This window comes from Malania oleifera, chromosome 13 (genome assembly GCF_029873635.1).
Source record: "Malania oleifera isolate guangnan ecotype guangnan chromosome 13, ASM2987363v1, whole genome shotgun sequence".
Lineage (NCBI taxonomy): Eukaryota > Viridiplantae > Streptophyta > Magnoliopsida > Santalales > Ximeniaceae > Malania > Malania oleifera.
Genome location: NC_080429.1, coordinates 84993176 through 85137354, shown reverse-complemented (window position 1 = coordinate 85137354; position 144179 = coordinate 84993176). Strand labels below are relative to the sequence as shown.

Genomic DNA, 144179 nt, shown 5'->3' with positions numbered 1-144179 from the left:
TTCGTTGACAAATATAAGGCTTCGTTGACGAAATTACTAAGGATTCGTCGAAGAAGTGACGTGGCTCGTCGACAAATCTGGCCCTATAAATAGCTAAAAACTGGATTTTTATCCATTTCTCTCGCCGCTCTCTCTCTCTCCTCTCCCTCTCCTACGACTCTCTCTCCCTTCTCTCTTGGTTTTCAGCCCCACCAATCACCGGATAGATGATCCGAAGCTACCACGACGCTCCTGGCGAAGTTCTCTGCAAGACTGCCAGCGCGGATCGTTAGGAAAACGAAGTTGGATTTTATCCCAAATTTAGGGTAAGGACTTTTATCTAGTTTTTGACTTCCTGGCCGTTATAGGAAATGATGTAGGCAGAAAAATACTGATATTATGTTCTGGCATATGTTGGTTTCAGGATGTTATCTAGGAGGCCCTGCGGGAGTTAGGCTAGTGTTCCATAGGGGCTTTTCAAAGTTAAGGTAAGAGAAATATGCTATGCTAGGAAATTTCTAAATGTTATATAGTTTATTTATTTAAGAAAATTATGTATTAAAGTATGGTGTGGCTTGAGAATATGTATGTCGTACGGGGATATGTTTTATGAATTGTAGTTTCATGATTTTTATGAATTTCAGTACTATGATTATGTGAATTTCAGTATCATGATTTTACGAATTTTAGTACCATGATTATACGAATCTCAGTACCATGATTATACAAATTCCAATATTACGAATATGCAGTTCCATGTTTTGATTATTCAGATTTCAGTATGTTATGCAGCATCATGGTTATTACGATTACTTCAGAATCATGGTAAATCAATTAGATATGTATAGAAATATATTATATGATATCAAACCCTGTTGGACTTGCAGCTACAGAGCACGGTACCATTGCTATAGATACTATGTTACTTTATGTGTGCAACCACCTATTCAGATAATACATGGTAAGGTCAACCACCTAGGCCCTTGAAGAGGTTAGGCTCCCCATCCAGATATGGGTTGAGGTGGGCAAGTCAACTGACGGAGTTCAGTGATTTATTCCTGGTTGGCCAGCCAGGGTAAATCTAGCCTATGGGCCGCACAACCTTGTCATGAGGGGGCATGTCATGACACAGATAGTCACAGGGAACAGTTTCAGTTACTATTACATACATATAGATTTATAGATTCGGGGACCCTACTTATGTACACTAGAAGTATTTTGAATTATAACCTACAATACTGTTATGTTAAGCAACATGGAAAGGGGATGCATTTTCTTACTTATACTGTACTTAACATATCCAGTTATACATGTTTATATGAAATCAGATTTTGCATAATATTGTTAGCTCATTTGCCACACACTAATAATAGCATATTTCTTCTTACTGAGCGTTGGCTCATCCCAGTGTTGAAACATTTTTCAGGTGATCCAGGTAGGCGAGCAGATCAGGCTTGCAGGTAGAGGGGCGTCTGTAGTGCCCTGTCAGCGAAGTGAGTATGTTTTGGGAGGATTTTTGTATACCCTAGTTAGTTGAGGGTAATTTGGGGATTCAGTGATATGTGTGTATTTTGGGGAACACAGTAGTACTCTGGTATTGGTTTTGTATTGTATATAATGGTTTATGGTTATGTTTGTATGATTTCTACTTTCTGCTATTTAGGTTAATACTATGGTGTCAAAGTATGTTATTTGCTATTATGGAAAAAAAAATCAATTTATTAAGCAGGTCGTTATAATCATTTAGATGAAGAATAAAGATTGAATACCTCACTATTAAAGACCCACTTATCCTATATAAAAATTTAAAGGATAGATTTGACCACCTAAAAACTGTGATTTTACCAAAAGCTCAGTATGAATAGTTACCCCTGAGATTGCAAGACTTTAAAAACAATCAGCGAATATAACTCAGCTCTGCATAAGATTAGCTCAAAGATAAAATTATGTGGTGAAAATAGTATTGATGAAGACGTGCTAGAAAAAACTTTTACTACTTTTTATCCCACCAATGAACTCCTGCAACAACAATATAGTGAGAAGAAATTTACTAAATTTTCTGAACTTATATCATGTCTTCTTGTTGCTGAGCAAAATAACGAGCTTTTGATGAAAAAACACCAAGCTCGTCCAACTAGTTCGACCCCATTTCCTAAAGTGAATATGAATATATCTCATGGTTGAGGACGAGGCCGCAAGCATAGTCGTGGGCATGGTTGTAGTAACCTGAACTAGGAGATAAAGAAATAAATTAATAAAAGAAAGGGATGGAAAATTTAGGAAAAAGGGGCAGCATGGCCTCGTCAACGAATCCCAATTCTCATTGATGAGCGCCCTTCTAGGGATCGTCGACGAAACTCAGGCCCTCGTCGATGAAGAGATCCCAAGAGTTTGGAATAAATTCAAGCTTCAGGTTCGTCGACGAAGCCAAGTGGTCGTCGACAAACGTCCTTCTGCGGTTCATCGACGAAGAGCCCATTTTGTCGATGAATGTGGCCGGGTCAAAGACTTAAAGGTGAAGCAAGGTTTGATATTTTAGAAAAATAAATATTTCTCTCTCTCTCTCTCTCTCTCTCTCTCTCTCTCTCTCTCTCTCTCTCTCTATCTCTCTCTCTCTCTCTCACCATGAATCGGACTCTCTCTCCTTGATTTTCTCACCGATCGTCGCCAGATTCAACGATCGGAAGTTACCACTAAGGTCTAGGAGCAGTTTTTTACATATCTAGCGAAGTGGATTATTGATCCAGGCATTTCAAGCCCCACTCCCAAAAGCTAGGGTTTCAACTTTTTGGGGCATTTTTCAGGATAACAGGTACGAGAATTATATTATGTCAGCTATGTTTATGAGTTCTAACAGAATGGAATGTTAAAATGGCGTTTATATTTATAGTTACGACTTTTCTAGGGTTCCCAAGCCTAGGGTTTGGTTAATCGACTTTATTTCCGAAACTAATTGTGTAAATTTAAATATGATATTTTTAAAGTATAGTATTGGACTTTCTGAACGTTTTCACTAGTTGGAAAATTGTTATTTCAAACCATAGGCTTGTTTTAAAACCAACCAAATACGATAGGGTTGATTATCTCCATTTTCCCGTATTTAGCTATAAATCTATATTTAGTAAAATAATAACCTGGAGATATTCATACCCCACTTTTAGCAATAGTATTTACTTTCTCAAGCAGATGATTTAATTATGAGTTACCAGATGAAAAATTGTGTGGCATGAGTACAATTTTTAATTAGCATTAAATGAGCAGGTTTTGTGTAATACTGAAATGTAATGGCTATATGCTGAGATATGTGATATGATGACTATATGCTGAGAGATGAGATATGACAGCTAAATCTTAAGTTTATGAAATGCTAGTTTTTACCGAGCCAGTTTATGATAGATATGATACGCCAATTTTTTACCGAGTCAGTATCTAGCAGATATTTTCATAGAATTATGTATAGCTTATGTCCTAAAAAGTTTTATGAAATGAATTATGATTACAATTTTATACGATGTAAATTGTCATATATGATAGTAGAGCCTTGTTGTTACAATCTCATGGTAAGAGCATGGTACCATAGCTATATGTATGTAGGGGTGCAACCACACGTCTTAGATAGAGTGTGGATATGGAAAAGGTGATTGGTGGACCGAGTAAAGTACCCCCCAATGTAGAAATTTCGGGGCTCAATCCGATGTAGTAATTACGGATGACTCTGTCTTCGGACACAGGGTAGGCACCATCATACTACTATTATGTTTGACTTAGATATAGTCGGCCAACCATATACTAGGTCCAGCCTCCGAGCTGCACAACCCGTCATGGGGGGAAGCATGTTGCACGTGCATGTGATGGCGTGACGACGCTAGTCCTATAGGCCAGGTTGTATCTTCTAGGCATATATGGGCATATTTACTATAGAAAGGGCTATATTGAACCAGCAGTATGTACTTTCATATTTATAAAGCAATACAGATTTTAAAATTCCAATTAAATGTATTCAAATGTTAATAGTATATGTACACACGAAATCTCATGCTAGCCACACACCGATGATAATATAATCTATCTTACTGAGAGGTGTCTCACCCTTTTATACAAATGTTGTTTCAAGTCCTCCGAGGGATCGAGCCTAGCGTTCTACTAGGCTGAGTTTAGACAGTAGACAATCCTTGCTAGAGCTAGTGAGATGTTAGATAGTGTCTGTCTCTTTTGGGAATTGCAATAGTAGATTATGTTTTTAGTTATGTATGGATGTATATGGGGAACAATTAGAAACTTTGGTAAGTATTAGATGATGTATGTATTCTCCATTGTGTATGTTTATACAGATTAGTATGGAACACCCGTTTTTCCCTCATTTGGCCGAGTTGTATATGTATGGTATCAGAGAGAGATGTATGTTTAGTAACACTCCAAGCCCACCTAGAGGGTCGGGGCGCTATAGGCAGTATCAGAGCCAGGTTGCTAGGTTCTGCAGACAAAGTTAGATGGTCTTACCAGAGTATAAGTGTCAAAGTAGGGCAAGGATAGGAATGGGTATGATAGGACTTTCAAGTTTTGCTTTGTAAGCCTGGAGGCAAAAATCCATTGGCGAACTTCTGTGTTTTTCTGGATCAGTCGACGAGTTCAGAAAATCACGGCAATCCATTGACGATTTTGTTTCAGAGTGGAGGGGCAGAACTTGAGTTAGAATAAGGGTATTAGGTTGGTAGAGTACGTGGTTATTAGGGACGTTGGTTTATTAAGATGAGTCTTATAGTATTGTAGTTGTAGCAGATATGTAAGGTACCAAGATTCTAAACAATTTTCTTAATTGTCTCTTCAGGATAGAGTCAAGGGATAATACTACTAACGTTGGAGGCAGTAGCAGTGAGGGGGCTGGTCATGAGGCTAGTAGTGACTCCACAGTGGTATTGCAGGACTTCGCCCAACAAATTATGGCTGAAGTTGTGCGAACTTATAGGGGGTAGGACCGTCCCATGACCAAGTTGGGAGGTTCTATCGATCAATTTACTCGTCTAAAACCCCCTACCTTCGCAGGGAGTATAGACTCGATTCGAGCAGAGAATTGAATTTGGGAGATTGAGAAGATCTTGGCTATTCTACGTTGCACGGATGAGCAGAAGGTGCTCTAAGTGACTTTTAAGTTGACAGGCGAGGTGGAGAGATAGTGGGAATCAGTGAGGATATTGGAAGAGCAAAGGCCAGCACATATGGGAATGACACGGGGCCATTTTAGAGAGGTGTTCTTTGAGCGATACTTTCCAGCCTTTGTCAAGAATGCGAAGATGGAGGAATTCATGAACCTAACTCAGGGTCAGCTGACGGTTCAGCAATACGCTACCAGATTCATGGAGTTATCGCGTTTTGTTTCTTTTATGGTATAGGATGAGGTAAGAAATGCCTGGAAGTTTGAGAGGGTTCTGAAGAAGGGGATTCTAACGTAGGTAGCGATACTGCAGATTCAGGATTTTGCTACGTTGGTGGATAAGGTCATCGTGGCAGAGGAGAGCCTGTAAGGGGATTTAGAGGTTTAGATTTAGAAGAAGAGGCCAGCACCTTTCAATTCTTATTCAAGTGCAAGGCAGGGCACTTGGAAGAAATATGGTGGGGGCAGAGGCCAGCGGCGAGAGACTCGTGGTGGTACATCTCAGGGTACATCATCTTCCTCTGCTTGTCCTACTTGTGGCTAGCCGCATTCAGGGAAGTGTATGTGGGGATCAGGTGTTTGCTACCAGTGTGGCTAACTAGGGCATATGGCGCGTGATTGTGGCCCGCCGGGGAGCAATGCACCCCCATAGCAGCCATATCGGGGAGGTGCTTAGGCACCACGTGGCGGATATCAGAGGGGTACGACCCAGACGAGGGTGTATTCCCTAACTCCTGGTGACACAGAGAACGCAGGAGGTGTGGTGATAGGTAATATTTACATGCTTTCAAATAAAGTTGTGGTACTATTTGATTCAAAAGTGATGCATTCCTTTATTTCCTGGGGATTCGTTAAATTATGTGGGTTAGAGGCACAACTATTATATGTTGAATTAGGAGTGGCTACATCGTCAGAGTCAGTAGTCGTATGTAGTAGGGTGATTTGGGATTTCCCAATAGAGATTTAGGGGAGAGTATTGCCAATCGGTTTGATTGTGTTTGATATGCACGACTTCGATATCATTCTAGGGATGGACTGGCTAGTAGCCAGCTAGGCCAGCATTGATTGCCACAGGAGAGAGGTAGTATTCGGGCCTCCCGGGGAGTAGGGATTCAAGTTCGTAGGGTTGTGTGTGCGTTTTGCACCATGTATCCTTTCAGCTATTCAGGCTAGGAGGTTACTTCGGGAGGGATACCAAGGGTACCTGCCATTTGTGAAAGAAACACTGAGAGAAGAACTTAAGCTAGAGGAGATTCCCATAGTAAGTGAGTTCATAGATGTGTTCCTAAAGGACTTGCCAAGATTGCCTCCTGATTGTGAGTTGGAGTTCGCTATAGAGTTAACTCCAGGCATGACATCGATTTTAAAAGCTTTGTATCGTATGCCTCCGGTAGAACTAAGGGAATTGAAGGAGCAACTACAGGAGTTACTAGATAAGGGTTATATCCGATCGAGTGTTTCACCCTTGGGAGCACCGACGCTGTTTGTGAAGAAGAAGGATGGGTCGATGAGGATGTGCATCGATTACAGAGAGATTAACAAGGTGACAGTAAAGAATAAATACCCGTTACCCAGAATTGATGATCTGTTTTGAAATTAGAGTAGCTTTGCCAAGAGGGGGGGGGGTGAATTGGATTATTTAAAAATTTATCATCTTTTTAACTTTTTACTTGTCTAAATGCAACAACAAGAAAGTAACTTAATCAACTTATAATCACAACTAAATCACACCACAATGTACTGAAAAATTAAACACACAATCCAATCAATCAAAGTAAGAAAGTCAAACAATCATTCAAGATTTTTTATACTTTTTGTCAGCTGCCCTGTAGTTGTTTGCAAACCTACTTTGAATGGAATTTGTATTACGCTTCTCTTGATCAAGATTTTCGCAAATTAACCAATGTACTCCCTTGTGGGTTTTCGCAAACGGTTAATTAAAACGTACTTTCTAAAAATCAAAAGTCTTCTTTAAATGTGGATTTTAAGCCCTGCAACCTACACTTAGCATACACAAGAAAATATTGTGCAGAAAATAAAAAGTAAGGAAGAGAGAGACACGAAGATTTTATGAGGTTCGACTTCAACACAGCCTACGTCCTCGCTTTTAGCAAACCACCAAAGGATTCCACTATCGTAGTTCCTTTATCGGGTGAAACAACACCTTTATAACCACTCCTTCAAGTAAACTAGAGTCTGCCTCTCCAAACGATGTACTCTCGTTCGGTTAACGATACAAGAGACTTGGAATCATCCAATAACTACAAGAGAAACAGCAAGTGGATGTGTACAAAGAGTGCTCACACACAAAGCAAGTTAGTACAATTCAAATCTATATACTTCATAATTTAAATATCAAGAATGAAATACAATTTGAAACCCAAGATTAGAATTCACCAAGTTCCAATTTCTCTAGATGACAAATTAGTAAGTAGAACTCAGGGATTGATGATCAATACTTTCAGAATACCAGCACTTTCAGATTGCAAGTAGTTGAGCAAGTAGAAACTTTGTATGCAAGAGAGCTTAGAGCAGATTTTTCAATTCTTGGTATATTTTGATTTGTAAAACCATGTATTTATAGGCTTTCAAAAGTATTTTTGTGTTGCCCAAGTTTACTTGGAGTATTTCCCAAGTTTTTAGAAGTTTTGGGGCACAAGTTGTAAGAACCCGAATCGTGGATTTTTATTGTAAAAAAAGGGGTGAAAAGGGAAATTCTGTAGACTTCGTCGATGAGGACACAATTCGTCGATGAAGGCAGAAGACTTTTCGTCAGCGAAATTCAGAGGTTTGTCGACGAAGAAAAGCTGAGAGGCAAAAATTGGAAATATCAGGCTTCGTCGACGAAATCTCTGATTGCTCGATGAAATCACTAACTTTTCGTCCTTTTCATCAACGAAATCCCTCAGATCAAAGGTCTATAAAAGGATCTTTTGGGTTACTTCTTGGCTAAGTTATGGATTATCTCTCTCTCTCTCTCTCTCTCTCTCTAAGATTCGAAGCTCTCTCTCTCTCCTCGATTGCTTCGCCATTTGTCCCCGGAATCGCAAATCCAAAGTTATAGCGAGGATCAGTGCAGGATTCTCTACGTTTCTAGTGGATCGGAATCTCGTTTTGGAGGATTTTGGGTTTTGGGCTAAAATCGAGGTAAGGCTCGGTTTTCATTTCTGATTCAGTATATGTGTAGTATTACGGTTTGTAAGTATGTTATGTATTGTGGTTTGTAGATTTCGGAGTCTCGGTTTGTAGTTTTGAGGACTGTAGAGTTTGTAGTTGGATTTTGGGTTAAGGTAAGGGGATTCTGTTTATATCAATCCATTTTTGAAATCAGGATCGGTAAGCTTGTAGGCTACAATCATATGTATGTTTTGACTACTTATTTCGGAAAATCTATCGGCTAAAAATGCGGGATTTTCGGGTATCATCTCTATTTTGTTTGGAAAACCATTTGTCTTATTTAAACTGTATTATTGAGGTGACCGTAATCTATATTTGCATAAACTGTATACTTGAAATTGTAAATGATATGATTTGTCATAAACCAAATAAGTGTGGTATGTATGAATGTATGTATTTGTTCCAGGTATTTGTAAAATAATTATGTGGCGGCTAATTACCGTACGCTGAAATGTATAGGGACGTGAGTTCCAAAATGATTCCAGGTTTTGTGAAATTGGCTATGTGGCAGCTAATTACCGTACGCCGAGACTGGTCGGCTCTATATCCGGGGTGTCAAATATTATCAGTATGATTCGGCTGGTCACCGAAGGTGTGATCTACACCGTATGTAGCAACGGATTCACAGTGGGCCTAGGTCGTCGCAGCATAGTTTGATACATGGCAATGTAATCGGGGTGAGACTAGGTGATCTTGTGTAGCTGCGTATGTAGCAATGGATTCACTATTGGGCCTGAGTCGTAGATCTTCGTAGTTGCAAGTGTAGAAATGTAATTGCTGTGAGACTAGGTGTCCTTGTGTAGTTGCGTATGATGCAATGGATTCACCATTGGGCCTTGATCGTCGCAGCGTAGTTGCGTATGTAGCAATGTAATCGTTGTGAGACGAGGTGACCTGGTGTAGTTGCGAACTAGTGTGACAAAACTGATCGTATGTATGTATGTATGTTGGGTATCGTATGAACTGGAATGGTTTTCTGAAAATACTGGAACTGTATGTATTTGTATGAAACTGTACGAATTGTTCAAATTGTATCGTATGTATAGTGTTATGAAGTATGTAAAATGACACTGGTATGCCACACACTGATATAAACTATTTTATTCCTTACTGAGAGGTGTCTCATCCCGAATGTACGTACAATATTTTTCAGGGCCTTTAGGTAGCGGTAAGTAGCATCCTAGCGGTTGGAAGCAAGGGTGTTGTAGCTACTGCTAGTACCATCTAGGTACGAGTTTTGGTATCCAGGTCGTCAGGACAGTTTTGTACACACCTGGGGTATGTTTTGTATCATGGGAATGTATATCTTAACTTGTATAGTATAGACTCTGGTATGATACTAGTTATGTATAAAACATCGTATTCCACTGCGTATTCTAAATAGTATGGACGTTTGTATGTATGTATATAGGGCATCCGTTCACTCCACGGGGTTGGACCCTCTTTGTATGTTGTATCAGGTATGTTTTGATTGATATAGAGACAGGTTAGATTACTTAAATTCACCCCGAGTTCCATTTTCGGGTTCGGGGTGACACTAGTAACTAATATTTAAAATTTAAAACATTTAAAAAATTTATCCGTTAACAGTGTTCAGATGACTGAACCTTCGAGGTCAGTCTTCTGAAGTTCCTTAACCTTTGAAAATTTTGAACTAGATACAGGGTCAGACGACCGAGGTTAGGGTTCAGACTTCTAAAGTTTCAGGTTCAGATGACTAAAGTCAGAGTTCAGTCTTCTGAAGTGCTTCTGCCAGTTTCTGTGTTTCACCGACAATTCTTCAGATGACTAAACTTATCCTTCAGACGTCTGAAGTAATTCTTCAAACAACTGAACTTAAAGTTCAGTCTTATGAACTTGCCACTTCAGTCTTCTAGCAGAAACTTCAGTCTTCTGAGCAGTTTATTTTCTAGTTTTTCATTTCCATATCAAAATATGTTTTGCTCTCTTTCTTTATTCTTTTATAAAACATTTTCCGAGATTTTAAAATAGGTCTCTAAGTCTATATAATTCCCCTAAAGAGCTTCAAATGGTATTTCAATAGATATTTAACTTTGAAATCTTCCACTTTATGTTTTCTTTGAAATCCCTTGGACTTTAGCTTGAGCTGGTCTTAGTTTCCTATGCTTTGATCAGTCTAGTGTTGCTTTGAGCTTCTCTTGGATCACTTGTTAATTAATGTAGCTTGATAGTCCATAATGATTCTTGTTTTCTTGTCAAACCTGAAACACCATTACTCAACCATTCCAAGTTAGAATATCCTTTGTTTGTTATCACCAAAACTGATTGAAAAACATAGTTAGGCCAACAATCTCCCCCTTTTTGATGATGACAAATAAGGAGCAAAGATAAGAGTTTCTTTGAAAAAAGACTCCCCCTTACTATAAGCATCCTTTTCACATAAGAAAAAAAATTAAGTAAACAAATAGCATATCATCCAAGTATGTCATACTTTATTCAATATAAATCTTTTAGCTCATAAAGTATGCTTTCTTATTTGCATATTTGTATAACTTATTTATCTTTACTTGCATATTTACAAGTTATTTATATAACTTATTTATTTTTACTTGCATCTTTTCAAGTTGTGTTATATTTCAATTTGTATTTATCTTTGCCAACAATATTTTCCCCCCCTTTGTCACTATTAAAAAAGAAACAAAAAATAGGAAAAAGATTCATATTTTAACAGCAAGGAAGTGTTTACATAAAGAGATTTTACATTCAAAAAGTGTTAAAACCCAATCAACAACAAAAAATTCAACCAATACACTGCAAACAACTACATCATCAGCTAGTTATTTATGCTAGTTTCTTCCTAATGGTCTTCTTCTTCTTCTTCCTATCCTTCTTCTTCCTCAGATCCTTCTTCTTGTCCTTCTTCTTCTTCTTCTTCTTATTCTTGTCCTCCTTCTTCCTCAGGTCCTTCTTCCTCTTCCTATCCTTCTTTTTCCTCAAATCCTTCTTCTTCTTCCTCAGTTTCTGCATCAGAGCTATCAGCTTCGCTGCGAGGAGCCGAGCTGATGTCCATGGGATCACCACCCCTAGAAGATTTTGTCTGATATTCCTCAATATGAGTTATGCGTTGATCAAGTGAGGTAACTTTCTCCTTGATATTCTGAAGCCCAGATCGCACTTCAGATGAGAAGGTGGAGAAGTCTTGCTGAAAGGATAAAAACCATGAGGGTGTATCTTGAGAAGAGCCCTAATAATGTGTAGGAGGAGGAGGAGCTGTTGCTGGGGCTATTGGAGCACACCGAGGTCTGCCCGTTTTAAAGTACCAACTTGTATTGCCTTTGTCATACCCCATTTGTTTTAGGGTGATAACATTGAAAAGATCATATCGAGTTTTTTTAATAAAGAATTCAGAACTACTGGAGATATGAAGGTGGGTGAAGAGAAGAGTGAGAACACCACCATAGGGGAGAACAACTCTGAAGGATTTTAGTTTGGCCCACATCCATTTGATAATAAAACTGGCCAAATCTAGTTTCTTACCTTTGAGAAGACACCAAAGAACAAAGCATTCTATGTATGAAAGATGATCAAACGAACCTTATTTGGGGAGAATATTATAGGCAATAATTTTATGTAAAATTTGAGCTTTCAAACTGAGTTGCTTATATAAAGGAGGATGCCCAAAGTAGATGGGTTCGCTATCCATAATTAATGGGAGAAAGGTTTCGGGAGTAAATCCTTGTTCTAAAATCCAGGATTGAGTGGGAGTAGGACATTCAAATTCTCCTGGAGTAATTTTGAAGATAGGAGATAAGATTTCAGAATTCAAAAGAATTTTCTTCCCTTTAACTTCAGATGAGAAAATACCATTTTCATAAGTCAAATTTGCATAGAGTCTGCCTCTCCAAACGATGTACTCTCGTTCGGTCAACGATACAAGAGACCTGGAATCATCCAATAACTACAAGAGAAACAGCAAGTGGATGTGTACAAAGAGTGCTCACACACAGAGCAAGTTAGTACAATTCAAATCTATATACTTCATAATTTAAATATCAAGAAAGAAATACAATTCGAAGCCTAAGATTAGAATTCACCAAGTTCCCTTTTCTCTAGATAAGAAATCAGTAAGTAGAACTTAGAGATTGATGATCAATACTTTCAGAATACCGGCACTTTCAGATTGCAAGTAGTTGAGCAAGTAGAAACTTTGTATGTAAGAGAGCTTAGAGCAGATTTTTCAATTTTTGGTATATTTTGATTTGTAAAACTGTGTATTTATAGGCTTTCAAAAGTGTTTTTGTGTTACCCAAGTTTATTTGGAGTATTTTCCAAGTTTTTAGAAGTTTTAGGGCACAAGTAACCAATATTTAAAATTTAAAATATTTAAAAAATTTGCCCGTTAACATTGTTCACACGACTGAACCTTCGGGGTCAGTCTTCTGAAGTTCCTTAACCTTTGAAAATTTTGAACTAGATACAGGGTCAGATGACCGAGGTTAGTGTTCAGACTTCTGAAGTTTCGAGTTCAGACGATTGAAGTCAGAGTTCAGTCTTCTGAGGTGCTTCTGCTAGTTTCTGTGTTTCACCAATAATTCTTCAAACGACTAAACTTATTCTTCAGACGTGTGACAACCCGAATAAAAATGGAATTTGAATAATTAAGAGGGAGAGAAATAGAAACAGAAATAGAAGGAGGCTGTAGACTTCATCAACGAACGCTACGCGTTCGTCGACGACATTGCATTTGGGGGATAAAGATAAATTTTCAGAAATTTACAAGAGGACTCGTCGGCGAACACAGGGGATTCGTCGACGAGGGTAGAAGAAAATTTGTCAACGAAGACTAAATTTCGTCGATGAGAAAATATCGAGAGAGGTTCTGAGGCAGCTTGAATTTCGTCTACGAAGCCCTGTGTTCGTCGACGAATTCACTAAAGGATTCGTCGAGGAAGTGACGTGTCTCATTGACGAATATGATAGTGTAAATAGTGGAAAACCGGGATATTTTGTCATTTTCTGCGCCCCTCTCTCTCTCTCCTACGACTCTCTCTCTTTCTCTCTCTTTTCAATTTTGGCCCCGCCAGTCGCCGGATCGAAGATTTGAGGCTACCAAGACACTCATGGCGAAGTTCTCTACGAGTTTGCCGGAGCGGATCGTTGGGAAAACGAAGTTGGAAATCATCCCTGAGTTGAGGTAAAACTTTTTAAACTGAATTTGGTCTTGCGATAGTTATAGGAAACGATGTACGTATGAAAATACTGAAGTTTAATACTGGGAATTTTCAGTTTCAGGGTATTGATTAGGAAATCCTATGGGGGTCAGACTAGGATATTTTAGGGGCTTTTTCAGTAGTCAGGTAAGGGAATAAACTAAAACAGTTATTTTCCATGCAAATTATTATTGACTATGAGTAAATCTATTTTCAAAAAAGCATATGTTATATTTTTTATTACGAATGAAATGTACGATTGAGAAAATACTGCTATGATGATTTAACTGTCTATGTATGTATGAGATGCTAGAAAATCACGATTTTAGAATATGAAGTATGACTTTTAACAGTATATATGTGGCATGAATATTATTATTTTACGTGAAATGCATTATGATATGAAAGATGTTACGAGTAAAAAATGTTTTCAGGTATCATGAAAAGATGAGTTATGTTGCGATGATTTTGATGAATATAAGTTAAATGATTTATTTTCAGAATGTATATACCTGAAATGATTCTGGCGCGATGTCATGTATTTATGTTATCGGCACGAGGCCATATTTATGTTTTCGGCACGAGGACATATTTATGATTTCGGCGCGAGGCAGTATGTATTTATGATTTCGGCGCGAGGCCATATGTATTTACGATTTCGGCGCGAGGCCGTATTTATTTATGTTTTCAGCACAAGGCCGTAATTACTATATTTTCGACGCGAGGCCGTAATGATGTTATATATATGATCATGTGTTATATGTTATCACAACCAGGATGTTGGTTTAGTTCAGTTCAGGGGCTCGGTACCGTAGCTATATGTAGATCAGATATCTACGTTCAGATTAGTGCTAAGCATCCCATGAGGGGATGGGAGATGGATAGTCGATGTGGCTTTTAGTAGAATGTGGACGTCCACCTGACAGTTCGGACCAGGGTGTGGCGGGCCCATTGTACTTATAAACATATTTGACTCGGCAGTGGTTGGCTAGCCATTGTTAGGTCCCGCCTTTGGGTCGCACAACCCGTCATGGGGTATAATACATGACACCAACTAACTATTCATCCTGGATATATGTTTTTAGTATTATCAGTATTATCAATATAACAGATGCATTACTTATGATATGATTTACTAGTAAATACGAAAGTATATGATGATTTATTATATGATGATGAATGTTTACAGAAATATGAAATGTACTGTATATGTATAATTGCTTAAAATGTTCATATTGCCACACAGCTGTATTTAGTTTATTTTCCCTTACTGAGAAGTGTCTCACCCCCGAATAAATGATTTTCAGGAAACCTAGAGGGACCGGCGGGTCAGGCCCGCTGTTGAGTGGGTTTAGCTTCCCTACTAGAAGGGTAAGCGTTGAACTAGGATCAGGAGATTTTGTTGTATGATCCTAATATTATTTTGACTTTTGGAAGATTGTAAATAAATGCAGTATTTTGGGAATGTAAATAACTTTGGTATTATGTTTCATGGTTGAATGATTAAGATTTTATTTTACTGTTGCTTAGGTTTCCGCTATGATTGACAGGTCTCCCCGCTACCCACGGGTTCGGGTTGACCACTTTATCTATTATGTGGCATTTTATATTAAGAAATTGAGGGACGTTAGATTTGGTATCAGAGCTTAGGATACTAGGTTCTATAAACTCTAGAGTCCAGCAGTAATAATACCAAAGTTTAGGATAAGGGGATTTGAGGTTTAGTTGTGTAGTCTAGATGCATGACTTCCGTGGTGGTTTGTATGATTTTCCTAGGGTGATGATTTCAAGAAAATTATTGTAAACTATCGTCGGGTTGGGTATCTAAGTTGCAGGATTGAACCTTGAATTAAAATCAGGAGTGACGAGTTAATTAGGAGAAATATACCATATGAGTTAAGTGATATGTATAGAGAAGGAGGTTTTGAGTTAAGTTACATGTTTTTTTTTTTAGGATGGACCTTGGTGGCAATAGTGCCCACGCCAGTGGGAGTGAAGGTGCTGGACCCTCAGGTGCTGCTAGTAGTGAGATGCTGTTTTACGTAGCATAGCACAGCAGGTTATGGCAGAAATTTTCAAGAGTTCAAAGGAACAGGGTGGTCCATCTGTAGGCCACGGTAGTTCGATGGAGAAGTTTATTAAGATGAGTCCTCCAGCTTTTTCAAGAGGGACAGATCCTGCAGTCGCTGAAAATTGGGTGTAGAAGATGGAGAAGATATTTACAGTGCTGTAGTGTTCAGAGGAGTAGAGAGTGATGTTTGCCACTTATAGACTGACTAGGGAGGCCGAGAGATGGTGGTCAGCAGTGAGATTGTTAGAGCAACAGAGGACTGCTCCTGTGGAGATGAGATGGGAGCAGTTTAAAAAGATATTCTTCGACAGATATTTTCCAGCCTCCTCTAGGGAGGCTAAGAGTGCGGAGTTCTTGAATCTGAAGTAGGGACAGCTGTCAGTACAGCAGTACGTGGCGAGGTTCATTGAGCTATCTCGCTTCGCCCCGTACATCATTCCAGATGAGGTAAAGAAGGCACGGCAGTTTGAAAGAGGCTTGAGGAGAGAAATATACAAACAAGTATCGATATTGAAGTTGCAGGACTTCGTCGACTTGGTAGATCGAGCCACTATAGCGGAGATGGGTGATCGGTTGGAGGCTGAGGAACGAAGACAGAAGACGAGATTTGCACCTTCTAGTTCCCAGCAGGGAGTCGGCCGTGCTGCATGGAAGAGAGGTGGCCATTATAGACCAGAGATAGGATACCGGGAATCGTGTTTTCCAGGGTGTGCAGCCATCTCCAGCTTGTCCATCTTGTGGGAAGAGGCACTTGGGAGAGTGTCATGCCGGGCGAGGTGTCTGCTACAGGTGCGGAGAGCCAGGACATATGATGAGGGAGTATCTGACATGGACTGGTACTGCTCTTGCTCCTAGACCTGCACGAGGAGGTTACCAGGCACCATGAGGAGGTTAGCAGAGGAATACAGCCCCAGCCAGGGTTTTTACTTTGACGCCAAGCGACGCTGAGGCGGCCGGCGATGTGGTGACAGGTACTGTTAGCATGTTTTCATTTAAAGTTATTGCACTTTTTGATTCTAGTGCCACACATTCGTTTGTGTCCTTGGAGTGTGTTAAGTTGTGTGGGGCAGAAACGCAATCATTAAATGTCGAGTTATTAGTGGCTACACCGACCGGGTCAGCGGTGAAATATAGTAGGGTACTTTGTGGCTGTCCAGTCGATGTCCAGGGGAAGATTTTATCTGCTGATTTGGTGGTATTATATATGCACGAGTTTGACATTATTTTCGGCATGGATTGGCTAGTGGCTATTTCTGCTATTATAGACTGTCATGCTAGAGAAGTGATATTCAGACCTCTAGAGAAACCAGAATTTAGATTTACAGGGTCACGAGTGCAATCCTTACCTCAGATGGTCTCAGCTGTTCAGGCGAGAAGACTGCTTCAGAATGGCTGTCTGGGATTTGTGGCTTTTGTAGAGGAAATGTCAGAAAATGAATTGAAACTTATCAATACGCCTGTGGTGAAAGAATTTACAGACGTGTTCCCAGATGAATTACTAGGTTTGCCGCCTGATCGTGAAGTAGATTTTTCCATTGATCTACTTCCTAGTACAACGCCGATCTCTAAGGCACCGTACCGAATGGTGCCAGCAGAATTGGCAGAATTCAAAGACCAGTTACAGGATTTGCTTGATAAGGGCTCCATACGACCCAGTGTATCGCCGTGGGGAGCTCCAGTACTATTTGTGAAGAAGAAGGACGGGTCTATAAGGATGTGTATAGATTATAGGGAGATTAATAAAGTGACTATCAAGAACAAGTATCCTCTACCCCGTATCGATGATTTGTTTGACCAACTCCAAGGTACACGGGTGTATTCGAAGATCAATCTCAGGTTAGGTTACCATCAGGTAAAAGTGAGAGCAAAAGATGTATCAAAGACGGCTTTCAAGACCAAGTATGGGCATTATGAGTTTCTTGTTATGCCATTTGGTCTGACAAATGCTCCTACGATATTTATGGACTTGATGAATAGAGTCTTCCACCAATACCTAGACCAGTTCGTGGTTGTTTTTATTGATGATGTACTGGTCTATTCGAGGAGCTATGAGGAGCACGAGATATATTTAAGGCAGGTTTTGCAGATGCTTAGAGAAAAGAAATTGTATGCCAAGTTCAGAAAATGTGACTTCTGGCTCGAGAAAGTTGTGTTTTTGGGACTTGTTATCTCAGGAGACAGAATTTCTGTAGATCCCAGTAAGATTGAGGCGGTAGTGAATTAGGCTAGACCGAGGAACGTCCAAGAGATTAGGAGTTTCTTGGGATTAGCCGGTTATTATCGTCTTTTTGTTGAGGGGTTCTCAGCTTTGTTAGGGCCTTTGACATGACTGACGAAGAAGAATGCTAGATTTGAATGGGACGATAGCTGTGAGCAGAGTTTTCAGGAACTGAAGCAGAGGCTAGTCACAGCACCAGTATTGATCATCCATCTGGGGGTGAGGGGTACACTATTTTCAGTGATGCGTCCTTGAAGGGACTTGGCTGTGTGTTGATACAGCATAACAGGGTGGTGGAGTATGCATCTAGACAATTGAAAGAGTACGAAAAGAACTACCCTACCCATAATCTTGAGTTGGCTGCAGTAGTACACGCACTGAAAATTTGGAGGCATTACCTATACGGTGAGCAGTGTAAGATTTTCTCCGACCACAAGAGTTTGAAGTATTTCTTCACCCAGAAGGAATTGAATATGAGACAGAGAAGGTGGTTAAAGTTGATTAAAGATTTTTATTGCACTATCAGTTACCATCAGGGAAAGCAAATGTGCTAGTTGATGCATTGAGCAGGAAGTCTGGAGTATCAGTGTTAGCAGCTATGGAGATCCTGCGTCCGATCATGATGGATCTGGAGAGACTTGACATTGAGTTGATAGAGAGTAATACTCCAGTATGTATCGCTAGCCTTGTGGTACAGCCTACTCTGCAGGAAAGAATTAAAGCTGCCCAGAAAGACGATCTAGAATTGGCAGAGGTGATAGACAGAGTGCAGAGTGGTCAGGGGGAGGAATTCTGCATTTCAGATGACGGAGCTTTACGGTTCCGTTTCAGACTATGTGTTCCTGCTGATGCTGACATTAGAAGAATTATTTTAGATAAGGCCCACAGATCCTTGTATTTAGTTCATCCCGACAGTACGAAAATGTACAAGGATCTGCGAGAGTTTTACTGGTGGAGTGGAATGAAGAAGGAGATTGCCGAGTATGTAGCCTAGTGTTTAACGTGCCAGCAGGTAAAAGCTGAGCACCAGAGGCTAACAGGTTAGTTGCAGCCGCTATTTATCCTAGAGTGGAAGTGGGATCATATATCTATGGATTTCGTTTCAGGGCTTCCGTCGACATCATATGGCCAGAATGCGATTTGGGTGATAGTAGATCGATTGACCAAGTCCGCCCATTTTCTCCCTATCAAGATCGGCTATTCCCTCAGCCGATTGGCAGAGATTTACGTCTAGGAGATAGTTCGTTCTTATGGGGTGCCTGTATCTATTGTGTTAGATCGAGACCCGCGAATCACGTCACGATTTTGGAAGAGCTTGTAGGAGGCTCTGGGGTCTCAGTTATCGTTTAGTACGGCATTCCATTCTCAGTCAGACGGACAGACTGAGAGGACGATACAAATATTAGAAGATATGCTCCGAGCATGTGTTTTAGATTTTGGGGGTAGCTGGACTCAGTTCATGCCACTGGTAGAGTTCGCGTACAATAAAAGTTACCAGTCCAGTATTGACATGACACCGTTTGAGGCCTTGTACGGTAGGAGATGTCGATGTCCTTTATATTGGGATGAGATGGGCGAGCGGTGAGTTGTGGGACCAGAGCTGGTACAACAGGCATACGATAAGGTTCGGCTTATCAGGAAAAGAATCAATGCAGCTCAGAGCCGACAAAAGAGCTATGCCGACCATCGCCGCAAGAATTTAGAGTTTGACATGGGTGATCACGTGTTTTTGAATATAGCTCCGTTAAAAGGAGTTATAAGATTTGGTAGGAAGAGTAAACTTAGCCCTAGGTTCATCAGTCCATTTGAGATTTTAGAGAAAGTGGGACCGGTGGCCTACAGGTTAGCTTTACCACCTTCATTATCTAGAATTCACGAGGTATTCCACGTATCGATGTTGAGGAAATACGTCCCAGATCCTTCTCATATCATTAGTTATGACGAGTTGGAGCTTAGTGATTCACTGGGGTATGAGGAGGTACCAGTACGGATTCTGGATAGGAAAGTACAGGAGCTACGTAATAAGAAGATTCCTCTAGTAAAAGTTTTATGGAGGAATCATACGATAGAAGAGGCTTCTTGGGAGCTCAAGGAGCAGATCAGACAGAAATATCCACAATTATTCCAAGAAGTTTAAATGTAATTAGAAAATGTGAGTAAATATGTAATATTTCTTTGGCAGGTACATATACGGTTTTAGTAATGTAGCATTTTAGTTTTGGGAAGAATTTTCTTTTGGTGTGTGTAATCTCCCAAGACTTGAGTTGTAACCACGGTATTCCTCCGCCATAAGTGAGGGTAAGTAATAAAATGAGTAGACCATTTTTCTTGATAAGGGATGATGAATCATGTGAATAGCAAATTTCGAGGACGAAATTTTATAAGGAGGGGAGAATGTGACAACTCGAATAAAAATGGAATTTGAATAATTAAGAGGGAGAGAAATAGAAACAGAAATAGAAGGAGGCCGTAGACTTCATCGACGAATGCTACGCGTTCCTTGACGACATTGCATTTGGGGGATAAAGATAAATTTTTAGAAATTTACAAGAGGACTCGTTGATGAACACAGGGGATTTGTCGACGAGTGTAGAAGAAAATTCATCAACGAAGACTGAATTTTGTCAACGAGAAAATACTGAGAGAGGTTCTGAGGCAGCCTGAATTTCGTCGACGAACACAGGGCTTCGTCGATGAATTCACTGAAGGATTCGTCGACGAAGTGACGTGTCTCGTCGATGAATCTGGCAGTATAAATAGTGGAAAATCGGGATATTTTGTCATTTTCAGCGCCCCTCTCTCTCTCCTATCTCTCTCCTACGACTCTCTCTCTCTCTCTCTCTCTCTCTCTCCCTCTCTCTCTCTTCGATTTTGGCCCCGCCAGTCGCCGGATCAAAGATTTGAGGCTACCACGACACTCCTAGCGAAGTTCTCTATGATTTTTCCGAAACGGATTGTTGGGAAAACGAAGTTGGAAATCATCCCTGAGTTGAGGTAAGGTTTTTAAAGCCGAATTTGGTCTTACGATAGTTATAAGAATGATGTACGTATGAAAATACTGAAGTTTAATACTGGGTCAGGAAATCCTACGGGGGTCAGACTAGGATATTTTAGGGGCTTTCTCAGTAACCAAGTAAGGGAATAAATTAAAACAATTATTTTTCATGCAAATTATTATTGATTATGAGTAAATCTATTTTCAGAAAAACATATGTTATATTGTTTATTACGAATGAAATGTACGATTGAGAAAATACTGCTATGATGATTTAACTGTATATGTATGTATGAGATGCAAGAAAATCACGATTTTGGAATATGAAGTATGACTTTTAACAACATATGTCTGGCATGAATATTATTATTTTACGTGAAACGCATTATGATATGAAAGATGTTACGAGTAAAACATGTTTTCAGGTATCATGAAAAGATGAGTTATGTTGCGATGATTTTGATGAATATAAGTTAAATGATTTATTTTCAAAATGTATATACCTGAAACGATTCTGGCGAGAGGCCATGTATTTATGTTATCGGCACGAGACCATATTTATGTTTTCGGCACGAGGCCATATTTATGATTTCGGCATGAGGCCGTATGTATTTATGATTTCGGTGCGAGGCCATATTTATTTATGTTTTCGGTACGAGACTGTATTTATGTTATCGGCACGAGGCCGTATTTATGATTTCGGCACAAGGCCGTAATTACTATATTTTCAGAATGAGGCCGTAATGATGTTATATATATATGATCATGTATTATATGTTATCACAACCAGGATGTTGGTTTAGTTCAGTTCAGGGGCTCGGTACCGTAGCTATATGTAGATCAGATATCTACGTTCAGATTAGTGCTAACCATCCCACGAGGGGATGGGAGATGGATAGTCGATGTGGCTTTTAGTAGAGTGTGGACGTCCACCTGACAGTGCAGATCAGGGTGTGGCGGGTCCATCGTACTTACAGATATATTTGACTCGGCAGTGGTTGGCCAGTCATTGTCGGGTCCCGCCTTTGGGCCGCACAACCCGTCATGGGGGGTAATAGATGACACTAGCTAACTATTCATCCTGGGTATATGTTTTTAGTATTATCAGTATTATCAATATAACAGATACATTACTTATGATATGATTTACTAGTAAATATGAAAGTATATGATGATTTATTATATGACGATGAATGTTTACAGAAATATGAAATATACTGTATATGTATAATTGCATAAAATGTTCATATTGCCACACAACTGTATTTAGTTTATTTTCCCTTACTGAGAAGTGTCTCACCCCCGAATATTAAATGATTTTCAGGATACCCAGAGGGACCGGCGGGTCAAGGCCGCCGTTGAGTGGGTTTTGCTTCCCTACTAGAAGGGTAAGCGTTGAACTAGGATCAGGAGATTTTTGTTGTACGATCCTAGTGTTATTTTGACTTATGGAAGATTGTAAATAAATGCAGTATTTTGGGAATGTAAACAACTCTGGTATTATGTTTCATGGTTGAATGATTAAGATTTTATTTTACTGTTACTTAGGTTTCCGCTGTGATTGACAGGTATCCCCACTACCCACGGGTTCGGGTTGACCACTTTATCTATTATGTGGCATTTTATATTAAGAAATTGAGGGACGTTACAAGACGTATGAAGTAATTCTTCATACGACTGAACTTAAAGTTCAGTCTTCTAAACTTGCCACTTCAGTCTTCTAACAGAAACTTCAGTTTTCTGAGTAGTTTATTTTCTGATTTTTCATTTCTATTTCAAAATATGTTTTGCTCTCTTTCTTTATTCTTTTATAAAATATTTTTCATGGTTTTAAAATAGGTCTCTAAGTCCATATAATTCTCCTAAAGAGTTTCAAATGATATTTCAACAGATATTTAACTTTGAAGTACTTACATTGTTCTTCCTAAAACCTTATATTCTAAGCTTGAAATCTTCCACTTCATGTTTTCTTTGAAATCCCTTAGACTTTAGCTTGAGTTGGTCTTAGTTTCCCATGCTTTGATCAATCTAGTGTTGCTTTGAGCTTCTCTTGGATCACTAGTTAATTAATGTACTTGATGGTCCATAATGATTCTTGTTTTCTTGTCAAACCTGAAACACCATTACTCAACCATTCCAAGTTAGAATATCCTTTGTTTGTTATCACCAAAACTGATTGAAGAGCCCAGTTAGGCCAACATGTTTGACTAGCTACAGGGTACACATGTCTTCTCTAAGGTTAATCTGCGATCTGGGTATCATCAACTGAAGGTGAAATCAGAGGACGTACCGAAGACTGCATTCCGAACTAAGTATGGTCACTATGAATTTCTAGTTATGCCTTTTGGATTGACCAATGCTCCCGTAACATTTATGGATTTGATGAATAGGATGTTCCACGAGTATCTAGATCAATTTTTGGTCGTTTTCATTGACGACATCTTGGTTTATTCGAGGATTCTTGAGAAGCATGCAGTTCATTTGTGATACCCCATGGATGAAAGACTTAAAAAAATTAGATGTTACTACTCATATCAACAAGGTGCACCTTTCTTTTCGAGAGCTTTTCAATAAGAATTCCATAGATAAGCGTGCTTGGCTTGGAGCAATCTTGGGATGGGTGACCACCTGATAAGTTTTCTCAAGAAGTGTGTGAGTGGGGACAAAACACACTAAAAAAGATATGTGTTGGTTTGTGGGGCCAGTCATTAGTCTGATAAGGCCCGCCCCCTGTTGTCTGGTCCAGGTGGAGGAGGAGAGATGCAGTGCTCCCTGACAGACCCAGGTTGGGCCTTTACATCATTTGAGGTTGGTACTTCGGGTGCTCAGGGAGAAGAAGCAGTTTGCGAAATTTAAGAAATGTGAGTTCTAGTTAGAGCAAATGGCATTCCTTGGGCATGTAGTGTCCAAGGAAAGGGTATCAGTGGACCCGAGAAAGATAGAAGCGGTAATGGACTAGATGAGACCAAAGAATGTTCAGGAGGTCAGGAGTTTTATAGGTCTTGCAGGATACTACCTGTAACACCCCGACCCCGAGGGGCCTGGGATATTAACTTTTTACTACTGATTTACAGTGGAAGCAAATAAACTCGATTATCATTACACCAAAGCACTAATTATCCATATTACAATTATTTATTTCAAAGAAGAAAAATTACATAAGTATAAATATCTGACATCATACTAATATTTCTAAATAAATCTTTATTTTTCTATCCCCACCCGCATGCTTGCTAAGCCTGATTTCCAACGTGCTCTTCAGAGTTATCTGAAATAAAAATATGATTGGAGTGAGATGACGCTCAGTAAGTAAATAAGATTATTATTAGTGTGTGGCCAAAATGAGTTTTTTAAAAATTTCGTAAAACAATATTTAATACTATAACTTCAAAATTTCTTTTAGAATAAATATAAATTTAAAAATTTATGCATAAAACTTTTGTCATCAATTACAACAGTAAAATTTTATAATTATATACTATAACTGTTGAATTAAACTTTTAATTTTAAAACTGTAAAAATATTTAATGATAAATATACATATACTTTTCCTTATACGTTTTCCTTATATCATCATTTAAGCTTCAAAATGATCATTTTCACGTAAACTTACATTTTTCCTTCAAATCATCAGTAACTTTGTATAAGTAATTAAATATGTATAAATATATATTATAAAAACCACCCTTAGGCCTGTTTGCTGTAAGTCATGTTTACCCCTATGACTGGATTGTGCAGTCCGAAAACTGGACTTAGCTGGCTGGCCGACCAAACTAAATCAACATACGTAAACTTTAAGTAAGATTTTCCTTATTAAGTCCGGGTCTGGAACCAGGTGTGCACTCAGGAGAAATTCACTAACATAAATAACCACTCTATAAACAGTGTGGGTGCACTCTGATCCGTTTAAACTTTAAACTGCGGTACCGAGCATCTGTAACTTTGAAATTTCGTTGCCATAAGGAGTTTTAAAATCATCTTATTATAATTTATGCAATTTAAAATAATATCGTAAAAATCTCATCTTTACTCATATTTTCATAAAAAAAAAAAATACAACATAGAAATAAACTCATGCCACACAATTTTTGTGTTAAAAAAAAATATATAATTTTATTTTTGAATAGAAAGAAATGCTGAAAATTTACCCGAGGGGATTAGAACATTTCTTAACCCAAAAATAGATGCAAGTATATTAAAGATAGAACTGGTATAATTAAATATGCGTAAAAATAAACTCATGGAAATTTTGTGGAACTAATTAACATAATTGAAATTTACTTATAAATTAAACTCAGATATAAAATTTAAATAAAAAAAAAACTAACATAATCAAAATTTACTTACCTTCTTCCTTACGAACACTGTAACTATCTCTAAGAAATGAGATCGGAAAGAGTGGGTGATTGAGAACTTACTCAAAAATTCTCTCTCCACCACAATTTCTTTCACTCACTAATTCTTTTCTTCCTTGGAAAATTGTTGTGAAAAATGAAGGTTGAGAGCTCCCTATTTATAGGAAAATTTTGGGGAAGAAATGGAATTTATAAAAGTGTGGGGAGATGGGTGAAATTATAATTTTTTTAAAATTAAAGAATGGGCAAGGGATGGGTAAGGTATGAGTTGAATATGGGATGGGGATGGAGGCCATGTGGGAGTGTTTGCCACCATTCCCATTAAATAAATTTTTTATTAACCACTTACCTAATTAATTAATCAATTAGTTAATTAATTATTTTATTATTTTATTATTATTTTTAATTATTATTATCATTGTTATTACTTTTAAACTACTTTTAGTATTTATTTATTTTTGAACAAGAATTAAATTTAACTTTTGAAAACTTATGTGGGCCCCACACAACTTCGAGACCCGAATGGATCCTACGTAACTCGAATAACTCTTATACGATTTTATACATCCTACATAACTTTGAAACTCGTGTAAATCTCCATACGGTTCGGGACTCATGTGGGTCCCATATAGTCTTGTGGGCCCCGCATAGGATACCTATATTATTATTATTATTATTATTATTATTATTATTATTATTATTATTTTATCATATATTTCTACAAATTATATTAGTTAAAATATTATTTTATGTACTTATTTACGTATATAAACAGTGTCTTGTGGCTCCGGGACTTATGTGAATCCCACATAGTCTTGTGGGCCCCACATATGATACCTATATTATTATTATCTTATTATGTATTTTTACAAATTATGTCTATCAAAACACTATTTTATGTATATATACTTATTTACGTGTACAAACAGTGTCTATCCTGTTTATCCTATGAAATTCCATTTTGACTAGGCCGACCTTCAGGGAGCAACTGAGCCGTAATGGTCTCTGAGCACTCGCTTAGACAAGGTCTTTCTTAGGCATCAAACATGGAATCAAGGTTCCTACAGAAAAACACTTCTGTATTGATATTAACTCAATGACCATTTTTATTATTTTATTATTTTTGTGCTTTAATTATATATATATATATATATATATATATTTTTTTTTGGGTCATTACAGTACCGACAGTTCGTTGCAGGGTTCTCCAAACTATCAGGTCTATTGACATGACTCACGAGGAAGAACGTAAAGTTTTAATGGACTAATGAGTGCGAGCAGAGTTTTTAGGAACTAAAGCAGTGGCTGGTTACTGCTTTAGTTCTGACCATTACGTTAGGGGATGGTGGATTTGTTATCTATAGTGACACTTCTAAGAAGGGTCTTGGGTGTGTTCTAATGCAACAAGAAAAGTTAATTGCTTATGCTTCTTGTCAACTCAAGAAGTACGATAAGAACTACCCGACACACGATATGGAATTAGAAGTGGTAGTGTATGCATTGAAGATCTGGAGGCACTACATGTACGGTGAAAGGTGCGAGATTTTTACCAATCATAAAATTCTTAAATACTTTTTCACCCAGAAGGAACTGAACATGAGATAAAGAAGATGGCTGGAGTTGATAAAGGACAACGACTATATCATTAGTTACCACCTAGGAAAAGCTAATGTGGTGGCTGATGCTCTGAGTCAGAAGTTAGTAGAAACATCAATTTTAGAAGTGGAAGTTCAATATTAGATTAGTATGGACCTGGAAAGGTTAGGCATGGAGTTAGTGGAAGGAAATCACCAAACCTTCATTGCTGGCATGGTTATGCAACCGACCTTACGGGAAAGGATTAGAACAGCTCATACGAAAGATGCAGAGCTGGTAGAGGTTGTGGAGGGGGTGCAGAATGGGTTGAAACCGGATTTCAACATCTCAGATGATGGGATGTTGAGATTCCAAACCAGGATATGCTTACCGAATGACACCGATATTAAGCGGGTCATTCTAGAGGAGGCACATTGTTTGCTCTACATAGTACATCTAGGGAGTACGAAGATGTACAGGGATCTGCGGGAATCTTTTTGGTGGTCTAACATGAAAAGAGAGATCGCCCATTCAAGTGATAATCTAGAAAATTTGTTTACCAAAACTTTACCTACTACAACATTCAAGAAATTAGTTCATCTCATCGAAATGAGACATCTTAAAGATTTTAACAGAAGAAGTTAATATATGAGTGACAGCCAAGAGAGGGTGTTATGAATGGATGAGGATGGTTGTCATTCATCCATATCTTGTCCACCTTTTCATGTCCCTATGAACATGCCCCATATGTCTGCACTAATTAATGCCCTCATGAACCTACCCTATATTTCTACATTAACTTTGTTCTCGTGTGAATATGCCCCATATGTTTGCACTAATAAAGTCAACATTAGCTAGCTTGTGAAGGCTATAAAAGCCTTCTCCCACATAGCCAGTGGAGTAAGGAAAAAAGAAGAAAAAAGAAAGAAAGAAGTGGAAAGAAAGAGGAGAGATATAAAATAAAGTGGTAGAAATATTTTTTGTACAAGCTCAGTTTCATATTACTTTGTAATTCTTCCTCAGAATAGTGAAGTTCTGATCTCATTCGCCCATGGAGTAGGTATATCTGAACCATGTAAAATTTCTGTCTCGTCTTATTTAATTTTTTTATTTATTTTCTTGCATCTTTTATAACAAATAGAAGCATTAAAAGAAGACCTTAAGAGAGAGATCCACCTCCTTACCAAATAATTTGTGTCATTCAACTAGTCACTCCTAAACTATTATTTCATAGCTCATACTACATCTACACAAAACCCACCTTCATTTTCGTCGACAGCAACAATTCATCGCTAGAAATAAGTTCATTCAAAAAATCATATTTTCTTATTAAAAAACTGCCTTTTATTCAAAAACATAATTTTCCTATCATATCACACTCTTCAAAAACATAATTTCTCAGTCACAGCCATATTTCCATATTCTTCAATTTTACTTAATTGCCTTTTGATTCAAAAACATAATTTTTTTGAGTCATCTCTCTCTCTCTCTCTCTCTCTCTCTCTCTCTCTCTCTCTCACACACACACACACACACACACACACACACACACACACACACACACACTTTCTCACCTTAGGCTTTGAGTTTTATATTCTTGCAAGGATGTTATTCTATTCAACTTGGCATAGTTTTTTTTTGTTATGATTTCATAAAAATATTTGTATTATTAATTGCTTTATGATAATAGCTTATTTGTTTTGTAAACTATCAAAATTTTTTATTATAACCATTCTATCCTTAAAATATTAAAATGCCATTCATGTTGTCTTTTTTAGCCATATTAACCTCATTCAGCTAAAAATAATCCCTACATATGAATTTCTAACATTTTATTTGTTGGCGAGGGAGCCAAGTACAATCAATTTCAAAAACCTTAAATATTTCAGAAAGTCCGGTTCTTTCACCTATAAACTTTTTTTCTTATAGTTTTCTTTTTAATTTCTTATAATTTCCTTGTTAGCATCACACAAACATAGAGAGAGAGAGAGAGAGAGAGAGAGAGAGAGAGAGAGAGAGAACTCTTATTTGTAAGCTACATTTCACAAGTTGCTAAAATCATGCAAGTTTAATTTGCTATCTTTTATTTTATTTACATATTCACACTATCCAAAAGTAAAAATACAGAAAACTTGGAAACAAGGTTAAAGAGCAGATTAGTTGAAGGTCCTTAACCTTTGGGTGCTTGATCAATTGTCTTACTTTTATTTGACTAGTTGGGTTAAGTCTTTCCTTTTAACATATGTTTCCACTCTTTTTATGTTTCTTTTGAATAATTTGATGGTTACATTTATCACATTGAGTAGTTCAAAAATTATAGCATGTATTTCTACTTCTATTTGGTTACAAAAAAATATAAAAACCATTTATATTTGGGTTTGTTTTGTATTTTTTTTGTTTTCAATTTTCTACTTTCATTTCCGTATAATAAAAAAACAAGTTATGAAAATGCATTTGTTTACATTTTTAACCTTTTATTTCTATTGAAGGTTTGTGTTTTTAAGTTCTTTTGGCAATAGGGCCGCTGCTGCTACCGCAACCAAGCCCTCCGCCACACCAGCCAGCGTTACCCAGCCGCCTTGGCTCTGCCGTTTCTACAATGGCAATGAGAGCAGAGAGGTTATGATTTCAGAGGGTTTCGCAGCAGGGTAGAAGGGCCGAGAGCGGCGGTAGCGTTTCTTTCATATCTCATCTCCGATGTTTCTATCAGCGACATTCGTCTCCGGCGTTGTAGCGGCGTTCGTCTCCGGCATTGCAGTGGCTTTCGTCTCTCTGGATCTACAACGGGCGAAGAGAGCCGATAGAGGTTTCAGGGGGTTTTGCAGCAGAGGAGGCGCTGCGAACCCTAGTTACAGTCGGCGGCGACAACGAAATCTGCAACGGTGAGGCAGTGCTCGGGTTGGAGAAGCGAATAAGAGGGTTAGGGCTGCAAGAAACTGAGACGACGAAAATGACGAAGCTGCGACGGCAAACCTATGATGGCAACATATGGTGAAGGTGAAGACGTAGTCCAACAGCGTTAGTGAATCGTCGGGAAGGGACATCGCACGCTAAGGAGTTTGTAGGCGACATCTCTATCCACAAAAGGTTGGTTTTTTATTTTTATTTTTTTGGTGTTCAATATAGAAAACAGGTAGCTGCTAGCCATGACCGCGTCATCTATGGTAGCTGTTATCAAAGGGGTGAGGGGAGGTGTCGATGTTAGTTTACGGGTTGCGGGGAGTGGTTCGGGGGATGATAAGGTCGAAAAGGGAGAAGGTTTCGCTGGGGGAAAATCGTTTGCAGAAGCTTTGAAGAGGTCAATTCCATCTTCAAAATTCAAAATCCTTTTGAGGAAACCGAAACTAATTAATATGGAATTATGTTTTGTTTTCTCAGATGTGGAGATGGAAAAGGCTGCTGAGGATATGAAGTTTGTGTTGGTGCTTAAATTTCTTTTTGCAAGACTATCTATTGATGTCCTTCGGAGGCATATTATCCAATCTTGGGGTCTTTCTGAAATTCCAATGATAAGTTTTATGGACAACTATCATGTTTTGTTGTATTTGGTAAATGAAAAGGACTATATTCATGTATGGGCATGAGAAGGAAGATAGGAGGCAGGGTGCCAATTTCGGCTATTTAACTAGTCCGTGAATTTTGATGTCAACAAGGAGCCATTGATCACACCTCAGTGGATTTTCTTACCAGGTTTACCTTTACATTTATATAGAATGGACTATTTACAGAGTTTGACCACTAGATTTGGTAGATTTTTGGATACAGATAATGCCACATTATATAAAATACGAGCCACTAGTACAAGATTATGTGTTGAAGTGGATTTGTAAAAAGATCTTGTGGAGGGTTTTTCGTTGGTGGTAGGACAAAAGCAGGGTTAGCAAAGGGTAATATATAAGAAGAGGAGTTTCTATTGTAATAAATGTTGTAGGTAAGGTCACACCAATGTGGTATGCCGATTTGGAGTTAAGCCTAAAGATAAAAGGAAGGTAGGTATGAGGAAGGAGTGAGATGGAATGATTTGGAAAGAAGTGGGTAGAAAAGAAAATATGATATTTGAAAAGGAAGGTCTTGTTTTGTTGATTCAGGATTAGAGGGTGGAGGAGAAGAAGGATGGAGACGTGAGTGGTCCTTTGAATGTGAATGAGAAAAATCAAGAAGTTGTGAATGAGGTTAGTAATGTGGGTACTCAAAAAGTGGATGAAGCTAATTTGGTAGATAACAAAAGTGGAGAGAAATATGAATGTTTTCAATATCATAAGTCAGGGGTGCAGGTAGGATTGGGAGGTTGTTCTAGGACTGCCCAAGAAATCAGAATTTTTTATGAAGGGATAAGTTGAAAATGATAAGGATGGGGAGGTGTTTTTGGTGGAGGAGGTGGATGAGGGAGAGGGGGATGAGGAGGGTGTGGTGTGTAGGGATAATTATGATGTGTTATCCGAGGGAGATATGGAGGTTTGCATTGATACTCAAAAAGAATATTACTCTGATCCAGGTAATGTGACAGTGGGTGGATTGGAAAGAAGAAATAAAGATGATAGGCAAGTGAGAAAGTCTAAGAGGGCTAAGGCAGTGCCTCAAAAATTGAACTTATGATTGATAAAGTTATATTTTGAAATGTAAAAGGATTGAGCACATTGAAAAGAAGATTGAAATAAATTGTGAAAGATTAGAAAGTTTCGATTTTTGCTGTTTCTAAACCTTTTCAAGATGTAGAGAAGATACGAAGGTGGGCGGTGTATTTGCAATTTACTCACTTTTATTCTAATGTAGAGGAAGGTGGGAAGATTTGACTATTCTGGAAAGATGATGTCAAGTTGATTGGGTGGGTGCTTCAAATCAATGTTTGACAGTTTTGTTAACAGATGATAGAGGCTCTCTGCTTTTTACTTTTGTATATGCTAAATGTTATCATATTGAGAGAAAAGAATTATGGGAACACCTTCAGGGGATGTCGAGTTTTGATGTGGCTTGGGTTGTTATGAGAGATTTTAATGTAATTCGGTCAGATGAGGAAATGGTGGGAGGCCGACCTCGCTTGGGTTCATCTATGGCTGAATTCAATGGTTGTATTAATAGATGTGGATTATTGGAGCTCAGATTTAAAGGAAGTCAATTTTCATGGTGTAATGGCCATCAAGGAATGACGAAAAGTTGGGCGAAACTTGATAGGGTGCTAATTAATAATGTTTTTTCTGTAAAATAAGGTGAAGCTAAGACATCATTACTGAAAAGAAATACTTCAGATCATTCTCCTATCATATTACAAATGGGTGCGAGTATGGAGAGGTATGGGCCAGCGCCTTTTAGATTTCAGAACATGTGGACGTCGCATGGGAATTTTTTTGAAAATGGTTATATCATATTGGAGAGAACACATTGTGGTGGATTCAGGATTTTGTAAATTGGCGAGTAAATTGAAAAGGCTAAAACAAAGGTTTAAGGTGTGGAATAAACAGACTTTCGGTTGTGTTGATGGTATTATTCAAGAGTTGGAAGAAATTGTGGAAAAATATGAGAATTTACTGTAGATAGAGTACTCATAATCAGTTGAAGAAGAGTTCCTTGTTTCTAAGGCTGAATTGGAGGTATGGTATAGAAGAGTTTTATTTCTTTTATTCACTATTTACACTTCCAGATTCTACAATATCCGAACATCAACATCCTTTAACTGAGTTATTCTTGTCATGTTCTTACTCAAAACCCTCACCCAATACTTAATGGACAGTCACACATATGTACTACTATCTAATTTTCCCTTCATTTTAGCCACACATCTCCTTCTCCACAACCTCCAAACTACTAAACAAAGAATCAAACCCATCAATGTTCCCAATTGAGAGTATCGAGAAGCCCTATTAAACCACATTTAGACTATTTCTTTTCAACTTTGTTGCTTAAGGAAAGGTACACCTACCTCCACCAAAACCTTCCTCCATACATCAGTAGCAAGATCTCCCTTATTTAAAGCATGCTTCATATCTTCTGGTTGCCTCATCTCACAACAATTACAAGCCGAAGCAATTGATACCCCCACCATTCTCACCTTTTCATCAACGCTTAAGCACTCAAAAGTAGCATTCCACATACAGATAGCAATTTTATTTGATAACCATTTGTTCTAAACTCACTTTGCCCAATCAAATTTTTGAGCTCTAATTCTGATAACATCTCATGTCGACTTTGTATTAAAGCAATTATCCTTTTTCGGGAGCCATATCAGTATGTCTGAAGAGTTTCTAAGTTTTCCAACTCTTTCCATCACTTCTTCCGCTTTATTAAATCCCAGAATCCTTTGCAAATTTTTCACATCCGACGCATTATTGATAACCAAATTTTTTAATCTGATATGTGAATGTACACCATCTAGATATTCTAAAAACAAAGGTCTCGAATTCAGAAACTTATCATACCACAATTTTACATCTCCTTCTCTAACCTTTCACTTAGATTTACTTAATAGCTCAGACATACACTACAGGATTTTCCTCCAAAAAGAAGAATCCAAACCATGTGGCCTGCAAAGAGCAATATGTCCTCCTTTTAATATATTTAGCTTTAAAAAATCTAGTTCATAAAGAGTTTTGTGTTAATAACTGCCAACCAAACTTCATGCACAAAGACCGTTGCACTTCCGAAATGTCCCTTACTCCTATGCCCTCCTCCTCCACAGGAACACACAATTTCTTCCAAACTCTCTATTTCATTTTTTCTTTTCCATCCTTAAATCCCTAGAAAATATAAGCAAACATACATTGTATCTTTTTTATCACCACTTTTGGGATATTTAGAACAGCTAACAGATGCAATGACATGCTTGAAAGCACATGTCTCAACAAAACTAGATGACCTCCTTGAGACAACAGTCTACTTTTCCAATCCTCAACTCTCTTACTGATTTTTTGAATTAAATGGTCAAAATGATAGCTCTTCAATTTACCATCCACTACCGGCACACCCAAATACATAAAAGGAAATTTACCTTCAATAAAACCAGTCTCTTAAAGAATTTTTCCCTTCCTCTGAGCACCCAACTTCTTTGAGAAAAAAATAGATGATTTATCTTTATTCACCCTTTGGCTAGTCCAGTTTTCATACTCCTTGATCACCTCCATTAACTATCTAACAGATTTTTTACCAGCATAAGCAATATAACATCATCTGCGTACATTAAATGCGATATAATAGGTGCACCACTCGGATGTGCAAACGGTAAAATCCGCTTCTCCGTTAACTTTTTTTGGATTAATTTAGAAAGAACTTCTTCCATGATGATGAAAATATACGGCGACAATGGATCCCCTTGCCTCAAGCCCCTTTTTGATTGGAAAAAACCCCTGTAAGTGTCATGCATCATAACAGAAAACGTAGAAATACAATTCTAAATCAACTTACAAAACCAATCTGGAAAACTAAGAGCATGGAAAATCTAATTTACCACCTGCCATGTAACACCCCGACCTCGAGGGGTCTGGGATATTAACTTTTTACCATTGATTTACAGCGGAAGCAAATAAACTCAATTATTATTAAACCAGAACACTAATTATCCATATTACAATCATTTATTTCAAAAGAAGAATAATTACATAAGCATAAATATCCGGCATCATACTAATATTTCTAAATAATTTTTATTTTTCTATCCCCACCCGTATGCTTGCTAAGCCTGATTTCCAACATGCTCTACAGAGTTATCTGAAATAAAAATATGACTGGAGTGAGACGACGCTCAGTAAGTAAATAAGATTATTATTAGTGTGTGGCCAAAATGAGCTTTTAAAGAATTTCGTAAAATAATATTTAATACTATAACTTCAAGACTGCTTTTAGAATAAATATAGATTTAAAAATTTCTGCATAAAACTTTTGTCATCAATTTCAACAGTAAATTTTTGCAATCATACACTCCAACTGCTAAATTAAACTTTTAACTTTAAAACTGTAAAAATATTTAATGATAAACATACATATACTTTTCCTTATACGTTTTCCTTAGATCGTCATTTAAGCACCAAAATGATCCTTTTTACGTAAACTTACACTTTTCATTCAAATCATTAGTAACTTTGTACACGTAATTAAATATGTATAAACATATATTATAAAAACCACCCTTAGGCCTGTTTGCCGTAAGTCATGTTTACCCCCATGATTGGGTTGTGCGGTCCGAAGACTGGACTTAGCTGGCTGGCCGACCAAACTAAATCAACGTACGTAAACTTTAAGTGAGATTTTCCTTATTAAGTCCTGGTCCGGAACCAGGTGTGCACTCAGGAGAAATCCACTAACATAAATAACCACTCTGTAAATAGTGTGGGTGCACTCTGATCCGTATAAACTTTAAGCTGCGGTACCGAGCATCTGTAACTTTGAACTTTCGTTGCCATAAGGGGTTTTAAAATCATCTTATTATAATTTATGCAATTTAAAATAATATCGTGAAAATCTCATCTTTACTCATATTTTCATAAAAAATGTAACGTAAAAATAAACTCATGCCACACAATTTTTGTGTTAAAAATATATATAATTTTATTTTTGAATAGAAATAAATGCTGAAAATTTACCCGAGGGGATTAGAACATTTCTTAACCCAAATATAGATGCAAGTATATTAAAGATAAAACTGGTATAATTAAATACGCGTAAAAATAAACTCACGGAAATTTTGTAGAACTAATTAACATAATTGAAATTTACTTATAAAGTAAACTCGGGTATGAATTTTAAATAAAAAAAAACTAATATAATCAAAATTTACTTACCTTATTCCTTACGAACATTGTAACTATCTCTAAGAAATGAGATCGAAAAGAGTGGGTGATTGAGAACTTACTCAAAAATTCTCTCTCCACCATAATTTCTTTCACTCACTAATTCTTCTCTTCCTTGGAAAATTGTTGTGAAAAATGAAGGTTGAGAGCTCCCTATTTATAGGAAAATTTTGGGGAAGAAATGAAATTTATAAAAGTGTGGGGAGATGGGTGAAATTATAATTTTTAAAAATTAAAGAATGGGCAAGGTATGGGTTAGGGGTGAGCAAATGTTCGGTTCGGTTAAATTTGGGTAATTAACCGAATTAACCGAAAAATTCGGTTAAATAAAACCATTAACCGAACCGACCGAATTGACGATGGAAACCGAACCGACCCCGACCGAATTGCCCATTCGGGTAATTCGGTTAACCGATTTTAATCGAAATCATTTAAAATTAATTGTTAGAAATATAATACAATTATAAATTTTTTTTAAAACCAAATCTAACTTAATTAAATACCTTATTTATTAATTTTATTAATGAAAATAATATTTTACCGTAAAACAAAGAATCGAAATATGTTAATTAAACTCCTTCATGCACTTGCATAAGCAAAATTTATATTCATAAATTATATTTAAAATCTAATTAATTAGTAATTCGGTTAATTCGGTTAATCGAAATTTTTTTACCCTTAACCGAACCGAAACCGATTAACCGAAATTTTGTGGAATTATAACCGAACCGATCGAACCGAGATTTTTACCCGAACCGAACCGACCAATTTCGCCCGGTTAATTCGGTTAATTCGGTTTTCACCGAATTTTGCTCACCCCTAGTATGGGTTGTGTATGAAATAGGGATGGAAGCCATGTGGGAGTACTTGCCACCATTCCCACTAAATAATTTTTTAATTAATTACTTACCTAATTAATTAATCAATTACTTAATTAATTATTTTATTATTTTTTTTTCTAATCATTATTATCATTGTTATTATCATTGTTATTAATTTTAAACTACTTTTAGTATTTATTTATTTTATTATTTATTTTTGAATAAGAATTAAATTTAAATTTTGAAAACTCATGTGGGCCCCACATGGTCTTGTGGGCCCCACACAACTTCGAAATCCGAATGGATCCTACGTAATTCGAATAACTCTTATACGATTTTATGCATCCTACATAGCTTTGAGACTTGTGTAAACCTCCATACGGCTTCGGGACTCATGTAGGCCCCACACAGTCTTGTGGGCCCCGCATAGGATACCTATATTATTATTATTTTATCATATATTTTTTCAAATTATATCAGTTAAAACATTATTTTATGTACTTATTTATATATATAAACAGTGTCTTGTGGCTCCGGGACTCATGTGGACCTCACATAGTCTTGTGGGCCCCACATATGATACCTATATTATTATCATCTTATTATGTATTTCTACAAATTATGTTTGTCAAAACACTATTTTATGTATATATACTTATTTACGTGTACAAACAGTGTCTATCCTGTTTGTCCTATGAAATTCCATTTTGACCAGGCCGACCTCCAGGGAGCGACTGAGCCGCAATGGTCTCTGAGCACTCGCTAAGACAAGGTCTTTCTTAGGCATCAAACATGGAATCAAGGATCCTACAGAAAAACACTTTTGTATTGATATTAACTTAATGACTATTTTTATTATTTTATTATTATTGTACTTTAATCATATATATATATATTTGGGTCATCACATGCCACTCCACTCGATCGCTCATGTCAAGTTTTAGCATTATATTACCTCCTCTCACCCACCTAAATATAATTTTGTCATCTCTTGAGCAAGTGTTATATTTACAAAAATACTCTTCTCTTTCACAAAAGTACCTTACTCAAAAGATATTAAATCACTTATCACCAACGATAGCTTGCTAACAAGGGCTTTGGAGAAAATTTTATAGATTACGTTACAAAGGCTTATTGGCCGAAATTTATCAAAAGATTGAGGATCATTTACTTTTGGAATAAGAATTATGTAAAAGGAACAAAAATACTAAGGCAATATATCACCTTTAAAGAACTCCTTTACCGCATCCATCACATCATTTTTAATAATCTTCTAGCAGGTAATATAGAAAGAAAGACACAAATCCATCCGGTCCCGGGCTACTGTTCACAGAAATAGAAGAAATAATTGCATAAACCTCCTCCTTTAGCTGTCTTATAGAATCCTCATAAATCACAGATTGGATAATACCATCCCGATTTGACCTTTGCACTGAACTATTCTGCCTCAAGAATTGCTCAAAATAATTTACAGCCTCATCATGGACTATCTACATATTTTACAACACTAAACCATCAGGAAGTACCATTGAGTTCACACAAGAGTTACGACTTCTTCGCGTAATCACCGCATAATGAAAACTTTGAATTCTGATCACCATTAGTCAACCATTTCATCTTTGCTTACTGCGCCAACCTAGTCTAGTTAAGTTGCCCCAAGGTAATAAGGTTCTTCACAACAAGTGAGATCAAAGAGGAGCATGATGGATCCAGGAGGTACAAAGCCCGATTGTTAGTCAAAGGCTTCGAGCAGAAGGAAGGAATTGACTACACTGGCATTTTTGTACCGATTGTGAAGTTAACAACCATCAGATCATTCTTGAGCATTGTTGTCTCAGAGGGCCTACATCTCGAGCAGTTGGATATAAAGATAACATTTCTTCACGGTGATCTTGATGAGGAGATTTACATTCACCAACTAGAAGGATTCTCAGTAAAAGGTAAAGAGGATCTTGTGTGCAGATTGAAGAAGAGCTTGTATGGTTTCAAACAAGCTCTTAGGCAATGGTACAGAAAATTTAACAGCTTTATGTACAGAAAAGATTTTTAGAAGTGCAATGCCGACCACTATTGCTACTTCAAGAGGTATCATTCATTAGATTAGATAAACAAAACTACCAAAAGTAAATCTCAGAAAGAATTTTACAAATTCACTAACCATATTGATGCATGCAACAATCAAGACAAAATCTTCCTTCCATTTTGCTCAAGCATATGGCAGAGGTGTGCATACTTTTTTTTTCATTTGCTCATGCACTTAATCGAATTTAGCCCTATTGGCGTCCCTTGGAAAATGGGACAATATCAAGCCGACAAAGGTGGGAAGCTTGAAGCATAAACAGTGTTGTCTATTGAAACTGCTAGACAGCATTCGCAACTTCGTCAATGTAAAAAGAATTTTTGCTAAATACCTAAATCATCCGATCAACTAAAATGCACAAACAAGAAAATTCAGTTGTAACACTCGCACAAACTTAAGCATGAGATGAAATTTTTTAACCACAACTTTACACTTAAACCTCACAATGTTGTACAAATCAAACTAGTGGGTTTGTAACCCACTGATACTTCAGTCACACTTGTTGTTGGACAAATCCAATCAAGACTGCAATCATTTATATTCCTTCTAATAGAAATAATAATGGACAATGGCCATTGAAGAACATATCACAAGACTCTCTTGATGCTTCCCAAAAAAAAAATAATAATTAAAAAATAATCTAGTGTTTTCAAATAAAGAAGTGAGGCAATTACTTCTAGAAATTTACAGGAATAGGGAAAAAGGATGAGAAGTGATCAGAGTGGTTGGGAATAAGCTTCCTCTATGTAGGCCTTCACACCATCCTCTGAAAGTTGTTTTCCTTCTACCAAGCCTTTAACTAAGACATTTGCATATTCTTTTGATGGAGCATTAAGGGAATCTTCCCAGACTTAAAGTTCACAATATCCAAAAGTGAGCACCTGAATTAAGACCCCTCGATCAAACATATATACATTTTTTATCTTTCTTACTGTAATAAACATTATCAGCGAACTAGGTTAGTGAAAAAGTGAACTGCATATATACAGGAAAACAAAATATGTTGAGCATTTCTACATACATCATGGTCACTATGGGAATATCAGGCTCCTTTCCCAAATAAAGGACATTATAGTACCAGCCCCTCGGCATGAAAAACGAGCAACTTACACAAAGTCAGAGAAAGTGGGTGCGGAATATAAACAACAGAAAAAAAACAATCAAGCCTAAAGTCCCACTAAGTGGGAGCTTAAGATGGTTTGGGCACTTGCAATATACGCCAAATAGCACACCAGTGAAAAGATGTGAAATATAAAATATAAACATATCCACTTGGGGGCAAAACAAAAGGGACAGGGGGAGTCAAATTAGCAAAGGCCTTGTGTACAATCCTCAATATGATACAACTCAATCATTGATTAAACAGGATAAGTTTACCCTCAATACTTCAGTCAGATTAAAATCATTTGAAGCTTTAATTTTATATTCATGAGTCATGAGAAGTGAGCATGTGAAAATTTGATAAGCTTCTTGTAAGCTTCAAATATATACATAACAAGGGAGCATGTGAAAATTTAGTTTTACAATCACAAGTCATGATGAGAGCAAGTGAAAATTTAATAAGCTTCTTGTAAGGTTCAGATATGCATAAAATTTTCAAACTGTCATTAGTTCAGATAAATGTATGCTGATTGCAAGCAAAGAACAAAGCAAGCATTACAGGTCAAACCATTTGTGAGAACAGTGGGCATACCTTGAGATCCTCCACAGAAATAGACTTCTTGTTGGCAACAGAGTCCGAAGCAGTCAACCCAAAGAAGGGAGAAGTTGTGTTATAACCGACAACATTCTCCTAAAGCAAAACATCATTAAATTGCTCAAGCCTGTAAAGGGAGAGAAACATTTTTTCCTTTTTTTAATAGAAAAATAATCTATATTAAGAACAAAAAAGGGAAAAAAATATGTACAAGGAGGATAAGAAATCCTCAAAACTAAAGTAGAACAACGGAGAAAAAAAATAAAAAAAAACTAAAAAGAAACAAGGCCCAAATCAAACTAGAAGAGCCAAGCCTACTACTCTCACTGAATATCCAAAAAAACCCACTCGCAAAGCATCCTAATGAAAATACCAATAGCAAAGCTAAACATACAATCCAAACTCAAATAAAATTAATAGATGACGCCTAATCTCAAAAAATGCAAGCACATTCCTCTCCAGAAAAAGCCCCCACAAAACAGTAAAAAACTGCACACACCATAAAATCCCTGCATCTTTATGCTTTCCAAATCCTCTAAAATTGGTAAAGAGAAAATCCTCCAACTGCAAGAACACAGCCAACACTCTCCAAACAAACCAAAAAGATTGTTCTGCAATACATCACACACGCATGAGAAGACAATTTGGCTTGAATTCTTAGTTGGGGGATAGAAGTCTTACAAGACCTTCCTCTTAGAAGACCATTTGGTCCTCCATTGAGTTAAAAAGAAAAAACAGATAAAATGACAAGTTCTCACTAATGAAATTATGAAAACAAAGTAAAACAAAAAAAATCAATTTAATAAAGCAACCCAGTCTAAGCTGACATGTTGAAATCAGCATCCCTTAAAACATCCTGCCCACTAAGCACAAAGGGAAGCAAAATATCTCACCCAATCCCAAAGAAGCCCTACTGATAATCACTTTTCTAGAAAAACTTATAGCATTCTTTTCTAGCCAAATTCCTCATCACGCTCAAAGGGACCTCCACAACCTCTTTTCATCCTTACCTTTCCACAAAAGATTTAGCCTAGAGCTCCTTCACCAACTTTTGACAGACCCACACTTCACTAAATATTCTAGAGTATTCCACAAAGCCAAGCAAAAAGAACAATGTAGAAACAAATGAAACACATTCTGCACACTATTTCCACACGAGACACATATCAGGAGGCTTTAAAAGGGCTCCTACTCTGTAGCAGATTGTTGGTGTTAACTTTATTAAAAGCTAGTAGCCATACACAAGCTTTTATCTTAGAAGGAACTTTTGTCTCCCATTCACCCTGACAGAGAGGAAAAGCATCAACCCTAAAAAGCTGAGAAAAGAAAGATTGACACAAATAAACCCCCCAATGAATCCAAAGATCAAACTCTACCATCACTCTTTCAGCATATATGGCAACCATCCAGCACAATGAGCAAAGAAGATAGCTCCTCAACCTCTCTATCATTTATAACTAAAATGATATTCCAAAAAAGAATAAGAAACGAGTTCTCCTCCTCACCCCCCCCCCCCTAAAAAAAAAAAAACCTATAAATCGTCCAAAACCTGACATGATTATCTCTACCCAATTGGAACTTTGTTAATGGAAGGAAAGAAGATAAACCTACAAAATGACAATCTAAGGACTCTGCCAAGAATTTCTTGAGGCCAAATTAGCATCCCACCAATTATCTTGTATGCCATGTTTACTTTTTATTACTTTGTGCCAAGGGGAATTCAACTCCAAGTGAAACCACCATAACTATTTAGCCAAAAAGAGCAATGTTTTTAGACACCAAATTAACAAGACCCAACCCTCCTTCCTTTGGCCTACACATCACTTCCCACTCAACCGACTGATCTATCCTCTCCCCTACATCTGACCAAAGAAAATCCCTCATAGCCCTCTCAATCTTTTGAGGTACCCACGTAGAATCCTAAAAAAAGAGAATATACAAAAAAATGGCAGAAGGGATAGCCTGTTTGAGAGTAATTCCACCACCTAAAGAGAACAAAGCTCCTTTCAACCACCAATCTCTTTGCTACCTTGGTCACCATGGATCCCAAAAAGCTAAGGAACGAGGCTTACCTCCCAAAGAGACTCCAAAATAGGTCAAAGGCCACTCTAGAATGCCACACCCAGGTCAAAAGTCAACTCCAAAACCCTCTCATGAGCAAGGCCTACCAGCCCAACATCACTCTTACCCAAATTAATTCCAGGACCAACTCAAATCTGCAATATATGAAAATGTTAACAAAGAATCATGTGGTCATCTAAGAATATAATGGTGTCATCGGCAAACGCTACAACATCCTCTTTTCCCATATTAAGACCTCTGACAACCCCCAATCTACCGGTCTATCTATCATTCTACTCAACACATCCACCAGAAGGACAAACAAAAAAGATGATAAAGGATCCCATTGCCTAATACCTCCAGGAAGAACCAAACCGTTCTTTAGGCTGCCTATTAATAATCACTAAAAAGTAAGCATCCACAATTTTTGCCTTCTCGCAAAAGAACTTTGGGCAAGAGAAATGGCATCACTAAGGACAGATGTCACACCCCGAACCCGGAAATGGGACCCGAGGGTGAAAATATAATCTAACATGTCCCTGTATCATACAAATCATCACAGATACAGTACAAAGGATGAAGGTCCGACCCCGTGGGGTTCCCAGGCACCCTAAACACATCCAATCATAATTATATACGCTGCAGAAAAAGTCATTCTATATCAACATATGCAGTACCATACCAGAGTCTATACAAGAGCAGAACATGGCTCTAACAAAACAGATAAATTGGGTGCCCAAATACAACTGAAAATGACAACCCAACAAAACTACAGTCTTAGCACTTACCCAAGCGCTAACGTAGTACACCGGCCACTACGCTCCCTACACCAGGACGATAGTTCCGGTTACCTGAAGGACCTGTAAAAATGTACGTACAGTAGGGATGAGACACCTCTCAGTAAGGAAGAACACAGGTTATATAGGTGTGTGACATTTGAGTGTTATCATGATACAACATACACGCAGTTAAATGCATTCCAGTACTAATTTACACAATGCATACACGCACACATACAAAGGCCATTTATACGTAGCCCTGTCACAATACACACACATGATCAGTAACCCGGTGTTGTCACACCCATCGGCCCGAAGCCGGTCTGACATTTCGGCATTGGCCCATAGCTAACCCGCGAAGCATGGCGCCACCGACACATGGCTAGTCCTCGACTCCCATGGCATCGTACCGGCGCTAACTAGTGGATCCACAGCCTTCGGCCTGATCTGCCGGAATAGGCTCATGCCCTCAGACATAGAGCCGGCCACTCTCAGCACCCGGAACGATTTTGGAACCGCTTTCCTACTAGCACTTCAACATATCGCACACACATGCATGCTCATATAACCAAACAAACCACACTCATTTGGTAATCTAAATCATGGTTTTCCAAACAAATACAATTTAAACAAAGTCAAGGCATGGTCATCCCAATATCACAGTATAAATCACACATATACTCGATTTTCAAAAAAACCCAGGATTCAGCCTGTCTCCCCCTTTTCCCCAAAATTGTAATAATGAAAAATTCATAGTTTTCCCCGTTAGATCCCCCCAAATGAGTGGTCAAAACACACACAGGACCGTGGACCACAGTTCCACCGAGTCTGATTTAAAAAATAACCAATATAAACATAGTTCCCCTTACCTTAACCTCGTAAGCAAATCCCGAACTCCAAGGTCCCTAAACAGCGAACTGAGTTTCAAAACTTACATATCATAGTACAGAATATACTCACAAGACTGATACCTATAAAACTACAGGATCAAAATTAAAAATCGAGTCTTACCTCGATTTTATGCCGAAACCCGAAAATCTCCGAAACGAGATTTCGATCCGTAGAAGTTGTAGAGAATCCTTTCACGATCCTCGTGGTAGCTTCGGTTTTTCAATTCCGTCAACGATCGGCGAAGAATTCTAGAGAGAAGGAGAGAGTAAAGAGAGTTTGGAGAGAGAGAGAGATAGGATTGAGTTTACTTAATGAAGAAGTAATATAAAATAAAGCTAGAATTAACACTCCTCACCAATTTTCCATTATCATGAAACTCATAAAAAAACTTTCATTAGATCCTCCTTTGCCGCAACCCAGTGCTCCTGAAAAAAGCTATATTAAACATACTCGGTCTTTATTCCTTCCTAACCTAAACACTAAACCTTTACCTCGTCCTCCTCAAACAAGACATCTCAGTGTCTAATACAAGATTCCACTCCAATCCCTCAATCATTGGCCTTCCTTAATCTTCCTCGATAAATAAATTTGTAAAGAAATAAGCGACCTCATAGCTATTATCTGAACATTTGTTTCCCCAGTTCTTAACTCCATTTCTCTTGTATAATTATCCCTCATTTGCCCATTTGCCAACTTATGAAAAAAACTGAATTACCGTCCCCCTCTTTTACCCATTTAAATTTAGTTATTTGCTTCAAATTCCTCCTAATGTCCTACAAAAGTACATCCTATAACTCATTTTTCAAGCTCACTCGTCTAACTCACTCCTCTCCAAAAGGCCCCTCAATATCTTTCCTATCTAGTAACTCAATTCACTCAAAAACCTACCTTTTCCACTCAACTTCTCCAAACAACTTTAACACCTCTTTTGAACCCTTTTAGCTTCTTCATAAACCTAAATCTCCCCACCAACAATACCACACCTACTCCAAGTCTCCTTTAATAGATTGCAAAAAACATTATAATCCATCCACAATATTTTAATGAAAAGGAGTATGACCCCATCCAACCTTTATAGACTCCAACCAAATAGGAAAATGGGGCTCAAAGTGGCCCCATCCATATTTCAAAAGGCAATGATCAAGATCCTCCAGCACATACTTCATCATGTCCTGATCTATATTGATGATATCCTTCCATTTTCAAAGGATGCAACATCACATGCTAAGCTTCTAAATCAGTTCTTTTATGCCTAGAAGATCTACTGTAGAAGTTATATATCTTTTAAATAGATTAATGGAAAAGTTTATAGAAAAGAATAGGGAATTGCATATGGTGTTTATTGACAAAAAAAAAAAGTGTATATAGTAGGTATATTGTTGTGAATGTGCTCACACTCTAAGGGAAAACAAGAAGAAAATATGTGGAGCAGCAGCAAACAGTCGACTAATTGGCCAAATCAATCGACTGATTAATCCAGAGTTCAGAACAATTACAATATGTCTGAATCGGTTGATTGATTGGCTCGAAACCTCATGCGCAAATTTTTGAATTTTGAATAATTGAACGTTAATATGGTTGGGTTTCGAGGGGAAACCTTCGAGGGGGCTTATATATACATAGAATATGATGTATATAGGATGCCAAGGAAGCCAAGTGTGGTAGAGCAGAGTTTTGAGAGAATTCATGTATTGTTTATGTAATTTGGACAAGAAGATAGTGAATTTTCATGGATGTGGGCTTTGCCGAACAACGTAATTCCTAATATTATTGTTCTTGTTATTGCTTTATTTACTTGCTGTGGTTGTGAAATATTTTTGTATTCATCATTTAGATTGCTGCAATTGTTTGTGTTTGATTCTTCCAACAATTTTATACTTTGCTGTGCATTGTTTGAGGGCTTCTTTTTCACAACATATACTAATATCATTAAGGATATATATGATGGAGTAATGACTAGTGGTAGGATTACAGGTGGAGAGACTAGGGAATTTCCAATCACAATAGGTGTATATCAAGGATTTGCTTTGAGCCCTTTTTTTTTTCTTTAGTGATGGGTGAACTTTCTAAGAGTATCCAAAATGAGGTTCCATGGTATACGTTGTTTGTAAATGATATTGCCTTAATTGATGAAATTAAGGGTGCAGTAGAATATAAATTAGAATTATGGAGAAGTTTTAGAATCTAAAGGTTTTAGAATAAGTAGAAATAAGAAAGACTATATGAAATATAATTTTAGTTATAGTAGAAAGAATATTGGAGATAGTTAAATTTAGTGATGAAGAAATCAACAGCACTAGTAGATTTCAATATCTTGGATTTATTATGCAAGTTGAAGGAGAAAATGAAGAAGATTTAATGTATAAAGTTAAAGCAAGTTAAGTAAAATGGGGAAGTGCTTCGAGTATGCTATGTGATCATAGAATACCCTTCAAATTAAAAGGAAAATTTTATAAGATGATTGTAAGACCAACTATGTTATATGGATTAGAATGTTAGGCGACTAAAAAACAACATATCCAAAAAATAAAAGTTGTCGCGATGAGAATGCTAATATGGATGAGTGATATAACCTTAAAAGATAAATTAAGAAATGAATATATTTGTGGTAAGTTAGATGTAGCTCCTATAGAAAATAAGATAAGGGGGGGATAACTCGGATAGTTTGGGCACTTGCAACATTAGGCGACATAGTGTGCTAGTGAGCAAAAGTGAGTGAGTTATTGTGAGTAGTAGAAGGGGTACGGATAGACCTAAAGATAGTAGAGATTTAATAGCCCTGAATTTGTCGAAGAAAATTGTCCTTGGCGAGAAATGATTCATGTAGCTAATCCCACCTAGAGAGACTTATGACTTGGGCTATTGTTGTTATTGTTGTTGTTACATGACATGTAATGATGATGATGATGATGAGGATGATACTTTATATCCAAAAAGTGGTACAAACATTCCAAAATGTGGTACATTTTCATTCTGGAATGTTAATTGAATATCCAAGGTTTCAATTTAGTATTTTTCACATAACATATTCTTTATTAGTTAAAGTAGAGAATTTTTGCATTACACTCTATTTTTAGTACTTATTAATCCATTTCACAAAAAATCTCTTCTATAAGTAGGAACATCTTAACATCCCCTAATGCTCTTAATACATTTTTCACCAATATATCTATACAAAGTATGCCTCTAATATTCCACATTTTACTTGTGCCTTATTGTGATCCCATGCCCATTCATGAGTCGAAATGTTCCATATTCTAGGTAACATTGATGCAGTTGTCATCAACTATTTCTTTATTGTGATGCAACCAAAACAAAAACAAAAATCATACCAAAAAAGACACCTCACATCAGCAAGTCAAGCAAAATAAAATTGGCACTACTAATGTTCTTCACAAGGATATTGGGGCCTAAAACCAGAACAATAGACTTGCAATTGGTCACTAAGAAAAGTATGCATTGATACCATTTAGGATTACTACGTGAAATAAAATATACTAAAAACGAGCCGAGCTGCAAATGAACCAAGCTGCTCATGAGTGGCTTGGAAGCTTGACTCAATAAGAGCTCTTTCAGGCTCATTCATTACATAAACAAGTGATTTCCAAACCCAACTTTGTGGCTCGTTTAATAAATAGGCCAAACCTGAAGATGAATGGGTTCGGCTCGTGAGCAACTCGATTATAGGCTCAATTTTGGGACGTATCTAATTGGCTTGAATTAGAATCATTCGTGGGCTAATTTAACAAGGTCAAATTAGACTTGGTAAATTGTAGTGCGCTTAGAAGTAGGGCCCATTTTCACTTTTTTGTCTAACAAAACTGCTTATCTCTTGAGGGGTTTCAAAAGAGCCAAACCATTAGTGAGCATCTCAACAGCATGACTTGATAAGGATTTGTGATCTCATTCATTTGCATAATAAACAAGTTTGAGCAGTTATATCAACGCTCACTTTGAGCTTGGCTTGAGTTTGAGCTTGGTTAAAAATTTAATGAACAATCTTGGGCATAACAAAGCTCGGCTTGGCTCAGCTCTTTTGCAGCTCTAATAATGGGACATTATATCAACAAACAGATAAAGAAATAAACAAGAATGTTTAACATAAGCCTTAAGAAGCATGTAGCACATGTTTTAGTGTAATATCCGACAGAATACGAAATCAAAATAATGCTTTGCACCACAATTTTTTTAGATAAAAATTATTATTAGAATAAAGGAGATTACAAGAATTAGAGGAGAAGAAGTCCTAAAAAAACAGTAAACAAAAAAAAATAATATATATAAGTAACTACAGTTAAAATAACATAGCCCTCCAATCTCATTGCACGTCAACAAGTTGCATCCTAGGAAAAACACCAAGAGTCGAGCGCCAAAAAGAAGCCAAAACAAGAACACTAATCGACGCCAAGTCTAGAATTATGTCCCATCCAAATACACACCACTAGAAAAAGTAGTGCAACTCCAAAGCAATTTCCTGCAGTTTGATCAGTTAACACACCTGTAATGTTCCATAAAGCATTTCTTCCCACTTTTCAAATCAGCTAGCAAACACAAAGTTTCCATTGGAACAAAACAAATGACAGCTAAACTTGTACATGCTCAAGGAAAGAACATTGCAAAAAAGGGTGCACATAATCACTGTATAATAAAATAAATTTCCATGTTTTACTAAAGTATTCTCTAAGAGATTGGCTAGTTGTTGAATACTATTTCCATAATCACAGTGCATTCACTAATGATAGATTTTAGATGCAACTCTGGAAGCAGGTGAGGTTGTGAAAGATGCTGTCAGAAGCAATAAAAGGAGATTGGTTTCCAAATTGGATTTTGGAAAAGCTTATGACTTTGTTAGTTGGGGTTTCTTGGATAGAGTGATGTGCAGGAAAGGGTTTAAGCAAGATAGAGGAAATGGATTATCGGGTGTGTAACGCCCCAACCTGCCACGTGGGCCTGGGGTGCTACTTTAGTAACGTCTGTGTACCCGATACTATAATTGCAGCGGAAATAAATAATATATTCTCTATAATCCATTACCAAAGTTCTAAACTACTTTTATATACAATAGCCTCCAATTATCCATATTACAACCCATTAAAACAGTACAAAAAGAAAATTTAGTCCATACACACTACATAAACTTTACGACTAGCTCGCCCCTCTAGCCCCACTAAACACGATCTCTGGAGTTTCCCAAAAAGATTATTTGTATATTGGGGTGAGACACTTCTCAGTAAGGAAGACTAAGTTAAAATCAGTGTGTGACTAGCATAAATTTTAGTGTATATTGAAAATAACCAGTTCCTCATTTAACTGAAAATATCATTTAAAAATATATAGTCATTCTATACAGTAGAAAATATCATTTTTCCTTTCTACAGTATAAACCAGTTCAGTAAATATTTAACACCATTTACATAAATCCATAGATATGCATATAAGACAACTCCCTATGACTAACGTCATTTACTTCCCCCATGGCACGGGTTGTGTGACCCGAAGGCTGGACTAAGCTTGAGTGATTAGCCCAAAACAATGTCAAAACATCATCCTCTGCAAGTACATTTGTAGGCATCCGCAACCAAGCTGCAGGTCCGACGCCCTTACTTCAACCTCACGCAGGCAGTCAGCTGAGACCCCCCTACTCTTCTATCCAGAACAGTGTGGGTGCACATGGTCTAATAATCAATCACTAACAACAGTACCATGCTCACATAACAACTGGTCCCCAGGGTTCTTAAAGCATCTCAGGCAATTTAAGTAAATAAAACAGTAGTATGAATCACTTCATTTCAACTGCCATTTAATAAACACTCGGCCCCCGGCCGTCAGTTACACCCGACTCACAGCCGTCAAATAAAACTTGACCCCCAGCCATCACATAAAACCTGGCCCCCAGCTGTCATATCACATCCCTGCATTATTCATAAGTAGTTCCAGTATGTTTCACAACCATTCTCAAATTTGGTTTCATGATAAACCATAAAATCATTCACCTGCCACACAAATTCAATATTTGAAAACGGTCCTGGAGACAACCAAAGATACACAGTATTTTTAGTTCATAAAATAACTCAAATTTTCCACCATTCGTCAGTTACACTCGACTCACAGTCGTCAAATAAAACTTGACCCCCGGCCATCACATAAAACTTGGCCCCCGGCCGTCATATCACATCCCTGTATTATTCATAAGTAGTTCCAGTATGTTTCACAACCATTCTCAAATTTGGTTTCATGATAAACCATAAAATCATTCACTTGCCACACAAATTCAATATTTGAAAACAGTCTAGGAGACAACCAAAGATACACATTATTTTTAGTTCATAAAATAACTCAAATTTTCCACCATTCGTAATATTCAAAAATACTGTACCATATATCCTAGGTTTGTAAAATTCCTGTTGAACGGTTAGTTTTCAAAATACCCTTTGAACTCATAAATAAATAAATAAATATATATATATACACACACACACACACACACATACCAGTTTAATTGGTTCAAATTTAATAAAAATGCTGACTTAACTTAATCCCCTTACCTGATTCCTAAAAAACCTGCTAAAATTCTAATCACGTCCGAGGCGTTCAAAACTCCAAACCCTGAAATTACATTATCCCCAATAAAATCAACTCAAACCCAATATAAAAATCATTTACTACCTTTTCTAGGCTAGCAAACTCTAAATACACACATAAACCCTAAAATATCTCTTACCTTGATTTTGGGATGGTATCCCAAAACCCCAAATCAACGATCCGTCCTGAATTGGTTGTAGCGAATCTTCCCTAAATCTCCATGGCAGTTCCTGGTCGTCAAACCGGGCTGAAATGGGTCCGAAATCGAAGAGAGAGAGTGAGGGAGTCGTAGGGTAGAGAGAGAGAGGCGTGAGGAGAGAGAAATCCACGCTTAAAATGAAAGTCACACTATTTATAGGCAGGGCTTCGTCGACGAGACACGTGGGTTCGTCGGCGAAGCCGTGAGTTCGTCGACGAATCTCAAAACTATCTGAAACCTCTCTCGGTAAATCTTCGTCGACGAGACACGTGTCTTCGTTGACGAGCCAAAGAATGATGTTCATCAACGAAGCCAGTTGGTTCGTCAACGAATCCCCGCGGACTCTCTTTTAAAATTTTTTTTCTTTTTTCCTTCTTTCTTTTCCCTTTTCCTTTATTATTTTTCCTAAACAAATTTCCAGGTCTCTACAGGGTACCTTTCATCTGTAGATTTTTCTGTTCTAGAGAATAGGGAGGCTAAACCCTCTTTTAAACCCTCTAGGGGTCTGAGACAGGGAAATGCTCTATCCCCCATTTCTTTTCATTATTGTAGCAGATGCTTTGAGTAGAATGATTGATAAATGGGATTAACAGAGGCTTGGTGGAAGGGATAAAGGCAGGTCATGAGCACTTGCCTGAATGACATTTGCAATTTGCAGATGACGCCATTCTTTTTCTTCAGGCAAACATGGATCATTCCTCCAATATTTAACAATTTTGTAGGTGTTTGAAAATTTGTCCGGCCTTGGATTAACTTCACTAATAGTGTATTGTCAGTGTTGGAGTTGATTCGAGTCATTTTGCAAGAATAGCTGGTTTGGTATTGTGAGCTGGCGCATTACTAATTTCCCTTAGGTGGTAATTAATGCTGATTATTTTTGGGAATTAGTTACCGTACAGCTGGTTCTTTTTGGGAACATTTTTTGAGAGAGAAGCTAGGAGGTATGATGGGTGGAAAGGAGCTTTTTTCACTTGTGGGAATCACACTAGTCTTGTTCATTTTGTCTTTTTTCTATCCCCCCGTATTTTTTATAAGAAAAGAAGATGACTTCATTAGAAAAGAAAGAACATACAATTAAAAGAATAAGAAATCGCCCTATTCAAAGCATGGAATAAAAGAAAAGGAGAAAAATAAAAATAGAAATGCTCACCAAACCAGCTGAATATATTGGGGGGGAATCAATCCTTTAAAACAACCACCAGCAGCAAAACCCCGGAGTAGGAATCGTATTCCATAACAAAGAAGCTAACGTTTTCCCTATAAATATGCTCACATTTCACACCAAACAAATTCCCCACAATAATGCAAAAACTGCACATCTCCACAATGCAGAGGCATCTTTACTCTCGCCAAACCCTGAAAATGATGTGGAAAACAAATCATGCTCTAACTATGGACAAACCCAACACTCTCCAAATGAATCAAAAATCTTATCCAAATAAATCAAAATGCTCTCCAAGAAAACACACAATGCAAAAACAGACATGGCACTGACATGGCACTGTTTCAATGAACTATCCAAACATAAAGGAAAAAACATGTGGGGGAGAAAGGGTGAGAGTGGCTTGAAGATTAGAGAAATTGATAACGGATTTCTTGTGGTCCGGGGTAGGTGAGCACGATAGAGACCTTGCAAGTTTGGCAACTGTGTGTAGGTTCAAAAGGGTCGGAGATTTTGATCCGGGTAATTCAGTGTCCGAAAATATTTCTTTTGTGGAGGAAGTGTTTGCACTTCCTTAGAACCGAACCTCTCTTTGGTACAGGGTAGTCTGCAGTAAATTTGAACTTCAAAACGGGTGGGATGCCATAGTTGGGATTAATATTACTTATTCGAGTCATTAGAAATTTGTGTCTCAAATTTATTACTCCCCACACCCCCCCCCCCTCCCCTAGGTGGCCACATTTGATATAGTGTTGGTAATGGGAGAAATCTACTTCTGGGAGGACCATTGAATTGAGGAGGCTCCTTTTGCTATGTATATCCCATCTCTTTTACATATCTTCTTTACAACTCTTGCAAGAGAGTGGGTATTCTTGGGATTTTCATTTTGTGAGAAAGGATCCTTAATCATTGTTGAATAACTGGTTAACATGGAAGGAAGACCTTTTCAACAATTTTTTGCTCCTCATAAAAAAATCTCGAATGATCCTCTCCCTCGCAGCACCTCCAGACAATACGCCACCATAGGCACGATTCACAGTCCTACAGTTCCTGGACAATCTAGGCCTCTTATATTCAGTAGGTCTCGAGTGAGGAATCCCTTGGATCACACTTGAGACCACTGGCTCCCTTCTTAGTACCTTGGCACACCAATCTACCCCGGTGGTTTTAACAACCTTGTCTTGGTTGGATTTGATGGTATAGCTATGCAGCTTTCGATACATGAGTCGCTGCACCATTTTTAAGAGCTTATGCCTCTACCTTTTTCTATCCAAGCGAAGAAGATAAGACTGAGGCAAAAGGGCTGATTACCATAAGGTCCTGGGTTCTAGTCTTGTTGCCCGCGTTTATTGTGTAGTGTTTAAAAAATTATTGTATTCCCTATCATGGGTGTTATTTATCATGTGTTTATCTTTCCAAATGCTGTCTGGATGCAAGTACAGGAGACTGTTAAGGCTAAATATACATTGTTAGCCCACAACCTACTAGCTTAAGCTTTTAGGTAAAGTGGTATTAGGACAATCACTTAATGAGAGAGAGAGAGAGAGAGAGAGAGAGAGAGAGACCAACGAGCTCATCCCTTTGATTAATGTGCTTCATGCTCTTTGGTTCCAGTTGAAGAGTGACAAAAGTTTGTGGTTTTTTCTTGAAAATTCTTTCTTTCCTCACTTGACTCATATTCCTAACGCTACTCTTTTTGCCTTTCTATTTGATATGGAAAGCCAAAGTTCCTTCTAAGATTAAGGCCTTTAAAAGGAAAGTGATCCTAAAAAAAAATAATAGCTATGGTTTGCTAAGAAACGAAGACCTAACAAGTCTTTATCACCTGATGTGTGTGTCTTTTGTTTTAAGAGTGAAGAGACTTGTTCACACTTGTTCACCTTCTGGAGTCAGTACGGTATTTTTGTAGAGAGTTGTGTGTGCCCTTCCTCTTTCGAAGCATTTTTTTTGTCATGATGTTTAGAGAAATTAGGAAGGGGAAGAAGAGAATGGCTTATTGGCAGTGTTTGATTGTGGCTATCTTTTGGTGTATATGGATGGAGTGAAATGCCAAAATTTTCAAGAGTATTGAATATTGATACTTCTCTTAACTAGCTTTGGAATAGAGTGGTAATCATAGATAAATGCCCCTTATTATAGTATTACCACACACCATAATTATACTAGCGAAAGAGCACATGCCCATATCAATTTTACACAGCTAATGATAAAGTTGTACCTTACATTATGAAAGAGAGCTACAAAAACAACAAGCCTTAGGTTCCACGAGGTGGGGTCGGCTACATGAATCATTTTCCCCCAATTCACCCGATCGAGAGTGTTTTCCTCTATCGATTAAGGGCTATTAAATCCTTCCACACTACCTCATTCCAAGTTATTTTAGGTCTACCCTACCACTTTGCATGCCAGAAATCCTCACAAGTGCTCTACTAGGCCTGTGTTTCTAGCCAAAACGAAATGCACATATTTTCAATTGATAGAAGTTGCCTTCAAATTTGCTTCGGGATAGGATTCAGTACTTGGCATCCTTGGCCTTTTAGTGGAGGCCTTTTAAGGGTATGTATTTTGTAGATGTCCACCGGGGCTCAAAGGCCTTATTGTTTTTAATAATTTTTATCTTCTCATTTTGAGGATTTCTTACCCACCTCTTTGTATATTATTCTTCTCTACTTAATGAAGTTCTTTTTCTATTGAGAGAGAGAGAGAGAGAGAGAGAGAGAGAGAGAGAGAGAGAGAGAGAGAGAATAGAAAAGTTAGTGTATCTTGCATAGTATCAAGCTGAATTATTTTTAACAAAGAAGCAGAGGTCCATATGTGTGTATGATGGGATTTGCAAGATCTATTGGAGGCTCTTTCATAATTGATGAAGATTAACCAACAAAATTATTAATGGGATTTTGATCAAAATAGTAATAAGATTTATATTAAGTAGGCCATATGAAAAACTATCACAAGTATCAAAAAATAAAGGCAAGCAATAAAAGAACCTATCTTTGTTTTCCAATTTTCCCACCTTTGTTTTATATATAAAGCCACTCCTGGAGCTTTTATTCTATCTTAACCAGCACAAACAAAACTTACAGTATTCTACACAGAGTATTCTTTTTTATCCTAAGCGAGAGTTAGTAATGGTACTATGGTCATTAGTAACGTATTAGGGAGAGACCTATTGTTGTGTTAGGTCATTTATTTAATCAAAAAATCTCAACATGGTGTCAGAGATGGTTATGAGGAGATCCTGGATTCTAGTCTTGTTGCCTGTGTTAATTGTATGGTATTTAAAAAATTATTGTATTCCCTATAAAGGGTGCTACTTATCGTGTGTTTAACTCTCCACGTGTTATTAGGCTGCATGTGCAGGGAGTGTTAAAGCTTGACATACATTGTGGGCCCACCACCTAATAGCTTAAGCTGTTAGGTAATGTGGTAATATAACATGGTTGTCATTGGCCACCACTTGTCATTCCTCAGTTACCAAACTTACATCAATACATCTATTCATGTCCTTGGCCACCACTTTCCATTGAACTCTCCATCAGTTAGATGTGAAGAATGCCTTATTGCAAGGTGATCTTGAGGAGGAAGTCTATCTAGAACAACCGCCTAGGTTTGTTGCTCAGGGTGGTTAAGCTTAGTGAGTCAGCTAAAGAAGGCATTATATGGTTTAAAACAGTCTCCTAGAGCATGGTTTAATTGATTTATTGTTGTAATACTTGAGTTTGGCCTTCGACAGTGTGTAGTTGATCATTCTATGTTTTATTGTCATACCTCATCAAGTAGGATCCTTATTGTCTATGTGGATGTGTTGACGCTAGATTCTGGTTCAAGAGTGTGTTGACAATTATGCAATCCCCAAACGAGGAAATCAGAAGGAAGGGCAAAGACTCTAATTTACAAAACGCAAATGATTGAAAAAGCAGGGTCACTACCTTTATTATCTTTTTAAAAAGGGAAAACAAAGGAAAAAAAATACCTAAGAGGCCTACAAAACAAGAAAAAGGATTCGAGAGTACATTTGTGCGCAGAGAAGGTGGTTAACCAGCCATTCTAAGAAAAATCAATCATCCAGCACCCCTGCCAACGCCCGTTCTAAGAACAGTTACTGCTAAGTATGTGTGTGTGTGTGTGTGTGTGTGCACGCCATAAACAAAACAAAATAAAACAAAAAAAATAGGAAGAAAAGGTTCCCTTTTTCGATCATTCGATGAAATATCATTATCCAAGGGCTCCAAACAATAAGGTTAGAAACCCTTATATGCACTTGTTTTGAAAAAGAGTTGGCCTCAGGAAACCTTATATTTTGAAAATAAAAATAAAGGAGAAAAATGGAAAAGGGATGAAAAAGCTTTGATTGATTGCAATCGATGTGTTCAAAGATGATTGGATTTCAACCACCAAATTATTGGAAAATGAAAAATGGGGAAATTTGGTTTGCCATCAAATTCAAGATGAGATTGGATTTAGCTGAAAAAGATGACTAGATTTTAAAACTGATCTTTATGGATGTGATGGATTTTGATTAGCAACCAAATAAAGCCTAGATTTGATTTCAAATCAGGACTTTGATAGAAGTCAATATTGAAATCTCTTAATTAAAATCAAGGATTGAATGGAAAGCATGAAATCATTAATTGGCATCAAGGATTAATGGAGATAGAGATTAGAATCTATGAGTGGAATTAGGGGGTTAATGATGCTTGGTATGAAAATCTTTTATTGGAATCAAGAATTAATAGTGAGGAAGATTTGAAATCCATGATTGAAATTTAAGATTAAATGGTGATTGATATGAAAATCAAAGATTGGAATCGAGGATTAATGGACGTTAGGATTTAAAATCCATGATCGAAATCAAGGGTTTAATGGTAATTGAGTTGAAAATCCCTTGATCAAAATCACGAATTTATGGTAATAGAGATTCATAAATCCAAGATTAAAATTAAAGATTTAATGATGATTGAGTGGAAAATCCCCTCATTGAAGTCAGGAATTTATGTGGATGGCAATTTAAAATCCAAGACTAAAATCAAAGACTTAATGGTAATTGAGTGGAAAGTCCTTGATTGAAGTTAGGAATTTATAGTGACTGAGGGTGAATCCGTCAATTGAAATCCATCATTTAATGTAATTGGGAAGACTTTTGCTTTGCAATAAATCAAAACAATAGATTTAAAAAAAAAAAAATTCATTGGATAGAAGATTCAAGGATGGAATATTTTTTGAAATGTGACCCACTAACAAAAAAGAATTTTTTTTGAAAACACTAATGAAAACACTACTAGAGCTTCACCATCGGTCATAAAAGGAAAACAATCAAAATCAAATCAAACAGTCTCTTTTTTAAAAGGTGGAAGCATTTTGAAAAATGGAAAAGAGTTCCAACTTTGTGTCTCAAACCCGTGGTGCAAATACATACTCCCATTCACCTACACGTGCTAAAGAAGAGTGATCCCCCCTTGCCCAGGGAGGGAAAAGAGAAAGAAACCATAAGGTGGAATTCTCTCTCCCGTCTCATCATAAGCCAATATGATTATCACGTTGATTAAATGAGGAGCCTAATTTCTAAGATGATCTCTAAAGTGTGCATTCAAAGACAATTAAATTGCAATAAATGATGATAATAAAATGGAAGTAAATCAAGACTAAATTCAAATATGCAAATTAACCAAGCAATTAGCACAAGTCAAGTGGCCTTTCTTATTCCCAAAATAAAAATCCCCAAGTAATTGCAGACTTTCCTTTCCTTTTTTTGGGACTATTTTCAATCTATATATATATATTTTTTGGGTTTTTTCAAAGATTTTTTTTTGAAAGGAAATATTTTATTATGTTTAAAAAAACCTTATTTGTCAAAGAGAAACATTTTTTATTTTTTATTTTTAAAAGGGGACTAATTTGAAATAAGAAATGAAAAAGAACAAATAAAAGGAAAAGGAAAAAGAAAGGGGAAGTAGGCCGGTTGACTGGTCTATTGATCCGGTTCACCGGCTAATGCTGAGGGGAAGGGCGATCAACTGGTTTTGTCAGGATTTCTAAAGACTGTATTTTTCTCGTCATTTTGTCTGCACAGTAGGGTTTCTACAAACCCTAGCCACCTGCTACTCACCTTTGTGTTGATGTGTACCCAAAAAGGAGGCTCAACCAAAGAGCAAAAAAACAAAAGAAATCATCATTTCGTGTCATGAATACAATTTAATCACAATCTATCACACTGCAAGTACATGATCTCACACATAAGAATGATTATCAACTAAATCAAACCATGATAAATGAAAGAAAAATAACTTGTTCAAAGCTTGCTTGGATGCAAGGGATGAAAGGAAAATCAAGTTTGCCACCCAAATGAATGGAAGCAACCACTCTGTAGATGCCACAACACAAAATTATCTGTATTTTGGGAGAGTCGCCCAACTCCCAATCTCTTGCTTTCTCCCTTGCCTTCCAATTGTGCTTTCTTTCTTCTCCCCAGTGGTTAACATGTTCCTCCAGACAAGCTCTCTCTTCTTTTTACTCCTCTCCCAACTCCCAACAAACTCTTTCTTTTCTCTCCAGCCCCTTTTCCTTCCCCTCTTTTTTAAACGTATGCTCTCTCTCCTCCAACATCTTGTGTCCTCTCTCACTCAGTAGCCTCTTATTTATAGGCAAAGACTAGGGGTAAAATTTGTGTTCCCTAGAGTGCTCCTGGGAGCAAGGAGGAATTACCTCCTTGTCCCCCAAGGTGTTTGGGCACACAAAAAGGCTCATAATAACCCCAAAAAAAGGTCTATTCTAACCAGAATAAGGCCTTAAAACCACACTTGGAGCTTTTAAAGGCTCCCAGAGTGCAATTGAGTATAAGATAAAAGAAGAATACGAACTGGAGTCTCTTCTAGCCTGCTAAATTTATACATATATATATATATATATATAAAATAAAATAAAAAATGATAACCCCAATCAAAATAGGCATCAACGGGATGATATTGTAATTACAGTTGATGATGATCAAGGTATTTAGAGCCTAAGCATTTTCTACAGACTAAATTTCAAACGATTGAAATACTTTTTGGGCATAGAAGTATCCAAATCTCATTTGAGTGTTTTGCCACAGAGGAAGTATGTTCAAGATCTTTTGGATGATACTGGTTGTTAGGATCCAAACTGATTGATAGACCCATGGATCCTCATAGCAAGTTAGTGTCGGATATGGGTGATTTGTTGCCTAATCCTAGACAATACCACAAACTTGTTGGAAAGTTGAATTATCTCACAGTCATTCAGTCACATATATCTTTTGCAGCAAGTGTTCTGAGTTAGTTTTTGGATTCTACGAGGGCAAGTCATTGGGACGCAATAATTTGCATCTTAAGATATCTCAAAGGTGCACCTAGGAGATGTCTCCTATATCGAGATCAGGTCACACTTATACTCAAGGTTATACTTGTGCAAATTGGGCTAGATCACCTTTAGAAAAAAGATCCACAATCAAGTACTCTATCTTTGTTGGTGGTAATTTTGTTCCCTAGAAGAGTAAGAAACAAACTTTAATGGCCTAGTCAAGTGCAAAGTCAGACTAGGGTTATGGTTCACACTACATGTGAGCTTGCTTGGATGAAGAACATAATGGAAGAATTGGGTTTTCCACATTCTCAACCTATGGAGTTGATGGGTGATAATCAAGTTTCTCTTCATATTGCCTCCAACCTAGTCTTCCATGAGCAAACAAAACACATTGAAGTCGATTGCCACTTTTTTTGGGAGAAACTTGCGTAGAAGCTCATTACCACCATTTACATGAAGTCTGATATACAACTTACTAATTTGTTTACCAAAACTTTGGGGGGGGTGCTCTTATAAAATTTATTTGTAACAAGTTAGGAGCATATGATATTTATGCTCCAGCAAGTGTTAATGGCTAATAAATAAGTGAGAGTTAGTAAAGGGTATTATGGTCATTTGAATGTATTTGATATGTGTTAGGTCATTCATTTAATCAACAAAATCTCAACCACACTCAAGTTACACTACAGTTCCTACAAAGATACAAAACAAAAGTTAAATATGTGAACCAGTTAAACTAAACCTAGATTCCTATTTGAAACAAAAAAAAAGTATGTAAGCAAATATTTCATAAGAATACAAAGCAAATAAAATATGTGCATGTGGGTATTAGGGAGTGTGTGTGTGTGTGTGTGTGTGTGTGTGAGAGAGAGAGAGAGAGAGAGAGAGAGAGAGAGAGAGAGAGAGAGAGAGCTAGATAATTATGAGTTGGAAATCCGTGGATCCAAGCAAACTGATGATACGAGCCCTAATTATCAAACCACACTGTAGTGTAGACTCAAGAAAATTTAGAAAGAAAAGTGAGAGCAAACAAAATGTACAAATAAACTCTTGCAAGAAAACAGAAAATGAACCTTGCATGTCATATCAAGAAAAATACAATAAAATAAAATCCAGAGAAAAAAATTAACAAAGACATTCCCATGTGTGGTTGTTGTCAAATTAAGTTCCTTCAACCACCCATGTTCATTTTGCAGTGGCTGGTAAATGAAAACAAATATTTTCTCTAAAGGGTGTAAACAGAAATCAGAACAGAAAATGAACTTGGAAAGGGGTAAATAGAAAGGAAAGAGGAAAAAGAGAGGTGGACGAGAACGTGAAAAGTAGTAACACAAAGCCATGGGCAATTGTGAAGGTTTGGATTCAAGAAGTTCTGCCAGAGGATTATACCTTAAGTTTCGTTCATGGAACAACTATTCCTAGGAATAAGATGAAATACAACAAGAAATTTGGGAATAAAGAGAATAATTAATCCTTAGCTATTCCTATTATTACATCAAACATGGTCTATGAAAGGAATAGACATTCCCATGGTAAAATTTGAGATATTTATTCCTTGTTTATTCGCTGCTATGAATCCATAAAAACTTTTACATTGTCATTTGTTTTATGATAACAACAATTTTTTTATAAAAACTATTAAAATTTTCTATTATAACTACCTCTATTCCTAAGAATGGACATTCCGTGAACCAAATGTAAGTTAGGTATTTTATCTTTTAATTTCAATTTTCGGTCAGCTGTTAAAACCTTTTACTGAGGCCCATATTCTAAATGAGAAAAAGGTTAAGCAGAACTTTCTGTAGCCCAGCACACCTATGATGTTTCTATTATTACTATTCCAGGTTAAAAAATAGCACATTCAGAAACTGAACAAGTTCACAATGCTGAGGCTTTGCATCCAGCAAGAATAACTCTCAATAAGAATGAAATTTGTACTCCAATATTCTCAAACCTCCAACCTGCTTAAAAATGAAATGAAATTATGAAATATTACATTATGCCTGTGGCGCGGACAGGACTCCATCTTATTCAAGGAAGTCTAAAATAAGATGGAAACTGTGTACACACAGTTGTCCAGGATTTATCTCATCTCACCAACGTTATATGATTAAAACATATCCTAGAGACTTTGACACAGGCATCCCATAACTTGGCTTTGGGCACATGAATTGCAGTTCAGACCTATTGCCTACAGAGCTCAAACTACAAGACCATTTTGAGAAAAAATTGAACACAGAAGTACCTGATCCAAGATCATTCCGAAGATACACATGTTACCTTCTGCAATGATTTTCACTCCAGGCAAGCGTTTGCAAGACTCTCTGCTTGTAGCACCTCAGAAAATGAAACATACCATGAACATCCTGCAAGAACAAATTTAAAATCTAAGTCCAAGAAGGTGGCAATTTATTTCAAACAAATTTTGAAACCAAAAGGAAAAGAATCTGTCGTGCCCTCAGGTTAAAAATAAATTCAAGAAGGTGGCTTTTTCTTTCAAACAAATCTTGAAATAAAAAAGATAAAGATATGTCAGAAGGGGGGGGGGGGGGGAGAATTTTTAAAGACACCCACATGGTTCTTGACTTTTTTGACACCCTGCTTTACAGGTGATTTTCTTTTGTCACTGTTTTTATACACAGGTGGCACACTGGCGCCCCATTGATGCCCTTTAATAAATTCTTCTTTTTCTGTTAATATAATAATTATTATTTCTTATGTCAACACAACTAAGAACGTATAGAGTTCAAATTATAGATGAAATTTACAGAAAAGATACCCAAACAAAATCTGATATTAGAATCAGCATTATATGAGCCAAGAGAAGCATGCTTATGTACAAGGATTTTGCAGATTGTTCTTATCATGGAGAGCATATTTATGTCACGTTTGGGATGAAATTGAATTGAAGTCTTTGATCTGAACTTGGGTGCAAATCAGTACAATTTTGTAGTATAATTTGTCCAAATCCACATAACTGCAGATCCAAAGTTCAAACCCCATGCTCCCAACACAGCGTTAGTTGATGTATTTTAGGAACAGAGAGCAAACAAATTGACATACAAAATTATCTTATGCTTTCTGTTAAAAGAATTGAATCATTAAAGAGAGAGAGAGAGAGAGAGAGAGAGAGAGAAATTTAAATAACACTATATATGTACTAATTCGAAGAACGTCGCCTTGCAAAAGAACAGCAAGAATGGAAAGCAAAATAGTAATATACCAGAAGAAGGAAAAGGTGTAGAAGTTTAAAAGAAATAGTAAAAAAAAAAAATCACCACGAAATAGGTATTTAGGTATTTAATATCTCTAAATCCTATCCAAAGTCACCACAAGGATAAAATTTCACCACACAATGTGTGGTAATAATAAATGCAATAATTTTGGTGATGATATAAAAATTTTCAACTCAAGGGATGCATCGTGCACAATAATATCTTCATTTATAACAAAAATAATTCCATTAAATAAAACTAAACATAAGTAAAATGAGTAGAGGATAAGAAATCCTCCAATAAACAACTAAACACATTCTGCATTCATATCCCTTTGAAGATCGAAGGGCAGAATCCCCGGAAAATCCCAAATGAATGTGCCCAAAAAAGAAGCAAGGAAGTTAACTATGTCCCACAACAAAGGGGTGGAGTAGTGGGAGCCTTGAAAATTCTTCCCTTCCTCCCAAGCCATAGGGTAAATAATTCACATTTTGCAGACCCATACTTCACCAAAATAAGAGAAGAGTGTTCCAATATTGGCTCCCACCTGAGAATGACAAGGAGGCGTGCATCATGCACAATGATAAAAAATTGAAAAGAAACAATGTGAGCGATGGTGGAAATACAGGAAAAAAAAAAAAAACAACACATTTGTGAAGTATATTGTAAAATATATAGAGTTACAAAATACGTATCACTACAGAAATTATTCAATGTTGTGCCACTTTAAAAAATTTACCATGTAAAAATAATCTAATTTAAAGCCAAATCCAAGTAGGTAGTAATGTAGTATAAAATCCTAACAAAATGAACCTAGGTTGGACTTAGTTTCTGGGACAACAAATTGGGAGTTGAATTGGGAATAAAAAGTTTACATAGGGAGGAAGAGGGGAGGAATGTAGGAGAAAAACTAAGATGAGAGTAAAAGAGTGGTTTTAAAGTTTTGATTGTTTTCTCAAGAACTCTGTTTAAAGAAAAAGAGGTAGACGAACAAATAGTTAGAGTCTAACACAAATAGTTAGTCTAACACAACAGTGGCATTTCATCAGATCTAAGAAGAACATTTTCAAAACAATGAAACATATAAATGTTTATCTATATTATAATCATCCAAATACAGGAAGTCACGAAGGAACACAAACAATATGACGTCACAATGATCTGCTTCAAAAACCAGTAGAAGGCTGACAAAAATCAAAGGGACAAAGTGAAAGAGATATAGAGAAAATGAGGACCCAATGAAATTGTTTATTTACCTGTTGAAAAGACAGACTTTAATTTAGAAATTCATGCAGAACATCAAGCTGAAAAGTAAAATTTTTCTTTTGAGATGAGAATGCAGAAAACCAACCAGGGGGACACACACACACAGAAGAAAAAATTCCATTTTGAGATGAGTGCAGAAAACCTTCAGGTGGGATGGAAAGAAAGAGCGAGTGAGCAGACGCACATGTGTGAGTGAGAAAGAAATAGAGAGGGTGTAAGAACCCGACCCGTGAGATATGGAATAAATAAATAAGAAAAGGGTAAAACAGTAATTTGAGCAGGCTTCGTCTATGAAGCTAGAGTTTCGTCAATGAAGGCCCTTCTATGGTTCGGCGACGAAATGCAGAGGTTCGTCGACGAGGAGAAGCCGAGAGATTTTGGGAAATCCGGAAATCTCAAGCTCGTCGATGAGGCCACCGCTACGTCAACAAATTACCTTCATTGGATCGTCAACGAAGACGCCGCCTCATTGACGAGGTTGACTGGGTCAACGGTGCTATAAAAATCCTTTTGGATTGCTTAGAAGCTAAGTTATTAAAATTTCTCTCTCTTTCTCTAGAACTCGAAGTTTCACTCTCTCTCTCTCTAGATTTCTTCGTCGTTCGTCGCTGGAATCGACGATCCAACGTTACTACGAGGATCGTCGAAGAATTCTCTTCATGTTCTATGGAACAGATCTTCATTTTGAGATCTTCGGGTTTTGACCCAAAAATCGAGGTAAGGCTCGGTTTTTATTTTTGTTTCAGTAGATAGGTAGAGAGTAAGATTGAAAGTAATTATTGTACTGTGATTTATAGATTTTGGGAACTCGGTTCGCTGTTAGTGAGCCATAGAGTTCGTGTTTTGATTTTCAAGTTAAGGTAAGGGGTTTCCGTTTATATCAGTTATTTTTTAAATCGGAATCGATGAAACTGTTGTTTACGATTATATATATGATTTAACTACTTATTTGGGAAAATCTAACGAGTAAAATTACAGGAATTTTGAGTTACAGTTTTTGGGAAAAAAGGGGTTTGGGTTGCATCTTTGATTTCGTAGGAAAACCATATGTATATTGTTGAGTACATTGTATGGAGATGGTCGTACCTTGACTTGTTTTTTTTTAATCTATATTCTTGAAATCGTAATTATGTATTTACCAAATAAGTGTGGAATGAACTATTTTATTGAAAATGTTCCAGGTTTGTGAAAGGCCGAACCGATTGTGTACCGTAGGCTATGATTTGTTGAAATGAGTTATAGGAACGTGAGTTCCCAAAATGTTTCAAGTTTTGTGAAAATGCCGAGTCGGAATAAGGCCAAACATTGATGATAATCGAAGCGCACCGGCTTATCCCCGTAGGCTTAGATGTAGAAACGGGTCAGTATAATACTGTAGGTGGAAGGTGTGAAATATCACTTTCTATACCGGTTGATCACCAAAGGGTGTGGGTTCACCAGATATCGTACCGGCAACCCATGGGAGCCTGGGGCTGCGCCATACGTCGGGGATGCCGTGTAATGCGGACCGGTTTCAGGCCGAAGAGTGTGACGACACTGGATATGGATCATGTGTTTGTGAGATATACTGGAACTATATTGTGATTATACTGTAATTGCACTGAGAAAATACTGGAATTGTGTTATGTTTTATGTCAAAATAACACTCATTTGTCACACACTAATATAACCTGATTCGTCCTTACTGAGAGATATCTCACCTCGATTATACAAATGTCTTTCAAGTCCCTCGAATAGCCGGAACTAGCATCCTAGCGTTGGGAGCGTGGTTGTCGGTCTAGCTGCGTTAGTACTAACGTAAGTACTGGTTTATGGCCAGGTTGTCGTGTTGGGTTTTGTAGACACCCGGGGCTTTGTGTTGTATCATAGGACCTGGATGTTGGGTTTGTATAGACTCTGGTATGGTATGGCATGTTGTAATAGTTTGACTATTTTCCGCTGCGTAAACTATATTGGGAAATGTGATTAGGGTATACGGGAACCCTACGGAGTCAGACCCTTACATTGTATAGTATCATGTGTGTTTTGTATGATACAAGGACATGTTAGGTTACTGAAATCACACCTGGGACCTATTGCCGGGTTCGGGGTGTGACAGAGGGGACAACCAATAATAACCAATTTATGTTCAGTATGCCATTGAGTTCAATAAACCATTAAGTTTATGTTCTTTCAATGAGTGTTGTACTCCATTATCCAATGTTGGGAGTAGTTGAATAATTGGATAAAACAAAAAACCTAATCACAATGATAGGTCTTCCCCTCTATTTATAATATATGTCAAAGTAGATGCCAATAACCATAATATCCTTACTAACTCACTTGTTAACATAACACTCACACACTAACAATGCTAAATGACTAAGATAACCATCAACACTCCCCCTCAAGCTGGAGTTCTTCCGCCTTATTTTTCAGCTAAACAAGTTCACATGTAGTGTGAGCCATGCCCCTATAATTGGACTTAGCACTTGACCTAGCCACCACAATTTGCTTCTTGCTCCTCCAAGAAACCAAATTTCCCCCAACAAAGATACAATACCTGGTTGTAGATCTTTTATTGGAAGGTGACCCAGCCTAATCTGCATTAGTATATCCGTAGATATAAGTGTGACCTCAATCCTGATTTAAGATACCTCTCCTAAGTGGACTTTTGAGATACCTCAAGATGTGAATTACTGCATCTAAGTGACTTATTCTTGGAGAATCAAGAAACTAACTCACAACACTTGTTGCGAAAGATATATACGACTAAGCAATCGTGAGATAATTCAGCTCTCTATCAAGTCTCTGATATTGTCCTCAATTAGGCAACAAATCACTTATATCTAGCGCTAGCTTACTGTAAGGACTTAGGATCGGTAGGTATATCAACGGGTTTGGATCCCAACAATCCAATCTCACCTAAAAAATCAAGAACTCTATATTCAAAATTTATTGCCTAATATATCGTTAAGTCCATAATCATAAATATGCACACCCATATCAAAAGTGACTAATTCATGTATTTGCATCATTTTCTATATTTTCATTGATATTGATTTATAGATAACATAGCCACTCTCCCAAACTTCATTCATATATTCTGCTATCACATATTCTGTAGTAAAGCATTATATTTGTAAATAGCAATGTTTTAAAAGGCGAAGGCATAATTGGGGGCCTTTTAACCCCAATGAGACAAGACATAAACCTCAAGGTATTTAGGCATAATTATAAACCTTCTGGGAACTTTGATTCTAATACAAACAAAATATAAACAATATTTATATTTTTGGTTGGAGTGTGGTTACTGGACCCCTCAGTCTAAGGTGGCTTTGGGGCTTAGAAGTGTGGTATCAAAAAACATCTCCTTCAATAGGAAAATAGTTTTGAATGTTCCCCTTAGAGGCTAATTCCCTATGGCATCAACTAAGTATGGAACTCGTTACTCATTGGAATAAGTTGAGATACTAGAGGACGCAAAAAAGTTTCTAATGTAGTACAAGAAGCACGACCTTGGGAAAATCCATGTTGGAGACTACTTAAGAAAAATTGGATTGATGATTGTTGGGTTTAATTAGTACAGTATTATGTGAATTTTGTGGGCTTCTTTGTAATATTGTGTAAAATACCAGCATATTTGTAACAAAATGTAGTTTTAGGGGTTTACAAGTAATTTCATGCAAAGAGGCTTTCTTATAAATAGTGTGTGGAACATGGTTTTAAATCGCGGTAGCGGGTAGCATAACGTAACGGTAACAGGTGTAACGGGAAGCAGGAGTAGCGGATGTTACATAACGGGAAGCGGGTGTAACGGCCGTGAATTTTTTTTAAGCACGCACAACCTTGTGCATATTAGCGTACTTGCATGTTTTAAGCTTTTGGCCATTCTTAGAAAGGGTTTTAGTGTATTTTGGACCCTTTAGTTCGAGTAACTAAGTTATTTGGTAAGGGCAACAAGTTTACATTTGTTTTAAACCATCATTGATAGAAAATTACGTGTGTGCGCGTCTTTATACTTCTCATTGTTCTTATCTGTGATAAATTCTTATGTGTGCTAAATGAATTAATAAAATAAAATACATTATACACTCCATTAATCTATTAGACACATAAGACATACGAATAATATAAATATAAAATAGCTAGAAAAGAAAGAAGGTTGAAATTGAAAAATAAAGAACATAAATATCACATTACTAATATTATTTAAAAAAAAATTCCTTAACAAGTTAGTATTTTGAAATTGTTAATTAATGCATCTATTGTGAGTATTTAAAGAAAAAATAAATTTTGTATCATTGTCATCCTCATTATAATCTTTTCCACCTCTTGCCACTTGGTATATTGATAATGATATATGAAAGAGAGAGAAAAAGTGAGAAGAAAAAGTAAAAAATAAAATATTTTTTTGGTGTAACAGTCCTGTAGCGGTTACGTAACGGTCATAGCGGCCTTTACGTAACGGTCGCGGTCTGTAACGGTCGCTACGGCCGTGATTTTTCTTCCCACCGATTTCGCGGTGTGTAACGGTATCAGTAACCCAAAAAACCTTTACGTAACGGCGTTACGTAACGGTTGTTGATAAATTTGAATTGAAGTTGAACGTGAGTTTCCCCCCGGTATCTCTTCTTCCCTCCCTTCCCCTTCCTTCTCTTCTAATTTCTCCATGGCTGCAGAACCTTGATGCTGGCACCTGCATCATTTGGTATCAGAGCCCAACCACAATCTCCATTATTTCATTTCAGTCCACCCATTCTCCCTCACTCTTCTCCCTTTCTCTTCCTCTTGTCTCTTCTCTCTTCTCTTCTTCTTCTTCATTTTTTGTTTCTGATCTCCTGTTCTTTCAATAATTCCCTGCTGCCCAGCAGCAGTCTGCCCTCTTCTTCTTGCCTATTTCTCTTCTCCTTCTCTTCTTCTTCTTCTCTTAATTCTCTCCCATAATTCTCTCAAATCTCTGATTTCTAAATTCTGTTGCTGTCTCCTCTACTTGCAGCAGTCTCTGTCCAGCAATTAATCCCTCTGTTCCTTCCATCTTCTTCTTCTTTTCTTCTTCTTCATCTTCCAATCTCTCCATTAATCTCTTCTTCTCTGTTACTCTCTCGTCTCATGACTTCCTTTCTGAAATTTCAGTTTAAAAAAAACTGAAAGCAGCTCTGCATTTTCAGAACTTTTCAGAAAATTCCAGTCGTGTCCCCATTTCGTCAAACACCACCTTCCAGCCACCATCCTGCAACACCACCAAAAACAGAACCTCCCGAAGCCCTTCCCCTCAAAATTTCATCCCCGTCCGACCACCAAGGACCCCCCACTTCTCCAGCCACTGACCCCTTCAAAATCCACCATTTCGGGAGTTATTTTTGACATACAGCCACCACCACTGTATTCCCCAACCCCTGATCTACCCTCGCCTGGAAAGTCATCACTGGAGCACCATTTCTGGCTGCCCATGCACCCCATGCGCCGGCGACTCTGAGTGGCATTCTTCCGGACTTCCCTCCTGCTGCCAGAATCATGAGAAATTGGTATTTTCTCATGATATTTTGATTTGCAGCATGGAATTTTGGTTCCTAACTTGAAATTGTGTAAGCTAGAGCAATAATTTGGCACGAAATCTTAGAAATTGTCGCTTTCAGCATAAAAAATGAGGTTTTGTTGCTGTAATTTGTGAGTTTTCTTCATGAATTTGTTTCATTTCAGCAAGACAAACAAAACCAAGGTAAATTAAAGATTGTTTTTTTTTTTTTTTTTTTTTTTTTTTTTGAGAATTTGGGAGTAAGGCTTGTGGGAAATTGTGTGTTGAGATATATAGCTGCAGCATGTATAAACATAAATTCAGCAACATGGAGACAAATTATAGGAAAACGGAATGCCATTTTCCAAACTTTGGGCACAATTTCAAGCTTTTCAACACCTTTCTCAAATGTGGAGAAAAGGTTTGCAAAATATCATTGATGAGAGATGTCCAATGAATGCGGTTCCCTTAAATGGAGTCATTCATATGCAACTTTATCCTGAACCCCATCCAAAGCCTTTTGACATATCTTGGAATGATAACCTTACATGTTTATGAATGATGTTTGTTTCCTATCCAAATGGGTGCTTACTTTGATAAAGTTTGGTGTGATATCATACCTGTAAAAATTGACCATGTACTACTTGGTTCCCCTTGGTTGGATGATTTGCCTGTGACTCAAGGACTTGCAAACATGTCTTCCATTGTAATGAAAGAAAATCGTTTTGAAGTCTGCTCTACCAATTAACCAAGACAAAGAATCTAAGATTATTGATCATGTCGAAGTTACTCGACTTAAAGACACTACAACTAAGGCAATGAATGTGTTCGAAGACATCCAAAGTCTTTCAAACATCCCTCTTGTAGAGTTTGTCATCCCTAATGAGTTCATTGATGCTAATTCTCAAGTCAAGTCTATGGTGCTGCCAATGGAGCATGGTTTCTTGTCTTATTCAACTGCTAGCTTTCGAAGAATCCAAGTTTGCTTCTTAATTCTGATCCTCCAACACTTCAAAATTCAAGGCCAAAATATTTTCTAACTGGGGGAGAGTTCATGTAGGACAAGAAGCAAGACCTTGGGAAGATCCATGTTGGAGACTACTTAAGAAGAATTGGATTGATAATTGTTGGGTTTAATTAGTAGTTTATTATGTATTTAATTTAATTAGTACAGTATTATGTGTATTTTGTGGGCTTGTTTGTAACATTTGTGTAAAGTAGGGGTATATTGGGTTTACGTATAATTTCATGTAGTTTTTTAAAAGGCATTCGTAAGGCGCGCCTTGAGGCGTTTTGGGCTTAAAATGTAAGGTGTAAGTGGAAAGGCAAAAAGCCTAAAAGGCATAGGCCTCACGGCCTCAGGGGAGAAGACGTACGCCTCAGGGGGAAACCCTCGCCTTTTACGCCTCAAATTGGAAGGCATACGCATTTCGGGCTGCCTGATTTTAAAACATTAAAAAAAAAAAAAAGGTACTTAGAACTCTGAATCTGAAGCCTAAAACCCCTTTCCCGACGAAGCTTCTTCTCCCTCGACGATTCCTCCAGCAACGTCTACTCCTCCCTCAACGATTCCTCCGACGATTCCTCTCTCAACGAAGCTTCTTCTCCTCTCTCGACTAGAGTAGAGGAAATCCAAAGGGAGACGAGAGTTCTCAAAGGGTTCGCTGGTTGCTGACCTGCAGCTGATCGAAGAATTGAACACCGAAGCTGTTGAACAAAGCTGCTAGAAGCTATTTTGCCCTAGACTTCAAGATTTTGGGCTTAATGTAAAAAGTTTGGGCCCTCTTTTGCAGTAAAAACCAATGTTTTAAAAGGGGAAGGCGTAAGCTTTTTAATTTTTAAATTTTAAAAAATAAAAGTGAACCATTTGTAATGTTTTGGCCTATATGATTTTAAAAATTATGTTTTTTTTTTCTCCATTATATTCTAAAATTTTTCTCCTTTTTTTACTATATATAAATTGATTTTATTTATTCATTATTTTAAAAAATACAGTCCCAAAATGCTTATGTCTTGCCTCGCAGAGGGTAAAACGTCTCGCCTTACGCCTTCGACTTTTAAAACATTGATTTCATGTAAAGAGGGTTTCTTATAAATAGTGTGTGAAAGCCATGACCTAGTTAGTTGTTGAAGAATTTGAATTGAAGTTGAACGTGAGTTTCCCCCTGAGTATCTCCTCTCTCCTCCCTTCCCCGTCCTTCTTCTCTTCTAATTTCTCCATGGCTGCAGAAACTGGATGCTGCCGCTGCATCAGTTCCTAATGCAAGTCCTTGGAAATTCGTTTACCATGTTGCTTGTCTACTATTTCCTCTTAATTCACAGTGTGCAATGGCAATAGAACTCAGTTTTAGGAGGACATTTGGCTGGGAGATTCATTGGAGCTATCGGTGCCTCGTCTACATTGATTGTCCGCTGTAACAGTTTTTTCCTCTTCAAAAGGGAGCTCTCATTCTTGGGAGTTCCAAATTTTTAGGAGTGTTAATAAAAGATAGGATGATGAGCTTGCTTCCTTCCTGAGTGTGTCAGTATTTCATTCCTCAAAATAGGGAAGATGCTTGGGTCTTGTCAAGGTATTCCTCAAGTTCTATTCTCAAATATTTCTCATCTTTCAAGACTAGCAACCCTCCTCCTTTTCCTTTGTATAATGTCGTTTGGAAGGACAAAGTTTCTATTAAGGTTCAGGCTTTCACTTGGACTCTACCTCTTAACAGGATTGACACAAATGACTTGTTACAGGCAAGGATGTGGGCTACAAGGCTGACAACCAAGATAAATGTATGGTGTGCTAAGAGCCTAATGAGACTAACGAACACCTTTTTCTTTATTTTTAGGTGGGAAGGAATCATTGGAATGCTCTTTTCTCCTGCTTTGGTGAAATGTAGGTGGCTTCAGAGAATGTGCACAAGTTCTGACTTGAGGTAGATGAAGGTTTTTGGAAGTGTACAAGAGTGAGGACTCTATGGTTGTGCAGTGCTTGCAATCTTTTGGACCATGAGGTTCGAGAGGAATGCAAGGTTATTTAATGCTCAGCAACTTCTCCTCTGCATCACAATTGTGGGAAAAGGATAACATTTTCTTTGCTTCTCTTTAAGCACATTCTTTTGGAACTTTTTGGGGGATATTGCTGCCTGATTTACGAAGAGAATGGAGGAAGGCAGCGCTACTGTAATTAGCTATTTCATCAAGGATGTCTTATCCTCAGTCTTCTGCACTTTGTTTAGTTTTTGATGGATTTTTGTTATCTAATATGAAAAACAGGGCCAAAGACACAGATATTGCCTGAGGTTTGGTAAAGAGTCATGGACCTCCCTCACGTTTCAAAAACCTTAGACCAAGTTTAAAAAAGGCCACAGACCTCTCCTAAGATTTCAAAAATCTCATAGACCTTGACATTTGACTTTTGGGACACCTAAAACCCCTTCATCAATTTGCCAAATACTAAGGCAAGCATCTTTTTGCCAAACCAATAGCGAGGTCCACAGATTTTTTGAAAACTCAAGGAAGGTTTGTCTATTTTCGCCAATTCATGAAAATTTGAAACATCAAGAAGGAGTCTTGTGTCTTGTCACCAAACCTCAAGAGAGGTTGATGTCTTATGTCCTAAAAAAATATTTAAAAATTACATATACGTCAAAAGAATAGGGAAATTAGAGATTACAAATAAAATTTAAAAAAAAAAACTCAAATATGATTTGTAAACTACTTGTTGGTCATTCCAAGCACACAAACTTAAATTCATTCATTTAAAGAGATTATGGTATTACAGAAGGACAAATTGTATTCATGATTAGAGATACAATTCTCAAGTGTTCCAGAAAAGTTTAGGTCCAAGAATTTAGAAATTCACTCATATGAGAGCCTTTCTTGATCCTTCCATATATGCATTTGAATAAATTTTGCTGGCACTACTCTTTATACTAAATCAAACTAAAAATCCACAAACTCGGAATGTGTAAGCTTAAAAAAAAAAAAAAGGCAAAAAGGTGCATGATATGTGCAAAAGCATAAGCTTTTTTGTATTGTGCATTTGCCTTTCAAAAGTTTGGTATTTTTTACCATGCTTCAGGGCATTTAAGCATGTCTCATCTTGAGGGGAACCTTAAGACGAACCGACATTGCACCTTTTAAAACATTATAATACAGTACACAAATGAGTGTCTGATTCTATTTATTTAATTTTTTATCAAAAGCCTACAGCCCCAACATGCCCGAATTGATTGCCCTATACTAAAAAAATGTTCTCTTGTTTACTACTGTGATATATCGTTTGCGAGTTTAAGCATCAACTCAACTGTTTGAAAATTAGTTTTGTAACTATTTAATGCCTTCCTAGGGCATAAACAACAGAACAGAACAAAATGGTGGGAAAACACTTCAACAAAACTTAAACTAAAACTATAAAGTAAGAAATAATGGGGAGGATAAACTAAAAACCCCTTTATCAATGATCTTACAAAAATAAGACATTATCAACAAATGAAAGTGAAAACTAAAGAACGAAAGAAAATTTTGTAGATGGACAAAACATGATGGATGCAGGAAAAATCATCAACTTGAAAATTTTATTTATTCCTTTGCAGAGTTAGAAATGCCTAAAAATGAAAGAAGATAAAAAATAAAGAGGGGGAAAAACAACCAACAAGATCCGCTGCAACAAGACAATACTCTACCTTTTGTTGTCATCAGCACCTAGCCACCTTCAAATCAGAGACCAGATTTTTACCCTTTAAGCAACCAATTGGAAGTCATTATGTGAAAGCACACAAGAAATCCGACCAAAAAAAAAAAGGCGATGATCATATTATTCTACCTTAAAAAAAATGCACAAAATTAACTCAAAACTTGAATTAAACACTTGGAATTCCCAAATTAGATAGAACCTCTAGTGCCAAGAAGTATGAGAGAGAGAGAGGGTTGAGAAAATAACCATTAGCACAGTTAAAATTTAGATAAAATAGAGAGCTGGACCTTTACAGATTTAAGAATTTTGGGAGTAGAGGAACTGGAACATGAAAGACAGAGAGTGAACGGAGCACATCTTTTTTAGAATTTGCCAGGATGAGATAGTAAGACAACTTTCCATTGGTGTGTGAAAGTACATGTTTCTTCAGTGCTTTTATCACTAGCATCAATTTATAATTAAATTATTATAATCTTGAAACTAGAAAATAATCAAAATTGGAAACAATAATGCAATTATAATCACACTGTTATGATATCTAGAAAAATATCTTTACAATATTAAAAATATAAAGTTATATAACATTAGGTTACACTAATGTAATATTTTTTGGAAGAAGGTAAGAGAATATAATAGCATTGGGGAAACAATACACAAGAAATAGAAAGGAATGGGGAAAACAGGACTAAGCCTAAGCAAGACAGAACAACAGCTTAAAAGCAACAAGAAACAAAAACACGAACTCAATCTAAACTTGCTCAAACCAAGAATTCTGCCTCTGAAATCTAGCAAAATGTAAGCAGAGACACAATCAGTATTAAGTGGAGAATTCCAGCATTTCCTGCCCTACAAAAGTGGTAGAAGAAGCTGCCACACCAGTTTTATGGTAACTGCAAACTGGGAATTATTGAGTGAGGAGATCCAATGGACATCAGAGTCCCAAACAGAAAAAGTCCTTTCGATGTTGACAGAGGACAGAGTTCTTTGAAGCACCTCATCAGAGAATTTATATTGAACAAAATCTACATTCTGGTCTGGTTTTACATAAGACACAGCAAGTGCTAATTGAATTATGCCATTTTGGCTCAGCCAGAAACCTAGTAATGCACTTATATTATAATTTGCAACCAGCAATAGGTCTGGAATCTGATGGATTTGAGGGGCTTTTGGTTTTAGGAGCAAGGACTACTGTAGTACCATTGATCCATTTTAGAAACTTAGAATCAGAGGTGGTGGAGAAATTTTCCTTGCAAAGATCATCTTCAATAATGTGCCAAGATGCCTTCAAAATTTTGGCACTAAAATTATCTGGACCAGGGCTTAATCAACAGAAAAGAAATGAAAAAACCTTTCTAATTTCCTCCTCGGTGAATGTGCCACCTTTTCTCTTGGTCAAACCAGTTGAACAGCCCTTTTAAAACTGCCGGTTGCAGTGAATAGTGAAACTGTTATATGGCCCAAGAGATTTTTTGTAGTAGGAAATAAGCATTTCCGTAATACCATCATACTCCTCCACGTTCAGGAGATACCTCATCTGGCTTTTGGCTTTCTTTGCACCAACAGAAATTTTTGGTGGGGGGGGGGGATGAAGCCATGAGATCCTCGAATTTTGCTTTAGAAAGTTTTCTTCAGCATTCAGCAAATTGATGTCAGCCTATTCTTTAGAAACAACTAATTTGGCAAAAGCAGAATTAGGATAATTCGGCAAGGTAATCCGGGCATAGTCAAGGTTATCTTTAGCCTGCTTCAGTCCGCCACCAATAGTACAATAATCTAATATTATCATATTGGAAATATGACAGCATAATGGTTTACAAATTTACAATATCATATGATATTATTTAGTAAAACAATTAATACCAAAACATAACATTATAATTTTAAATTAAAAATATTTTCAAATAAGATATATGAATATACATAAATCATTACATACAAGTGTCGTGAGTATTTTGGTAATATTATTGAGATGCCTAATAATTCCCACCTAGAAACAAACACAAGCACGCATATCTTGTGTACATCTCCATGAATTCTATAACAGAACCAAACAATATTTCCATAAGATGCCCATCCAATTCCTGCAAATAAGATTCTCGGGAATGTCATTACCACAAGCAAGTTGGAATAAGGTTGCTTGAGCTTTTCTTCCAATTTTTCAAATCAATTTGGCAAGCACAACAAGTTTCAATTAACAAAACAAATAACAACTAAATATAAATATAGCATATGTTCAATTAAGGAAAGAAAATTGCAAAAAAGGGAGCACATAAATGAATTCAGCACAAATTTTTTTATGCTTCCTCTTTTTCTAGAATGAATTTGATGCATTCGTCCATAAAAATATACACCATATATTTGTAAAGGAAAATCCAATTATAGGTATAAACAAAGGATTTAGAAAAAAGAAATAATAGCACCATAAAAACTATTCAATCACATTCCTTGAAAGGAAGTAGGCTCAAAAAACAACATCACTCTAGTTTCTTGCACGTCATTAACCATGTCAAGATCAAAAAGTTATAATAAAAGGAAGGCTTCCTTTACTCAATTCCACAATCAGGATACATTTGCATTGGATCAAATCATCTACTCTTGAATATTAAGCATGGTTTTGGCTTCAAATTGCTCCTCCACGAGAGACTCACTGGCATACTTATTCAACAGCTCCATCTTCTTCCTCTCAACCACCATCCTCTCAATTTCCTTCTCATCCGGCAAGGGCACATGCACCACAAACTCCCTCTTCTCCATCTCCTCTCTCTCCTTCTCCTTCCTTTCCTCCTCCACCACATCCTCCTCCTCCTCAAACAACAACCCAGCAGGAGCCCGTGCCACATTCACAACCTCACCACTCTTCACAGCCTTTCTTGCCTCCCTCTTCACCTCCTCCACTACCCTCCACTCTTCAACAGCTGCTGCCCTCATTTTCTCCTCCGCTGTGACCTCTAACCTCTCCAACACCCCATCCTCATCATCCCTATACCCATAATAACTGGCATCAATCCTCTTATATATATCATACCTCGACCTCCTCTTCCTAAGTTCTGGCGGCTTCTCGAACAATTCCCTCACCCCTGGAAGCTTCTTAGCTGCACCAAAATACCGATAACCTGGTCCACGGCCACTTGGGTTTGGGACATCAACAATGTTACCCTCAAGATCAGTCATTTTGGGTGCATGTTTGGTATAATTTGGGCCACCAAGCTCAACGATGCGGCGCTCCCAATGGAACTTCTCACGGATCAGTTTGTTGATCTCGTCATTGAGGTCGCGGAGGTGGTGCTCACCAAGGCCTTCGTTCTGAATCTCAGCAACCTTGCGGCCAATCTCGCGCATGATCTGTTGGCGCCACTTGTCAGCCTCGGCAAGGTCGCGGCATTCAGAGGCAAGGAAGGGGCGGCGCTCTTTGGGCTTCTTCTTCTCTTCATTCTTCATGGCTATGAACCTATTGAGCATTGATTGCGCTTTCTCTTCATTGCGAGCCATCTTCAAATTCCAAGCAAGAGTCAAACTAAAGAAAATTCCAAGGGAATTGCCAAATGTAATGACCCGGTGTGAAGATTGATGGTAGCAAACCCCTGACAGCATCCCCCAAAAGAACAACAGAAATTCAGAAAATCTATCATAGTTTATATCATGAATTCAAATTTATTATTGAGAAACAGCACATGAATCAACAACGAACCATGGAAACAATAGTAGGAAAAAAACATGACAGCAATTACGGAGAACTTGTCAACAAAATGGAAAAACACCATGGCAAACATAGGCATCATTCATGCAGATTCTACAAATAAATTCCATCTACAATTATACTCTTATTTGCTACATTCATATCAGAGAACAATCAAGATTAAAAAGCAGGACAACGAAAAAGAAAAACAGAGGGAGGGAAGCAGTCAGGCAGAGCACTGTACCAGCTATGGAGTACTAGAGCCGAACAACTGAAGAAGCAAAATCTTCCGCCGATGACTCACTACCTCAACCCCTCTGGTATGTCGCTGCCCCAGTGACTCCTCTGGTCGTCGCTGGTCCGGCGGTGCAAAGGATGCCTGAGAAGTCCGAGCTGAAGCCTGCAGTCGTGCAGAGTCGTAGCCTCGCAGGGTGCTAGGGCTCGAATCGTCTCTTGACACTTGATTTTTTTTCTTTTTGGGAGGGTTATGTTTCTGCTCCAGGATGGAATTGAAGGGCCAAGAAACGCAGCGTTTTGGACCTAGCGTCGCAGCCACGTCTGTGTCAAAATATGGAAATCCCCATTATCACATATATTAGCCGCGCATCCAAGGTTTTTAGAAGCTTTGATTTACAACATGAAATTCAATCATGATTTTATAAATAAAAAATTATCATATAATATTGGATGATAATGATAACATGTGATTTTATAAAGTTAATATATATACATGAATGTTAAGATCTTAACTAATAAAACTTGAAGATCATGAGAGCATAGATGTTAAAGAGGACTTGCTAAAAGTTTAAAATATATCAAAACTTGAAAACAAGATGGAGCCAAAGAAAAGCAAAGCAATGGATCTAAAGAAAAGTAAAGCAAGAGAGCCAAAGAAAAGCAAAGTAAGAGAGACCAAAGATAGAAAAGCATGAAGACTTAAGCGCTAAGAATGTCAAAAGTCCTAAAAGTCTTTATGTAAGTACTTCGTATTTAAATATCTTATGGTAGTATTTTTGAAGCTCTTTAGGATGCAATATTGACTTAGAGACAAATTTTTGAAAACCCTAAAAATGATCCTAAAAGTCATATTTGAGTTTTTCAAACAACAAAAGTTCAAAGCCTTAAAAATGAAAGTTTTTGAAAAATGGAACTGTCCAGTTGATTGACCTGAATGAACTGTGTTCACTCAGCCGACTGACACATTGGATTGTCTAGCCGACTGACCAAAATGAACGGTGTTCACTCAGTTGACTGACAATTAAATCTTTTAATTTCTGAACAAACAGAATGGACTCAGCTGACTGGCCAGCTGGCAGACCTAATACAAAATAGGCCCAGTTGAGTGACTCAACCAATTGACGTGGGGAGGTTTTAAAATTTGAACTTAAACGGGAAAATTCTAAAAATTAGTTTTTCAAATCTAAACGTTATAAAAACTTGGGGGGCACTCCAAGCAATGTAGGAAACAAGGAAACTCACTCTAAAAACTCTATAAATACTCTTTTAACCCAATGAATTAAATCTCCAAGCATACAATCTGCATTCAAGCACTCTACTTACAATTTCTTCTAAAGATCACTCTTGCTCAAATCGTTGTTCAACCGAAGTGTTGAATTTCTGAAGTGTTGGTCATCACACAACTAAGTTCTGAGTTGTTAAATCTCATCTAGAAAGAACTTGGTGAATTTTTCTCTTGAGCTTCAATTGTATTTCATATTGATATTTAATTATTAAAGTAGACAGTGATTAAATTTGTACTAATCTGCTCTTTATGAGAGTATCATTGCACGCAGCTATTTCTTATTGTTTCTTGATGATTCCAGGTTGTTAGATCATTGACTGAGCATGGGGTATCGCTTGGAGAGGTCTTACTCTAGCCTACTGAAAAAGCGACTGAGCGTGGGGTATTGTTTGGAGAGGTGTAGCTCTAACCTATTGAAGGAGTGACTGAGTGTGGGGTATCACTTGAAGAGTTGTTGCTCTAGCCTATTGAAGGAGTGTCACTCTCTTTCCAGTAATAGTGCACTTTTTAGTGACGATTATTAAAACCGTTACTAATAATTAACTATTAGTAACGATTATAGAACCGTCACAAATATTTGGCCCCCATAATGATTCTATAGTGACGATTTTGGTCATTAAGTGACGGTTTCTAAATCGTCACTAATACTTTATATTTCCAATATTAGTAACAGTTTTGCAAACTGTCACTAATGCTTTGTAAAAATTAAAAAAAAAATCCTGTAAAAACCTGTAATTACATTTTAACATACATAAAATTGAACTAGAATTACTAAAACATTAAATTATTAAAATTCAAAATACAAATTGTTCAAAATAAAAATACATACAAGTACAAATTCAAATTAAAATATACAAATTAATTATGTTCAGTTAAGAAGAAATACAGGAAAAGTCAAAAGTTGTGCACATTCGACTCAACTGATGTGTCTGATATCGTCGTAGTGTTCTGAGAGCCGCAAAACCTACAAAATAATAATTTTACAAGAAATTAGCTAACTAGTATACAATGTTTGAACATTTATGTCCATAGCATGATTTTGTGTTCATAACCAAAGAACAATCCATATTTAATCATAAAACTTTAAGAGCCGGGTACGATGTTCAGAGTTTTCGGAAGAGCCTCAATATTCAAAAAGCAAAGCACCTGATGAAAATGGGTTCTTCATGTTCTATTTCTAAGAATAGTGCTCAGCTCCTCTATATATGTTCTTATGTATGCATTTTCAATTTAGGATGAAGGATCCATCTTCATTTAGCAATCACTCATCCTTTCAATAACAATTTAAGCATGCATCATATTATAAACATTTAGCACTTGCTTTTTGAGCTTCAATTATTTTGGAAAAAATTTTAACAAAATTTCGGTAGCATGCCGTCTATAAATAAAACATTTCCCAAATATGTAAATCAAAGAGAGTATACCAGATAGCCTAGCAGTTTTCTATAGCATACAAAACACAAATCACTGCATCAACCATGCAGGTGACATTCTAGATAAGGCATGCAATCCAGTAGATCAAATAATAGTTCATACAAAATATAAACCATCCATCAAAGAAATATAATCATTCACTCAGTTTGCAAAAATGAGACCCAAATTTTTACCTGCTTATTTGAGTGACCATCCAAGAACACGTATGAACTCTGCAAGCACTTATGGGGCAAACGTGTCCAAAATTTTTCTCTCTTCTGATGCGAGCCTGTAACGACCTGCTTAATAAACTAGGTTTATATATATATATATATATATATATATATATTTTAATATTCTACATGCTCTGATACCATACTGGAATAACCCAACCATAAACCTAAGTAGCAACAAGCAGAACTGAATAAACATATCCATATGTAAATATATATACAATACAAAAACCAATACCAGAGTACTACATGTTCCCCAAAATATACATATATCACTGCTTTCCCAAAATACCCACAACCATGCTAGGATATACAAAAACACTCCCAAAATATACTCACTCTCTGATAGGGCACTACTGAAGCCCCTCTATCTGCGAGCCTGGTCTCCGAGCCTACCTGGATCACCTGAAAAATGTTTCAACACTGGGATGAGCCAATGCTCAGTAAGAAGAAATATCCTATTACTAGTGTGTGGCAAATGAGCTACTATATATTTTATGAAATATGTTTTCATATAAACATGAATAACTGAATACAAAAGTACAGTACAAATAATAAAATACACCACCCCTTTCCATGTTACTTAACATAGTAGTATTATAGGTTATAATTCAAAGTACTTCTAGTGTACATAAGTATGATCCTTATTTCTGTAAATCCGTACATATGTAATAGTAACTGAAACTGTTCCCTGTGGCTATCTGTGTGTCATGACTTACCCCCTCATGACAGGATTGTGCGGTCCGTAAGCTGGATTTACCCTGACTGGCCAACCAGGAATAAATCATTGTACTCTGTCAGTCGATTTGCCCACCTCAACCCATATCTGGATGGGGAGCCTGACCTCTTCAAAGGCCTAGGTGATTGACCTTACCACGTATTATCTAAATAGATGGTTGCAGTCATAAAGTAACATAGTATCTGTAGCAACGGTACCGTGCTCTGTAGCTGCAAGTCCAACAGGATCTGATATCATATAATATTTTTCTATACATATCTATCTGATTTACCATGATTCTGAAGTAATCGTAATAACAAGATGCTGCATAACTGTGCTGTAATTCATATGTCGTAATACTGAGAACTGAATAATCATAACACTGAATCTGTATAATCATAATACTGATATTCATGTAATTATGGTACTGAGATCTGTATAATCATGGTACTAAAATCTATAAAATCATGGTACTGAAATTCACAATCATAATACTGAAATTCGTAAAATCATGAAACTAAATTCGTAAAACATATCCCCGTACCATATACATATTCACAAGCCACACCATACTAAATATATAATTTTCATAATTAAATAAACTGTATCATATTTTAAGAAATACCTAGCATAGCATATTTCCCTTACCTGACTACTGGAAAGCCCCTAAGGAATACTAGCCTAACACTCGCAGGGCTCCTACAAAACACCCTGAAAACAATATATGTCAGAACATAACATCAATATTTCTCCACCTACATCATTTTCTATAACTATCATAAGGCCAAAAAGGGACTAAAAGGTCTTACCCTGAATTTGGGATGAAATCCAACTTGATCCCACTGACGATCTGTCCTAGCAAACTTTAAGAGAACTTCGCCAGGAACGTCGTGGTGACTTCGGATGGTCAATCCGGCATCTGGCAGGGCCAGAAACGAAGAGAGAAGGGAGAGACATCGGAAATGAAAAAAAATCCAAGCTTTTCCTACTTATAGGGTCAGATTCGTTGATGAGACACATCACCTCGTCGACGAGTCTTTCAATAAATTCGTCGACGAAGCTCTGTATTCGTCGACAAAATTCAAAGCAGCCCGAACCATCTCTCGGTGTTTTCTCGTCTACGAAATTCTGAAGACCTTTGTCGACGAAGTCTACGGCCTCCTTCTGTTTTTGTTTCTATTTTATCTCCCTCTTTATTATTAAAATGCTATTATTCTTTGGGTCACTAAATTCTCCCCTCCTTATAAAATTTCTTCCTTGAAATTTACTATCTGAATCTCTATCTATACTCTCCATCATCCAGTAAAAGAAAATGGTCTACTTATTTTATTACCTGTCCTCACTTTTGGTGGAGGAATACCGTGGTTACATACTATGTTCTGGGAAATTACATATATAAAATAAAAATTATCTACTAACCAAAATCAATACATGTACCTACAAAAGAAACTTATCTAACTATTATACTTTACCTGGATATCTCTATTCTTCTTGGAACAACTATGGGTATCTCTGTCTAATTTGCTCCTCAAGTTCCCAAGAAGCTTCCTCTATAGCATGATTTCTCCATAAAACTTTCACTAGTGGTATCCTTTTACTGCGTAATTCTTGTTCCTTCCTATCTAGGATCTGCACTGGAGCTTATTCATATGCTAAAGTCTCACTGACTTCTAATTCTATGTGGCTGATGATATGGGAAGGATCTAAGACGTATTTTCTCAACATAGAAACATGAAATACGTCATGAACTCGAAATAGAGATGGCGGTAAAGCCAACCGATAGGCTACTTACCCAATCTTCTCAAGTATCTCAAAAGGGCCAATAAACCTAAGGCTCAACTTACCCTTCTTCCCAAATCTCAAGATCCCCTTCAGTGGAATTATTTTCAAAAATACATGATCACCTACTCCAAATTCCAGTTCTTGGCGGCGAGTATCCGAATAACTTTTCTGCTGACTCTATGCTACACTGATCCTATCTCGAATAAGTCGGACTTTATCATACGCCTACTGAATAATCTCTAGACCCAAAACTCATCTTTCGCCTACTTCATCCCAGAAAAGAGGAGACCGACATCTCCTACCATACAATGCCTCGTAAGGTGCCATGCCGATACTAGACTGATAACTGTTATTATAAGCAAATTCAACTAGCGGTAAAAACTGAATCTAGCTACCTCCAAAGTCTAGCACACAAGCACAAAGCATATCTTCTAATTCCTGGATGGTTCTCTTAGTCTGACCATCGGTCTGAGGGTGAAAAGTTGTGCTGAATGCTAGCTGAGTCCCTAGTGCCTCTTGTAAACTCCTCCAGAACCGTGATGTAAAACGTGGATCATGGTCTGAGACTATGGATATCAGCACTCCATGGGATCGAACAATCTCCTGTATGTAAATCTCTGCTAACCTGTTCATAGGATAGCTGATCTTAATAGGGAGAAAATGCGCTATCTTCGTTAATCTATCAACTATCACCCAGATGGCATTCTGACCATGCAACACTAGCGGTAACCTAGTAACAAAATCCATGGATACATGTTCCCACTTCCACTCGGGAATGAAAAGTGGTTGCAACTGACCAGCTGGTCTCTGGTGCTCAACTTTAACCTGCTGGCACGTCAAACACTGTCGCACAAACTCTGCTATCTCCCTCTTCTCACAGATTCCTATACATTTTCGTACTGCAGGGATGAACAGTGTATAGAGATCTATGTGCCTCCTTTAGAATCGTTCTCCTGATGCTGTCATCTACAGGCACACACAATCTGGTGCGAAATCTCAAAGCCCCATCATCAGAAATACTAAACTCTTCCCCCTGACCATCTTGTACTCTGGCTATCACCTTTACTAACTCTAGATCATCTCTCTTAGCAGCTTTAATCTTTTCATATAATGTGGGTTGTACAACTAAACTGGCAATAAGCGCCTGAGAATCATCCTCCACTAACTCTACACCGAATCTTTCTAAATCCATCTGAATCGGATGCTGAACTACCATTGCTAGCTGTGCTGTGTCTCCTGATTTACGGCTCAGCGCATCAGCTACCACATTTGCTTTACCTGGGTGGTAACTGATGGTGCAGTCGTAATCCTTGATAAGTTCCAACCACCTCCTCTTCCACATATTCAATTCTTTCTGTGTAAATATGTATTTTAGGCTCTTATGATCTGAAAATATCTCACATCTCTCACCATATAAATAATGTCTCTAGATCTTTAGTACATGTACCACCGCAGCCAGTTCCAAATCGTGAGTAGGGTAGTTCTTTTCATATTCTTTCAGCTATCGGGACGCATATGCTAACACCCTACAGTGCTACATCAATACACAACCAAGCCCTTTCAAGGACGCATCACTGTAAATAACATAACCATCGCCTCCCGATGGAATTGTTAGAACTGGTGCAGTGACAAGTCGCTGCTTTAATTCTTGAAAGCTCTGCTCACATTCTTCATCCCACACAAATCTAGCATTTTTCTTAGTCAACCATGTGAGAGGTCCTGACGAAGCTGAAAACTCCTCAACAAAACAACGGTAATAACCTGCCAGTCCTAAGAAACTCCTGACTTCCTGCACATTCCTCGGCCTAACCCAATTCACCACTGCATCAATCTTGCTGGGATCCACTGAAATGTCATCCCCTGAGATCACGTGGCCTAAAATGCCACCTTCTCGAGCCAAAACTCACACTTGTTAAACTTAGCATAAAGCTGCTCCTCCCTGAGAGTCTACAACACCTGTCTCAAATGTACCTCGTGCTTCTCAAAACTCCATGAGTACACCAGTATATCATCAATGAAAACTACTACAAACTGATCTAGATACTGGTGAAAAACTCTGTTCATCAAGTCCATAAACACGGTCGGGGCATTCCTCAGACCAAACGGCATAACGAGAAATTCATAGTGCCCGTACCTGGTCCTGAAGGCAGTCTTCGCGACGTCCTCCGCTTTTACTCTCACTTGATGATACCCGGATCTAAGGTCAATCTTGGAATATACCCGTGTACCCTGGAGCTGATCAAACAAATCGTCTATACGGGGTAGAGGATATTTATTCTTGATAGTAACTTTATTGATTTCTCTATAATCAATGCACATCCTCATGGACCCGTCTTTCTTCTTTACGAACAACACTGGAGCTCCCCATGGCGATACACTGGGTCGTATAAACCCCTTGTTCAACAAATCTTGCAACTGCTACTTTAATTCACCCAATTCAACTGGAGCCATACGATACGGGACCTTAGAGATCGGCGCAGTCCCTGGAGGTAAATCTATAGGAAAATCTACCTCGCGCACAGGAGGCAACCCTGGTAACTCCTCTGGAAAAACATCTAGAAATTCTCGTACTATTGGAGTGCTATCAATCTTCGATTCATTTTCAGATGCTTCTTTCACAAATGTTATAAACCCTTGACCTCCGTCCAGGAGTAATCTGCCTGCACGGCGGACACCAACTACGTTAGAGCACGTAACCGTGAACCAATGAATCTGAATTCCTGCTCTCCAGGAGGTATGAAAATTACTTCTTTCTGAAAACAATCAATGCTAGCGTGATTGGTAGCCAACCAGTTCATATCCAGTCTTATATCGAAACCACACATATCAAACACAATAAGATTTGCTGGTAATATTTTTCCCTGAATTTCTAACGGATGGCCTCTAAGTACCCTCTGACATTTGATCACTGACCCTGATGGTGTAGCTACCGACAGTACTATATCTATTGATTGGGTCTCACTCTCACATAATTTAACATAAGATGCAGAAATAAAAGAATGAGTAGCACCCGAGTCAAAATGAACAATAACTGGATATGATGAAATAGTAAATGTACCTGTCACCACATCCGTAGCAGCCTCTGTATCTCCTGGCATCAAAGCATATACCTATACTGGGGCCACATTCCTCTACTGGCCACCCCAAGGCGCCTGGTATCCTCCCCGAGCTACCTGCTGTCCTCCCTAATAGGGTCTGGGAGTTGGGACTTGGTCCTGCTGACCTAGGCACTCACGCATCACGTGACCGGGTCTCCCACAACGATAACATACGCCCTTGCCTACCCAGAATTCCCCTAAATGATGTCTCCCGCACGTCTGACACACCGGGTAAGTCTGCGCACCCTGATTCCCACGAGATCCTGCCATCTGCCTCTGGTCTCCCCTATCACGACCACCTCTCCATGGGCTCCTACTGGAGCCAGCCTGGAAATCCTAAGGCGCAGGCCTCTTCCTTTGACTCTGAGCTGCTACACCCCTCTGAATGCCACTCTTGATAATCGCAGCTCTGTCTACCATCTCTGTAAAGGTCTGAGCCCTAAAACCAATCACTTGCTCGAACAGATTCTGCCTCAGTCCCTTTTCAAACTTTCTCGTCTTCTTCTTTTCATCAGGTGCTAGATGTGGAGCAAAACGTGATAACTCGACAAACCAAGCCGCGTACTGAGATACAATCATCTGCCCCTGTACTAAATGTAGGAACTCTGCTGCCTTCGCACTCTGAACGATAGCAGGGAAATACCGCTCGAAGAACATATCCTTGAATCGGTCCCACGTCACTGGAATTGGAACCAGCCTCTGCTTCTCTATCATTCGCGTTGCTCTCCACCAACGCTTCGCCTCCCCTGTCAGCTTAAATGTGGCAAATGCTACCTTTTGGTCATCTGTACATGGAAGCACTGCCAATGTCTCTTCAATGTCCTGGACCCAATTCTCAGCTACAACTGGGTCATCTCCTCCAGCAAAGGATGGGGACTTCATACGCGTAAACTGCTCAATCGAACAGCCAGGCTCCCCAGAACTCCTGGCCATCTCAACCATCACCTATTGAGTGACACTGCGCAGTACAACATCTGTATCTCCTCAACCTATGTTGGAAGGTCCTGGTCTGTCCTCCCCAGCATTCATGCCACTACTTCCTAGGTCCATCCTGAAAACAAAAAACACACTTAAGTACTTGTCTCCTATACCGACCTATTCTGTACCAACTCACAATTAACTACCTTCCCTGTCTCTACCTAATATCCAATCCTGTTATCTAGACACACGACCCGACAATAGTTTACTATGGTTTTCCTAAAATCGTCATCCTAAGAAAAACACAGAAACCACTATGGTAATCCTGTACCTAGACACAGAACAAACCCCAAATCCTTTTCCTATACTCTGGTATTGCTTCTGTTGCACTCTAAAGTCTATAGAACCTAGCAAACCTAGGCTCTTATACAAAACTGTAACGACTTGCTTAATAAACTGGGTTTTTTTTTTTATATATACAATAATATTCTACATGCTCTAATACCATACTAGAATAACCCAACCATAAACCTAAGCAGCAAGAAGCAGAACGAAATAAACGTATCCATATGTAAATATATACAATACAAAAACCAATACCAGAGTACTACATGTTCCCCAAAATATACATATATCACTGCTTTTCCAAAATACCCACAACTATGCTGGGATATACAAAAACACTCCCAAAATACACTCACTCTCTGACAGGGCACTATTGAAGCCCCTCTATCTACGAGCCTGGTCTGCTCGCCTACTTGGATCACCTGAAAAATGTTTCAACACTGGGATGAGCCAACGCTCAGTAAGAAGAAATATACTATTACTAGTGTGTGGCAAATGAGCTACTATATATTTCATGAAATCTGTTTTCATATAAACATGAATAACTGAATACAAAAGTACAGTACAAATAATAAAATACACCACCCCTTTCCATGTTGCTTAACATAGCAGTATTATAGGTTATAATTCAAAGTACTTCTAGTGTACATAAGTATGATCCTTGTTTCTGTAAATCCGTACGTATGTAATAGTAACTGAAACTATTCCCTGTGGCTATCTGTGTGTCATGACTTGCTCCCTCATGACAGGGTTGTGCAGCCTATAGGCTGGATTTACCCTGGTTGGCCAACTAGGAATAAATCACTGTACTTCGTCAGTCGATCTGCCCACCTCAATCCATATCTGGATAGAGAGTCTGACCTCTTCAAAGGCCTAGGTGATCGACCTTACCACGTATTATCTAAATAGGTGGTTGCACTCATAAAGTAACATAGTAGCTGTAGCAACGGTACCATGCTTTGTAACTGCAAGTCTAACAGGGTCTGATATCATATAATATTTTCTATACATATCTATCTGATTTATCATGATTCTGAAGTAACCGTAATAACAAGGATGCTGCATAACTGTACTGTAATTCATATGTCGTAATACTGATAACTGAATAATCATAACACTGAATCTGTATAATCATAATACTGATATTCGTGTAATCATGGTACTGAGATCTGTATAATCATGGTACTAAAATCCATAAAATCATGGTACTGAAATTCACATAATCATAATACTGAAATTCGTAAAATCATGAAACTAAATTCGTAAAACATATCCCTGTACCATATACATATTCACAAGCCACACCATACTAAATACATAGTTTTCATAATTAAATGAACTGTATCATATTATAAGAAGTACCTAACATTGCATATTTCCCTTACCTGACTACTGGAAAGCCCCTAGGGAATACTAGCCTAACACCCACAGGGCCTCCAACAAAACACCCTAAAAATAATATATGCCAAAACATAACATCAGTATTTCTCTGCCTACATCATTTTCTATTACTATCATAAGGCCAAAAAGGGACTAAAAGGCCTTACCCTGAATTTAGGATGAAATCCAACTTGATCCCACCGACAATCCGTCCTAGAAAACTTGAAGAGAACTCCACCAAGAACATCATGGTGCCTTCGGATCGTCAATCCGGCGTCTGGTGGGGCCAGAAACGAAGAGAGAAGGGAGAGGGAGTCGTAGGAGAGAGGGAGAGGCGTCGGAAATGAATAAAAATCCAAGCTTTTCCTACTTATAGGGTCAGATTCGTCAACGAGACATGTCACTCTTTCAGTAAATTCGTCGATGAAGTCTTGTATTCGTCGACGAAATTCAGAGCAGCCCGAACCATCTCTCGGTATTTTCTCGTCGACGAAGCGCTATGTTCGTCGACGAAATTCTGAAGACCTTCGTCGACGAAGCTTGGCAAATTTCTGAAATTTCTATTATTCCCAAAATGCAATGTCGTCAACAAAGTCTACGGCCTCTTTCTATTTCTATTTCTATTTTCTCTCCCTCTTTATTATTAAAATGCTATTATTCTTCGAGTCACTATAGAGCCTCTTGTGCAGTTGCTTCTGATGATCTGCAAACTCCATGAATAAATCCCTTAACTCCTTAGCTATCCTTTATTCTGCAGTTCCTAAGTGATAGAGCTTTAATTCTTTGTCAATTATAACATTTGTGCTCTGTAATCCCTACTACAATATGAGAATCATAAAATCAATCATATAATTCCACAACAGAGCTCCAACAATAGCACAAAATCTCACTTTTATAGTTGATTATATTTCCTCAAAAATTAATAAAAATAAAAATGAAAGAACTTGCCAGGGACTTTTGTTTCAGGTTCCCAATTAATCGTTTAAACAATCCATGCCTTGGTATCTTTTTAGTTATCACCCACGGCCTGCAGAAAATGAACAAAATAGTGAAAGCTAACTGAAAAGGGAAATATAAGTTCTAATGAAAACAATTACTCCAAATCCAATATAATTCGATATAGAAATAGAGCAAAAAGCAGACACTGTACAATCAACAATAATAATACATTAAGTTGATATCTTCTTGTTGAAGATGCTATAATGTGTTTTAAGGACTTTTGATTATTTTGAAAAAATTCTAACAAAATTTCGGCAACATGTCGTCTGTAAATAGAACATTTCCCATAAAGATATGCTCCAAAAACCCGGTTGTTTACAGTAAGTAATTCAGATTAAGCATGTGAGATCCTAAAAATACCTACCAGCATGCAATACACAAGTCACTGCATCAGTCATGTAGGTGGTATTTAGTTCAATTAGCATACACTCCTATTACTTGAACTATCAGCATGCAATACACAAGTCACTGCATTAGCCATGCAGTTGGCGTTCTAGAAAAATATGCAATCTAGGATATTTAAGAGATTCAATATAGTCCAATATAGTTCATGTCAAAATATAAACTATCCATCAAAGAGATATAATTATTTAATACAATATGGATAGTAGGTTGTCGTGCTGATCTCATAAGGCATATAGGAAAAGATGGAATAGGGATGCCTTTGGTGATGTGTACATTTGAAAGTCTAATACTCTAAGGGAGACTTGAGGATATTGATCATGCAAAAGACTTGGGTAAATATCTAAAAAAATTTAGTTAGTAGGGGATTTTCTTTTAAGAATGATTTTGAGGCTTTACTAATGAAGGAGGATATAAGTTCGAAATAAATAGTTAGGGCTTAAATGAGTCAAATTCAATATATGCAATATTGGATGGGCGAACCAACAGGAACAAAGCAATATAGAGAAACTCTGAAAAAATATTACCAGGATAAAAGTTAAAACACAATTTAACTAACCTTGAACCTTTGTGCATATACATGGGCCTCTGTTTTGTACTTCATTTCCCTACCTCATCAACAAAGTCGTATCCTCTTCCAAGCACAAAACCCTAGCCTCTAATTCCACACACCGCTTATTCCAAGCCTCAACCTCAGTCTTGGCTCCTTCCTTCACGCACTCCAAATCCTCCATCTTATTCTTCATATTAGCAACAACCTCCTTCTCACCTTCACGAGAACTCCTCGAAGGCCCCAATAACCTCTCGCATCCCTCCTTCCTCCTTTTTCCTTATCGCTCGTTATTCTGTTATCCTCTCGCAAATGAATGATCGTCTCTTTAGCATCTTTGTGCTTTTTCTTCAAGTCTTCCAATTGATCTTCAAGCAAGCATTTATTGAGCGTCAACGCTTGATCAATGCTCATATATAACGATCTTCCCCAGAAGATCACTCACGAATGGAGAGTAGAATGGAGAGCTGACTCTAAGTAAATACTTGCTTGAAGATCAATTGGAAGACTTGAAGAAAAAGTACGAAGACGCTAAAGAGATGATCATTCGTTTGCGAGAAGATAACAGAATAACGAGCGATAGAGAAAAGAGAATGAAGGAGGGATGCGAGAGGTTATTAAGGCTTTCAAGGAGTTCTCGTGAAGGTGAGAAGGAGGTTATTGCTTATCTGAAGAATAAGATAAAATATTTGGAGTGCGCGAAGACGAGAGCCGAGGCGAGGGTTGAGGCTTGGAAGAAGCGGTTTATAGAATTAGAGGCTAGGGGGGTTTTTTTAAGTGGCGACTGGCAAGTGGGTGATTTTTTTAAACCCTTTTTGGCAAAGGGACTAAGCATCCCAACGAAAGGCCCTATAGATTCTAACAAACAAACTTAGCAAACTTAGAGGTTTTAACCACTCAGGTGTCCAATTCGGGTATACGATGTCCAAACCAAGTGGGGTAGTCCTAACACATCCATGACCACTTGGTCAAGGCAATTTATAGATTCACTCGCTCTCCGTCTTTCCCATACTTCAGATCTATAAAGTTGCAGAGATCCTTATTTTTCGATCTTTCAATATTTTTATATATCTAGGATACTAGCTAAGCACTTGGGTGAAGATCAAATGCTTGCAGTTGTGTGCACATCCTATGCAGCTGCATGTGCTCTTGAGAAGTATGAACAAACTAGAAAAGTAAAATTATCATCTTGCACTTCATTCAATTGCAACTGAATTAGGAAGAAACATAAGTGGTCGGTTTCTTGTTTTATGTCTTAAGGATATAAGGTAAAATGGGGAGAAATTGCCTTGACCATAGTTCAGATCTATAAAGTTGCAGAGATCCCTATTTTTTTATCCTTCCATATTTTTATATATCTAGGATACTAGCGGAGCACTTGGGTGAAGATCAAATGCTTGCAATTGTGTGCACATCTATGCAACTGCATGTGCTCTTGAGAATTATGAACAAACTAGAAAAGTAAAATTATCATCTTGCACTTCATTCAATTGCAACTAAATTAGGAAAAAACATAAGTGGTTGGTTTCTTGTTATTTGTCTTGAGGATATAAGGTAAAATAGGGAGTTTTTTCATTGTATTTATGAAATATAATTAGTGATTGCTATGAGAGATTTTCCATACATGTATGTTTGCATTTATTGGTATGATTGTTTTGCATATACTCCTTTAATTTTAATTGGGATATAGTTTGGTGAATTGGCACACCCGATGTGGGATCCCTACACAAAGGCCCTATATCTAAAACTACTCTTATAGGTTCATATAATAAATTTTTGATGCTAAATTGTTATATGAACTCCATGAAAACACCCACATGGTTTATGGACTTTTGATTATTTTGAAAAAATTTTAACAAAATTTCAATTGCATGCTGTCTGTAAATAGAACATTTCCCTATAAAGACATACTCCAAAAACCTGGTTGTTTACAGCAAGTAATTCAGATTAAGCATGCAAGAACCTAAAAATAACTACCAGCATGCAATACACAAGTCACTGCATCAGCCATGCAGTTGGCATTCCAGAAAAATATGCAATCCGGATATTTAAGCGATTCAGTATAATCCAATATAGTTCATTTCAAAATATAAACTATCCATCAAACAGATATAATTATTTAATACAATATGGATAGTAAATTGTAGTGCTGATCTCATAAGGCATATAGGACCAAAAAGTCACAATGAATATCTTTTAAGGTTTACTTCGAACTATTCGGAGGAATGATATGAAACATGTGGAGACTAATGTCTCATTCTTAATTAGTATGCCAAATGTGTATAGTGAATGCATATACCAAAATTTGTTATTTTTGGCACAAACCACTTCCTAAACCTTTTAGTCATCACTACCCCTAATCCTAAGAACTAAGGAAGGATTAAGCAATTATGTAATTCCAATTGGAATCCATTCCTCTGTAAGTCTTAAGGAGTTTGTTTTCATGATTACCCATATCAATTTCTTATTCTTGCCTCTGACACCTCTAAATGAACAAGTGAATTTGATGTGCCCTTGCTTTAAGGTCTTTCCGTATTCAAATGAGTGAAGATTATAAATTCCAATATCTTGTTTGTATTGGTGGTTTAACGACATCCACAAGAATGTCGGCTCTGATACAAAATGATAAGACCCTGGGGTTTTATCATAGATAAATTAGTGAAATTTAAAGAATGGAAAATATTAAAAGAAATTAGGTTTTATCACTTCAAGGGGATCTGCCTCCAAATTTGCAAAAGGCTATGAATTACGTTATTGCTTCATTGCTTGCTTTAATGCCAAAAGTCTCATAGGGGTCACATATATATATATAAGGTAAAGAAACTGGCTTCTATTAGGGCTGTAAAATATCCCCTCGAATCCTAACTAATTTGGGAATCCTAAAAAACACTAAATAATTCTAACATTAAATAGAATCCTAATTGATTTATGACTTATATTAATTATAAATCCCAATTGATTTGGGAATCCAAACTAACAAACATTAAAAAATCCTAACATTAAATAGAATGGTCATGTACAACAGTAATATCAAAAACCCTAATGAAATATATATATATATATATACCATAAATATTTTTTAAAAAAACGAAAACGAAAACGTTAGCTAGATTTATACAGTTCAAGTAAACGAATTAATATAAGTACAAGCTAACATTAGTTTTAGATTCAAAAACCATTAAAAGTGAAAAGCCATACAATCCCTGAAAACTCAGATACAAAAACATCTCCACAGATTAACACTAGAACATGAAACTTCAGAACAATAGAATGTTCAAAGGAGCAAAACATACATATAACGCCATATTAAATGCAAAAAACAAAAAAAAAGTTCATAATATTATCGAAAGCCTCCATTTTGAGTTTCGTAGATCATAGATCCATTTACCAAACTAGAGCATAATTGACAATCTCACAAAAATCCACCCACACACACACACACACACACACATGTTGAACCCTCACGATTTGTAGAAGACCAAGACAAAGAAGAAGAAGCAAAACTTGAGGAGCTTTAGATGGATGGCCCGTCCAGGTCAAGTGAGCAACAGTGGGACGACCTCAAGTAAGCGGTGGGGGCAGCAGCTACGGGAAGAGCTCCCATGAGCAATGATGGTGGTGGCGGCAACAGCGGCGGGATGCGTAGGGAAAGGAATTCGGGAGGAGGGAAAAGGAGGGAGGGCGGGAAATGAGGGGTCATTAGCACGGGCATAGGGTTATTACAGGGTTAGAGTATTAGTGACGGTTTTAAAACCCACTAATTGTAACGACCCCGAAATTCATATCATTTTTTTTTTATAAACACTGACAAGCTATATGATATAACTTTGATATTCTGTAAATATAATCATATCATCATCGCGGGCCCAAAGTGGGTGCCATGGTAACCTGTGCATTCCATGCATACTACCTATGCAGCGGAAAACATAAATATCCAAACCATAAACCAAATTACACAATACAAGAGGACTAACAAATCCACTCATATATATTTATATATACACACACATATACAACCTTCTCAAAAATCCCAAAATACTGAGGGCTGGTTAACCCTACTACTCAGCCCAAAACTCACCCCAGATCTATGTCAACTTAGCTGCTTCCTCTATCACTGAGTCAGCCTTGCTCGTCTCTTTGGGTTACCTGAAATGTTTATAATACTAGGGTGAGACACCTCTCAGTGAGGAGAAATATGTTATTACCAATGTGTGACATATGAGATTATACACATAACATTACCTTTAATTAAACTAAAAATGAGTTAAAAGTATATGTACAATAACCCACACATATGTCATTTAAAATACAGAATTTCTGAATTATCTATTCAATCATACATCTATTTATAATATGTAATCTTTGTTTTCTGTAGAAACTATATATGTATATAACTATGAAAACTTTCCTAGATGAATAACTGTATGTCATGATTTAACTCCTCATAATAGGATTGTGTGGCTCGTAGGTTGGACTAAACACCAGTTGGCCTACCAGTGCTAGTCAAACTATGTATATCTATACCACGAAAGACCTGCTCCACCTAGTCCGAACGCCAAGGAGCACTCTACTCTCCTCGAGCACAATTGGCATCCAACACCATACTCTATCTGAGACGTATGGTTGCATTAACTATACTGTGACAGCTACAGTACCGTACTCTGTAAGCTGCTCTGGTCCATCAGGGTCTGATACTATGTAATACCATTTCCATATAATATTTATCTGTTTTACCATGATTCTGTATCAACTGTAATAATCATGATTCTGTAATTACCTGAATTAACCATGACGCTATAATAACTGTATTTTTGTATAAACTGTATTTCTGTGCATCATGGTTCTATAATCTATATATCATTATTCTGTAAAACACTATATAATCATGGTTCTGAAAAATACTGTATAATCATGGTTCTATAACGTCTGTAAAAATCATAGCACTTTAATAACTGTAAATCATATCTCTATAATACTGTAAATCACAGTTTTGTAAAAGTTGTATGAAACTCTGTGCTAGACTAATCTTTCTTATGCCACACAATTAAATAAATAAATCTCATGTACTATAATCTGTATTTTTCTGCTTTATAAAAATGATTTATAAGCTGTAGTATTTGTCCTAAAATCGCATAATTTCAAACCCACATTTCATATTATGAATTATTCAAAAATCATAACCCAATAACATATAATTATATATAAAATATTTTACTGATAAAAATCTCTATGTTAACTGGCACAATATATTTCCCTTACCCAACTAGCTGAGACCTGATTACTATTTTTCTATCTCACGCCTACGGCGTTCGTGATTTTAAAACTCTGAAATTACACATATATTCCCCATTCAATCAACTAAATTCCCAGAATAATTATCAAATTTACATTTTTTAAGCCTATACATCCAATAAACCAGATAAACAATCAATAAACACCCAAACTACATCCTTACCTCAGTTTTGAGATGGTACCTGAACTCCTCAAATCAAAATTCTGTTCCGGTAAACTTGTAGAAAATCGACCCCTAATCGTCGTGGTGGTTTCTAATCGTCGATTCAGGCTTAATTTTGAGTAGAATTGTAGAGAGAAAGGGGAGGACGTTTGTGGGTTTAGAGAGAGAGAAGGAGAGGAAATAATTTTTTTACAAACAAATGAAGCTAGCAGGATTTATAATCTTAGCATTGAAATTCACGTTGAAATTCAGTTGAAATGAGAAAGAGAGTGGAGTGAGAAATGAAATTCATGCTGAAATTTAGAATTCAGCATATTTATAGACTGCTGGTCATGTGTTCTCATTGACAAGACACGCGCATTCGTCGACAAATCACAGAAGGGAGTTCGTTGACGAAGAATAGATTCGTTGACGATCCATAGAAGGACATTCGTCGACAAAGATAGTGGGTTCGTCGATGGATCCTTAATAGCCTGAAAATTTCTGCTCTTAGTATCTTCTCGTCGACGAGACACGTGTACTCGTCGACGAAACCAAGAAGGATGTTCGTCAACAAAAACCCTGGGTTCGTTGACGAATTCCTGCTGATGCCCCCTTTTTTTATAATTCTTTTTTCCTTCTTTTCTTTCTCTTTCTCTTTCTTTTCTTTTATTACTTTCATAAATTAAATTTTTCCAGGTCTCTACAATTATTATATTGGAAAACGGTCATATAACGACCATATTTTGAATTTCCAAGTGCATCATTTTGAAAAGTACTCTTAAATAAAACAATAATGTTTTGAAAATTTCCAAAAATAGTCCTTTGGAGTAGCTTAAGGGATTTTAACGAAGTTTGGGAGGAGGATGAGCTGAGGAGCAGGAGTGTTTCTCAGCAAAGACAAACTTACAAGCCACCATTAATGACTTGGTCTTGTTCGACATGGCATTCAATGGGACTAGTTTCACTTAGCCTAACCAGAGACAAGGCCATGCACCTATTAAGGGGGCAAAAATGGAATAAACAAAGTGATCTATATGCTTGGATGGGTCCAAGATCTAATGAACGGCACATATCAAGCCCGCGCAAGTACTCCCTTGGTGCTGACAAATAGGATCAGAGCTGATGTTTTCATCAGTAGAAAGAAAACATTTCATTCACCAGATTACTAGAAGCCGATGTCACTACTCACTTGAGGCCCAAACAGCAGCACTTGGGAACAAACTGCAATCGATTCGAGCATCCATTAAATTCGCATAGAAATATAACTGGTCTGCCATCTTATAGATGTTGGTTTATACTTGCTGTCTCACTGAATTTCAGGAGTAACCTCTTTGCAAATAACCTAACCAGTTCTGCACAAAATTGTTCGCATTTCATTTTAAATAAAACATTGCTGCGCCATTCTGCTCTTGCCTGGCAATATTTTTTGGTTATTTTGAGTTCTTCTGTTCACCAAAATATGTCATTGAGTATTTTGAAATTAAAGAGAAAAATAGAGAACCCACCTCTAGTCGCTGTCTACATTGTTAGCAGCAAGCATTTTTTTCTCCTGTCCCTTGGCTCCTTGTGAAAACCAACTAAAATTTTCTCTAAAGATCATGGCTTAGAACAACTAAGAAAATGAAATCTACAGGCCTCCTGCAGCAAAGCAATATTGCTCTATATCAAATTAACACTATCGCCTATTGTGTCTGATTGAGAAAAATACACAGATGTTTTTAAATATAAGAAATTATTCTTTAGTGAAAGCAGAAAATCAAGAACTTTAGAATGGAGAAACTTTAACAAAGTTGACTGGTAAATAGAATAATTTTTTATTCTTGCACTATGAAGCAAATAGGTGAAGATTATAAAGTTTGGAGCCAGTACAAGCTGATTTGCTTTCAAACTTGCTATGGCCCAATCGGACTTAAAGATAAGAACACCATAAATGAAAATTTGAAAAGGCAAGTCCGTTTTTTTCCCCTTATATTTCTCTGCTACCAAATTCCTGGAACAAACAGGGAAAAAAAAAGAAAAGGAAATTGCAAAAAGAAAAAAACAAGTTACTGGATTACTTTTGGTGAAAGCGATTGGAGCGTAGGAAAAATTCCTATTAAGATATCTGGATAACTTTTTGAAGCCAATTCACTTCAGATATGCGCTTACTATTGACTTAATGTATCGTGTTTTATAAGAAATTTCCCCAAACAGTTTGATTTTGACCTCTTCTTTTATTTGTTTCGCTCTTTTCATGTTTCTGCATGGATGTAAGTGATGCAGGCGCAACATCAAAGATCAGCAGCCCTGAGAGAGATTAGACAAAATTGAAGAGGAAGGGGAAGGGAGGAGGAGAGGATGCAAGCGAGAAATCACGTTCACTTCTCAAATTCAAATTCAACAATAACTGCCAACAACATCACTTTTACACACTATTTATAAGAAACCCTAGACACATAAAATTACACACATGCCCCTAAAACTACATGAATTGCAAACCCACCCCTACATTCCACAAATATTACAAAAAACCCCCAAATACACATAATCCCATCCTAATTAATACTAAACACACATAACAAACAATTAACTAAACTAAACAATTCCTTCACCCAACTCTACTAAATTATTCCCCAGCAAAGGCCTTCTGAAGGTCTTGTTACTTCTAATCCTTGAAAATTTCAAAATTCAAGACTAAATTTTTTCCTTGACCCAACTCTTCTTAATTATTCTCCCTCAACGACATCTGAAGGTCTTGCTTCCCCCCAATTAGAAAAAAATTAGCCTTAAATTTTGAAATGTTGGAGGATTAGAAGTAAAAAATAAACTTGGACTCTGCGACAAAATAACGCTTAAATGAGATAAAAAACCACATTCCACTTGGCAGCACCAAGACTTGACTTGAAAATTAGTATCAATAAACTCATTAAGGATGACAAACTCTACAATAGGAATGTTTGGAAGACTCTGGATGCCTTCAAACACATTCATTATCTCGCTTGTATTGTCTTCAAGTTGAGTAACTTTAACATGATCAATAAATCCATACTCCAAAGTGCTGATGGTACAATAATTCTTCAATTTCTAGTGTTACGTGCCAAATTGCCGCACTTGCTTGCATTATATTGTGATCATGATCAAAATAAAATGCTGCAGATCAAAATATCGTGGAGAAACCAAAAATATCGCGGCTGCTGGCAATTTCTAGTGAAACTGACAGTTGCAGGGACTTCGACAACTTCTCTCGACAACTTCTCTCACGTGCATCACCGGTGGCAACTTTCTAGCAATGATTTTTGCGCGAAGGGAGATCAAGGAATGGGGAGTATACTTATAATGGTGTTGGTGGGGTGATGGGAAAATCGTAGGAGGATAGGATTTTTGAAGTGCTGGCTGCTGGAGCATGTTTGGTCGACATGTGGGGCCACACAACTGGTCTGATGGTGATGCAATTTTGTGGGGAAGGGTTTTGGAGGTTTCTGTTCCCAATGGAATGGGTGGCGTTGTAGGATGGTGGCTGGAAAGTGGTGTTCAGAAACTGCCTTTTGGTTTTTTTTTTTTTAAAAAAAAAAAAAAAATACTGAAACCGTTCAAAGCAGGGAACCAGAAGCTAGGGTTAAGAATGAAAGAAGAGAAATAGAGAGAAGAACAAGAAGAAGGAAGAATATGAGAGAAGGGAAGAGACCTGCAGAGCAAGAAATAAGAAATCAGAGAGAAGAATCGAGAGAGACTGAAAAGAGAAGAGAAGAAGAAGAATTAAAAAGGGAGAAAACTGCTGCAAATGTAAAAGGCAGCAATTGGAGAACAGAACACTAAGAGAATAAGAAACGAAGGAGAGAGAATTAGAAACAGACCAGAGAAGAAGAGGAGGAGATGAAGAGAGGGGAAACAAGGAGAGAAGAGGGGAAGAGGGAGTGAGAATGGGAGGACTGAAATGGAAGAATAGACGCCGTGGTTAGGCTCTGATGCCAAATGATGAGCCAGCATCAAGGATCTGCGCAACCATGGGAGAGAATAGAAGAAATTGAAGAGGAAAGGGAAGGGAGGAGAAAGGAGATACACGGGAGAACTCACATTCACTTCTCAAATTCAAATTCAATAATAAGCACCTACAAAATGGCTTTCCACACACTAGTTACAAGAAAGCCTAAATCACACACATACTCCTAAAATTACATAAATTACAAACAAACCCCTACATTACACAAACATTACAAACAACTCCCAAATACACATAATCTTATACTACTTAATACTCAACACGCATAATAAACTATTAACTCAACAATTCCTTGATCCATTTTTCTTAATTATTCTCCGGCGAAGATCTTCCCAAGGTCTTGCTTCTTATCCTCAATCAGTAAGGTTCTCAAATAATACTAACCAGGAAATGATAACTGCATACATTTTGGTATATTTCCTTGGACACAAATGAAACATTTGAAGCTTCTCCAAACCTTTCTAACATGATTACCAACAAGAAGAAAGGAGCCTAAAAAATCAATGAATACATTTAATTTATTTTTCTTAAAGCATTAAATTAGCCTACAACAGAGATAACATCATGCAATGCCTATAATAGAACACGAAAAAGTAACATAAATTAGTTGTGTCTGAATTCCTCATCTCATAAACAAAATCCCATTACCTGTACGGACCTATGGCTTTGAGTATCAATAATTATTCCCCATTTTTCACATCCTGCAAAAAATTTATTATGACAAGAGAAGCACAACAGTAAGTGTATAGAAATAAGTCAATGATAGAGGCGCATAATTACAAAAGGTGCAGAAATTGTTCTGAAAAGAATGGCTAATAGAGGTCGCTTGAACTTGGCACTAGAGATTAAAAGATTAGTGTAATTCTTCTACCAAACCAGCAAAATAAGTCTACATGCAACCCCTACAGAGGATTAGTCTTAAAAAATTAAAATTACATCATTATAACTAAGATTCCTAATTTCAAAAATCCAAATTAAGGGAGGGAAAAAAAAAATAAAAGCACAAATAGAGTATCAATATTACAATTTATCGTATATTTTATTATTATGTACATTTTCAAATATAAATAATATATAAGACATTATTGTTATTATAATACTATTTTATTATTCATACCACAATAATAGCATTGCATTTTATTGATAAACAAAATTATGTATTATATGTAATTTTGTATATTATAATATTACTAAATTTTATTATATAAATTATTAATGATATTAGTAATTAATATTTTATTTTATTTAAATATTACGTACTTAATAATAATATAAAAAATCAATAATCATATTGCAATGATGTCATCATATTTTATGGTTAGCTAATTTATTTAACACAATTATAAAAACTAAGCAAATGTCAAGCGAATGGAGGAAAATAACTTTAACACATATATACAAAAATAAAGGAGATATTCAAAATTGTAATAACTATTGTGTAATTAAACTTATGAGTCACACAATGAAACTATGGGAAAAGGTAGTTGAACAAAGATTAAGGTAAAAAACAAAGGTCTCAGAAAATCAATTTGATTTTATGCCTATATCTTTTAAATAGATTAATGGAAAAGTTTATAGAAAAGAATAGGGAATTGCATATGGTGTTTATTGACCAAAAAAAAAAAAAAGTGTATATAATAGGTGTATTGTTGTGAATGTGCTCACATTCTAAGGGAAAACAAGAAGAAAATATGTGGAGCAACAGCAAACAGTCGACTAATTGGCCAAATCAATCGATTGATTAATCTAGAGTTCAGAACAATTACATTATGTTTGAATCGGTTGACTGATTGGCTCGAAATATCATGCGCAAATTTTTGAATTTTGAATAATTGAACGTCAGTATGGTTGGGTTTCGGGGGGAAACCTTCGAGGGGGCTTATATATACATAGAATATGATGTATATAGGATGCCAAGGAAGCCAAGTGTGGTAGAGGAGAGTTTTGAGAGAATTCATGTATTGTTCATGTAATTTGGACAAGAAGATAGTGAATTTTTTCCGTTTACTCCAGTGGATGTGGGCTTTGCCAAACAACGTAATTCCTGGTGTTATTGTTCTTGTTATTGCTTTATTTACTTGCTGTGGTTGTGGAATATTTTTGTATTCATCATTTAGATTGCTGCAATTGTTTGTGTTTGATTCTTCCAACAATTTTATATTTTGCTGTGCATTGTTTAAGGTCTTCTTTTTCACAACATATACTAATATCATTAAGGACATATATGATGGAGTAATGACTAGTGGTAGGATTATAGGTGGAGAGACTAGGGAATTTCCAATCACAATAGGTGTATATCAAGGATTTGCTTTGAGCCCTTATTTTTTTTTCTTTAGTGATGGATGAACTTTCTAAGAGTATCCAAAATGAGGTTCCATGGTGTATGTTGTTTGTAAATGATATTGCCTTAATTGATGAAATTAGGGGTGTCGTAGAATCTAAATTAGAATTATGGAGAATTTTTAGAATCTAAAGGTTTTAGAATAAGTAGAAATAAGAAAGAATATATGAAATATAATTTTAGTCATAGTAGGAGGAATATTGGAGACAAATAAATTTAGTGATGAAGAAATCAACAGCACTAGTAGATTTCAATATCTTGGATTTATTATGCAAGTTGAAGGAGAAAATGAAGAAGATGTAATGTATAAAGTTAAAGCAAGTTAAGTAAAATGGGGAAGTGCTTCAAGTATGCTATGTGATCGTAGAATACCCTTAAAATTAAAAGGAAAATTTTATAAGATGATTGTAAGACCAACTATGTTATATGGATTAGAATGTTAGGCGACTAAAAAACAACATATCCAAAAAATAAAAGTTGTCGCGATGAGAATGCTAATATGGATGAGTGGTATAACCTTAAAGAATAAATTAAGAAATGAATATATTTGCGGTAAGCTTGATGTAGCTCCTATAGAAAATAAGATAAGGGGGGGATAACTCAGATAGTTTGGGCACTTGCAACATTAGGCGACATAGTGTGCTAGTGAGCAAAAGTGAGTGAGTTACTGTGAGTAATAGAAAGGGTAGGGATAGACTTAAAGATAGTAGGGATTTAATAGCTTTGAATTTGTCGAAGAAAGTTGTCCATGATCGCATAAATTGGCGAGAAATGATTCATGTAGCTAATCCCACCTAGAGAGACTTATGACTTGGGCTATTGTTGTTATTGTTGTTGTTGTTACATAACATGTAATGATGATGATGATGAGGATGATACTTTATATCCAAAAAGTGGTACAAACATTAGAAAATGTGGTACATTTTCATTCTGGAATGTTAATTGAATATCCAAGGTTTCAATTTAGTATTTTTCACATAACATATTCTTTATTAGTTAAAGTAGAGAATTTTTGCATTACATTCTATTTTTAGTACTTATTAATCCATTTCACAAAAAATCTCTTCTATAAGTAGGAACATCTTAACATCCCCTAATGCTCTTAATACATTTTTCACCAATATATCTATACAAAGTATGCCTCTAATATTCCACATTTTACATGTGCCTTACTGTGATCCCATGCCCATTCATGAATCGGAATGTTCCATATTCTAGGTAACGTTGATGCAGTTGTCATCACCTATTTCTTTATTGTGATGCAACCAAAACAAAAACAGAAATCATATCAAAAAAGACCCCTCACATCAGCAAGTCAAGCAAAATAAAATTGGCACTACTAATGTTCTTCGCAAGGATATTGGGGCCTAAAACCACAACAAGAAACTTGCAATTGGTCACTAAGAAAATATGCATTGATACCATTAAGGATTACTATGTGAAATAAAATATACTAATAACGAGCAGGTCTGCAAATGAACCAAGCTGCTCATGAGTGGCTTGGAAGCTTGACTCAATAAGTGCTCTTTCAGGCTCATTCATTACATAAACAAGTGATTTCCAAGCCCAACTTTGTGGCTCGTTTAATAAACAAGCCAAACCTCAACATGAATGGGTTCGGCTTGTGAGCAACTCGTAAATAGGCTCAATTTTGGGACGTATCTAATAGGCTTGAATTAGAATCATTTATGGGCTAATTTAACAAGGTCAAATTAGACTTGGTAAATTGTAGTGCGCTTAGAAGTAGGGCCCATTTTCCCCTTTTTGTTTAACAAAACTGCTCATCTCTTGAGGGGTTTCGAAAGAGCCAAACCATTAGTGAGCATCTCAACAACATGACTTGATAAGGACTCGTGATCTCATTCATTTGCATAATAAACAAGCTTTAGCAGTTATATCAACGCTCACTTTGAGCTTGGCTTGAGTTTGAGCTTGGTTAAAAATTTAATGAACAAGCTTGGGCATAACAAAGCTCGGCTTGGCTCAGCTCTTTTGCAGCTCAAATAATGGGACATTATATCAACAAATAGATAAAGAAATAAACAAGAATGTTTAACACAAGCCTTAAGAAGCATGTAGCACATGTTTTAGTGTAATATCCGACAGAATACGAAATCAAAATAATGCATTGCACCCCAACTTTTTTAGATAAAAATTATTATTAGAATAAAGGAGATTACAAGAATTAGAGGAGAAGAAGTCCTAAAACAACAGTAAACAAAAAATAAATAAATAATATATATAAATAACTACAGTTAAAATAACATAGCCCTCCAATCTCATTGCACGTCAACAAGTTGCACACTAGGAAAAAGAGCAAGAGTCAAGCGCCAAAAAGAAGCCAAAACAAGAACACTAATCCACGCCAAGTCTAGAATTATGTCCCATCCAAATACACACCACAGAAAAAGTAGTGCAACTCCAAAGCTTTTTCCAACAGTTTGATTAGTTAACACACCTGTAATGTTCCATAAAGCGTTTCTTCCCACTTTTCAAATGAACTAGCAAACACAAAGTTTCCATTGGAACAAAACAACAGCTAAACTTGAACATGCTCAAGGAAAGGACATTGCAAAAAAGGGTGCACATAATTGTTGGGAATAAAGAACGAATTCCCGAAACCTGTGAGAAACAAAATAGAAGAAAAATAATGCCAAAGAAAAAAAATCAATCACACGCACAAGACAATATTTACGTGGTTCGGCAATTTTGCCTACGTCCACGGAGTTGTAGGGATTTTAATATTATCAGGAAGAAATCACAGAGAGTGTGGCGATACAATGCTCTCCCTTTCGCTCTCTTGCAGGTACAACCACACGAACCCTAATCACCCGAAAGCAATCCTCACGGCCCAAGCCTTCGCTCCATGGACTAAACCTTAGGATAGAAATCTCTAATTAAATAGAGGTCGGGTCGTCATCCAAATTAAAAACACAACTAGGCTCCACAAAAGCCCAACAATAATCACTGTATAATAAAATATATTTCCATGTTTTACTAAAGTATTCTCTAAGAGATTGGCTAGCTGTTGAATACTATTTCCATAGTCACAGTGCATTCACTAATGATAGATTTTAGATGTAGCTTTGGAAGCAAGTGAAGTTGTGAAAGATGCTGTTAGAAGCAAAAAGAGGAGATTGGTTTCGAAATTTGATTTTGGAAAAGCTTATGACTCTGTTAGTTCGGGTTTCTTGGATAGAGTGATGGGCAGGAAAGGGTTTGAGCAAGATAGAGGAAATGGATTATCGGGTGTGTAACGCCCTGACACGCCACGTGGGCCTAGGGTGCTACTTTAGTTACGTCTGTGTACCCGATACCATAATCATTCTATAATTGCAGCGGAAATGAATAATATATTCTCCGTAATCCATTTTCAGAGTTCTAAACTACTTTTATATACAATAGTCTCCAATTATCCATATTACAACCCATTAAAATAGTACAAAAAGAAAATTCAGTCCATACACAGTACATAAACTTTACGATTAGCTCGGCCCCTTTAGCCCCGCTAAACATGATCTCTATAGTTTTTTAAAAAGATAATTTGTATATTGGGGTGAGACACTTCTCAGTAAGAAAGACTAAGTTAAAATCAATGTGTAGCCAGCATAAATTTTAGTGTATACAAAAAATAACCAGTTCCTCATTTAATTGAGAATATCATTTAAAAATATATAGTCATTCCATATAGTTGAAAATATCATTTTTCCTTTCTATTGTATAAACCAGTTCAGTAAATATTTAACTCCATTTACATAAATCCACAGATATGCATATAAGACAACTCCCTGTGACTAACGCCATTTACTTCCCCCATGGCATGGGTTGTGTAGCCCAAAGGCTGGACTAAGCCTCGGTGATCAGCTCAAAACAAAGTCAAAACATCATCCTCTGCAAGTACGTTTGCAGGCATCCACAACCAAGCTACAGGTCCGACGCCTTTACTTCAACCTCACGCAGGCAGTCAGCTGAGACCCCCCTACACTTCTATCCAGAACAGTGTGGGTGCGCATGGTCTAATAAGCAATCACTAACAACGGTACCGTGCTCACATAACAACTGGTCCCCAGGGCTCCTAAAGCATATCATGCAATTTAAGTAAATAAAACAGTAGTATAAATCACTTCATTTCAACTGCCATTTAATAAACACGAGGCCCCCGGCCGTGAGTTACACCCGAGTCACAGCCATCAAATAAAACTTAGCCCCCGGCCATCACATAAAACCCAGCCCCCGACCGTCATATCACATCCCTACATTATTCATAAGTAGTTCCAGTATGTTTCACAACCATTCTCAAATTTGGTTTCTTGATAAACCATAAAATCATTCACTTGCCTCACGATTTCAATATTTGAAAACAGTCCAGGAGACAACCAAAGATACACAATATTTTTAGTTCGTAGTAATATTCAAAAATACTGTACCATATATCATAGGTTTGTAAAATTTTTGTTAAACGGTTGGTTTTCAACATAGCCTTTGAACTTATAAATATATATATACCAGTTTAATCGGTTCAAATTTAATATAAATGCTGACTTAACTTAATCCTCTTACCTGATTCCTAAAAAGCCTGCTAAAATTCTAATCACGCTCGAGGCGTTCAAAACTCCAAACCCTGAAATTACATTATCCCCAATAAAATCAACTCAAACCCAGTATAAAAATCATTTACTAACTTTTCTAGGCTAGCAAACTCTAAACACACACATAAACCCTAAAATATCTCACTTACCCTGATTTTGGGATGGTGTCCCAAAACCCAAAATCAACGATCCATCCCGATTAGGTTGTAGAGAATCTTCCCTAGATCTCCGTGGCAGTTCTTGATCGTCAAACCAGGCTAAGATGGGTACGAAATCGAAGGGAGAGAGTGAGGGAGCCGTAGGGTAGAGAGAGAGAGGCGTGAGGAGAGAGAAATCCTCGCTTAAAATGAAAGTCACACTATTTATAGGCAGGGCTTCGTCGACGAGACACATGAGTTCGTGGACAAGCCTAAGAAGAACGTTCGTTAACGAAGCTGTGAGTTCGTCGACGAATCTCAAAACTATCTGAAACCACTTTTGGTAAATCTTCGTTGACGAGACACGTGTCTTCGTCGACGGGCCAAAGAAGGATGTTCATCAACGAAGCCAGTTGGTTCGTTAACGAATCCCCGCAGACTCCCTTTTAAAAATCCTTTTCCTTTTTCCTTCTTTCTTTTCCCTTTTCCTTTATTATTTTTCCTAAATAAATTTCCAGGTCTCTATAGGGTGCCTTTCATCTATAGCTTTTTCTGTTCTAGAGAACAGGGAGGCTAAACCCTCTTTTAACGCTTCTAGGGGTCTGAGACAGGGAAATGCTCTATCCCTTTTTCCTTTTCATTATTGTAGCAGATGCTTTGAGTAAAATGATTGATAAAGGGGTTAACAGAGGCTTGGTGGAAGGGATAAAGGTTGGCAATGAGCACTTGCCTAAATGGCATTTGCAATTTGCAGATGACACCATTCTTTTTCTTCAAGTAGACATGGATCGTTCCTCCAATATTTAACTATTTTGCAGGTGTTTGAAAAATTGTCTAGCCTTAGGATTAACTTCACTAATAGTGTATTGTCAGTGTTGGAGTTGATTCGAGTCATTCTGCAAGAATAGCTGGTTTAGTGTTGTGAGCTAGCGCATTACTAATTTCCCTTAGGTGGTAATTACTGCTGATTATTTTTGGGAATCAGTTACCGTACAGCTGGTTCTTTTTGGGAACATTTTTTGAGAGAGTAGCTAGGAGGTATGATGGGTGGAAAGGAGCTTTTTTAACTCATGGGAATCACACTAGTCTTGTTCATTTTGTCTTTCTTCTAACCCCCCATATTTTTTATAAGAAACGAAGATGACTTCATTAGAAAAGAAAGAATATACAATTAAAAGAAAAATAAGTCACCCTATTCAAAACATGAAATAAAAGAAAAAGGAGAAAAATAAAAATAGAAATGCCCACCAAACCAGCTGAATATATTTTGGGGGGGGGGGGGGAATCAATCCTTTAAAACAACCACCGACAGCAAAACCCCAGAGTAGGAATCCTATCCCATAACAAAGAAGCTAACGTTTCCCCTATAAATATGCTCACATTTCGCACCAAACAAGTTCCCCACAATAATGCAAAAACTGCACATCTCCACAATGCAGAGGCATCTTTACTCTTGCCAAACCCTGAAAATGATGTGGAAAACAAATCATGCTTTGACTCTGGACAAACCCAACACTCCAAATAAATCAAAAATCTTATCCAAACAAACCTAAATGCTCTCCAAGCAAACACACAATGCAAAAACAGACATGGCACTGACATGGCACTATTTCAGTGAACTATCCAAACATAAAGGAAAAAACATCTGGGGGAGAAAGGGTGAGAGTGGCTTGAAGATTAGAGAAATTGATAACGGATTTCTTGTGGTCCGGGGTAGGTGAGCACGATAGAGACCTTGCAAGTTTGGCAACTGTGTGTAGGTTCAAAAGGGTCGGAGATTTTGATCTGGGTAATTCGGTGTCCAAAAATATTTCTTTTGTGGAGGAAGTGTCTGCACTTCCTTTAGAACCGAACCTCTCTTTGGTACAGGGTAGTCTGCAGTAAATTTGAACTTCAAAACGGGTGGGATGCCATAGTTGGGATTAATATTACTTATTCGAGTCATTAGGAATTTGTGTCTCAAATTTATTACTCCTCACATCCCCCCCCCGGGTGGCCACATTTGATATAGTGTTGGTAATGGGAGAAATCTACTTCTGGGCGGACTATTGTATTGGGGAGGCTCCTTTAGCTATTTATATCCCATCTCTTTTACATATCTTCTTTACAACTCTTGCAAGAGAGTGGGTATTCTTGGGATTTTCATTTTGTGAGAAAGGATCCTTAATCACTGTTGAATAACTGGTTAAAATGGAAGGAAGACCTTTTTAACAATTTTTTGCTCCTCACCAGAAAGTCTCGAATGATCCTCTCCCTCGCAGCACCACCAGACAATACGCCACCATAGGCACGATTCACAGACCTACAATTCCTGGATAATCTAGGCCTCTTATATTCAGTAGGTCTCAAGTAAGGAATCCCTTGGATCACACTTGGGACCACTGGCTCCCTTCTTAGTACTCTGGCACACCAATCAACCCCGAGGGTTTTAACAACCCTGTGTTGGTTGGATTTGATGGTATAGCTATGCAGCTTTCGATACGTGAGTCGCTGCACCATTTTCAAGAGCTTATGCCTCTGCCTTTTTCTACCCAGACGAAGAAGATAAGATTGAGGCAAAAGGGCTGATTACCATAAGGTCCTGGGTTCTAGTCTTGTTGCCCGCATTTATTGTGTGGTGTTTAAAAAATTATTGTATTCCCTATCACAGGTGTTATTTATCATGTGTTTATCTTTCCACATACTGTCTGGCTGCAAGTACAGGGGACTGTTAAGGCTAAATATGCATTGTTAGCCCACAACCTAATAGCTTAAGCTTTTAGGTAAAGTGGTATTTGGACAATCACTTAATGAGTAAGTGAGAGAGAGAGAGAGAGACCAACGAGCTCATCCCTTTGATTAATGTGCTTCATTCTCTTTGCTTCCGGTTGAAGAGTGACAAAAGTTTGTGGTTTTTTCTTGAAAATTCTTTCTTTCCTCACTTGACTCATATTCCTAACGCTACTATTTTTGCCCTTCTATTTGATATAAAAAGCCAAAGTTCCTTCTAAGATTAAGGCCTTTAAAAGGACAGTGATCCTGAAAAAAAATAATAGCTATGGTTTGCTAAGAAACGAAGACCTAACAAGTCTTTATCACCTGATGTGTGTGTCTTTTGTTTTAAGAGTGAAGAGATTTGTTCACACTTGTTCACCTTCTGGAGTAAGTATGGTATTTTTGTAGAGAGTTGGGTGTGCCCTTCCCCTTTGGAAGCAATTTTTTTTGTTATGATGTTTAGAGAAATTAGGAAGGGGAAGAAGAGAATGGCTTATTGGCAGTGTTTGATTGTGGCTATCTTTTGGTGTATATGGATGGAGTGAAATGCCAAAATTTTCAAGAGTATTGAATATTGATACTTCTCTTAACTAGCTTTGGAATAGAGTGGTAATCATAGATAAATGCCCCATATTATTGTATTACCACACACCATAATTATACTAGCGAAAGCGCACATGCCCATATCAATTTTACATAGCTAATGATAAAGTTGTACCTTACATTATGAAATAGAGCTACAAAAACAACAAGCCTTTAGTTCCACTAGGTGGGGTCGGCTACATGAATCATTTTCCCCCAATTCACCCGATCGAGAGTGTTTTCCTCTATTAGATTAAGGGCTATTAAATCCTTCCACACTATCTCATTCCAAGTTATTTTAGGTCTACCCTACCACTTTGCATGCTAGAAATCCTCACAAGTGCTCTACTAGGCCTGTGTTTCTAGCCAAAACGAAATGCACATATTTTCAATTGACAGAAGTTGCCTTCAAATTTGCTTTGGGATAGGATTTAGTACTTGGCGTCCTTGGCCTTTTAGTGGAGGCCTTTTAAGGGTATGTATTTTGTAGATGTCCGCCGGGGCTCAAAGGCCTTATTGTTTTTAATAATTTTTATCTTCTCATTTTGAGGATTTCTTACCCACCTCTTTGTATATTATTCTTCTCTACTTAATGAAGTTCTTTTTCTATTGTGAGAGAGAGAGAGAGAATAGAAAAGTTAGTGTATTTTGCCATAATATCAAGCTGAATTATTTTTAACAAAGAAGCATAGGTGCATATGTGTGTATGATGGGATTTGCAAGATCTATTGGAGGCTCTTTCATAATTGATGAAGATTAACCAACAAAATTATTAATGAGATTTTGATCAAAATAGTAGTAAGATTTATATTAAGTAGGCCATATGAAAAACTACCACAAGTGTCAAAAAATAAAGGCAAGCAATAAAAGAACCTATCTTTGTTTTCCAATTTCCTCACCTTTGTTTTATATATAAAGCCACTCCTGGAGCTTTTATTCTATCTTAACCAGCACAAACAAAACTTACAATATTCTACCCAAAGTATTCTTTTTTATCCTAGTTAATGGTTATTTTAGTCTTTTTAGTCTTTTAGTATTATTATTAGTGTTACTGTCATGTTAATAAGAGAGAGTTAGTAATGGTACTATGGTCATTAGTTTGTATTTGATACGTATTAGGGAGAGACCTATCGTTGTGTTAGGTCATCCATTTAATCGAAAAATCTCAAAATGGTGTCAGAGATGGTTATGAGGAGATCCTGGATTGTAGTCTTGTTGCCTGTGTTAATTGTATTCCCTATAAAGGGTGCTATTTATCGTGTGTTTAACTCTCCACGTGTTATTAGGCTGCATGTGCAGGGAGTGTCAAAGCTTGACATACATTGTTGGCCCACCACCTAATGGTTTAGGTTGTTAGGTAAAGTGGTAATATAACATGGTTGTCATTGGCTTCACAAATATTGTGTAGCACTACGAGATTATGTTGTCAGAAAAGAAAATGATTATTGATGTCAAAACAGTTGATTTTCTTGGGATGAAGATTAGCCAAGGGAAATATGAGCTGCAACCACATATTGCTACACAGTTCAGCACCTTTCCAGATAGTCGGATGATGACAAAACAATTGCAACAGTTCCTTAGTATTGTCAATTATATGGCAAACTTTGTCCCAAAGCTGGCAGCTTACATAACATTACTCCACCAGCTTTTGAAAAAGAAAGATGTGCCCCCTTGGGAAGCTAAACACACAGAGACAGTAAAATCACTCAAAGAAATGACCACAAAATTACCACCATTCCATATTCCTGACAAAGGAAAGAGAATCTTGTAGACCGATGCTAGTGATTTCTATTAGGGAGCAGCTTTAATTGAGGAAAAAGAAGATAGGACTAGACATATCTGTGGATACAAGAGTGGAGCATTCAAAGAATCAGAATCGCACTATCACTCCACCTTCAAAGAAATATTGGCGGTAAAAAGAGGGATTGGAGAGTTCGAATTTCATCTGATTGGAAATACTTTTACAATTGAAATTGATATTTCCTCCTTTTCAAAGATGATCCAATTCAAGTAGAAGATCCTCCCGCAAGGACAACTTCTTAGATGGACAAATTGGTTTTACAATATAAATTTGAAGTAAAACACATCACAGAGAAGCACAACATCCTTAGTGACTTCCTCTCACAACCAACAAATCCCCAAACTCATCCCTAGGTTCTCTTCCTCATTGCATCTTCATCATCCTATTCTCTTTCACAACTTGTCCAAACCCTTCCCAATGAAATCCAAGATAACATCCTTAGCCACACCATTGATAAGGGAAATCACAAAATGATCTAAGGTCTCAAATCCCTTCTCCTCTCAAAATACGGTTTAGTTGATGCACCAATAAAATACTTGGACTAGCACCCTCTTTTTCCATACATCAATGACCTTTAGGTCCCCACACTTTCCCATTTGACCTTCCCTAAAGAAGCATTCCTCCTTCTTTGGTACCTTGCAAGGACCTACCGTCTCAATATGCTCCTTCACAAACCCTGAACCTATGCCTTCATAACAAATCACAGACAAAAACCACGCCAATACAGTTACTTTAAAGATTGGCTACTATTTTTCAAAACAAAAGCACAATGGGTTAAACAATTAGATTTCATTACTGGGTCCCCATATTTACTGGTTATTTTCCACCTCAAATGTGAGATCCAAATCCAAGACGGGAATAGGTATGTTAATATCTCTCCCATCTATGAAAGGATACGGAGCTTCAAAGAAAATCCCTTTTCGAATCCGCATCCACCAACACATAATTGGATTGATACAAGGAAAAGTCCATGCCACATAAATCAGATTGACCCGAACAGATTACCACAAGATTTATTCAACCCAATGCACTTTCAGGATGACGAGAGATCCAAAAGCTCTCATTACCCAGTTTTGTTTTCCCATTTCTATAGTACCTACCTAATGAACAGGCTGACACTTTATTATGTGGAACAAACAAAGAGTAATGGGACAATCGAAGACCTGGAGATAATGGCGGTCTACCTAACTAAAGAAGAAGAGGAATATAGGGCAAGAATGGACCACTGAAGCAATCATCTTTGTTGTGCCCAACTTTATCTTCATCCGTATTATCATTTTCAGCTTCATCGTTACTTGTATTGTCATTATCAGTCAACTTTATCTTTATTTGTATTATCATTTTCAGTTTTATCTTTATTTGTATTGTCATTGTCAGTCAGCTTTAGCTTTATCAAAAGTTGTGTAAAGGAGATAAGGAAAAATAGTATGTCGAAGGCATATTCCAAGATGTCATGGCATATTCCCTCAATCCTCATCTATATAAAGAAGGTTCTAGCCTCTAGCTAGACAGAGCAAGTGAGAGCAAAGAAGTTTATTTTAAGATTTCTCTTGTAAGAGTTCCATGTATAACTCTTGTTCTTGTTCTTGTACCCCATTTAAAAATTAATGAAATTTCTATTAGTGTGTTCATATTACTTTTGTTTCTTTCTTCCACATCCTTACTTACGATCCTACACTGAGTGCCCATTTGGTATCAAAGCCATGGTTGCTTAGAGACTCCTTCGGAGCCTCCATCACTCCTTGAGTGATGGACAAAGGTGATTGTCCCAAACCCAGTATGCTCTATGGTTGCCACATTTAGTGTGGATCCTCCACATCAGAACATTGATGGACAAAACCAGATTGTAGGTTTCATTCAAACCATATCCAAAAGAGTGCATGAGGAACTAATGCAAATGATGGAGCACATGTCGGCATTCTCTCCAGCTTTCAAAAAGAAAGAGGCAGAAATGTAGCATCTCAAAGCTCAGCTAAATTCCCTCAAGCAAAGCCAGCAGTAGCAACATAGACAGGCGAGGATTGACCATCTTTTCCCTCCATCCACTTTGGAGGGAGACCTCATACTCATCAATAAAAAGAGAACGATCTAACCAGAGTATCTCTCAAACTGCACTCCCTAACGAAGTGATAGAAAAACAGCATGACATATGAAAACTCCCACTACCTTTTTTTTATCAATAAAAATATATCTAAATTAAATTCACCAGTCATCCATCTAGATAACACAACCCATACACAGCCCCCACAACTCCTCCCAAAACTGGGATCTATAAGTAGGTCTAGAAGGACCATAAACCAAAGTAAACCACCACTACCTCTTCCCCCCCACCTCCAGCAACACTAATAAAGAAAAAGGAACCCTTGACATAATCCACCCAATTAGTCACCCATGTGTCTCAAACCACCAAAATACCCCCAGCTGCCCCTCTTGAAGATAGAATAGCCCAATATTTACCTCTAGCTAGATCTTCCTAATAATACCACCATGTACACATTCTAACCTTGTTTTCCATAGAAGTAAAGCATCAACCATCAAGTCAATATTTGGACACCAATTCCTGGAACAAACCCCTTTTTCTACAATCTCCTAGCCTCTAAAGTTCCAACTCCTTACCCTCATATTTTAACAATCTTAACCAACTTACTATCCACCCCCCTCCCCAAAAAAGAAATCCCGCATAATTGAAGATTTTAAATTTTTCAACACTTTCTGAAGACTTCTTTTTCCTTTTCATAAGTTATATGTGAAACAGCCAATCAAACCTCCTTCCCTAAAGGACTAACCAATTTTATCCCAGTCTCTTTGAGAAAGATCTTGCAGATCTCAAATTGTCTCTCTCCCCCTGAAGGACAAAGGATAATTTCCTCTCCCCCTTCAGCACCCAACCTGTGCACAAAGTAATATTTAGTAAATTATGCGCATCACCTTGAACGAGAAGAATGCCTTTCAAAGGCTTAGAAAACCCTTCATCATTCCAATTGGAGATCATTTGAGACTTACCCAAGACTCTCAAGACTACCTTTAGGATCAATAGAAGCAGAATCTTAATTACTTGCAGTAACGGCAAGTTCCTTCCTCAACTATGATGTTTTGAAGGTGCATGCTTCTTCAAATGGCGAACACCAACCTGTACATTCTCAGAGTTCCTCCCAGAGTCCAATGCGCCCCACTTGCTGATGAAATAATTCACAATCCCCCAATTCCATTGTACCTGAACTTGACACCTCATTTTCTCTAGAAGTTTCAGTAGGATCAAATTCATATCTGAAACTACAGGTCTCAGTTAGTTGTTCCAGCAGTAGACCTCTTTCAGACTCACTCATACTATCATAATCATCACCCCCCTCCTCTCCAAAATCTTGGGACGAAGGAGTTTTAAGTCCATCATCCCTAGCATCACCTCATTTCCTTTTACAGTCAACTCATCTTTAATTTTCCCACATAATCTCTATTCTCATCCTTACTTGATCCAAAGGTTCAAAGCCCCCATCAATCTCATAATCTTCTATTGCATCCTCCCCTTAACACAAGTTTATTTCTGGAAATTCATCAGGAAGATCATAAGAAACGCAATTTTTCACCCTTTTTACCCAGAACAACTGACACAAGCTGCCTAACTTCACCTGGCACCTTGTCGAAGAGCCATCCACTTCTCCTGGAGTAGCACCTCCAGCTCCTTCTTCCGAACCCAGCTGTTTTGACCCTCTGTAATTGCTTCTTCCAATCTCCTTGTTAGCACTTTCTTTCAAAGCTGCCCTTTGATTTAGCAGCCCCAACATAATTTCTCTTAGTTCCAACCCAACCCCTCATATAAGGTTGCTTTAAGTACTGGGCCGACTTCCTTAAACCTCCATTAAGTCCAGTTCACACAAGATCAAAACCCCTATTCTCCTTGTAAGAATGGATATCAACACAAAATCCTTTAACCTTTGAAGAAATTTTATTATTCAAAATGCAATTAGCAAGGGGATAAATGTGCAGAATGAATCAAATGGATATAGAAAGAGCTCCAGGAGAAAACACCAAAAGCATCCAAATTGTAAATCTTAACATCCCGCTATAAGAGACAGAAAAGATTCCAATAAAGAAAAAAATGAAGGTCTTCCATTTCTCTATGATTAAGATTTCTATGAAAGTTGAAGTCCCAAGAAACAATATCAGGGCTCCAGAAGAAAACACCAAAAGCATCCAAATTTCAAATCCATACACCCCCCCACCCCTACAAAAATACCAAAAGAAATCCAAAGAAATAAATGAAGAAAGATCCTATGCTTCCCTATTGTCGAGGTTTCTATGAAAGTGCAAGTCCCAAGAAACAATGTCATTAACAGCAACCAAGAAAGATGAATAGGAGCTTATTAGTATAAAGAAAGACAAAAAAGAGAAGTTGAAGAAAGAGAGGAGCACTACTCTCCCAGCCAATGATACTTCCAAAACTGAACCTGACAACTAACCCCAACTTTAAACTTAGCACAAGAAGAGAAAAAGGGATAACACCAATGAAATGATTTTCCATAGGTTTTCATGAGTCACCGTCACTATCATATCAGCATAAATTTACTCTTAAATCTTAATTACTTTATGCCAAAGAGAATCCACTTCTTACAACCATTACCAAGGCACAAGCCTCCCTCACTCTTCAACCTTCTTAACAACCTACCAACTCACCACATGGTCTCTCCTCCTGACTAACGAAATCACTCAGGATCTAATCCACCAGCCATCTTTACCAGAATTTTAAACAAAGAAAGAAAATAAAGAAAAACTGACATAAGACAAGGCTGAATAAAAATAATAGGACTTTCAAAAAAAAAAAAACCACCAGTCAAGACCCTCAGAAATTTTAATCACCACAGGCTCCCAAACCTCACTGAGCGAGGGCTATCACCTAAAGGCACTCCTAAATAAGGCAAAAGTTGTTCTAGCAAACAAGAACCAGTAAGCAAAGCAAAACTAGAAGTCACCTCCAAGAGCACCTAAACCACATTTTCCCAGATTATCCTTTAGCCCCAAAACCAACTTCAAAACCAGAAGAATAGCAACAATAGTCAAAATATTACAAAAGGCGGATCTGTCATCAGAGAAAAACATCAACAAATTCTAAGTGTGAAAAAATATCACCGGATCCCTACCCACGACATTACCCTGAACATAACCTCTATCAACTGCCCTTAAATCATCTTGCTCAACACATCCACAGCCAAAATAAAAGGAAAATGCCAAAATGCCTCACCCCCATGGAAGATGAAAATAAAGACTTGGGTTCCCCATATAATAACAGAAACGGAAGAATACAGGTTCCCTAATCCAACCTCTCCATCTCACATCAAACCCCTTCCTAACCAACTGTCTAAAAAATCCAACTCACCCTATCATAAGCCATCTCAAAATCAATTTTAAACACTATCCCTTTCTTCTTACTCCTAGCCTCTTCAACAACCTCATTAGCCGCAAGAATATCCAAAATCTGTCTACCTCCAAAAAGCAGATTAAACACTGAAGACAGTTTCCCCCTAAGCCTATCCGCTTATATACACTCATAACCAAACTAATAGGCCAACAGTCATTCACCCTAACAGAATGATCCTTCATAGGAACTACAGAAATGAAAGTGGAATTCATATTCTTAGGAATCACCCCATTAAAATAGAAGTCATGAAACACTCATCAAAGCAGTTCAAGCCATATCCTAGCAAATACTGGAAATTAAAATTTTTAAAAAATAACAAAATGAAACCCAATTTCACATCAACTTGGTGGATTATGCTGACCAAAGCATGAAAATCTTCCGCATAAATTAAGAGATTTATTCGTCATTCACAATTATTTCATCAGCACCACATAGTGAGAACAGAGCAAAAGCATTCATTGCCAACCAACCAGGGTTAGCACTAAAGACATTATGAATCAATGATGACACATCAAATATGAGGAAGCAATTCAGGAAATAAATGGAAACATGAGGAAATCACACACGTAATTCTGTACAGGCATACAAAAGCCTTATCCTCCTGGTCACTATCAGGACGAAGGAAAGTAACCCCTCCAGGACCCCAGGACCCCATGAAGGTGTATGATTGCGTCCAAAGAATAAACGATGACCGACAATTTTCCACAAAATTTCCTTGGGTGGGCTTTTATCCATTGAACCCGAATATTGTTTTCGCATACCTTCCACCTAAAAGTAATTTTACAAACATTAAAGGGAAATAAAAATAAAAGGAGTAAAAAAATCTGCACAATATTTCAAAAGTTACGCACAGCAGCCAGTACAGACTTCAATAACTAACAATATACTATATGCTTGCAGCAAGAATAACAATGCTTAACAAACACAAACATATTACAGAATACAATGAAGAGGTACAAGCTCCTTTTTTTTAATTTATAAAAATACAAGCCGTTGGCTTGGAAATAAGGATACATGGTATCCAGCTTGGAAATTTATTGAATGAAATATCAATTGATATCATAGGATAACACAAGAAAATTTAACTGCTGATTATGGACAATCATGTTGAACATAATTATTTTAATTTCTTAGTCAACCATTAAACTAATTTTAATTGTACTTGAAGTTCAGTTAAGTTACATAAGCCTCATTGAAAGGTTATTATTTGTTGTTGTTGTTGTTTCTAGATAACAAAAACTTCATTAATGCATGAAGAAGGAAAAAGTTACAGAAAATAGAAGACAAGCCATCCTCCTTCGCAAAAACAAAAGAGTAAAAAAAAAAAACCAAGGATTTACATTTTCTTTTTTTTTTAGCAAAAGAAGAATGTCATTAATAGATTAAGAATGTACAACGAGGAGAATAAGACATCTCCTCAATAAAGTCTGGAAAAATCAAGACAAAAAACAAAGAAAAATTGAAAAACTAAAAAGACCAAAAAAAACAGCACAAACTAACAATCCAACACATAACGCCAATCACTGAATATCAAGAAAGCTCACACCCTTAAAATTCTCCAGCCCCACACACCAAAGAGAAGCCAACTAATGTATCTTGACCCGAACCAGAAGATGGCACAACTTCTTCCCTAAAAACATACACACATTGCTCAATCCAGTCCCCAAAATACTGCAAAGAAAGCACATTTCCAGAGAGCTGCCCTTTCATTTTTCCTGCCAAAACCAACAAAAGAAACTGCCAAACAGTCGTCCACTGCTTCTAAACTCACCCAACATTCACCTAAATAACCAAATAACTATTCCATACCCTCCAAGCATAATCCAATGTATAAAAAGATGCAATGCAGAATCTGAACAATTTAAAAAAAGAACACAGACGTCAGGAAAGAGAGCCTTCAAAAAACAAACCCTTACATAAAACACACAACAACAACAAACCAAGCCTTAAGTCACACTAAGTGGGGTCGGCTGCATAAATCCTTTTCCGCCAATTTACACGATCATGGCCAATTTCCTCCAACAAATCAAGGACTATTAAATCCTTACTATCTCATTCCAAGTGATTTTAGGTCTACCTCTACCCCTTCTACCGCCCCTCACAGTAACTAACTTACTCCTAACTAGCACACTATTTGGCCTATGTTGCAAATTCCCAAACCAATAGAGTTGTCCATCCTTAGGAGAACTATGCCTAACTTGCTGCGAATATGTTCATTCCTTAATTTATCCTTTACCATTATACCACTCATCCACCTTAGCATTCTCATCTCGGCAACTTGTACTTTTTGGATGTGTTATTTCTTATTCGCCCAACATTCTGACTCATATAGCATAGCTGATTTTACAACCATATTATAGAATTTCTCTTTTAATTTTAAGGGTATTTTACAATCACAAAACATGCTCAAAGTACTTCTCCCTTTTACCCAACCTGCTTTAATTTTATGCATTACATTTTCTTCAATTCTCCTCCAGCTTGCATAATAGATCCAAGATATTAAAATGTACTAGTGTTATTGATTTCTTGACCATCAAATTTAACCTTTTGTCCAATATTCCTCCTAATATGACTGAATTACATTTCATACATTTTGTTTTATTTCAACTTATCCTAAAACCTCTAGATTCTAAAGCTTCTCTCCATAATTCTAACTTAAATTGTACTCCACCCCTAATCTCATCAATCAAGACAATATCATCTACAAACAACATAAACCATGAAACCTCATTTGGGATACTCCTAGTAAGTTCAGCCATCACTAGAGCAAAAAGCAAAAGGCTCAAAGCAGATCCTTGATGTACACCTATTATGACAAGAAATTTCCTAGCCAATCCACCTGTAGTCCTTATACTAGTCATGACTCCATCATACATATCCCTAAAGACATCAATATACCTACTACATATGCCATTTTTTTTTTCTAAAACCCACCATAGAACTTCCCTAGGTATCCTCTCATACGCTATCTCTAAGTCAATAAAAACCATATGCAAGTCTCTTTTCCCTAAACTTTTCTATTAATCTTCTTAAAAGATATATAGCTTCTATACGAAATCTCCTAAGCATAAAACCAAATTGATTTTCTGAGACCCTCATTTTTAACCTTAGTCTTTGTTCAATTATCCTTTACAATAGTTTCATTATATGACTCATAAGTTTAATTCCACAATAGTTATTACAATTTTAAATATCTCCTTTATTTTTGTATATAGACATTAAAGTGCTTTTGCTCTATTCATTATGTCATTTTCTTAGTTTTAATAGTTGTGTTAAATAAATTAGTTAACCATATAATTGTGTTATCATTTATCACCTAGGTATTTGCTGCATTTACAAACTTCAATTGGGATGTTATCCAGTCCTATACCTTTTCCACTTTTCATCTTTTTTAATGCAAACTTGACTTCATTAACTCTAATTTTGCAAATAGATCTCATATTTTTAATCTTTTTCTCATTTTTCAATTCTAAGTTTAAGCCTTCTACTTGATTTTCATTAAATAGTTTATTAAAGTAACTTTGTCATCTTTCTTTTATGTCTTCTTCCTTAACCAAGGCAATATCACCCTCACATTTTATACATTTTACAGTACCTAATTAATTAATCCTAAACCTATTAGGATGAAACACAATAATTTTTTAATTTAATTACTATTAATCAACATCCAACGAGGGTGCATCCATTGCCACCCCTCCCCCCAGCACACAAAAAAAAAAAAAAAAAACTATTTGGAGAAAAGGTTTCAAATTTGGAAATGTTGGAGGATCAAAAACAGGATGCAGCGAACTTGGGCTCTTCTGAGCAAGTGCTTGAGGAATGCAAGAAACCTTGTTTCTCTAGTATCACAAAAGAAAGAAAAGATTTGAATTGAGAATTGGCATCAATAAACACATCAGCAGTGACAAACTTAATAATGAGAATGCTTTGAAGACTTGGATGTCTTCAAGCACATGCATTTCCTTGCTTGTAGCATCCATCTTCGTATTGAGTGACTTTGACATGATCGATATTGCTACAATCTTCTTCTTTGGTCCGTTGGTACAGCAAGTTCCAGATAATCTTCTTATCGTTATAGTGAAAAACATGTATTCTCATGCTTAGTACAAGTAGGTCCAAGCATCTTTACAGTTTTATATGGAATTTGGATGGAAAGGAATAGTCGTACCTTTTTTAAAAAGAGGAATTCTGATACTTTGCTTTGGGATAGGATTCAGTACTTGGCTTCTCTCTGGTCTTCTACAGCTGACGGTTTTAAAGAGGTGCCTTTCTCCAATCTTCAGAGATTGGAAAGAGATTTTATTTTGATGGTTTTCTAGTATATCTTGGTTTCTTCTTTTCATAGGAGGATCTTTTTACCCTACTTGTACATTCTTTCCTCTTCAATGAGTATATCTTCTTTTTCTATCAAAAACAAAAATAATGAATCCTGTCCTAACAAAGAAATATTTAACTTTTTCCCCATAAAAAAATATGCATTATGTTCCAGTCATGATCCCAACATTGCTGCAAAAAACCAAACATCTCCATAAAGCAACTGCATTTTTGCTTTTACCCATGGTTTTAGAAACTGAAGCAGACCGGATAGTCCAATCCGGTTCCACTGGATCCAGCTACCTGTCCCGTCCGGGTGAAGTAGCAAATCCAGAAATGAAGCAACCTGGACCACCTGGTACAGAACCGGCAGACACAGTCCAAACCGGTCTGACTCAGGTTCACAGCTAGGTCAAACCAGTCTGATTTTTTTAATTTAAAATATATATTTCTAATTTTTTCTGTTAGAAGAGTAAAAAGTTAATGGACCAAAGTGCAACGCAGTAGATGAAAAAAAAAAAAAAAGCACACACGCACCTTAAGGGCTTGAAAGTCTTGAATGATGAATCAAACTACTACTCCATTCCTCCCACTGCACAGTGTCTACTTCTCCAGCACAGCTTTTTCTTCTTATTCCAAAAATTTTCACTGCTCCTCCCCCCACAGCATTTTCTGATCAGCTTGTTGGATGGACCTTTTTTGCATACATAAACGATAGGGGAGATAAAGAGAGAAAGAGAGAGAGCAGAATTGGAAAGGGAGGGAGGGAAGGGAGAAAGGATGGAAACATTGGAAAGGGGGAGCCAAGGAGGAGCTCTTGTGCATGGGAGATAGGAGAATTTCCTTGGATAAAGACTCACCTAAATGAGCATTTGATGGGTTAGAAATTCTTTAAAATTTTTAGTTGTTAAATTGACTCGTAAAAGAGAGCATATTTCTTCTTTTAAGGCAATGAATCGGATTTGCCTTTTTAAAAACAATGATGTTCGTTTTTCTCAAGATTCATTTAATTTGAAATTTTAAATATAATAATTAATGATAAATCATAAATTTATATTATAAATTTATTATGCATAATTATCACATTCTTAAAAGCCCTATATTAGTTTTATACATTCATGTTTTAACAATTAATATAAATATCTATAATTAGTTTTACTTTTACGTACATATATATAATTTAATATATATATATACATATATATATATATATATATATATATGACATCATGCTGATGTCACCAGCTCAAACCCAAGTTGACCCACCAGTCCTACCAACCTAGTGACTTTGCCTAGTCAGTCAATAGTCCTGTTTTCAAAACCATGCTTTTACCAAAACCAGAAAAAGAAGAGATTTGATTAGAAACACAAGAATTTACAAAGGGGAGAATGATATATTTCCCATCAAAATTCTATAAAAACCAGAGAAAAGAAACTAAAGCACAAAAAAAATCTTATTCTACATCTTCCAAGCAAAATCAGTGCAAAAACAGATGAGAAATTTTTTTCTGAACAATCAAAACATAATGAACACAAATCAGGAGAAAGTGCTTTTGAAGGTCTCCTACTCTGCAACATATTGATGGTGTTAACTCTATTAAGAAAAACCAACCAAATAAAAGCCTTAAATTTTTTGGGGAAGTTCAGCCTTCCAAATTATTTTATGAAGCAGAAAAGAGGAATTAACGGTAGACCAAAAATCAAAGAAAGATTTAGAAGAATGACCTGCAAAGTGTCTAAGGACCATGCTCACTTGGGATCTTCTCTCTAAATTCACTTGCTCTATAGAAAGAGAAGCCTAGATCGACCTTATACCTCAAACACTCCTTAATTCTAGTTAAATCCCATTTTTTGCTTGACTCAAGTGCTAGCTTTCTTCTTCTGTCATAGACAGATCTTGGGCTACCGGTGACAGCCTCTAGGAGGACCTTTGGGCGGAGCTTTCCTGATCCACTAACTGACTTGGGAGGATAGCAAGAACTCAGAGCCTTCGTGGCCGTGACCAGTAGTTAAGGCTTAAAGAGCATTTCTATCTCACGAATTGGATTTGAACCAATATCGACGCTACTTGCCCTGTTAGTAGATTGTGAGTGGGTCGTCCTCCTCATTATAGTCCTCCTAGAATCAATTGCTTTTGCAATCCTAGATTGCACCTAAATTCACACTTCTAATCTAAACCATTACACCATCCTATTCCTTCTTCACCTACCACATGGTACCAAAGCTCCTAAGGTTGTCCAACCTTCCTCTCAGTGCTCAATATCTCCCTGCCCTCACTTGTAACACTACCTTGCCTACTCTACTAAAAACCCATCCCCCAAGCACCCAGGTTACAAAACACATTCACTTGTAACATTGTCATGGTTATAAAATTATAACAGCAGAAAAATCTATAAAAAATCAAAAGGAAGCTGAAGGCAGGCTCAATATTGTAACTTTTTAAAGACATCATAGCAAGTGAAAAAAGGAATTCTACCTGTCCACCTTCAATATAGCAAAGGAATCTTGATTTTAACATATTTGATCCATATGTGGCATACCAAATGTCAACCTTGGAAAGTTCTGATCTCCAGGGGATGTGAATAGTAGCCACTTGATCTGCAATCAATTTGGAAGCGCATCACATGAGCAAAATAAAATAACAGAATCTTTCAGCCAGACATTTCATGACTTCATGTTATTTCTTTACCATGATTATTTTCAACAACTTTCATATCTGAAAGGGGTTGTATAAGATCTTGAACAACCTCCTCCGCATTTGCTGATACAGTACTCAGACTTTTATCACTCTCACTGTCAGAATCAGAGCTTGATATGTACTGAAAGTCAAGATAATTGTGTTAGCAGGCAGTTGCAGAGAAAGAATAAAAGTTTCTAAAATTTGTTACACACAAAAGAATGAATAGTATAGTCTTTTAAAATTAAGCAAAATATTCCTAAAAGGAATTAAATTTCATCAAAACTACATTAATTCTAAAATAATATTAGAACTTAATAGTTTTGATAGAAACTCATTAATTGACAGCTAAGTAAACCAAAAAAAAATAGCAGTTATAAAATTTTTAGCCAACATCACGATATACATAAATATTTAGTTATTGATACATGCAGGACTCGTAAGCATGCAATACAAAGATTTCATATTGTACCTAAAAAATATATACAATTCTCAAACAAAAATTAAATTCAATCTTACCAATAAAAAAGGTTAAATTTTAATTCTCATACCTTGTAAATTTCACATGCAGCATACATGTATCTTATGAATTAAATAGATACAATATCTCTCTATAAAATACAAATAAAATAAGACGTTTTCCAAAACACATCTTTTAGACAATGATGTACCTTCACATTTTCAAAATAACTTACACATGCGTGTCACATTTATGTCTACACATATCTTTCAAAACATTGTATCTAGATACATATTCTAATAGTTTATTATATTTATACAGTTACATATTGTTACGCAATAACTTAATAATAATTTCATTTGGCTTTTTTCAGTTTGATAAGAATTATCTCATATGATATCTTCATCTATACCATATAACATTTTTCTTAAATTTTAATTTGAAGAAAAAAGTGACGTAGGCTAGTAGTAAACAACAGCAGCAACACCATAAACAACAACCAAGCGTAAAGCCCTAATAGGTGGAGTATTGATATCATATCAAAATTGGAATAATTATAACAAAAATTTATCAACTTATTCAAAAACGTATAAAGATTAATACTGAATAAAATATTTAAATTTTTAAAAAAATTTAAAATTTCTTCATAATCTATATAACCATATATTTGATCTTTTGAATATTTAATTTTTTTTTAAAAATAAATATAGTATTTATCATAAGAATCATATTCAGCTATTGCAAAATTATGTAGTACCAGCACTCTTTTTAATACCATCATGTCCACGTTCTTGTCATATTTGTAACAACTACGCTCTTTGGGTACTTTTCCTACTTGCATCCTGCAATTTATTGAGTGTGACAACTCTGAAAATGTTCTTTTAAAGTTCAACACTTCTCCATGCTTTTCAGGGCATGTTCCTTAAACACTCTACTGGCACTTGTTTTTAATATGTTTAGATGTATAATTTGTCATCATTATATGACTTTATTTCATTTGTTCATAAAACCTGATAATCTCATTTATCCTCCTACTAATCTACAAAGCTCTAGAAGCAATACATGATTTGTTGATCCTTATTGTCCAAACAATGTCCCCCTTAAGTTCTTTCTATAAACTTTCTTCCACAAGGACTCTAGGGTTTGATAAATATTGACATTATCTTCGGGTGCATTGAACTTTAACGTTATTTTTAACTTTTTAGTTTTTACCAATAAAGTCCACATAAAATGCAGACAATGTACAACTAATAGAAAGCGATGAATGTATAGTTGTAATGGTTATTTGCACATGACCTCAAGCAAGGGATCCTGGGGGCTACCCAAATGAAACTTGTTGCATAACATAACTATCATCAGAAATTTAATAATATTTGGTCAAAGCTTGGAAGAATATTTAAAGCCAAAGGAAACACCTGAACTGGAGTAACTTCAATGCTAGTTAACTTTTTTGGTAGCTCATCTGCAAGAGTGGGCCAAAATGCACTTAATTCCTGGCGGACCTGAAAAACGAATGCTAATGACTAAGTAGAACAGCAAAAAAAAATTTAAAAGAAAAATAAGTAAGTTATTTATGCCTCAGTACTGCAAAGAGAACTGTAAGACAAGAAGAGGCAATTAACCTAACCCAAAAGATGATATAGAACTCAAACGATGATGCAGAAGTTATATTATCGCCTGTATTACACATCAAGTGGACTCAAATGTGTAGGTCTCTGAAGTACTAATAATAGGCTTGTCTTCCAGTAAAACTTCAACACAGGCAAGCACTGAGTTAGCCAAGGACTCAAGATTGTATCCTCCTTCTAACACCATGATAATCTTCCCATTTGCAAAATCCATCAACTGAAAACAAATTCAAAGGGACAATTACAAAAACCAGCCGATTGTTCTTCTAAATGTCACCTCATATAGAATTATACAGTGCAACATAATGAAAAATGAATTGGACAAACAATAGCTATGATATGCAGCCAAAGGCAAGTCGAGATGTGAATGAAAAATTACAGTGACACGTCCAACATTTTGTACCATAATAATGCAACAAAATTTCAGCGCATGATTATGGGAGCTACGGTGAACATTAAATACCAACCTTTTTTAACATAAGCGAATATCCATATGGTGTAACACAACGACCCCCTAGAGGATCTCCAACAGCTGTTCCAATCATTAAAAGAAATTCCAAATGCTAAATAAATATGGATTCTGAAACATTTATCACAAGCATCCATATATATTTGAGAATCTAGGGCTTACTGTGCTGAAAAATGAACGGAAGGATTTACCATTTTAAACATACAAACAGAAAAATTGTACATGTCAGGAAATATGCTATGGACCACAAAATAAATTTATGAAGCAAAAAGACTCAAGAAAATTGACAGCAATTAAAAATAAAATAAATCCAACATTTACATGCCAAAGTTACAACGTAATGTGAGGAAAAACAGCTAAAACTTGCTAACATCATAAAACAAGCCACTGCACATGTACACAAAGTTTCAATGTTAGACCATTGGGAGTTATGGCAATATTAGGCTACGTGCTCTCCTCAATGCTCCTAGAAGACACCTAATCTCACTTTTTAGTCAAACAATTGCATAAAGTTTGCTATATAATTAAGATCTACAGTACTCCCTATGCCTTGTTAATTTAGACAGAATTCCTATTATTTATAAGGTAATAATAGGAATATTCTTGAGGTTTCAATGCTTTATATTTGATTTAATTTTTCCCTCCTTCAGAGATAAATTTACAAATTGTAGAAAGTGAGAGGAAGAATGGATGGGTCTTAAACTTTTCATAGGGATGACGTCACAACAGATTATAGCTGACCCACATCAAATCCTGCAGAAATCATAATCACATCTGGATCAAAATCGTTAGTGACAGGAATCAATATATGGTCCCAAACAGCAACATAGTCAGCATCTCCACACCGGCCATTTTCCCAAGGGACATTTATATTAAATCCTGCACCTGGTCCTTCTCCAATCATTGTATAATAACCATCATCATTAGCTGGAAAAAAAGTCCCAAATTCATGCCTGCATAAGAGGAACAGCTCCAAAATATAATAAGGCCGTGGATACATTTTATACTATACTATACTATTTCAATCAATGAAGCCACAAATTCAAAGGCCTAGAAAAGAATCAGCTAGTATAACACCTTAAGAAAACAATGTAATAAATATCATGCATATTACTAGAAACAAATACTAAAAACCAGGAAAAGGAAACTAGCAACCTGTTTGATTATACTTTGCAAGCTGAAATAAAAACTAAAAATTTGACAAAATACATGTCCATTTTTTGCTTGGATCAAATAACACTAATTGTCATGTCACCATTAAATCACCATAAAATCCTCCATCCTCAAGTCCCCTAAACAATTTAACAGTACATCAGTACCACTAATAAACGTAATAAATCCAACATTTAGAGATATATTTGTTAGACAAGAATATGTATTCTAGTCATTAGGTGGTGTGAGTGTACTTTTGTCCCTAATATCTTTTCTCTTATATATAAGAGGGCAAACATGGAGCCGTATGTATGCTCCAGGAAACTGACAACTGGGCTTTCTATGTTTCTTCTCATCTTCCCATTTCCATCTCTAACCCTAAGTAATGTATTTTCTTCATTAATCATCAATTTATTTCATATTTATGACACAATATCAGAGCAATAAACTTCTTCAAACCTAATTGACCTGATGTAGTTATGACCCTTCTCTTCCTTTCTTTTTCTCTCTCTTATCATCTCTTAAAGTAGAGAGTTTTTTTGTGATTCAAGAGTCATTTAGGGTTTTTTTTATCCTTCTCCTCTCAGCCGTGAACCACTCTTGTGGGTGTTGGGTGGCTCACACTAGTTTGCACATGAAAAGACAGCAGCTTCGGGCCTGTTTAGAAAACATTTTCTGTTTTCCAATTTTAAGTTTTCCAAAGAATTATAAAATTTTAGTTTATTTATTAGTTTTCCAAAATTTGTATTAGATAGAAAATAACGAGTTTTTTTAAATGCGCAAAACAATTTTTCATTTTTTATTTTAAGATTTTAAGATAATCACAAAAAAAGACAACTTGTTTTCCAATTTTCCAAATTTTAAATAAGGCAATATTTGGAACCATAAGTTTTGGGGCTTGAATTTGTCTGTGTGGATTTAGAATAAATTCAATACATAATAAAAAAAAAGAGCAGCCCGTTGCACAAAGCTCCCGTGTATGCAGGGTCCGGGGAAGGGGCGGACCACAAATTAAAGTCCAAGATCCAAATCCCATGCTCTTATATGCAAGAATTGGAAATCTAGAAAAACAATGAAAATATGTATTCCAACTTTTCCTGTAAAAATTTGGAAAATTGGAAAGGAAAAAAAAAAAAAAGTGGCATTTTTTTATTTTTTGAAAAAATTTTAGAAATGAAAAATTAAAATTTTTTCACAAAAAAATAGTGCCAAAACTGTTTATTGTATTCATTTATTTCATACAAATGTTGTAAAAATGACTTTTTTTGCAATTTGTTGGAAAACTAAAATGGAAAATGAAAACTTTTTTCCAATACTAAATGGGCCCCAACTGTTTCTGGCAGACTGCTGTTGTTATTCTGGTGTTTCCTCTGACTGCTGGTCGAGTGATGATACTGTTATGAAGTTGTGATTGCTGTTTTCATTCCTGTACATGCTTCTATCTGCTGCCAGGTTGGTTATTTAGTGCTTGCATTGTTGATGAAGTGCCTGCAGTGCTTTGTGGTGGTCTGCATTCTGTGTGGACAAAGTGTGATCTGCTCTGTTCTGTGCGGTCAAGGCCAACTTAGACAGCATGTGTGAGAGGGAATTTATGTCTGATTCTGGCTAAAATTTGTTGCTTCATTTATGTAGTTGTAGCTGCCTCTTGAAGTTCAGGAACTTTGAAGTTCTGGAGCATTGTTCTTTGTCAGTATGAGCTGCCTGATTCTTCTTTGCTGTTATGTGTTCTTCATTCCTGATACTGGTGTGTGCTGATTGTAGTGGATTGAGTGGGGTTCTGATGGCCTCTGCAAAGAGAGCTTCAGATGACACTGTTAACATACAAATCACAGGAGTCAAATTGGTTGAATCCTCCAACTACTCACCAGAGTCTCAGGCAGTACGTGTGTCCATTAACACAAAAGCAAGATCTAAGTATCAGCCACATTCTTCTTTGTCTCTACACTCAAAAGATTATGAAGATTGGATGAAGGAGAATGACAAATCCCTATGGAGAAAACTTTTGCTCTGCTTCTAAACCCATCTGGGTCAGAGAAACAAACAATTGAGTGGTTATAAACAACGGGAATCATTGCACCCATCCACCTACTTTTCTCCTAGCCGTGCACTGCCTCTTGAAATGTAATTTGATCATTGCAACTGGTAATGAAAGCATAAGATACTAACTCCTCAAATCCATAGCTTGGCGGTGGTTTGATAGTGCGTCTAAATCTCCATATAGGAATATTGTCGACTTGCTGGTTTCCTGAGCTAGAACTCCCAATAACCAAAGGACCAAGACCATTGTCATTGTCCTAAGCTTCTAACTCAACCTACCCAACATGTTCATCTCTGCTCCAATTTTCTGGCTCCTGTTTCTATTCATCAAATTCTTGAGTACGCTTCACCATAACTTTCTCATCGAAAACTACATCTCTATTGATCACCACCTTGTTTTCCATTAGATCCCACAGTTTGAACCCCTTCACACCCTTTTGATATCCCAAAAAGATGGAATATCTAGACTTTGCGTCAAACTTCGATCTCTCCTCACTAGACACGTGAACATAGGTTGGACAACCAAATACCTTCAATACAAAACAGTCTACTGCATTTCCCGTCCAAACCTTTTCTACCACTTTCCCTTCTAGTAATGCCCTTGGTGATCGGTTTACCAAGAAACAAGTCATACTAACTACCTCGGCCTAGAAGTTCTTCGGTATCCCTACATTAAGCCTGAGACACCGAGCTCTTTCTGCTAGAGTTCAGTTCATCCTTTCAGCCACACCATTTTGTTGAGATTTCTGACAAACAATGAAATGTCTCTTAATGCCCTGCTGCTCACAAAACTCCATGAACCTAGAATCAGTGTACTCAGTCTCATTGTCTAACTTAACGCATTTGATTCTCCTCCCCGTCTAGTTTTCCACTTCAGCTTTCCACAATTTAAACCTGGAAAACGTATAGACTTGTGCCGCATGAAGTATACCCAGACTTTCCGTGAATAGTAGTCAACAAAATTCACAAAATAAAAATGTCCACCTCTTGATGCTACTCTAACCGAACCCCAAATATCAGAATGTATATAATCAAGAATACCTTCTGTCTTGTGAATAGCTTATTTGAATTTTGCCCTGTTTTGTTTCCCAAGAATACAAATCTTACAAAAATTCAGCTTACATGTTTTCACACCTTTCAAGAGTTTCCTCTTGTGAAGTTCTTTCATACCATGTGCCCAAGACGCATATGCCACAAGACTGTTTCATCAAATTCAATATCTATGGCTGCAACTCCACCTATAATAGTAGTTCCTTGTAGTGCGTAAATATTTTCATCTAACTTTTGTCCTTTCATCACCATCAGATTACCTTTCCATACTTTCATAACCCCACCTTCGGACTTGTAATTAAATCCATTACAATCCAAGGTGCCAAGTGAAATTAGACTCTTCCGTAGTTACGAAACTTACATTAGTCAAGGTTCTCACAGCACCATCAAACATTTTAATGCTAACACTTCCAATGCCAATGATTTTACAAGAAATATCATTACCCATAAGAACTGAATTTGAATTTTCCAACATGTAAGTGCAGAACCACTCCTTGTTTGGAGTCATATGGTAAGAACATGCCGAGTCTAGAATCCATGAGTCCGTGAGGCGATCCGACCCCGACGAAACTGAAAGTACATCACCATCATTGCAAACTGAATTTTCTTCTCAAACTACATTTGCTGATTTTGAATTTCCTTCATGCTTTTCATCATTTCCATTCTTCCAATCCGGGCACTCCGGTTTAACGTGCCCCTTTTTACCGCACTTATAATACCGGATATCCTTTTTCTTCTTGGATTGAGTACGATATTTTTTACTCGATCCATTTTTGAATTTTCCTCTCCCATGATCATAGTTACCTTTCACCACAAGTCCTTCTCCGTGTGAGTTTTCATCGCAAATTTTTAGCCTTTGATGAAAACCCAACAAGGCACTTGTCACCTCTTCCAAATTTAGGGTCTCTTTCCCCCATATAAGAGTGATAACTAAATTTTCATATGTATGAGTTGCTGGCAAGGAATTCAGTAACATCAATGCCTTATCATCCTCTTCAAATTTTATATCAACACGCATTAAATCACTTATGATTGATTAAATGCGTTGATGTGTTGATTTAAGTTCAAACCATCAATCATCTTAAGCCAATAAAGACACTGCTTAAGAAATAATTTGTTAGTAAGAGATTTGGACATGTACCGACTTTCAAGCTTTTGCCAAACAGCCGTAGGAGAATCTTCCTCCATCACATGATAGAGTACTTCGTCGGCCAGACACAATTGTATTGTAGCAACAGTCTTTGCCTCTACATTAGCCTCATCCATACCTTACGATTGAACACCATACAAGGCCTTCACCATCTCTCACTGCACAAGAAAATCTCACTCTCCTCTACCATAAACCGAAGTTTCCGGTTCCATCAAATTTGACAACATCAAACTTTGCAGATGAAGTGCCCAATGCCATAACAACAACTCTCTGATATCAATTGTTGTGAAAGAACTCAGGATTGCATAGCGGAATTTAAATGTAGCAAACAACGAAGAACCAAATTGGAACACACACACGCAGTATATCTGAAAGCAATAACAATCTACATAAAGATTTACGTGATTCGGAAAAGCCTACATCCATAGGAGCAATCGGCAAAGGTTTTCACCTTGAAAATCACAAAGTACACAATACAATCAATAAAATGATCTTTCCACACTCTGAATATACCCAGAGTGGTATATTTATAAACACCACAGAGGCCTCCCTCCAAACACCCAACTGCTTTAACGTTCATACTCAATATTTGAAAACATCCTCGCAGCCCCAAGCGAATTAGTTGACGAGTTGGGTCAATTCTTCGAAGATTTGGGTCAATTCGTCGACAAATTAGGCCTATTTGTTGACAAATTCAGGCATACTAAATTTTATCTACTCTCGGTATCTTTTAGTCAACAAATTCAGTCAATTCGTCAATGATTTCCTATTGCTACTCTACACAAGTGTCTTCAAATATGTTTTCTTCCTTTGTTATGCACTCCATTTTGGGAAAAATCAATACGACCTATTCTAATTAATTGTAATAGTACTGCTGCAATTGGTAGAGTTAATAACCGTAACGGTAAATCTAGACTCATAATAAGAAAACACAGTATTGTGAGATCATATTTGAGTAGTGGCATCATTAATGTGATTTATATAAAATATTATGAAAATCTTGCAGATCCATTGACTAAATTCTTAGCAAGAAAAAGGGTCTGAAATACATCGAGGGAGATGGGATTAAAACCCATAAAATCATGAACCACGTATGAGGATACGCAACCTAAGGACAAGAGATCCTGTAATTGGGTTCAATGGGAAGAACGAATTATATGGTGGTCGTAAGAAATGCACTATTATTTTAAAATCATCCCTATGGTGTAAGTGCATTTATCCTGTCACAGAGGAGGTTGAGTTTTTTTTTTTTTTTTTTAAATCTTTAATGACAATCTGTATCTCTTATGAGTGGGGTGTTAAGAGTTACAGGAGCACCCTTGACACATTTCACCTATGTGAGCATGAGAGTGTGGCCATTCTCCATGAGAATTGGACGTATTCTCAAATATGATCAAAAAATCGAGATTAGCACAAGGCCGAAACGTGTTGGCTATTAAAACTCATGTCAACACCTAAATGATTATGTGCGAGCAGCAATACTTTATTTCCCTTAAGAAGTCATAATTCAAGTCTGAGACTACTATTGACTCTGGTGTAAAGGTTACTGTTCACTAAGTGAAGGTTCAATGCATAGCACACCTTTATTATGCATAATTATTTATCTTTGTTGTTAAACTCTCTACATTCATGGTACATACCTAATATATAAATGAGGGAGGAATTGTTAGTATATTTTAATATTATTATTTTATTAATCATATTGTTAGTGTATTTTAATATTATTATTTTATTTATTATCTTGGAAAAGAACATGTACCTTGGATTGGGTTATGTATCCATATTTAATCAGGTCATTCATTCATATATTTCATAAATGCTTAAGATTAATCATATGAATGTACCTTGAATCTAAGTTTGTATCTATTTAATATATACACATTTTATTTATTAAGTGCATAGAGAATGAAACGTCATTTTGTGCCCATAAATAAACCCTTGAGACATTAGCACAACATACCAATCTATTCTCTTCATTTTCATCATATCATCATTCTTTCGAGGTTAGAGAGTTTGACAAACAAAGAAATGTGTTTTTTGTGGAGCTCTGGATTCCTCCATTTGTGCAGAATTGGAAAGAGTCATACGATTCAAATCGGACTGTTGTATCTTGGGGGAGACAAGTTTTGAGGAGTTCTGCTGCACCGGTTTGTGGACTAAGCCAAATAACTGCAAACGGCTTGAATCTCCTTAAATAGAGCGAGATATTCGTGCCTCAACCTATTTGTAAATCATGATTATATTTGTATTTTATTTGTATCTAATTTTTATCATTTTATATTATTAGATTTTCTAACAATTTGCAAATCGCAGGATGAAAGGTTAGGATAAACCAAACAGCAGTTTCGGCAAGGTCAATATGAGGCTATCATGTTTTCTTCAAACGCTTGCCCATAATCGAAATGGTTGAGATTGACTTAGACTGCTAAAAGCAGTAAAAGTTAAAGGATGTTGACTAACATTATTTCATTATCATTGAATTTTTTTTTTTCTCAAAAGCCAACAAACTTATCTAGCTCTTGAAAATCATACCCTGAAACTACAATCTAATTAGTTGATCACAAGCTTGATTAAGTTGGCTTGTACAGAATACAGCAGCAAAGAGCATATACAGAAGCCTTTTTCCAGAAAAACATGCCCTTATTCTGGTAAAGAAAAGAACAGTTGCTTGCAGTGTTTTCAAAGCATGAATGCTAGCTGCACGATGAGGTGCCCTTGCTGCCAATGCCTCAGTGAACTTGTAGCTGATGTTTGGGTCTACTTAATGCCATCACTCCCACAAAAACTTGCACAACAATTGACATGAAAGGTCTCTTTGCAGGATCATCCTGTGGACACCAAGCTCCAAGTTTTATAATCCCCACCACTTCTTTATTAGTATTTTGCATGTGGTCGTCCGAATTCTCCACAACATCCAATAGCTGCTATTCGTCTGCATTTTTCTGTAGAATTCCAAGTAGTTTTGAGCTAGATTCGAATGTGAGTGATCCAAGTTTCTTCCTTTGCACACCATCTCAAGAAGAAAACATTTCAAAAACAATAGATATCTACTTCTATGGAGATTCTTGATTGGCACCACTCTGGGGCAATATACCCAGATGTTCCTCATATGTTGGTTAGAACTTGGCTCTGGTCTCTGCTATTAGCTTAAGTAACCCAAAATCAAAGACCTTGGCATCGAAATTTTCATCCAAGAGAAGGTTTTGCAGATTTATATCAAGATGAATTATTCTTTGTCGATAATCCTCATGCAGATAAGACAACCTTATGGCTATGTCTACTGTAATCTTCTTTCTGGCTCGCCAATTAAGGCAGTGTTTCTATTCTCCATTGAAGATCAAATCATCCAAGGGTGCATTGCTCATTTATTCATACACACAAAGCCTTCTAAACTTTTCTGCACAAAATCCAATCAATGTCAAGAGATTAAAATGGTATTGGCTCCCAATTATCTTGATTTCAGCAAGACCTCCTTCTTCCCTTGTCCCTGTCTATCCAGCCACTTCACTACAATGCTAGTGCCTTTTTTAGCATTCCCTTAAACACAGATCCAAAGCCTCTACCACCAAGGAGCTCCTTTGAACTCTCAGTGGCAACAGTTCGTCATATGAAAACTTCATTGCCATTCCCGGAACTGATCAGTATTGTCATCCCCATCCTCATAAGGGATCAGTACCTTAACAAATGTTGCCGATTTGTAACTGCTATTTGGAGTAAACTGTTCTCTGGTAAAATTTACTAATGGGATAAGGCAATACTCATCTAAAACATTCCTCTTGTACTTGAAACTTGTTGTACTATGGGAGCAGTTACTGACAAAACCAAATGGATTGAAGCTATGAAAGCAGAGATGAATTCTTTACATAAGAATCAGACGTATGAGCTGGTAAGACTTCCTAAAGGGAAGAGAGCACTGAGGAACAAATGAGTTTTCAAGCTGAAGAAAGATGGTAGCGGATAGATAGTGACGCATAAAGTTAGATTGGTAGAAAAAGGTTTCGAACAGAAGAAAGGAGTTGACTTTGATGAGATATTTTCACCAGTAGTGAAAATGACAAAAATTCGAGTCATACTCGAATTGGTAGCCAAGATAAATCTAGAGCTTGAACAAATGGATGTGAAGACAACTTTCCTACATGGAGACTTGGAAGAAGACATCTACATGGAGCAACCAGAAGGTTTGAAGTTCCAGGGAATGAGCACCTAGTCTACAGGTTGAAGAAAAGTCTCTACGGCCTCAAGCAAGCGCCAAGAAACTGGTACATAAAATTTGATTCTTTAATGGTGAGTCATGGATACAAGAGGACTACAACAGATCAATGTGCGTACATTCTGATATTCCCTGATGGTAGTTTTGTCATACTACCGCTTTATGTTGATGACATGTTGATCATTGGTCAGGATACAAGCAAGATCAACAAGTTGAAGATGGAGTTATCTAAGTCATTTGAAATGAAGGACTTAGGCCCAACTCAGCAGATCCTAGGCATGAGGATCCGTCGTGACAGGAAAGCCAGAAAATTATGGTTGTCACAGGAGAAGTATGTTGAACGGGTGATCAAAAAGTTCAACATGGAAAGTGCTAAGCCAGTCAGCACTCCACTGGCTAATCATTTCAAGCTAAGCAAGAAGTTGCCTCACTCATCAAGGGAAGAAATGTCAATAGTCCCATACTCGTAAGCAGTTGGAAGTTTGATATACGCAATGGTGTGTACGAGACTAGACATTGCCCACGCTGTAGGCGTTGTGAGCAAGTTTCTTTCCAATCCAAGGAAAGACCATTGGGAAGCTGTGAAATGGATTCTCAGATACTTGAAGGGTACATCCAGACCAATCTTGGAGGGTTACACTGATGCAGACACGGCTGGTGATCTTGATGGGAGAAAGTCCACATCAGGTATTTTGTTCACCTTTGTAGGTGGGAGTTGTATCATGGCAGTCAAAATTGCAGAAGTGTGTTGCACTATCCACAACAGAAGCAGAGTATATTGCCACAGCGGAAGCTGGGAAGGAAATGTTATGGTTAAAGCAGTTTCTTCAAGAGTTAGGAGTCAAACAAGAAGAATACAAGGTACATTGTGATAGTCAGAGTGCTCTGGACTTGAGCAAGAATGCAATGTATCATTCCCGGATAAAATATATTGACATTTGCTATCATTGGATACGTGAAGTAATGAAACAATAACTGTTGAAGCTATCCAAGATTAATACTAAAGAGAATCCGGCAGACATGTTGACAAAGGTGCTAACTTATGAGAAGCTCCAGCTATGTAGAGATATAGCTAGGATGGACATCAACTGAAAAATGACATATTATTCTCCTTCTATGGGTATGGAGGGGGAGAATTGATGGATCCATACCCAGTCAAGGGCAGCCAGCTAATGCTTCTTCAACATTTTCGGCGCCGGCTGCTCCTCCGTCAATCTTTGCGGCACCGGCAGCTGCTCCTTTCAACATCATTGGCGCCAGCTGTCCAGAATGTCAAATTGGCAGCCTGCCAATTTTGATTATTTGATCCTCCCCTTCCCTATATATATGTGTGAGTGTGTGAGAGGATATACACACAAGGCAAGGCAGAGGGAACACCGGGGAGAAATCTTTTGTAAATTAGTGTGTGCTGTGAGCAGGCAGAGAGAGCTTTGAGAGTTGAGTGAGAATCGTATTTTCCTCCTCTTCTGTATCTTTTCCCAAATTACATATAGTAATTACTCTCTCCCGTGGACATAGGCCGGAATTTGGCCGAACCACGTAACTCCAGTGTGTCAATATTTTTCTTGTGTGTGCTTGTTTATTTCATTAATTTGTGGACCGGTATACCCAACAGTTTATGGCATTTTGAAGTTTCTGGCTGGTTAAGTTCGCCTTAAGTTCGGCAAATAGAACAAAATTGGAGTATGAAACAGCAAAGAGGAAAATCAAAATACCCATTAACTCATGAATATAAAACCACATACACTCCCAAAAAATATATTACAGCCTACAAAGAATGGATAAACAGGCCACAGCAGTATTTCAGCAGAAGGAAAAACATAGAGATAACTCAGATTTTTAGAGGACCTGAAATAAGGGCATGTTTGACAGTAATAATCACTCATAATGGCCACTAGGGGGTCATCAATCATCATCTTGAAGCCAGTTTATCGTAGCTGCTATCAGTTTTGCAAACCAATCTTTTGTGGGCTCTTGAAACAATGCCATGGCAAATTATGTGCTGGCTGCTGAAAACCATTTATCAGGACTCTTCAAGTAAGTTCCTTGGCTTGGATGGGCATACATTCAATGGAATAATTTTCTAGATGTATTATGACATCCCCAAGGATCAGGACCATTTTTTAGCTCAAACCCCAATTCAAACGAGATGATATGTGGATTTCATAGACCATGCATGTCAAGAAAATTAAATATCTCATTGTACAAACTTGAAAAATGAATTTCATCTCTTTCCATTGAGAATGGTGCAATTTCCGTAACAAGAATTGTTTAGAACATCTTATTACACATATCAAATAAAGGGAAAATTCAACCCATCCACTGCGAGGGCTGTGTAACCGCTACTTTACCAATAATCTTGACAAGAACATTTCCCATTCTTAAAATGATGAAATCTACTACCATCCCGTACAATAATTTCTCGTTTTTTTATCACTGATATGTACTTAATAGCAACATGGCAATCACCACAGACACGCAGGTTCTTCATTATCCTTATTGGAGCATCTGTGGGGGTATTCATTAGAGCAAAAGCAATTGCCAGCTTTTCACTATGGTGTGCCAAATTATATTCCTTCTCTTCAACATCCATGTCATGCAAAACAGAGTGGGTATCAGGCACATAACCCTGCAACTTCATCTCTGAAATCAGTTCTTCTAAATAAATATCAATATCTCTTGATTTTGGGTGGGATTTGTCACCCATGCAAAACTGATGAATTTGATTCTTCACCTCCAACCAACTTATACCTGGTTCCTTTTTCACCTTCCTCTCTCTCATCACCCTCCTGACAACTGAAACATCAGCCCAACTTTCAATAGAAGCATGAATGTTTGAAAGTAGCACATAAGGTGCAGAATCCTGAGGATCAATCCTAAGAACTTCCAATGCTATTCTTCTTGCCATCTCTGCATTCTTGTGGGTTTTACAGGCAGATAATAGAGTCTTCCAGATAATGCTATCTGCTTTAACGGGCATAGATTTAATCATAGCTTCTGCTTCCTCCAAACAACCACAGCGTCCAAGGAGATCAACCATACAAGTGTAGTGCTCCAATCTAGGCTTCACATGAAACTTCTTTACCATCAAATCAAAGAGCTCAACCCCTTTTTCCTTTAATCCACAATGAGTACAAGCATAGAGCAGGCTCAAGAAAGTAACATCATTAGCCTCTAACTCTCCCCTCTGCATCCTTTCAAACAACTGGATGGCGTCCTTTCCTCGCCCATGAAATCCATAAGCAGCAATCATCGAGCTCCACAAGACCACGTCAGAATCTTCACATTCCAAGAAAGCTTTCTCAGAATCTTCCAAGCACCCACACCTTGAATACATGCTTATCAATGAGCTAATCACAGAGGCAGATGAATTGGCCCCAGCTTTAATTGCTTCGGCATGAATCTGCTGACCCTGCCCAAGAGTTGCTAACTCTGAGCATGAACTGAGCACGCTGACAAATGTAATCTTATCTGGCCTAAAACCTGCCATTTTCATCATATTATACTGGTCCAAAGCTTCCTCAGAAAATCCATTCTGAGCTTTTCCTGCAATCAGCGTATTACAAGCAACCACACTGCGAGCCGGCATTGACTTAATTACTCTTTCTCCGTCTTTCAAGCTTCCAGATTTCATATACATGTGAGCCAAGGAGCTCCCAACAACCAGATTGAACTCAAACCCACATTTCATCACATAAGCATGAATCTGTTGCCCCGCAGTCAAGGCCTTCAAACCAGCACATCCTCGGAGAACACTACCCAAGGTGAACTCGTCCGGCAGGAAACCCAACTCGTGCACCTCTGAAAACAAGCTCAAACCCTCTTCATTATGTTCAAATTGCGTCAAACCCGCCATCATCGCATTGTAAGTTGCTATATTTCTGTCCGGCATATTGTCGAACATACTACGAGCACCATCCAGATCGCCATTTCGCACGAACCCACCGATCAAAATGTTGCCGGACATAACATTCTTCCGCGGCATAACACGGAACAAACCGACGGCTGGCCGCAATTCTCCGAACTTGGCATACATGTTGAGGAGATGGTTGCACAGAAACTTGTCTGAAGAACACCCAGATGTAGTTATCAACGAGTGAAGCTGTTTGGCCAGGGGAAGTGATTCTGTTGGTATACATCCTTGGAGGAGGAGAGAAAAGAGAGATGGATCTGACCATATCTCAGATTTAAACCTGTCAAAAGCTTCCTTTAGGAGTCCTCTGCAGCAGAGATTGGAGAATTCGTCCCTAACTTTAGCCGCAGCTGTGGAGGCGTTGGTAGAGAAGACACGCAATGCGGGACCTCGCGGTGAACAGACAATGAGATGGCCAAGACAGTACTTACCCATAAATTTGGGCCGAACCGAGCATGATTAGTACATTTTTCTTGGAGCCCAAACTGCGCTGGTATAAACAATGGATGGTACTCCTTTTTTTCCCCAAATTTAAATTTATTTTTATTAAAATTATTTATTGAGATTGGATGATCCAACATTTTTTTTTTTTTAATTAAAAGACGTCTGATCGTCCATCATTTTTTAAATAAAAGACGTTGGATCGTCTACCGTCTTTTATTCAGGGCAATGGTCATCACCCACTTATGCGTGGCGGTTAAAAAATGCTATTTCAAATAGCGTTTTTCACTCAATTAAATCATTTCTTTCTCCTTCCTCTCCATTTGTAATTTGCAAAAGAAGCCGAGAGCGGAGAGGGCTGAGAGAGGGGGCGCAGACCTGACGCAAAGCAAATATTGTAGGTGAAGGTTGAGTTTGAATTTACAATCCGAACGTTCTGCCATGAAGTACAATCTGAACGTTGGGAAGGTAGTATACAAAGAACGAAAATAATATATATATCCCTACATCAAGTTGTTTGAACATAGTTCTTGTTGTTAGCAATTTGAGTTGAGATTTTGAAATTTAAGTTAAAATTTGTATTATTTTATAGCAGAAATTGGCATTTTATATATTGACTTTGGCTATATTGAAATCAATTTGGTGATTTGAAGCATCTTTGTGAAACCCTTAAATTGAGTTTAGGGTTTTTTTTTTTCATGTATAAATGATGAATGCATAATACATTTATTTGAATAAATGATCAATGTATATGAAATTTTGTGTTTGATAGCATGAAATTATATTATATCATTTGTCTTTTTTTATCTTTTATTTTTGTAACAACAACATGTTTGTTTCTGTTTTGAATTTTTAATTTTTGCGGTAAAATTTGCAAGAAGAATCAAACTTTATGACGGTTGGTTGTTATGTCTTAATATTCAAAATTGATTTTTTGTGTTAAAGTATTCAATTTTATACAAAATTATTAAGTATAATTGAAATAAAATGACAAAGTAATTATAAAATAATTAAAATAAAAATACTGAACAATATGTTTGTATGTGTTTTGAATTTTAAAATTTTGTGGTCAAATTTGTAAGAAGAATCAAAATATGTTGGTCTTTCAAGGCTTAAAATCTTGTTTTGATAATAACAAATCAGAAGTAACTTAACATATTTGGTTAAGTGATGATATTTCAGGACTCAAGTATGTGAATAATAGGTCAAGTGTTCACAAGGATTATTGAAAGCTTATACTCCAAAGAAAGATGATCAAATGAAGCTTAAAGAGTATTAAAGCATAGATTCAAAGATGATCTAATAAAGTTTGAAGTATATTGAAGCATGAAGTTATAGATGAAACTTAAAGCCAATTTCATAATGAAAAATGGAACCTGTTAGCTCTAGTGGCTAAGGGTCCTCCTTCTAGCTTGTTTTGATGACAACAATCTATTAGTGGTTCTTAAGTGAACTAACACCTTTCTCTAGTCCAGTTCAGATACACAGGATAATTCCAAAGCAAGCATAAATGGTCAAACATGCAATAGATCGACAAAGAGCAAATGACAATCAATAAAGCCCAACATATGACACATCCGGAACTCAACCACTCAATCAAAGCACTTATGGATCTTACACTGCGTACACAAGCTTTGGGTTGTGTTTGTGTTTATAGGGAAGATTGATTTTGTAACTCCTTTGTGTATGGTACCGTTCAAAAGTAACTAGCAAGAGATGGACAAACTACATATGCATTCAGTTCATGATAGGGTAAAACATTGACACTGAGACCGCACATGCATACTGAGTCACCTTAGACTGCATAAGATGTCTAAATATTTTCAAAACATATTTTATCAAAACAAGACATCTTGTAAGATGGTAAAATTATTTCTAACAAGTATGAACCTTGACTCAGTCGAAAAACACCCTTGGACCTGTTATAATTCCATTAAGGTCTCCTTTAATACACTAAAACAGGGTAGCTCGTCAACGAGCACAAGGCCTCGTCGACGAATACACACGAGAGACTTGTCAACGTACATAGGGGAATCGTCGACGAGGAAATATCGAAAAGACCTTAGATTTTAGAATAATTGTCTCGTCAACGAACACATGGCCTCGAGGACGAGTAGATAAGTTAGTCTCGTTAACATACGCAAGGTACTCGTCGACAAAGATAAACTGAGAGCTACTTGATTTCATAACGGTTGCCTCGTCGATGAACACATGGTCTCGACGACGAGTAGATAAGTTAGTCTCGTTGATGTACACAGGGTACTCATCGACAAAGATAAACCAAGAGCTACTTGATTTTAGAACAGCTGTCTCGTCGATGAACACATGGTTTCGACGACGAGTGTCAGTCTTGTCGACGTACACAGGGCACTCATCGACAAAAATAAACCGAGAGCCACCTAAATTCAGAACAAACTGTCTCATCAACGAACACAGGGTATCGACGACGAGGCTAAGCATGGGACCCATCAACGAGTACGTGACCTCGTTGACGAGTGTCAAGCTACAAGTAGCATTAAATGAACAGTAACGACTATTTTTCAAACTTGTCTCTACTCCATTAATGCCAACAGATCTCCAGCGAGCTACTCGGCCCTTTTCCAATAAATGTAAGTCTTGTGCATTCATTATAGAGTAGTTGAGCATTTGGTTGTTAAGCACATTTATTGGAGCATTCAAAATCTAGGGTCTATCCTTGTTCACTTTCTTTTGCTCTTTACTCTTGGTTCACCTACCATTCACAAGGAAAAAAGTGTGAGGTTTATACTTGTAAATTCAGCTCATAGAGGAGCATTCTACATTGTATTTACTTGCTTTCAAACTCATTGTATTGGAGGGTCTTTGTGAGCCATTATAAGGAAACTCTAGGTGAGCACCATTATTAAAGCT

General features: G+C 37.0%; 3 protein-coding genes and 2 pseudogenes across 3 annotated transcripts; all 5 read right to left on the bottom strand.

Moving 5' to 3' along the window:
* Positions 1–39087: 39087 nt before the first annotated feature.
* Positions 39088–139021, bottom strand: LOC131145524 (histone deacetylase 5-like; annotated as a pseudogene).
* Positions 41817–52979, bottom strand: LOC131146647 (large ribosomal subunit protein eL34-like). Its single transcript, XM_058096379.1, has 4 exons — positions 52685–52979; positions 45295–45362; positions 44869–44991; positions 41817–41987 (listed from the first exon to the last, which is right to left on the bottom strand). The coding sequence occupies exons 1-4, from the start codon at positions 52977–52979 to the stop codon at positions 41817–41819; spliced, it is 657 nt and encodes a 218-aa protein (XP_057952362.1).
* On the bottom strand, positions 76117–77961 carry LOC131145525 (uncharacterized). The gene is made up of 2 exons (XM_058094665.1): positions 77641–77961; positions 76117–77301 (listed from the first exon to the last, which is right to left on the bottom strand). The coding sequence occupies exon 2, from the start codon at positions 77207–77209 to the stop codon at positions 76310–76312; it is 900 nt and encodes a 299-aa protein (XP_057950648.1). The 5' UTR covers positions 77210–77301; positions 77641–77961; the 3' UTR covers positions 76117–76309.
* On the bottom strand, positions 109403–109738 carry LOC131146158 (large ribosomal subunit protein eL34-like; annotated as a pseudogene).
* Positions 139022–139150: 129 nt separating the features above from the next.
* LOC131145523 (pentatricopeptide repeat-containing protein At2g41080) lies at positions 139151–141348 on the bottom strand. The gene has a single exon (XM_058094663.1). The coding sequence runs from the start codon at positions 141282–141284 to the stop codon at positions 139284–139286; it is 2001 nt and encodes a 666-aa protein (XP_057950646.1). The 5' UTR covers positions 141285–141348; the 3' UTR covers positions 139151–139283.
* Between the last annotated feature and the right edge of the window lie 2831 nt (positions 141349–144179).

Coding starts and splice junctions, on each gene's coding strand:
- LOC131146647 (XM_058096379.1), bottom strand. CDS start 52,979: ATGGTGCAGCGACTCATGTATCGAAAGCTGCATAGCTATACCATCAAA. Junction 45,363..52,684: donor GAGCAAAAAATTGTTGAAAA/GGTCTTCCTTCC, acceptor ATATTAACGTTC/AATTATTCAAAATTCAAAAA. Junction 41,988..44,868: donor TTTGGTTGGAGTCTATAAAG/GTTGGATGGGGT, acceptor CTCTTTTTTTAG/GATTCTACGTGGGTACCTCA.
- LOC131145525 (XM_058094665.1), bottom strand. CDS start 77,209: ATGGCTCGCAATGAAGAGAAAGCGCAATCAATGCTCAATAGGTTCATA.
- LOC131145523 (XM_058094663.1), bottom strand. CDS start 141,284: ATGGGTAAGTACTGTCTTGGCCATCTCATTGTCTGTTCACCGCGAGGT.